General features: G+C 43.1%; 6 protein-coding genes, 1 long non-coding RNA gene and 1 pseudogene across 15 annotated transcripts in view; 5 read left to right on the top strand and 3 right to left on the bottom strand.

Annotated features, from left to right (window-relative positions):
- Positions 1-4,311, top strand: part of LOC113019575 (CST complex subunit CTC1-like) — an 11,235-nt gene extending 6,924 nt beyond the window's left edge. For 3 of the 5 annotated variants that reach the window (XM_026163341.1, XM_026163344.1, XM_026163346.1), the window contains exons 17-26: positions 337-383; positions 524-609; positions 782-917; positions 1,194-1,262; positions 1,336-1,498; positions 1,701-1,756; positions 1,863-2,019; positions 3,440-3,560; positions 3,636-3,910; positions 4,006-4,311. In XM_026163341.1, coding sequence (XP_026019126.1) covers positions 337-383; positions 524-609; positions 782-917; positions 1,194-1,262; positions 1,336-1,498; positions 1,701-1,756; positions 1,863-2,019; positions 3,440-3,560; positions 3,636-3,748 — 948 coding nt within the window. In that variant the 3' untranslated portion in view covers positions 3,749-3,910; positions 4,006-4,311. Of the gene's footprint in view, positions 1-336; positions 384-523; positions 610-781; positions 918-1,193; positions 1,263-1,335; positions 1,499-1,700; positions 1,757-1,862; positions 2,020-2,730; positions 3,561-3,635; positions 3,911-4,005 lie in introns of those variants that run through there. The other 2 variants (XM_026163343.1, XM_026163342.1) reach the window with 2 other exon arrangements.
- Positions 4,312-8,362: 4,051 nt separating this feature from the next.
- On the bottom strand, positions 8,363-12,265 carry LOC113009827 (E3 ubiquitin-protein ligase TRIM21-like). 2 transcript variants are annotated; one of them, XM_026148428.1, is made up of 3 exons: positions 12,150-12,265; positions 11,871-12,065; positions 8,363-10,301 (listed from the first exon to the last, which is right to left on the bottom strand). In XM_026148428.1, the coding sequence occupies exon 3, from the start codon at positions 10,290-10,292 to the stop codon at positions 8,598-8,600; it is 1,695 nt and encodes a 564-aa protein (XP_026004213.1). In that variant the 5' UTR covers positions 10,293-10,301; positions 11,871-12,065; positions 12,150-12,265; the 3' UTR covers positions 8,363-8,597. The 2 variants fall into 2 exon arrangements, with proteins under 2 accessions (XP_026004213.1, XP_026004207.1); XM_026148422.1 differs by having other exon boundaries at positions 11,871-12,265.
- A 20,271-nt stretch (positions 12,266-32,536) lies between these two features.
- Positions 32,537-37,095, top strand: LOC113010184 (uncharacterized). 2 transcript variants are annotated; one of them, XR_003270292.1, is made up of 3 exons: positions 32,537-32,704; positions 36,433-36,486; positions 36,602-37,095. It is a non-coding gene; the product is annotated as an uncharacterized LOC113010184 (long non-coding RNA). The 2 variants fall into 2 exon arrangements; XR_003270293.1 differs by lacking the exon at positions 36,433-36,486 and having other exon boundaries at positions 32,547-32,704.
- Positions 37,096-38,577: 1,482 nt separating this feature from the next.
- On the top strand, positions 38,578-53,839 carry LOC113019576 (CST complex subunit CTC1-like). 3 transcript variants are annotated; one of them, XR_003272053.1, is made up of 25 exons: positions 38,578-39,260; positions 43,688-43,772; positions 44,154-44,253; positions 44,329-44,551; positions 45,597-45,826; positions 45,903-46,032; positions 46,102-46,398; positions 46,479-46,601; positions 46,688-46,917; positions 47,038-47,182; positions 47,256-47,458; positions 47,531-47,700; positions 47,779-47,893; positions 48,039-48,615; positions 48,940-49,077; positions 50,091-50,137; positions 50,282-50,367; positions 50,540-50,675; positions 51,437-51,505; positions 51,579-51,741; positions 51,944-51,999; positions 52,106-52,262; positions 52,970-53,090; positions 53,161-53,438; positions 53,534-53,839. XR_003272053.1 is itself a non-coding variant. In XM_026163347.1 (24 exons), exons 1-24 carry the CDS (start codon positions 39,075-39,077, stop codon positions 53,250-53,252), a joined length of 3,879 nt encoding a protein of 1,292 aa, XP_026019132.1. In that variant the 5' UTR covers positions 38,578-39,074; the 3' UTR covers positions 53,253-53,839. The 3 variants fall into 3 exon arrangements, 2 of the variants coding, with proteins under 2 accessions (XP_026019132.1, XP_026019133.1); XM_026163347.1 differs by having other exon boundaries at positions 53,161-53,839; XM_026163348.1 differs by lacking the exon at positions 38,578-39,260 and adding an exon at positions 43,887-44,043 and having other exon boundaries at positions 43,708-43,772; positions 53,161-53,839.
- Positions 53,840-56,508: 2,669 nt separating this feature from the next.
- LOC113009843 (E3 ubiquitin-protein ligase TRIM21-like) lies at positions 56,509-64,125 on the bottom strand. The gene is made up of 2 exons (XM_026148429.1): positions 63,910-64,125; positions 56,509-58,437 (listed from the first exon to the last, which is right to left on the bottom strand). The coding sequence occupies exon 2, from the start codon at positions 58,426-58,428 to the stop codon at positions 56,758-56,760; it is 1,671 nt and encodes a 556-aa protein (XP_026004214.1). The 5' UTR covers positions 58,429-58,437; positions 63,910-64,125; the 3' UTR covers positions 56,509-56,757.
- Positions 64,126-73,931: 9,806 nt separating this feature from the next.
- Positions 73,932-75,476, top strand: LOC113014916 (ladderlectin-like; annotated as a pseudogene).
- Positions 75,477-78,267: 2,791 nt separating this feature from the next.
- On the bottom strand, positions 78,268-82,366 carry LOC113014921 (uncharacterized). Its single transcript, XM_026156769.1, has 5 exons — positions 82,340-82,366; positions 79,047-79,301; positions 78,723-78,959; positions 78,422-78,634; positions 78,268-78,344 (listed from the first exon to the last, which is right to left on the bottom strand). The coding sequence occupies exons 2-5, from the start codon at positions 79,195-79,197 to the stop codon at positions 78,268-78,270; spliced, it is 678 nt and encodes a 225-aa protein (XP_026012554.1). The 5' UTR covers positions 79,198-79,301; positions 82,340-82,366.
- A 13,236-nt stretch (positions 82,367-95,602) lies between these two features.
- On the top strand, positions 95,603-104,604 carry LOC113019595 (protein NLRC3-like). The gene is made up of 10 exons (XM_026163367.1): positions 95,603-95,655; positions 97,244-97,363; positions 98,083-98,190; positions 99,839-99,899; positions 100,051-100,252; positions 100,500-102,288; positions 102,377-102,550; positions 103,381-103,554; positions 103,697-103,743; positions 104,072-104,604. Exons 1-10 carry the CDS (start codon positions 95,603-95,605, stop codon positions 104,602-104,604), a joined length of 3,261 nt encoding a protein of 1,086 aa, XP_026019152.1.
- The last annotated feature ends 39,575 nt before the right edge of the window (positions 104,605-144,179 follow it).

The raw sequence follows: 144,179 nt of genomic DNA on the forward strand, positions 1-144,179 counted from the left end.
TACAAAACACAACAAACATTAGCCCGCAAAGCCACAGTGAACAAAGCAGCATAGCAACGAATTCAATTCAAATCAATATAAGACTTATTTGTAACCTACATCATCAATCATGTTGTGATAAATTACGTAATAACTCCAACAGAAGACTTAATAATACAACACAGTTAATAATACAGCAGCTTCTTGCCATTTTTGTGTTTCTTTTTATTACTGTGTGACTGTTTTCGTGTGAAAGCCTGCGTGCGCTAGTACCGCTTGCCACTCGTTCCCACAATCCTTTGCGGTTTTACCCCTGAATGACGTCATATTTTTAATGTCTCTTCTCTGTGTTTTCAGGCCGTCCCACCCACAGTCTTGTCCGTCTCAGAGGTCTTAGACTGCAGGTAAACTGCTCGTCCCTCACTGAGTCGCCCCCTGTGGCCATCTGAGGAACTGCAGCTGCACACACACTCTCTTACTGGTGTGTGTGTGTGTGTGTGTGTGTGTGTGTGTGTGTGTGTGTGTGTGTGTGTGTGTGTTTCAGCTCAGAGCTGGTGTGTTTTCAGGGTGTGGTGTCTGAAAGGATCAGTGTGAACAACAGGACCGCCCACTCTGGACACACACACTCAGGTACAAACACACAGGTGGTTTGTGTATCAGGCTTTTTCTGCTGTGAAGTTGTAACATGGGGGTCTATGGGGGCAACTCACTGCTGCCTCTGCTGGACACTAGAGGAACTGCAGGCATCAGTGCTTCAGGTCTGAGTCTCAGGTCTGACTGTTAGCTCAATGTGTGTGTGCAGGTGTGCGTCTCACTCTTTGTGACCAAGCTGGGAGGAGTCTGCAGGTGTACCTGGACTTAAGCCACACCCCCTACCCACCTGGCCTGTTGCCGGGTAACACTCTGCTGTTGTCTGGTTTCCAGAGGAGGCTGTCCAGGTGAGACACACATAGACAGGCTTATAAAAGTTTGGACTCTTTATTTGGACTCATTTCCAACAATGTCAGCCCCAATAAAGTTCTGGATTATCTTGCATCAATAGGCTGCTGGTTTTCTTTACTGGTTTCAGGTGTTACCAGCAAAATAGTTGTTTGATCATCTGGAAATGTACCCAGATTTATTTATTTAGACAGAGATCTTGACCCCCCAATGTTCAATACAAAGTCACGCCCATGGTTACGTACCTGTGCGGTTTACCTGTGTGTGTGTTTCAGGACAGGAAGTGTGTACTGCACGTACTTACCTGTCAGCTCCATAACTGTGGTCTCCCTGGGAGACACCAGGTAAGTTTACAGGTAAAGTCTGGTTCACGTGTTTGTCGTGCTGTTGTTTATTTGTTTGTTTGGTTTCTATCAGCTCGGCCCAGCCTCCTCCTCCTGCTCCCATCATGCACCTGGGTGAGTGGGCTCTGAGCAGCAAGCAGAGGTGCGCTGTGGGACAGGTCAAAGGTCACGTGGTGTGTTTCCTGTTCCTGCAACTGCAGTGGAGCTGCTCGCTGTGTGGCAGCGTGTACACACAGGTACTGCATAAAATACACACAGTGTGTACAGGATGTGTTTAGTGTCAGTTTCTCGGGTGCAGTGAAAGTACTCAGAGTGCTTCATGTGTTGTTAGCGTGTTGGTGGCGTGTTAGTGTTGGTGCAGTAAGTAAAGTGTCGTTTTGGAGGAAACTGCTCACGATTTCAGGTGTGTGTGTTTACCTGTTGCTCTCTCTCTCTCAGGGCTGCAGCAGCTCTCAGTGTCACTCGACCTCGTCAGTGTTTCAGTCCAAAGCAAAGTAAGAGCAGCTTCCTGTTGAGCTCACCTGCTGATACGTGTTAATCACCTGGATGAGTCAGGTGACAGTCACATGATCAAACCATGTGGCTCTGCTCTTCCATCAGGCTGGTGATCGATGACGGGACAGGTGAGGCTCACGTCTGGTTCTCAGCTGCTCTGGTTCCTGCTCTGCTGGGATTGGCTGATGCTCAGTGGGAGGGGCTTCAGAGAGCTCTCAGGGTCAGAGGTCACATCAGAGTCTTCTCTCGTGGGCAGAGCCAGGTCAGTAGCACCTGTCAGGTGTATATGTTTACCTGTCACAGGTGAGTCACGTGCTCATCGTCGTCTTTAGACTTTATTTTGTCTTTAAAAATTTAAGATGAGGCTTTAACTTTGCTCTGATATTATTCTGTTATTATATGTTACCTTATATATGTAATCAAAGTAGTTGAATTAGAATACTGCTGTAGATCATATTATACCCTTTAAAATAGAGTGTGTGATCTGTATGTAGTGTAGTTCTCATTATACTTTTGAGTTAACAGAACATATTCACATATTAGTTCATTAGATAAATGTGCATCACTCTGTATCCTTGATCTGCTGGGAATGTGTTACACTGTTTTCTTGACATGCTTAATTGTTGAATCATGAAGAGAAGGTTGTAAGCAGGAGACTCTGTGTCTAAAGACAGGGGAGATAGATAGACCACATTCCACACCCCCACCTTACAGAAAGCAGAGAAACAACTGCCGAGGTCATAACTTAGGCGCTGTAACAGAGAAAAAATGTGATGTTTTGGCTTTTACGACTAGCTGGGGGCCACTAGAGACTATAAAAAGCTGAGCAACCCGTCACCATTTTGAGACATGTGCCTGACCCTCTGGTAGCATCTCTCCCGTCCGGACGTTGTAATGCTCTTATTGTTGAATTGTATGCAAATAAATGATTGTTGATTGAGCATTTATACACCGAGTATTGTCCCTCCTTCAGCCCAAAGATTCAAAGAACTGCGTGTTTTCAACACCTGTCACAGGTGAGTCACGTGCTCATCGTCGTCTTTAGACTTTATTTTGTCTTTAAAATTTAAGATGAGGCTTTAACTTTGAAAGGGCACATCCTGTTTGTATCCTGGTAACAGCTCCGTCTGCTCACACCTTACTGCTGAACTGGTTTGGGGGCGTGGCCACTTCCACCTTTAAAAGTCTGTAGGTGTGACGGACCCACGCTGCGCTCACGTGAACAGGAGGGAGGGGCCTTACAGCCGTGTGTTTCAGCGAGACTCAGGTCGTGCCCCTGACTCCACCCACTCGACCTGATGAAGCAGCAGGTGGTGTAGTTCTGAGGGTAATCAGGGCTGACTGTGAATGCCACACCTCCCACATGGAGGGTGGAGACCACAGGGGAGGGGCAGGACAGCGAGAGGCATTTAGGACTCGGGTCACACCAGGAGAACCCACAGGGCCCCTCCACCCACAGGTGGAGCTGTGTTAAAAGACCCTGCAGACTGAAACGTCCTGTGGTCAGAGGAGGTGAAACGAGAAGAAGATGCAGCTACAACCCAAAGAACAGCGTCCACACAGTGAAGCACGGTGGGGACGCTGTGGGGGGGCCACCACAGAGAGAAACAGGCGTCCTGCAGGACGTTTCCACAGGGCCGAGCCGTGAGTCTGCAGAGACATAACCTCTGTGTCTGTCTCAGGTGTGTGACGGGGACGCTGACGACTTCCTCCTCCACTTCCTGTTGTGTCTGTGCAGCAGTGATGTCATGATTCGGCCGCTCAGCCTCACCTGCAGGAAACACACCAACCAGAGACCAGAAGGTAACCCCACCCTCACACACCACCCTCACCACCCTCACCACCCTGACTGCAACCTTCAGAGTGTGTGTGTTTCAGAGGTGAGGAGGTTCACTCGAGGAGACAGAGAGTTCCTGACCAGACTGGCTCCTCCCCTTCAGCTCACCTGTCTGCACCTCCACCCTGACGGAGCTCCACCTGCTTCGTTCTGACTTCATCTGTTCTACGTGTTCGTACAAATAAAACTTTATTGTTCCTCCTGTCACACGGTATCTCACCTTCACTGACCCTGACGCTGGTGATCAGGGTCAGAGGTCACACGAAGCTCTCTGGGTTTAACAGGTCATGTGACCCTTCTACAGGAAGTGATCCCTGTGAGTGGCGCCCACATTGGAGACGTTCTCAGATGGTGATTCATGAAACCTAATTGGTAAAACTAAACACTGAACGTGTTTCGGTTTGTTTACAGAGGTCAGACGGTGAAAGCTTCAGCCTGACCAGGAAAGAATCAGTCCTCTTTAAATCACACTTACTTTAAATGAATTCCTCCTCACCTTCATGTGTTTTGTATTATTGCATCTTATACTGAAAGAGTTCATCCATCGACACATTTGAATCCTGCAACATTTCACCGTGTCAGTTTGTCATGAATTGGACTATTTTAGGATTTCAGTTCATCTTTCCAATAAAGCTGGCAGCTCTGAAACAGCTGTTCTCTCTGAGGCTGTTTTGCATGTAAATAAAAGTGAAATAATTAAATGTTCTGTGAACAGACCGTCCAGTGGAGCTCCTCAGGGCTCTGTGCTTTCACCACTTTGTTTTCTATGCTAATGAGTGTCAGAGCACGTCAGCATCAGTCCTTCAACATGGTCACAGCCTCTGATGAAGGTGTTCAAATGTGGCTTTTAATCCAGGTTTACACTTAAACAGTCTCCATGAAACGGGCCTCTGCCCTCATTCATCCTGGAGATCACTCGTCTAAACCAACCAACATAAAGAACGTGATGTTTTCAAAGCGAACACGTACACACAGTTGTTATGGATACTAGAGATGGACCGATCCGATATTACGTATCGGTATCGGTCCGATACTGACCTAAATTACTGGATCGGATATCGGAGAAAAATAAAAAATGTAATCCGATCCATTAAATATCACGAAAGCACCTCACAAAACTTGCAACACGCCGTAACTCGCCTCAGAACGTTAGCACGTCGGAGCAGTATGCATCACGTGATAGAGCGGCTGTGGCATGCGGGACCTGTCGGTGGTCTGGATAGCATTTGGAGCTTCGCTAGCAACCTGGCATTTCATCTCCGACAAAGTTATCCCCGAGAGAAGTAAAGCAAGTGTGTAAGTCCATCTCTGAATGTTTGTAAAGCATTCCTGCGTTAAGCTTAACAAGCGATATATGGAGCGACTGCCTCTCCGGCTGCTACTTCAATCATGAAACTGCTTAATGATCAGCTGATCGGCTTTTCTGTCGCGAGTCCGTCTCTCTTGTTTGTTTTTGGCCCACTTTGCACCAGAAAGAGGAAACCAGCGGCTGAACAACAGCAGCACGTTTAAGCTTGATCAGCTGCTGTTAGAATTTATTTAATATTACTTTCTACTCGAGGATCTTTTTCTACGTAGCTGACGGCTGGTAACTGTGCAGGGGCGGATCTAGCAAAGTTTAGCCAGGGGGGCCGTAGGGCATTAACTGGGAAAAGGGGGCACAAAGACATACTTTTCTTTCTTATTCTCATTTAAAATGTCGAGCTTTTAATAAATAATTATTTGACACCCAAAGTTTTAATTTGATGTAAAATGAATAGAAGTCAATTACTGTATATAGTGACTATTAAGTCTAATATATATACCCTAGTAAGCTATAGTACTTTTTCCTTTGGGAAGGTACCATCTGTGCAGTCTGCAATTTTGTTGAAGAAAGATGTTGAATCTATTTAATATTTCTTGAAAAATAATTGATTTCTGTGCATTTTTTTCACACTGCATCAAATTAAGGTTGATTACGTCGATTAAGCATCATGAGGTGGAGCGTGAGGGGTGGTTCCCTATTTTTTATTTATTTATGTTGTTGCTGGGAGTTGGAACCCTATTAGTTAGGTTGCTTAATATTTACGCTAAGTACTCTTTAAAATACCAGAATAGGGAGGATGGTGTAGGTTTAAGTTTATTAGATTGATCAGTATTGCTGAACTATGAAATATTTTTTTTGTATACAGGTATAACAGAATAGCTTTAGTGTAGTTGTTGTTTTAAACTTGAGTATGAACTTGCAGACTTGCAAAATGCAGCAAGATATTTAAAAAACAGTTTTGTTGATTAAAAAACACTATATCGGATTCATATCGGTATCGGCAGATATCCAAATTTATGATATCGGTATCGGTATCGGACATAAAGTGGTATCGTGCCATCTCTAATGGATACGATTAAATTTAGGAGCGATGATTCGTGAAATCCTACATGTGTGTTCTAACATGCTTTAATGATGGCACGAGCTGACAATGAATAACATAAAGTTAATAGTTAATCTGCAACAAAACTTTTTCACCGCTTCAGTTTTTGGTCTTTTCCACATACGGTTGTTGTTGTCATGGAAACAAAAACCAATCGGGCCTTGGATGGACGTCGGGAGTTCTTAACAGCAGCTCGTTGTTCATTCTGATGTTGTTTTTTAATTATATTTTATATTTAATATCATATATTGGCCGTTTTCAGCTTTATCTGAAGGGCCACAGGTCAGACTCCACCTGGGCCTGCCGCTCTCAGCCTCACTCTGAGGAAGCCCACAGTCTCTCACAGTGGAAACTACACCGGGGGACCCCATCCTTGGGGTGGATCCATTTTTGTTGTAGCGTGTTTTGGGGTTTAAAAGCCACAGAGACGCGGTGCTTAGAAAAAATGCATTTCAGCTGTGCTGATGCTCCTGACACGTTGGAACGTTGGGTTGTGTTGCGTGGTTGAGAGGAGGCGGCAAAACACCTAGCAGGCTAGTCGGAAGAACACACACCCACGCTGGTATCGGTAATCCACGGTGGTTCTTTAATACGCCTTCTTCAACAACCATATAAAAGCCCGGCTGAACGGCTGCGGCTCAACAACATAACGCCCAGCGTTCATACAACCCAAGCGTTGCAAACAAAACAAGAAGAAAACGTAAATCCGTCCCTCGTTAAGCAGAAGCGTGCAGGCACGTGTCCTCATAATCCCAGAGAGAGAGAGCAGCGGCACAAACTGATGACACCATCAACCCTCGACTTGGGTGTCTTAAAGGGACACCACACCATAGTGGCTGTCACAACGTATAAGACTGGGGAAACCTGCATTCAGCTGGACCTGAAAAACACTATGTCCAGATAAACACAATCAACTTTTGGAGAAAAATAAAAGATTCTTCATCAGACTAACAACTAAAAACATGACACTTACCTTAACAGTATGGGCTACATCAAATATATTCAAGACCGACAACAACACTTCTCACTGCTGCTAATTTTAACAAAACTAAACAAAAAGTAGAAAAAGGCAATTCACCAAGTCTTGAAAAGTAAAACTGAAAAATAGAAACACAGAATAAAATATCCATCCAGATCTTTACCACCAACAACATAAAATCTATCTTGATTAAATGGCCTAATTCTCCAATAAATGAGCAATAATAAAGTAAGAAAAAATAAGACATTCAATTTATGGACGCTCAAATTAACAAAGCGACATTAAACGCACCTCATTGCCTGCCGTAGCGTTCTTCGCAGCTGCACTTCACCTCAAAGGTCGGTTAATACATCGGATTGAACTTAACCAAAGTCCAATTAAAGGAAAATAAATGTTTCTAACAAATACAATGAAGAAGATTAAAATAATTCACTGTCAGTTACTGTCGCTGTGAGTTTGACGAGGTCAGCTGCTTCATTTGGTTCTGCCTAAAGTTCTCTCAGTGATCCAGTGTTTATATGATAAGATACGTGTTTAATGCAGAGAGTTGGAATTACAAGTTGGTAAGAAGCTTTTTAACAAAGGTTTGATTTAAGCTTTAAGTTCAAAGGTGAAAGAAATTTCACGTTTGATGAAGGAAGATCAAGGCTAACAAGGACATAGGTCAAAGGTCAAAATAAGGTGAGAAAATATAATAGATATATATAATCAATCAATAAGGTGAAAATATCAGATAAAAGGGTTTTTTGGTTATAAGGAATAAAGAGGTCAAAGGTCAAAACAAGAGACACTGGTAGAGACCTCAAATCATTGTTACTGAAGAAGGAGGAGTTCTTTAACAGTACGACATTGATAGAGTTTGTTTGTGTGTTTGAGAGTTCAGACTGAAAGGGAGCGCACAATCGTGTGTGTGTCTGCAGCTGTTGTGTTGTTGCTGCATCGTTGCCTCAGGGGGAAAGTTGTGTGTGTGTTATGCAGACTAGCAGAGACTGCAGCTGTCAGCAGCCACACACACTTTCTATTCTTCAAATCAAATCACAGTGAAACATGTTCACTGACAGCTCAGCTTCAGCATCGTCTTCATGCTGTGACTGCAGCCGTTCAACTCTGTTTGTCTTTAACCCAAATCATCACAACATGCAAATATAATCATCAAAATGATGTGACTGGAAGGATGCAGCAGTCTGTGCTCCACCTTTCTCCTCCACACCTGCAGGTGGAGAACATGGATGCATGAATCTCTACAGAGTTCTTTGAATATTATCCGTCTCATCAGTTTTCAGTGAACAAAACTCCTCACAGAGCCAAAATAAGCAGTTTGTATCCAACATAACTCAGCTGGACTCTGATGCTCCGTATAACAGCCACACATGAGTCTGGATTCACTCAAAGCATTGAACAAACTTTATTGGAAATGAAGCTTTTGGACATTTGTTCTCTGATATTTGCTCTTCAGCTCGAGTCTCCATCAGTGGGAACATTTCCTGATTCAACTTTTCTTCTGTTCAAATCAAACTCCATGAGAATCAAAGTGTGAATCAGAGTCCTGATGATCAGATTCTATAGAAACATGGAGACTGTAGAGGATTTACACTCAACATGTTCATTTGTTCCCTTCAATCAGAATCAGAATAGAAATCAAGCGATTCTTCCAATGAAAGGGATCGATTAATGTTATTGACAGGACAGATGATCAGAGGTGCAGAGTTTTTACCTCCATAATTCAGACTGGGACTGAAGAATGGGTGGAGTTTGTGAGTGAAGGAGCAGCCAGTAAAGGAGTAGATCAGAGCTGCAGCACCTACATCATAAAAGGAGACCAGACCCTCCTGATAATCCACAAACACCCCCACCTTCTCAGGACCAGGATGGAGACAGAGGGGGACTGAAGGACCAGCAAGAGCTTCGTACTCATTTCCATTTCTCAGCATCACAGTCCAGAAACCATCCTGAGGACTCAGTGTGATGTCTCCCTTCCTGTTGATCGACTCTGTGGCCACTCCTAAAATCCACGCAGTCTTTCCTTTAACCTGAACCTCAAAGTAAAATCTGCCTGAAGAGAAACTCTGCTCTCCTAAAACCATAGCACAGTAAGAAAATCTCTCTGGGTTGTTTGGAAGTTTCTTCTCCACATCACCACAGTACACTTGTTTTCCATCATCAGACAGGATGAGCCAGGGATTTGCTGTATCAGGATCCAGAGTCACATCCACCTCATGCTGCTGCACCCTCTGCAGCTCAGCCTCTAACAGCTTCTTCTTCATGAGTTTCCTGATTGTCTCCTCCAGCTGATCCACAGCTCTCCCCACAGTCCCCTCATATGATGGTGGATGAACTCTGACCTCTGTCCAGTCCTTGCTGGGTGGAGCAGCTTTCAGGGAGGAGAAGCTTTGGAGGAGGTGGAGGTGGTCTTCAGAGCATGAGAGCTGCTCCACCTCAGAGCTTCTCTCCATCAGCTCAGAGATTTCCTGTTCCAGATCTTTGATGAGTCCTTCAGCCTGTTTCTCTGTAGCTTCCTGTTTGTCTTCGATCTCCTTCATGAGCTCCTTCAGGCGTCTCTCAACAGACTCCATCAGAGCCGTGAGGACCTGAACACCTTCTGCTTTCTGTCTGTCTGCAGCATCTTTACTCATCTTCACCGACTCTGTGATCTCCTGAATCTTCAGTCGTCTCTTCTGGATCATCTGCTGAATCTCAGCCTCTGTCTTCTCCAGCTCTGCCTTCTTTCCTTCATATTCTTCTCTCAGAGGAACAAACTCGTGATTCTTGTGGTCTAAAACAGAGCAGAGCACGCAGACACATGTCTGGTCGGTCTTACAGAACAGCTCCAGGAGTTTATCGTGCTTCGTGCACATCCTGCCTTCCAGGTTCTCCACAGCATCAACCAGCTGATGTCTATTCAGACGTTTCACTGTCAGATGAGGCTCCAGGTGAGTCTGGCAGTAGGAGGTCTGACACACCAGGCAGGACTTCAGGGCCTTCAGTCTGGTTCCAGTGCAGACGTCACAGGGAACTTCTCCTGGTTTGGCAGCTTGTTGCTCTGAGCTGCTGCTGCTGGCTTTCTGCTGAGCTTCACGTCTGAACTGAGCAACCATCTCAGAGAACAACGTGTTGATCTTCAGCTGAGGTCGAGTGTAGAAAGTCTCTTTACACATGGGACACTGACAGATGACATTCATGTCCCAGTGCTGACTGATGCAGGTTTTGCAGAAGTTGTGTCCACATGATGTAGAGACTGGATCAGTGAACACATCCAGACAGATGGAGCACAGAAACTGATCTTCAGATCGCAGATTGCTGGCAGCAGACATGTCTGCACTCTGAGGGAGAAAGAAGAGAAACATTTGATTCAAAATTCACTTTAAATTTCATTTTACAAAGAGAGAAACAAGCGTCAGTAGTCTGAGGAGCTTGGAGAGAAAAGCGTCTGGACTTCTTTGAGTTTCTTGAAGACGTTTCATCAGAGAAGCTTCTTCAGTTCTCAGAGTAACTGGTGGAGACCCAGCAACACACTCAGACACAAACTGGTTCATCCAAACACAAACCTAACATCGTAGTGTCTGCTGTACAGTGCAGCGTCCAGATGGACAGGATCAACGTTTGGGGATGAAGATAAATACAGTCGTTACAAAGATGTGAAATTGTTTCTCTGTTTTACAGAAGGTCCAAGATTCATCCAGATCATTTGTATACTTGAATAAATCAGTTTGTTGGATATTTTCCATCAATCACTGTGAAGTAAACTTCGACCTTGTTGGTGACTGAATACTTCTTATTGTACGTCCAGATCAACGAGCCATTAATATTAAACAGTGACTGTTCCAGTAGAGCTGACAGTGAGGAGGACGATGAATCACAAACCTCAGAAATGTGTTATTAACTGTTGATCCAGTATTTTAATGGCATTGATGAGAACATGTTTATTCAGAGGTGTCTGTATATTTGGTCCATTTGTGCGTCAGTAAAAACTGTCCTGTTTTCTCTCACAGATACTGGAACATCCTCACAAACTCAGGATGTGGAAGAAGATGAACTTTTCCAGTCACTCGCTGGGATACATCATTCATGTTATTCTGGATCCTCAGAAAACATTGATTTATTTTTGTGTTTCACATATTTGTTTGTCCAAATCAAAGATTGATGTTAGTAGAGAAGAAGCCACCATGATAAAGCCTGTGTGTGAAAACGAGATCAGTGGATTTGATCAGAATCCCATTTAAGGAGGAATTCTGTCCTCCAGTTTGTTTAAATAAGCTTTGGGATTAAACAGCATCATCTATGTTTGTGTCTGATGACATGTTTGATCCAGGTCAGCTTGAATATCACAGCTGATGTGTGGAACTCTGACATGTTTAAAGCCTGATTATCAGGATGATTCAAACACATCTGTCTAAATAATGAGATTCATGTTTCCACACAAAGTTATAAAGTGCAGCATCGACTGTTTTCTGAATGATTGAGGATCATCTGTGACTCTTACAGGATACACTAAGTCAGATAATCTTTGTAAAATGTGTGAATGACTTTTTGAAGTACTGACCAAAATCTGCTGGTTTACAGTATCAAAGGCTTTATATCAACAAAGAATAAATAGGTGTTTTCACGTCTGTAATCCTTATGATCAATCAGATCCAGAATCAATCTAAGAGGAACAGGAAGTGATGAATAACCAGGAAGTGTGGAGTCAGTCTGAAGTCCAGAGCACAGCCTGAGTCCACAGTCCTGAGCAGAGCCACAGTGAGACTGAAGCAGCAGCTCGATGCTCCTACAGTGGATCTGTGGTTACATGAGCAGATTTCTATGGATCCAGTGTGACTGTGATGAGTCCTGATGAAGTGAACAGAGTGAAGATTTGTGTAGAAGCAGGAAGTGTGATCAGCTGCACTCACCACTGTTGCTGAGAGGAACCTGATGGACTCCAGTGAATCTTCTTTTAGAGACAAACAGGACTCGACTGCAGCTCTGCTGCTGCTCTCTCACACTTTCACTTCTGCAAAATGACGTTGGGCTTCTTGTTTTTCAGGTGTTGCTCCGCCTCTTCCTGCCTCTCCCTTTACAGGAATCAGCCGGTCTGTACTCAGTGACTGTGTGCAGCGGGTGGGAGGAGTGAGGAGTGGTGTGTGGGTTCACACAGTAATGACGGCCTCAGGTGATCAGGAGAAACTCACCTGGATTTCCTTTTTCCACAGCAGACTGAGAGCTTCAGGTGGACCCTGAAGGAGGTCTCAGACACAGGTGGTAAAAGTACACACAGTGTGTACTGAAGTAGAAGTACTACTGTTAAAAATACTCCAATTACTAATTCAACTTCTTTACTGAAGTAAAAGTAAAAAGTACTGGCTGTGAAATGAGAGTAAAAAGAGCTGATTGAAGAACATTTCTAACACGTGTTTATACAAAGCTAACTGAACCATGTGCTGCATCAACGTGATAATAAAATAATATTATTCACTTTGTTTCTAATAAATATTCCCAGCTTGAATCAGACAAGTTGAACATGAGCAGAGAAAAAGAAGCAAATCCAAATATTCCTGTGTTCAGTTTTCTCCATTTACAGGCCGACTGTGCCTCTAAACAGGAACATGAGCAGGAAGAGGCTGAAGTGGATTCAGCAGGTGGAGGATGCCTAACATCAGCTGGAAAGATTTACTGTGACGTTTGTTTGCTGTTTTCGCCTCGTGTACGAGAACATCACCAAATAAACTCCAGACAGTTTTTAATATTTCACTGTTCAAGAGCAAAAAGACTGACGGACTGTGTTTAAGGCCACCTCACAAATGTCACACATGAAATATTCAGTGTTTATTTGCTGGTTTGTTGGCAGCAGCTCCTTAAAGTCTGTCACACATCTGTTTGACCGTCTCCAGTTAATCTGAGACACCAGTTAATCTGCAACAGCAGCATCAGGCGGCTCAGCTGATCTCTGGTGTGTAGCTGCTGTGCTGCGCTCCCATTCCTCAGTGAAAGCAACAGCAGAACAAAAACTCTCTCCATCCACATGTTTGAAAAGAAAGCTTTTAAACAGATGAACACACTCAGTAAAGGACAAAGAAATAAGTAAGAAAAAATTAGAGTAAAGAGTAAAAGCAGGAGCAACTGAAACAGGCTGCATGCTAGCTGCCGCATGCTAGCTGCCGCATGCTAGCTGCCGCATGCTAGCTGACGCATGAGCACTAGAACTGTTCAACTTCATTGTTATGATTTTAGCACCGAGTTACATGAAATCCTGCATCAAAAAGAACAACACAGCGATCACAGACATGTTTCTGCCAACAAACCAACATTAACCCAGAAAAGCCTCTAAAACAACCTGCTGTGGTTTGGAGTAGAGATTCCTGAATTTACCAGGTGCACCTGAAGGCAGCACAATTTAAACCGTAAATAATGATGTAGGTGCGCAAATCCTTTTCAAGCGTCACAGCATCAAATGAGCCGGCTTATGTTTGTTGCACTTCTACACCAAGTTTTACGCCAGCGTTTCTTCATCGCTGATTTTTGTTCCACAAACCAAAAGAACAAAGAATCAACCTTTAATATATTTTCATGTGTGTTTCAAGCACTATGACATATCACACACACACATGCTGAGTGTGTCACTGATAAAGCTGTGACACAGCAGCTCACTCAGTCCAGTCCAGGTAACAGACTCACCTGTTAGCAGCAGCTCTGCCCTCACAGAGCTCAGCTGCTTATTTCAGTCAGCAGGAAACATTAATATTATGGACTACAGCCGTCTGTCAGGGCCGTTCAAGGACACAACGTCACACACAGGTTTAAACTGTTAGACTCATGAATACCCACAACGTTCGATGCACATTTATCTTTAACAGGAGCAAACGGCCTGATCAGATAATATAAGAACTCATAAAAGAAGATCTAGTTCCTGCATTTATTACTTCCAGGCTGGACGACCATAATTCATTATTATCAGGACGTCCTAAAAACTCGCTGAAAAGCCTTCAGCTGATCCAGAGAGAGTTTGTTTCACACTGGTTCCTGTTCTACCCGCTCTACTGTGGCGTCAGCTCCCAGTCTGCAGTCAGGAGACCTTCTAGCTTTGACATCATGCTTTAAACTCTGAAAGATTTCATTCTGTTTCCTCCAGAGAACTCCCCAAACCAGCAGAAGAAGAAGAACCACCGATACCAGACCTGCTACAACCAGCACGAGGGTGGAGGAGGAGGGAGGAGCGGAGGAGTCTGTTACAGGCCAAACAAGAGCAGGAGAGTTCACAGGATTAGAGGAGGTGCAGGTGTGGAGATGAGGAGGAGGATCTGCAGGAGACATGGTGAAGATGGTTCAGTCAGCTTATTTTTACTTCAGGTGAGTTCAGGTCTTTATACAGGATGTGATGTCATTGTCTGACCTCTGACCCTCAGAAAGCCCTGAGGAGATTCTCCAAACACATCAGTAGCACAGGAGTAGAGACCTTCATCAGACTGCTGGACGTTTGTGATGATGAACTCTGATTTATTTCCAACATGACTTCCATTAAAGAAGAAATGAGCTGTGATGATGTCACCATTGCTCTGTCTGCAGCGCAGTGACATCACTTCCTGCTGGCACAGGATCTGGAGGGATCTCCAGGATCAGAGCTTTATTGGATCAGCAGACACAAACAGAGTGATGCATAAATCTGTGACTGGCATCAAATGTGTTTGTGTTCTTGTTGGAGCCTCACTGATGGTTTGACTTCATCAACTCACCTGCAGACAGCAGCAGCACACACACCTGCAACAGGAGGTCAGAGGTCAGTGAGAGTCAGAGGATACTGAGGGTCAGAGGTCAGTGAGAGTCAGAGGACACTGAGGGTCAGAGGACACTGAGGGTCAGAGGTCAGTGAGAGTCAGAGGACACTGAGGGTCAGAGGTCAGTGAGAGTCAGAGGACACTGAGGGTCAGAGGTCAGTGAGAGTCAGAGGACACTGAGGGTCAGAGGACACTGAGGGTCAGAGGTCAGTGAGAGTCAGAGGACACTGAGGGTCAGAGGTCAGTGAGAGTCAGAGGACACTGAGGGTCAGAGGACACTGAGGGTCAGAGGTCAGTGAGAGTCAGAGGACACTGAGGGTCAGAGGTCAGTGAGAGTTAGAGGACACTGAGGGTCAGAGGACACTGAGGGTCAGAGGTCAGTGAAGGTCAGAGGTCACTGAGGGTCAGAGGACACTGAGGGTCAGAGGACACTGAGGGTCAGAGGTCAGTGAAGGTCAGAGGTCACTGAGGGTCAGAGGACACTGAGGGTCAGAGGTCACAGAGTGACACAGCCTGAGTGTATCATCACCATCATAGTTTATTTATATAGCACTTTAAAAACACACAAGGCTGACCAAAGTACTGAACAATAGAAACATAATAGATACAATAAGAATAATAAATAGGATAAAATTACAAACATAGCAAAAACAATAAAATGTAAGTAAATACAAGTCAGTTAACCACTGAGTCAAAAACAAGCAAATAAAAATGTGTTTCTCTGGATTTAAAAGCAGCACTGATGTCGACTGCCTCGTGTGAAGAGGAAGATTATTCCAGAGGAGCCACGATGGAGAACGCTCCGTCTCCTCAGTTTCAGCCCTGATTTGGGGACTGAGAGCAACGGCCGCTCAGCTGACCGGAGCGAACGAAGAACACGGTGAAGAACAGTTCCTGTTCTGTCAGTGACATACAGGAAAGACAGACGATGCCAGAGGAAATATGGACTGGTTTAGGAGGAAGTAGCACCAGTTTAGTGTGATGGTTTAGTCAGAGTGGGAGCTAAAAGTGAACCTATAGACAGAGCTCAGAGGAGTGTGATGGTCCCCAGTTCCAGAAACGGTGGCAGAGCCGAGATTAATAACAACTAAGAGGATATTTGCACAAATGGAAGAAAGCAGTCTTACATATTTGTTTAATATGAGCGTTGAAGGACATGTCCTGGTCAAAAATGACTCCAAGGTTCCTCACAGCGTTACTGGAGGCCAAGGTAATGCCATCCAGAGGAAGAATCTGGTTAGATACCATATTTCTAAGCTTTTCAGGGCCGAGTACAATAACCTCAGTTTGATCTGAGTTAAGAAGCAGAAAGTTAGAGGCCATCCAGGTCCTTATGTCTTTAAGACATTCCTGCAGTTTAACTCATTGATTGTATGAAATCTCCCAGAATAGATGGTTGGAGTGTTTTCTAATCATATTGTGTTGGGGAAACATGAACATGTAAAAAGTTCCAGCACATCGAGCTCTGTGACCAACACTTGTGCGTTAAGAAGAACACTTGTGTAACAATATGGTGTGAAATGAAAACTCTGACGTTCAACACAGCATTGTTTCAGTCATCAACACATTCCTGCACTTTAGCTGATGTGTATCATGTGGCTTGATGGAAACCTTTTGAACACAAGCTCACACACACAGGTGTACACAGACACACACTGTGTCGTCCTGGGCTGCTGACACTAAACACATCGTGCATTATCAGTCCAGTGTGCTGCTCAGTAGGATTCAGTGTTTATTAGTTACTGTTACTGGTGCACATGATGCTGCTGCTGTGGTTTGCTGTGGTTTACCAACAACACGGCACCGAGCTACCTTAAGGAACTGCTTAAATCGTACGTTCCTGCCTGATCATCTACTCAGTTACTCTTGGTGCAGCCTGGATCTCGGCTGAAGTCTAGAGGTGACCGGGCGTTTGCCCTGGCTGCACCAGAGTTGTGGAATAACCTTCTGATCGTGATTCTTTTAAATCACGGTTAAAAACCTGTTTGTTTAATCTCGCCTTTCCTGCTCGTTCATGCTCGCACCTTAGACTTACTCTATTTTCCCTTATACATATTTTTAATGCCTTGTGCTTTCATTATGTTTTATATTACCCCTGTGTATTAGTGCCATTGACCTGTGAGTATATTTGATACTTTGCTGAGGCCTCATAAGACTCGTGTTACTTCTCTGTGTCTTATGTTAAGCACTTTGGTGTACAGCTGGTTTTTAAATGTGCTCTATAAATAAAGTTGTTGTTGTTTCCTTGGTGTGCTGGTTTCTTTTTGCTTCTTTTTGTTTCTTTTTGCTTCTTTTTGTTTCTTTTTGCTTCTTTTTGTTTCTTTTTGCTTCTTTTTGCTTCTTTTTGTTTCTTTTTGCTTCTTTTTGCTTCTTTTTGTTTCTTTTTGCTTCTTTTTGTTTCTTTTTGTTTCTTTTTGCTTCTTTTTGTTTCTTTTTGTTTCTTTTTGTTTCTTTTTGCTTCTTTTTGTTTCTTTTTGCTTCTTTTTGCTTCTTTTTGCTTCTTTTTGCTTCTTTTTGTTTCTTTTTGTTTCTTTTTGCTTCTTTTTGCTTCTTTTTGTTTCTTTTTGCTTCTTTTTGTTTCTTTTTGTTTCTTTTTGCTTGTTTTTCTGCAGGATGGGATCAAACAGATTTTAGTCTTTTCTCTCTGTCCCTCTTCTCCTCTATGTTTCTCTCCTTATCTTTACTTTGTCTTTCTTTTGTCTCGTCCCAGTCCTGTCTGTCCTGAGTGTAATAACTCAAAAGTAAAACAAATCTATTACATTTAGCATAGCAAAGCCATAATGATCCCTTTGGGAAATAACTGTGGGGGCATTTTTCTTGGCTTTCAGATTGTTCTGATTATTCTGATGGTTACAGGTCAGGACAGGCAAAAGAAAAATGGTGTCAGCTGCATGTCAGTGAAACTGTGCACTTACCTCCTACTAATGACATCAATGAGATATGATACCAACCACTGCACCTGCGACACCTACAGCCTGCTCTAATGGCTCTAACAGCACATCATGATCACAGCATTGAACACATCATACATTTTGACAGGTTTGTAGAAATGACAGCTGTTCAGTCCAAACTGGCTGAAAGCCTCCTGTCCTGTTGGAGTCTGTGCTGTGATTGGTTCTCATGTAGTGCTCTTCTACACCACCTGAACTCTCACTTTACTCAATATTTACTGGCTGTATGAAACTCGCCTCACACAAACACTTCTTTCTGTGCTTTTTCTATCAAAGTTCTTTCTGTCTAACGCACACACATCCACAGTCCAATGCATCTAACTTTGTGTTCGCGTCCCGCCCGAGGATGTTTAGCATGCAGCCTGGAGCCGCCAGGAGTCAAACTACCAACCTCCAGGGTCTTAACAGGTGCCCGCTTGACCTCCTGAGCTGTGAGAGTGAAAGGATGAAGGTGGGACTCAGGAGCAGGAGCAGGGAGGCAGCTGCAGCCTTCATGCTGTCTGCACTGACTGAGAGACGCCTCCAGCTTCCCTTTGATCTCATCAGGTGTGTGCTCTCTGTGTGAGTATGCTGCTGTGTTACTCTGATGAGTTGCTGAGGCTGTGATGATTAAACAAGCTGTTATCATCATGAAGAATCCCCTCCACCCTCTGCACCACCTACTGGACAGACTAACAGGTAACTTTGCTGCCTGACACTCTGCACGCATCGCCTGCATCCACCAGTGAGACAAACGTCTAAATCTAAACTCTCGTACAGAACTTAAACCCTTTGCTTTACTATTGAATTGTTCTTGTCAAGTTCAGATTGTGGTGCAGTTTTAAAGTGGCACAAAAATCTGTTGGTGACTTTAAATCTTGTCAAAGCACAGAGACGCTACGAGCCCCTCACTGCTCCTCACAGAGACCAGAGGAGGGTGGATGAACTGTTGGTGTCTTTGCTGATGGGTTAGATGAGACGTCACACAAAGGGTCTGTTACAGGGATGTCAGGGGGTCCTGGTGTCCCACAGCAACCACACATGGCAGCAGGTCATGTTATTGATGGCATCATTGTGTAACTGTGTGTGAATCAGGACGTATTAAAGAGTCTCCTTTACTGTCTGAAACTGTCCAAAGCTTCCTGATCAACACTTCCTGCTGCACTTTCAGATCCTCTCTCTGCTCACAGGAGAATCAAACCACTGACCTTTGACCTCTGACTCCTCAGCGTGTTTGCTCTGCAGCTTGTAAACGATGACATAATGAAACATGTCGTTACAATAATGTCAGATGTTGGTGTCGCTGACGTTAAAGTCACAGTTGTAGATCACGAGAGCAGAAGTGTCGTGTTCAGGTGTGACGCAGCTGCTGTCATTAGATTTAAATAGAAGCGAGCGTCCAGCCAATGAGATCAGTCCTGCTCTGTGTGCTCTCTCCTGGTTGGTCTGTGGATGTTGTCATTACAGGTTATTTCAGTGCGGTTGGGGGTGTGGCGTCCTGATGGTGTTCCTCCTTCAGCTCGGCTCTGTCGGGGTCGTAGGTCCAGTGTTTGAGTTTCTGTAACTTCTTCATGTTTTTGGTGAAATGTTCCTGGTTCCTGTTACCATGACGTCTCAGTGTTGTGTCTCTGGGCTTCTTGTAGGTGACGTCTGGTTCTTTTGTCCTCCTGGTCCTCTGTGAGTTTTGTCCTTTGGTGTCCCTGTTATGAAGTCAGTCAGGTGTCTCTGTTTGGGCACCTGTGTGAGGTTAGTCTCTGTGTTATTGTGAGTCTCTGGTCTCGTGCACTTTGTGTTGTGTTGATTCTCTCCTGCTGTGTGTTTATTGTCTCCTGTTGTTCATTTCATGCTTCACACTCATGCTGTGTGATCTCTCACACAGCATGAGTGTGCTCTGTGTTTCTGTTACACTTCCCTAGTTTCTTCATTTAGTGCATGTTGTTGTATTGAGACTAGTTTGAGTTTATCAGGCAGTCGGATTCATGTTTCCACACTTTCATTCATTCATTCACCTCAAAAATGAATTGGAGATTACTGATGGATGAGTGAACAGATCAGAGACTGTAGAGTTTAACGTTTTTAACCTTTCGAGTCATCGAGAGGCTCCATCAGCTCAGTGGTGAGGTTGTTGTCAAAGCCCTCAAAGCCCTTTTAACCAATAGAGCTCATCCAGGTCTTTAACAGAAGCTGCAGGTTAACTCTACAGATCCAACAGCAGCGTGATAAAGAACGATACATTCGTTCAGACTACAATAAACACATTCAGTTACAGAGTCACAGGTAAGGGTCTCATACTGTGATGTAGTGCAGGAACTTTTATATTTACAGTAAAGTAGAAATGAAGCTGGTTAAAACAAAGTCAGACTGACATTGTGTGAGAGAGGAGTGCAGACTGCATTAATAACTAACATGTACACTATAAACACAACTGCATGAAGGTGAAATACAAACCATGTTTGGGCTCTTGTGGCTCACAGGTGAGTTCAGGCTGAAGACTCATCATCCAGACTGATGGAGAGCAGCAGGAAGCACTTCCTGAAGTAGCACTAAAGCTTGTGAATGAATTGTTTCACAGCACGTGCAGTCCCATTAAGAGATTAAAGACAAATAAAAGACTTTAAACGAGCCTCACATGTACAGGTAGGGAGTGGAGTGAAATTAAAATGGGCTAATGTGCTCAGACTTGTTGCAGTTAAAGACGTGCTGCAGCACAAGCTGCAGACTCATAATGGATGCATCAGTAACCCCACAATAAAGTGCGTTACAACAATCCAGCCTAGATGCAACAAAGGCGGGTTACTGTCTCAAAAAGCTGTTTGGATCAAACAGGAACTTTTCTCTCCATCATGCTTGTAAAATGACGCCTAGACGGCAGAGTGTATCCTGGTTGGAAAGTGGTCAGCATTTCTTTGAATCCCTCACCCTCAACCACAGCAAGTGGTCTCATGTCTTTTAAAATCACAGCTAAGACGCTCTCAGTAAGTACAGCCACCTCCTGGGGGGTGCATGGTGTACTTCTTCTCTGACAGTAGTCCTCCAGACTTTTCTGTTTGTTCCTGAAATCATAAATCACACATAGCACACAGATGAATTCGAATAATTACAAAATAATTATATGGAAAGCATAATATCAAAATAATTTGATAAGGATCTGGTTGATATATATAGATATATATAAACCATGTATGTGCCTTACTGTTATGCCATGTGCTATCATAGCATAACAGTAAGAGATTAATGATAATCACCAATGTTGAACATATGATATGGCTGCAAAAAATAACTGCAAAAAATAGCGTTTAAACAGCCATAGCTGATGGCACCTTTACTGGTGCACTGCTTTCTAGCCATTAGATGGCATAACTTTGACCTATAAGATCAAGCTGGAGAAGCATTATGTATAAAAACAGCGTTCAAATAGGATGAACGACATTAAACATTAAACAAATCAAGAGTTCGTTGTCATTTTGCTTTTGCAAGCACTTTAACAATGTTTTAACAGTGTCCACGACGGCTACGTTTAGCAGGTGGTGCATTATCCTTGTTAACATTTCTCCTGCGGCCAATTCGCTGTCTCACATTTTCGTCTTTCGCCGATTCTGATAATCAGCCTGCGCGCATTCAGACTCATTTTGCCAGCATGGGCCACAAATAAAAAAAACAACAACTAAACAGCAGCTGCTATATGTTACTGCTAAGCAGCTTAAATTAGTTTTGTATTTATGGAGGTTGGGTGTTTATCTCTGTCTATGAGTGAGTGTATGTCTGGGGGGGGGGGGGGTCTGGATGAATTAACGGGTAAAAACTAGCGTTAGTAAAAAAGTTGAAAACTTACGGTGGTTTGTCCTTTGCAGAAGCTGCTCCTGGATGTCGTCGTTTGAGGTGCTGGTGCATAGCCGTCGTGCTTTTATGATAGGCCATTTCCACCTCACAAAGCCGGCAAACGACTGAATCACTTCCTTTTCGGTTAAAATATCCCCATACTGTAGAGCTGCGTGTTCGGGTGCAGTGGTTTAAGTCGACTGCGACTGCCTCACTCATGTTACCGCTACTCGCTGCCGCCATGTCTGTTTTTGAAAGTGACGACGCATCGAGGGAAATTGTTTTACGTCGACGTATTTTACGCGTCGACGTAATCGATTACGTCGACGCGTTGTCCCAGCCCCAATTAGGAGTACTCGATCCCTCCTCTGTGATGTCCATCACAGCGACTAGAATAAAACAAAAATGCTATATTTGTTCCTTTAAAAAAGATGTGTCAGAAAGAACAACAATAAATCACAAATGTGCAGCGTTGAAACTGGCCCCACGTCGCTGAGAGGAGTCGACCGTCCAAACAGATGATTGACGGCTCACGGCACCAATGTAACCCCCCTCAGTCTCCATGTCCGGTGCTGTATGAGTAAAACTCGCTGGACTTCAGATGGGTAGAGCTCAGGCGTGGTTTATTCCCCTTTAGTGGGTCTCTGCAATAACATGGGACATGAATAACCATGGGTTTCCAGCAACAGGACTCCGCCCAAACACAGCAAAAGCTTCATTGCTACTCATGGATAAACAAATGATCGTATAGTGGAACTCTTAGTTTTCTTAAAATAAATAAAAAAAACAAATATTGATTGAAAAATAAAATGGCAACAAAACTTATTGCGGAAAATAAAATAAAAATATTACTTCATTGTGGTTTAGGTAAAAAAAGAGAAATTAATTCTCTTAAATGCACATTCATGTAAATATAAATAAACTTCCAGACCAAATCCAAAATTTCCTTTCATGTACAATAGTAAATGGAACGATGCTGCCATCTACTGGGCAAAACTTAATAAGCAGTATTTCTTAAACAGAATTAGCCTGCAGCTCAACCAAATACATGTTTCAAATACACATACCTGCAATAACATGGGACATGAATAACCATGGGTTTCCAGCAACAGGATCCCGCCCAAACTATCAAGAGAAGTTTCACAGTATTAGACACGACAGCCTCCTCTAGCTGTTAGCCGCTAGCTCAGCGTGTCCATTTTTCCTACCGCCTAACCAATTAATTGCAAAACAAGGTCATAAAACTGAATCTACTCAGATGCTACTGGAGGGGCAGTTCATGCTGTTAATGCACTGTCATGTTAACCTCAATGAGGATCTTCAAATATGTTTTAAACTCATGTTGAGTCAGGGCGGACTGAGGAAGAACTTACCACAGCAAAAGCTTCATTGCTACTAACGGATAAGCTTAGGAAAGACCCGTTTACCAGTAGCAGACTTCCGCTGCGGATTTTCAAAATAAAAGTTTCAAAATAAACCCATGGTTGAGATCCCAAGTTTAACAGGAATTTAACAACAACAAAACCATATCCATTCTTTTACATCGTTACAAAAGCATACAGTACTTAATTGAGATGGAACATTTTAACAACAAAAGTATAGATAACCCCTCCCCCCTCCCAAAATGGTTTGTTCCAGCTGGCCTCTCCCCTGCTCTGGCTCTGGCGCAGAGGCTGAGACCTGAGACGCAGCGGAGCGGAGACATAAGTGTCTGGTTTAAAACAGGACATATTAGCTGCATTTAACCTTCAGTTACTCTTTATATAGTTGGTAGGAGTCAGACCATGTTTCTGTTTACCTGAAAAACATTACACCAGGTAACCTGCTGGTAGTGATGGCCAAATGAAGCTTTCCGAAGCACTGAAGCTTGTATTGAAAAACGGTTCATTACTCGAAGCTTTTCAACACAGTCCTCTCCGGTGACATCTGGTGGTGAAAATTTTGAAGAGCAGCTTGAATCTGCAAAATAAAACGGACTGCTCAATCATCACTGCTCACTCAAGAGTGGAGTTCTCTCTGATATTGGGCCACCGTTCCGTTGCTTTGAACATGTAATTGGTTTTGTTTACTCGATTGGGGGGCTGAAAAAAATGTAATGCGTATTTGCGTAATACATTTTGATCAATAAAGTTTCCCTATTTTAACATGCACTATGGTGTGGCCTTTCTCTGCTCATAACTCCTTGATGTTGGTAAATACAATAAGTGAGCAATATATATAATATACATATGAGAATGCACAGCACATTATGGAGTATGCCCCTGCTGTGAAGTCCTGCCTCCATCTACTTGTCGTTTAATCACTGGACAGCTGGACAGGTTCATACAAAATATTAGATGAGGCCAATTGTCCTATACATATTTTTGACCTAGGGGTGGGATTGATTGTGAACTGGAAAGGGAAAATGCTTAGGGAGCTGAGTACGGCTGCATCGTCACTGATTTGTAGAATCATTTTGATTCGATACAGGATCCGATTCAATTTGATTGGAATCTGGAAAGTTTTGCCTCAGTCAGAAATATTACAATTCTGGTCATTTAACAGTATATATCCATAATTTCGTATCTATTAAAAGAAAGCTGACACATGTGAGACTTAATTAGAGATGTAAACAGAGAGTTATGAAACCTGCAGCTGCAGAAGCCAGCGAAGAAAAAAGAGGCAAACACAGCGCGGACCCGACGACGCACCAAAATCTGACTCTGACGCGTCGGGTCCGCGCTCTGTGTTCACGTTTGTATGCAGAATCCGTAAACCTGCTCCCAGTTACTGTTTTAGCTGCATGGTGTTTGACGACATGTTGTGAGGTTTAACCTGAGATGCTGGCGTTTCAGGCATAATAACGTTAATTCACAAATCGACACAGGATTGTAATGAATCAATATCACTTTATTCAATTTAGCATGGATTGTAATCAGAAAGGCGATAATCAAAACCCACCCCTAATCAAGAACTTGCAAAGTAAAAACATGATCTATGTCAGGTAGCCCTTTTGTTATTTACATTTAAAAAGAGGATTAGTGTTACTGTGCGCTGGCTGAGTCTGTTTCTTTTCTTAGAAATAGTTTCTCCTGCCTTGGAGAAAATCCACTTGCATGGAACAGAAGAGGCTGTGGAGTGCAGGAACTACACTGCAAGCTGGTAGATATGCAGGTATTCCTGGGTCCTGCAGACTATCACCTAAAAACAATAAACAAAATGATTTTCTGAACTGTAGCAATGTAATGTACGTATAGTGTCAAATACATTTTTGTAGTCTTCATCAGCTTTAATTCACATAGAAGTGTTCCTAAAGTCATATGCTGTAATGATATTTCCATTATGAAAACATGATTTTGGACATTTCAGGTTTTTCACTTCGGCAGATAAAATGAATTGAGCAAAATCAACTCAAAATATTCCCACACGCCAGAACGTCCTCTCTTCCTCGCTGGCTCCATATCTGTCAGTGGAATGATCACCTCGTCGCTATCTGTCACCATCAACACACTCCACGAATCCCGTGGATGATTCACTTCCTTATATCCGTTTGAATCAGGTACCGAAGCAGTTACGTGCGTAATGAAGCTTCGGACGTCACTGGTCACGTGACTTTTGCCAAACGAAGCAAGCCTCGACACAGTGCTTCTGAACCAGTGTGTTGTTTTTTTCGACACACGCTCCGGAGCGCCAGCTTCAAGCGGGCCATCACTACCTGCTGGGTTAAAAACGTGTTTCCCGACTATGTTTGCTGCCCTACAATCCGTCCTGCTCTGTAGTAAAATCAGCCATATTTGACCGTCCTGTTGCTCCCATTGAAATTTATACAGCCTATTTAAAATCTAAAACTTAACATGCTGCTGCTGTTACCACTGTCCTGTTTGAAGTGTAATCAGAGAAACTGGTTATTTTGTCATATGTGCATTAACCTTATAACTCCTGTTGTGTGCGTGTGTGTTTGTGTACAGAGAGACAGCCAGGTTCATAATGGATATGAGGAAGTTTTTTCAAAAACAGGAGCCACATTCAGGTAAAAGTGTTGGATCAGTGTTTCAGTATTTATATCCTTTATTAGATGTACATGTGTAGTAGTAGTAGTATTATTTATTGTCATTGTCAAGAACAATGAAATTGCGTTTGGGGCTTCCATACAACCCAAAAAAAAGAAGAAAATAATAAATACCCCTTAAAACCCAAGTGTACATATTTAACCCAGTGTGACTCCAATGCAATAAGACAATCCTTAGCAATAATGTTCGTAGAAATTCAGACAAAGACCTGAGAAACATGACAAAATACAACAATGCAACCCATTCAATATTATTGTACTGTGAGATATGATATCAGATATGATAGTTATCTATTTAAGAAAGAGGGGGGGGGGGGCAGGAGGGGGAAGAGAATAAAGATATGATGCACCAATGCAGACCAGTTCATTGCTATTAAGAAGTTGGATATGGTTATTGTCCGTGAGAGGGGGGCAGAGAGTTCAGGAGCCTCACAGCCTGTGGATACAGGCTGTTGGCCAGTCTGGATGTTCTGGCCTGTATAGACCTGTACCTTCTCCCTGAGGGCAGCAGATGGAAAAGGTGGCGCGCAGGGTGATGTTGGTCCCGCAGGATACTGTGCACCCTCCTCAGACAGCGAGTGGGGAAGATATTACTAATCTCTGGCAGACTTGTTCCAATAATTCTGCCAGCTTCTTTCACCACCCGCTGGAGTGCTTGCTGATCGGCCTTGGTGCAGCTGGGGAACCACACTAGAAATCCATACGTCAGAACGCTGCTGATGGCACAGTTGTAGAAGTTCAACATCAGAGATCTGGGAATGTGTGCGCTCCGCAGTCTCCTCAGGTAGTAGAGGCGCTGTTGGGCCTTCCGTACAACTGAGGTGATATGGTTGCCCCAGGACAGGTCCTCGGTCACAGTTACCCCCAAGAATTTAAAACTGCTCACCCTCTCCACCGCCTCACTGCCAATGAAGAGAGGCAGATGGTTGTTATGACCCTTCTTCCGGAAATCTACAATGATCTCCTTGGTCTTTTTGGTGTTTAAGACCAAGTTATTGTCGTGGCACCATGACTCTAGTTGTTGCACCTCTGTCCTATAGTTTGTCTCATCATTGTTGGATATAAGTCCGAGCACTGTAGTGTCATCTGCAAACTTAACAATGAGATTGGACGCGCAGGAGGAAATACAGTCATGGGTGAAGAGAGTGTATAGCAGAGGGCTCAGAACACACCCCTGAGGGGCACCGGTGTTGACCACAAGGGTGGAAGAGGTGTTCTTACCCACTCTGACACTCTGTCTACGGTTAGTGAGGAAGTCCACAATCCAGTTGCACAGAGAAGAGTTAAGTCCCAGTTGGTGGAGTTTGGGACGGAGTTTGTATGGCCGGATGGTATTAAAAGCCGAGCTGTAGTCTACAAAGAGGAGCCGTGCATAGGTGTTCCTGTGTTCCAAGTGCTTCAGTAATGTGTGCAGCACTGTGGCGATCGCATCCTCGGTTGACCGGTTCTCCTTGTATGCAAACTGGTGCGGGTCCAGGGATGGTGGAAAAGCAGCTCTGATGTGTTTAATGACCAGTCTCTCCAGGCATTTGGCGGGAATGGGGGTGAGTGCCACAGGTCTGAAATCGTTCAGACATGTGACATTTGACTGTTTTGGGATGGGAACGATGGTTTGCTGCTTTGAAACATGATGGTACCAGTGAACAGGACAACGAGGTGTTATATATAGAGGTGAAGACGTCCGCCAGGTCCGCAGCACAGTCTTTTAGCACCCGGCCCAGCACTCCATCTGGCCCGGCCGCCTTCCTGCTTTGGTTATTTGCCTTTTGGTTGAAAGTAAACTGAGAGAGGACTTTTTTTATTAGTGATCTTAATAATACTTTTTTTAATCTAATTGAATACAACCTATTTGTGTTTGATTGTCAGTCCAAAGAGGGAGAGAGGAAAGAGGAGAACATGAGGAGAAAGTACAAGGTCAGGAAGAACCAGGTAAGAAAACAGACAGGAAACAGTGACAGGCACAACAGAAACTGTTAAACTGGCAAAGAAAAAACCCCAACTAAGTTTACTCATACAATCTGGAAGTTGTGTTCTCCCTATATTAAAGCTGCTATACCGAGTCTGCTAAACAAACTGGGCTGTCAGCCCTGGCACTGCATTACCATGTTGAGCTTCAGTCAGAGGAAGTCACGGTTGCCAAAAACGTTTTGAAGCTCAAGAGTGAGGCTGGTGCCATCCCAGATATGTTAACATTGTGCAATCTTCTGGATAATCAGATCTTCCCCACACTGAAAACTGTTATTCAGGTTGCCCTAACAAACCCAGTTAGCAGCTGTAGCTGAGTAGCTGCGTGAGTCAGCTCCATACCTGGCTGAGAAGGACCATGGGTCAAAGCAGACTCCAGCACCTGGCTGTGATGTCAGTTGAGAAAGAGATGCTTGAGAGACTTGACCACCAAAATGTGATAGACAGATTTACCAACCTCAAGCTGAGGCGACATAGGATAAAAGAAAAGAAAAGATCTGCAGGGCCATAGAAGTATCTGCAGTAAATATCTTTTCATACCATAGGCCAAGGTGTCTCAGGTTTTCTAACGTATTAATAATATTTTGCACATTTCAAGGACTCGGAGTCTTTTTTCATATATCTGTATTGTATTATACAAACACATTAAAAGTGAATCTCTGTCCAAAAAATGCCCTCAGTTTACTTTTTACTCACTGTGAGCATCACTCATTATTCTCCCGCAGTAATTAAGGTTAGGATATTTATTTAAATTCCAATCCATTCTTCTTTAGCAGCATTTAAATAACCTTTATCAGATTTGATGGTTTTGTTACAGACTTTAAAATAGTGTTTTGCTTTTCTTTCACAAATGTGGGGATTCAATTGTGTTCAAATGTACAAAGCAGTGATGTCATGTTTTGTGACGAGGACTCAGGCACAGAGAGACTTGGTGCATTTAAGAATCTTACGATTTAATAAAGAAATTTGCAGACTTGCACAGAGATGGTAAAATTATTATGACTGAAAATGGAGATGAAGACAACAGACGACGAGGAACAGAGGGAACTCGGGACAACTGGAGACATTTAAGGATGCAGGGACTGACAGAGACGGGGAGGACGTCTCATCGTGATGAGTAAAGTTTATCTTGCCTGGATGGGCAGCTCTCTGGGTGCTCAGCACCCCCAAAGCTCTGATCCTAGAATCGCCCCTGGTGGGAACTAGTGCGTTAGCGCAGTTAGCTCGTTAACGTGTTGACGCCGTCCAGCCGTATGGAGGACCACAAGAGCCACGCGCACCGAAATAAAGAAATTCTGTACTTAATTAATGAATTGTAGAATAAAATCTGTATTTGTAAATTCATTTTTGAATTCCAATTTAATAAACTGGTTTTTAAAACGCTTTTTAAGTCTTCATTTCAAAAAACATTTTCGAATTGCACTTTAATAAACTGCACACACTCTAACAACATAACAATATAATACTATAACAATATAAAGACAGAAGAAGCAGAAGGATAGAAATAAAGTCAGGAATGGGGCAATGGCAATATTTTCTATATACAAGGGGAAAAACTGTACAGCGTTTGTAGTTCTCTTATAGTATTGCACATTTTTCACGGACCTGTTACAGAAGTCTGTTGTGAGTATGTTGCACATTAGTCAGTGAATCGATCGTACATTCAAAATGAGGTGAAGTAGTGCAGTGTTTATTTTAAGTGTTCTGTGTTTTTGTTTGCCATCAGTCTGACTGTGGCATATTCAGTGTTGTGTTATCAGGGGTTCTTCCAAAAGTGCAGTATTCATTCCTTGGTTCTGTCCGTGTTGAGGATGAGGTGAAGAAGCTTCTGTGATGAGTAGAAAGTTAAAGAAGTCCAGACGCTTTTCTCTCCAAGCTCCTCAGACTACTGACGCTTGTTTCTCTCTTTGTAAAATGAAATTTAAAGTGAATTTTGAATCAAATGTTTCTCTTCTTTCTCCCTCAGAGTGCAGACATGTCTGCTGCCAGCAATCTGCGATCTGAAGATCAGTTTCTGTGCTCCATCTGTCTTGATGTGTTCACTGATCCAGTCTCTACACCATGTGGACACAACTTCTGCAAAACCTGCATCAGTCAGCACTGGGACATGAATCAGAGCTGTCAGTGTCCCATGTGTAAAGAGACTTTCTACACTCGACCTCAGCTGAGGGTCAACACCTTCATCTCTGAGATGGTTGCTCAGTTCAGACGTGAAGCTCAGCAGAAAGCCAGCAGCAGCAGCTCAGAGCAACAAGCTGCCAAACCAGGAGAAGTTCCCTGTGGACTTTTTGGTCGACTCCTTTGCTGTCTTTTACTTACTTACTTAATTAATTAAGAACTAATTTGTGCTGTGTGTGTGTGTGTGTGTGTGTGTGGTGTGTGTGTGTGTGTGTGTGTGTGTGTGTGTGTGTGTGTGTGTGTGTGTGTGTTACTTAGTCCTGGATCATCAGAGGCTTCCTGTCCTCTGTGGTGCTGACAGCGGCGTCTTGTGTAGGACGACAAGATGTCAGGATGACATTTCTATTCTTCTTGGGAACTTATGACACAAGAGTGTGTGTGTCAGTGAAAGCACATTTTGGATGAGAGTCCTTCCTCTGGTTGATACCAGCTGAGGGGGAAGTTCAGGCTTGTTCTTGCCTCACTGTCCCTACCATGGTGAGCTTTCTTTTCAGCAGCTCCTGACCATCCTGTCTCCTGAAGCACCGTGCACTTGTGGATTACCAGCTTCTGCAGTCTTTTCCTCAACACTAACCCTCATATAGTGTGAATGATGTTGTGAAGCTGGTTAGGGTTTAGAATGTACGTGGTTAATGATGTGCTTTTGAACACACCATGTGTGAAATAGTCCCATGTGACCCCGTGGGGAGCTGTTTATCTTGTGCCTTGTTTCTCTCCTGTTCCCACCTGTGTTTTTCCCTCTGAAGAACTGGTAACCAGTGTGAAACGTCAGGGATGCTCGATCAGACCAGTGAGAGCAAACAAACCCAGCCCTCCCAGCTTATGGTTTAATCTTTATTGGGGGAGAAAACTTTTTAAGCCCTAATTTTGACAGGGAGTAGAGTCTTTGAAGGCTTTTCTGGATCCTCAGAGGGGATGAAGGAGGCAGAGGAGGAAGCAGAGATCGGTCTGTGTTTCATTGTAAGATAGAGACCTGGACCATTCTGGGAATGACAGCCGACTTTGGCCCATCGGTGGAGGATCTCATGAAGAGAGACGGCAGGGAGAAGGACAGTGTTTCATCGATAACAGCTCCAACACCTACAGTGTATATAATATATACATCAAAGTATATTTGCTATACTTAATGTATATAACATCATGTTCTTCTGTCCCCTTCACAGTGCAGGAGCGTGTCAGGATAGATTTCACTGCGTGTTGTATTTGTATAACTGTGCATGTGACAAATAAAGAAACTTGACTCTAATCAGCACAAACGAGGCTCTGACACATGGATTGTTTTTATAGTTTATTTAAAAGGATTAACCCCAAAATGTGAAAACAAGACCATCAACAGGCAAGACAGAGCTGACAATGTTACTGATGTCTGTCTGTAAATAAAGGGTGAGTGGAAACTAAAACTGGGGTTGGGAAACTTGCTGTGATCACTAACAGCTGCACGAGTTCTGGAGTCACCAATAAAACAAAAAGTATAAAAAAGGTTTAGCAAGCTCAGCATTACATGGATAAGGGATTAGGTGGGGATACTTTCAATGCAAACCCAGGATGAGAGCACGAGGTGAGGCAGAGGAGGAGCAGGGAAGTGATGAAGGAGGACCAAAAGGATTCTTCTGTATCTTTGGGTTTGCAGCAATAAGCAGGTGGATTTTTAATGTTTCTAACTGTTTGCACAGTTTCCGTGCTGTTATTCTTTAGCTTTGGGGCCGTTTTATAATAGTTTTGTCTGAGGTGTTTAAGCTTCTATTTGTTCATCCACAATATTGTTTAGCTGATTCTATACGAGCTCGTTCCAGTTCTTTCAGTCAGTCTGTTGCTTCTCTCCCGATCATTTTCCCTGTTCCTCATAAATCCCAAGGGTGGGGCCCGTGGGTCCATGTTAGAGTCTGGACACATTTCCACCCTGAAAAGAAGAAATGACATTCAGTTTTGTGTGCAGCAGAAATGCCTCCTGGGTGCACTGGAGATAGAAAAGCACATTCCTCACTAATGCATTCAACAGCATTTCTATAAAATCAGACCTGATTTTTATTCCATCATATTAAGCCCATCTCTCAGCATAAACATTACTGTCATGGGTTACTTTGATAACTCCAAACTACAGGAGGTCAGAGGTCGTTAGAAGCTCCCTGGCTGTGAAGAGGCAGGAGGCGAGCTGTAGGAAACCCTTTGACGGCTGATGAGGAATTGTAAATGCTTTTTGTTGGAAGACGGCAGCTCGTGAAAGGCAGATGTGCAATGCTTTTGTGCTGTGTGAACGACCATCGTTGAACATCTATAATCCAGTTTTAAGATCCCTTTTTGTCAGGTGTGACTGCACTTAAAGAGGCCTGGAGGCCTTTTCAGAGGCGTCTCTCTTCGTGCATGAGAGACAAAGGTGCCACCCTGCCTGCTGGCTTTGTTATCTTCACACCTCGGTTCATATGATTAGGTAGAGGATGATTAGGGGTCCATGACCCTCTTGGGGACTCTCCCATATGGCTAAATGTGGGACTCTCCATCAGCAGCTCCTTACACTATGCTGAGCTGGATGACTGAGAACCGACATACTTCCAGGTGAATGTAACGCTACGGAGAAACTACAGCGAGAGTAAACCTGCTAACTTTGGTGTTTTTTCAAGTATCGGGTAATTTTATATGTGACTTTTTCTATCAGGTGAACAAACTGTGCATGCATATTCACGCTAAAGATAAATGCAGAGAAAGCGCAGAGTCTCTGCTTTCAGAAACAATTGGATTAGTTTCAATTGAGCGAACGGTTCAAACGTTACAGTGATTTAAAAACGTTGCAAAAACCTGTTGGATTGTGAGTTTCAGGCATTAAATGCTATTCTACATCCGGACACTAGAGGGCGCAGAGCGCGATGGTGGTACCGAGCAGTGTTTTGGGGCGCAGAAGAAGAATTTCACAGAAAGAACTTCCTGTTGTGAAGCTAACCCCAGCACAGCATGTGTGTCGTTTGTGTTCACGGTTTACAGAAGATTATTGTGTTTTCGTCTACTTGTTACCCAGGCTGACAGCAGCTTCACTGCCTCAGGTTAGTAAACACGAATTACGATGAATGTGCACGGCGCACCTCACAGTACAGGCTGTTGTTCGGTCATTCGCACATCAGGATGCGGGTCATTGTGTGTACACTGTGGCTTTAGGCTGCAGGTTGATGGATGCTAATGCTAGCTGACTTGGCTAATGCAGAATACAGTGGAGCCCCGACTTACGAAAAGTTCAAGTTACGAAGGCACTGAACGGCAATACTTCTGCCCGTGTTACGGCAAAATGCCCGCGTAACGAAATCCGCTGGCTCTGATTGGCTGAGCCTTCAATGCCCACAGTGCCTTCCAAATCAAATTCAAATTTTATTTGTCACGTACACAGTCATACACAGTACGATATGTAGTGAAATGCTTGGACAACTGCTCGTGACCTAAAGAAAACAAAAAGGAAAAGGCTATGAATAAGATAGGAAATAAATATGAAAAATTAAAAAGGGTAAATTTAACTAGGAAGGAATAAAATATAAATTAAGGTTAAAAATGAAATAACTGTACAACACACTGGGAAAGAATAAGATAAAATATATAAATTAAATTGAAAATAAAATAACTGTACAACAAAATACACAATACACAATATAGAACTATATAAGAATGTATGAACAAAATACACAAGAAGTATAAATAAATACATACACAATAACAGCAGTAGTGATTTAAGTGATGAAGTGAAAACAAAGTCCAGAATGTCCAGTGTGTGTGTAAGAACCATATGTGTGGGTCAGTACTGTGTGGTGGTGTGATTGAGAGACCGTATCGCCTGCGGGAAGAAGCTCCTCCTCAGTCTCTCTGTGTTGGTCTTCAGGGAGCGGAATCGCTTTCCTGACCTCAACAGAGAGAACAGTCTGTTGTTGGGATGGCTGAGGTCCTTCACCATCTTCCTGGCCTTGGTCCAGCACCGCCTGCTGTAGATTGAGTGCAGGTCAGGGAGCTCGGAGCGGATGGTGCGCTCAGCTGACCGCACAACCCTCTGTAGAGCTCGTCTGTCCTGCATGGTGCTGTTCCCGAACCAGGTTAAGATGTTTCGGGAACAGCTCAATGCCCACAATGCCTTCCGAATCATGTGACAACCCCTTGGCTTCCGTACTTGCACTTCGACCATAGGAACAATTATAAAACAAAAATAAGTCATGAAAGCAGGTAAACCTTCAAAGGGCACCACCATCATGTCCAAAAGGAGGACCCCCATACACGACGAGATGGAAAGGCTTCTCCTTGTTTGGATTAAAGACAAGGGAGGGCAATACCCTCACAGAGACTGTCATTTGCGAGAAGGCGTCCTCAATTTATAATGATTTAGTAAGTAAGGCAGCTTCCAATGAGCAGCCAACGGCATCGACGTCCTCGCAGGAGGCACCCCTAACCTCCCCAGAGTTCAGGGCATCGCATGGGTGGTTTTATCGGTTCAAGAAGAGGACTGGCAACCACTCCGTTGTGCGTCACGGCGAGGCAGCAAGTTCTGATCACAAGGCTGCCGAAGAATTTGTTAAAAAATTTGAGGAACTTATAAATCAAGAAGGCTACATCCCCCAGCAGGTATTCAACTGTGACGAGACTGGCCTCTTCTGGAAAAAGATGCCGTGGCGTACGTACATCACTGCGGAGGAAATAAAGATGCCAGGCCACAAGCCCATGAAGGCTCGTCTCACCCTCGCCCTGTGTGCTAATGCCAGTGGGACTGTAAGGTCAAGCCACTCCTAGTGTACCACTCAGAAAATCCGCGTGCCTTCAAGAAACACAAAAATTTTAAAGGAGAGGCTTGAGGTTATGTGGAGGTCCAACCCCAAGGCCTGGGTGACCCGACAGTTCTTTGTCGAATGGGTCAACTTGGTTTTTGGCCCTGCTGTCAAGAAGTTCCTCGAGGAGAACGAGCTCCCCATGAAGTGCCTGCTGATCATCGATAACGCCCCCGCCCACCCCTCTGGCCTCGAGGACGATATCCTGGAGGAGTTCTCGTTCATCAAGGTTCTCCTCCTCCCTCCCAACACGACCCCTCTCCTCCAGCCCATGGACCAGCAAGTGACCTCTAATTTAAAGAGACTGTACACGAAACACATGTTCAAACAGTGTTCGGACATAACAGAGAGTACGCAGCTCAGCCTCAGGGAGTTTTGGAAAAATCTTTTCGACATCGTTGCATGCCTCAAGTTGATTTCTTTGGCATGGCGGGAGGTGAGTCGTCGAACGCTAAATTCTGCTTGGAGGAAGCTGTGGCCTGATGCTGTTGCCCCTCGAGATTTTGAAGGCTTTGAGGGGGAACCTCAACCTGAAGTCAAGGTTGAGGAGATCGTAAATCTCGGCACCGCCCTGGGACTGCAGGTTGACATGAACATCGAGAGGAGCTGTCAACGGCAGAGCTGCAAGAGTTGGAGGCGATGCTGCACTCATCAGTACAGCAACAATTCAGCGAGGAGGAGGCCGTCATACCATCGGCCGATATCAAGGACAATCACCCTGAAAAGAACTTTACCGCTCGTGCTATAGAGCATTTTGGTGACATCTCCCACTTCAGATCCATTTTGAAAAGTAGACAGAGACAGACGTCGTTGGATAGATTTTTCACAAAGAGGCCAGCAACAAGTCAACCTTCAGGTGAAAGTGTGCCTACATGCAGCATATGTATGCATGCATACAGCTGACACATATATACACTTGTTCCTCTAATTTTGAGTTATTGGTAATGTTTTTACCCAAATGCGATACTTCTTAAAATACAAGCAGACATTACAAAGAAAGCTGAAGTGTTACTAATTGTGTAAAAATGTCTGAATTGTTTTTTGTTGCCTTTCTTTTTTACTTGTAGTGTTTTAGATGTCAGGGCTGTTGGTGGATTAAAACTTTTTGTTAATAAAAATAATGTTCTCTCTGGTCTTTAATGTGCACTTCAGTGTCTGTTGCACTACCTCCTGATGTTTAAAGCCTGATTAATCTTTGAATTAAAAAATCAACAACTTTACACCTTAATGTTATGCCAGTTTCCCCCGTGGTGGTGCTGTATGTATGCATGCATACGTATGCTTTCTTCAGCCTCCACCACCTCCGCCACCAAGAACTCCGTCTCCAGCCAGCATCTTCTCACTCAAAAGGCGCGATGGCTGCTTCGATTTACGAAAAACCGTCGGGAACAGATTAATTTCGTAAGTCGGGGTTCCACTGCAGTGTGTTGCTGTGACATTTGTGAGGTTCCCTCAGACACACTCCGCCAGTCTTGTTGCTGTTAACAACAAAATATAAAAAAATCCACCATCTGTTCCACCGTCACCAGTTAATCTGGAACACCGGGTGATTTAACGCTACTCCGTGTTCATACTTGGAAGTATTAGCATGTTATTGACTTGGATACTATATTGTTTTAAGCCTTTGTGAATGTTTGTTCATTTTAAAGTGAAAACGCCATCTGCTTTTGGCACAAAACTATCGAATTTGCAGCTTCGGTTAAGTGGGATGGTTTGTCAGACATCACTGTAACATCATCCTACAGTAGGACCGTTTGTCAAACAGTGGTTACATGATGTCTGGAGACTTTCTGGTTCAGTTTTGTTTGTTTAGCAACTTTTGCTCATTTACGTAACTGCTGTTTTAGTCATGGCTTGTTTTCTTTGCGTTTGCTGGTTGTAGAAATGGTTTCTATGAAGCGTTTCTTTTAGCTGAACGAACTGCTCGTGTGCGTGCATGTTTTATACATGTGCTAAAGTTAAATGTCTTTGTGCAGAACATTGTGTGCTTTGGAGAAACAGCAGAGGATCAACAAAGGTTCAGTTTTAAAGTAGGTACTGCTCTGTGTCCAGTGTAGCGACATAGCTAGCTTTGCATCATACCGAGACACGCTACTGGTGCTATAAAGTGATGTGCAGAGTTTGTCTCTCTCTTTGTATTTGCAGTCCAAACAACATGGAGAAAAACATTGTGTACTGCCTGCTGTGCAACAAGCCCCAGCTGTTCATTTGGAATCACCTGAGCGGAGTGTGCCTGAAACACGGCACAGCACAGGAGAGGGAGCAAGAAGCTTCCAGAGCTAAAGCCTCCCAGAAGCTGTTTTCCAGGGAAGGTCGACTCTGGAGCTTCTCGGAGCTGCAGGAGTTTTGCAAGGACGCAACATCTTGCACCAAACTCTGCAGTCGTCTTCAGAGTCGTGGCTTTATCATCACAGACACTCCCCAAACCTGCCCAACACAGAGGTCTGATGAGCTTGTTGCCACTCTGGCCAGTCCAGCTGTGGCTCCGGTTGACTCGGTCCATCCCTGATGGAGTCTCCCATAAATCCTTTGGCTGGACATTTGACTTGTCTTTATTTTTCCTTTGTTTGATGCTTTGCTTGGCTTTTGTTGTGTCTGACCTTTTCTGATTAAAAGGAAATTGAGCTCACAGGACACCATGTTGCCTCAGCTGATGCAGTCGTCTTTGCAATAATGTTTATTTCCAAAGGAATTTCTAGAAATTCAGAACAGTAAAATTCACAGAATGAATTAGAAGATAACTCTTATGTAGTTAAACTAAAATCCTCTGTGGGGGTTAGTATATAAACTCTTAACACCTAGTTAGCATGAATAAGTGTTGAATGATCAACTCCAGACAGATTTGGTATTCAACACTAAGTCAGAGTTAACGTTCCAACTCTCCAATAAGAGTTAAATTAACTTATAAAGACACTTTAAAAGAGCTGAAATCAAACCTGACAGTCTTCATTTGGACATGTTGGATTTGCTGTGTGGTAAGGCACCTGGGCCAGATGGCTTTCTGACTTTACAAAACCTTCCCAGAAGAAAGAATATTTCCACTTATTAACATGTATGTAGACGCATATCACACGGAGGATCTCCACCCACTGTGAGACAGGCAGTGAGTACTGAGAAACCTGCTAAACCTGCAGAACACTCATCATTTAGAGTCTGACGGGGGTTGACACTAAAATACTTTAAATGTTTAGCATGAAGATCAGAGCCTTGGATCCCACATTTGATTCACTTTGTACCAAAGCATCAAGGGTTTCACAATATAAGAAGGGTTCTCATATAATTCATGAGAGATGTGATGCTAACGATGCAGCTTTATTATCACTGGACACTCGTCAGGCCTCGGACAGAATAGACTGGTCAAATTTATTTAACCTTCTCCCAAGATATGGATTTGGAAATCATTTTCTCAGATGGGTTCAACTTAACCCGTCACATTGGAGCGTTCCACTCATCAGGGGTGCCCGTTATCTCCAATGCTATTCATTCTGACTATGGAACCTCTGGTGATGACACTTAGAATGAGAGCTGTACTATTTGGTTTCCAGTTAGGAGATCGAGAGCAGAGATTGGCCCTAGGCCCTAGACTGGCTGTCTGTTAGCCAAGTTGCAAAATTAATGCTACAAATGGAGCTATTTAGACGATTTTCTGGCTATAAATGATTCAAAATCCTCCTCCGTCCTATTCCTGAACAAGGATGAAAGGTTATGCAAAGTTTTTATATTGAGTCACGTCCTCTGCCTCCTCCAAAAGAATCCTTTCAGAAGTTAAACGATATCTTTAATTGGTTAATTTGGAATAACAAAGGTCCTAGATGAAGACTTGGCTTGTTGTACCTGCCATATGAAAGAGGGGGTTACAATTCTCTGATCTTAAACTGTATCACTGGTCTGCACAGGTGCGCTCAGCCACGCTCTATTTTTCCACTGAGACACCTGCAGCCTGGATAAAAAGTGAACAAAAAACAGCGACAAACCTTCAGTTTGATCTGCATCTATGCTCTGCAAGCTCAAAAAATAAAAAAATAAAATTATATATATATATATATATATATATATATATATATATATATAATTTTATTTTATTTTAAAGTTTCCACTTGACAGAAATGTGTTTTTGTTTGAGATTCCCGAGGTTCGCACGGTGTCATCCTCCTGAAAAGGAAACACCTTGTGGCGTCAGGTGAGCTGCAAAAGGTGCTGTCAGTCACATGACCCTGAGCCTCAGCAGGAAGTCTGACCCCTTCATAATAAAAGCATGTTCTTCACCTGCACTAATCAGGCTGAGAACACGCTGGGCTGGAGTCACGTGATCGACTTGTAGTTCAAACACAGCTGTTTCCTTTCCTGAGTTCTTATCACATCTCCTAAACACATTTCCTCCACCTCACAACGTTTCTATCAAGGAAAAGTGCTTAGGAAAGGAGGTAGGAGACCACTGAGTGTATGTGAACGTGAAGGGCTTTTATTGTGAAATGCAGGGTAGGGAAAAGTTGTTCCGCACATGCGCGGTAGAGATCCTGCGTGAGCAGAGACTAGTCAGTTTAATAAGTTTGATGATTTGTTTAAAATACAGAACAAAAGTAAACAAAGTAGGACGGTAGGGCATCATGGCGGCTTTATGAACGGTAAGAGGCGGGAACACGGGGGCGACGGTCAGAGGGAGGACATCAACAGGAGGAGGACCGGAAGCTGTTTGAAAGCCGTGAGCGGGAGTTTGTCAGCAGGGGGAGAAACCGGCACCCGGAGCGAAGACATGGACCCCCTGCAGGAGCTCCTGGACCGGGTCAAGCCCAGCACCGAGGCGGTGAGTCCCAGTCTGACCCTGTTTGCCCGAACTGAGCGATAAATAACAGTCTACGTACACGCACAGCCCTGCCTACGTAGACTGTCTGCGTCATGACGTAGGCAGAGTTCAGTTCAGTTCATTTTTATTTCAAACATTTCAAACATGTGCCTTCACAATCATTACAAAATATCATTCCAGTATTTGTTTGAAGTATTTACTTATTTGTCCCTACCCCTTCAAGTTTTACCTCTCATTCATTTAATTTTTTTTTGTCTTAAATTAAACAAACAACATATGAAACATATGAAGTAAAACAAAACATAACATACATAAATCAAAAACAAGAAATTAGCAAGCCCCACCACAGTATAGTTTCTTTCATATGAAAAATACAGAATGTGTATATTTGCAGATACACAAGTTATGGAAAAACAACAAACCAAAACAAAACAAAAAAAAAAGAACCACAACACCATTACCAGCTACATTACCGTCCTGGGTTAACCCCGTTTTCTTCATTCTTATACTTATTTAAAATTAGGTTTTTATATTTTACTTTAAACTGTTTTATGTTTTGACTGTCTTTTATTTCTTCTGTTAGACTGTTCCATAATTTAACTCCTGCAATTGACATAGTTCTTAAAGTTGTTCTAGCACTTTGTATTTTTAAATTCCATTTCCCTCTTAAGTTATACCCACCTTCTCTTTCTATGAACAATTTACAGATTTCTTTGGGAAGCAATTTATTTCTGACTTTATACATTATTTGCGCTGTTTTAAGCTTCACCAAGTCTTGGAATTTAATAGCTTGCATTTTGACAAAGAGTGCATTTGTATGGTCCCTGTACCCCACATTATTTATTAATCTAATGGCCCTGTTCTGTATTATAGTTATTGTTTGTGTGTTACTTTTGTATGTGTTTCCCCAGACCTCTACACAGTAGCTCATATATGGCAGTAGTAAAGCACAGTATAAAATGTGCAGTGCTTTCTGATCCAACATATGCTTTGCTTTCCCCAGGACGGCAATGCCCCGTGCCAATTTCCCCCGAACATAAGTAATGTGTGGCTTCCAACAGAGCTCGTGGTCAATGATCACCCCAAGAAATTTTATTTCATTTACTCTTTCTAAATATACATTGTCAACACATATTTCTACTTCGATGTTTTTCTTTTGGTTTCCAAACAACATGAATTTGGTTTTATCTAGATTCAATGATAATTTATTTATATCAAACCACTTCTTTAATATCGTTAATTCCTGTGTGATCATCTCCAAAACCTGTGGCAACTCCTCTCCTGAACACAGTATGTTTGTGTCATCTGCAAATATTACAAACTTTAAAATCTCCGATACTCTGCAGATATCATTTAAGTACATAATAAACATTTTTGGACCCAGTACTGAACCTTGAGGTACTCCACAAGCTATATCCATCAAATTAGATTTATATTCATTTATTTGTACATATTGTTGCCTATTCCCTACATAGCTTTTTAACCATTCCAAAACCACTCCCCTAAACCCGTACTTTTCCAGTTTTTTTAATAGAATTTCATGATTAACAGTATCAAACGCCTTCTTTAGATCTAAGAAAACTCCGAGCGCATACCTCTTATTATCCATACATTCCGTTATCTTTTCCATTAAATCTATCAGTGCCAAAGCTGTTGATCTGTTGTTTCTGAACCCATACTGACTATCTGTCATTAATTCATATTTTTCCACAAAACTGTCAAATCTTTTTATGAAGAGTTTTTCCAGTATCTTAGAGAACTGGGAGAGTATTGACACTGGTCTATAGTTTGTAAAATGATGTCTTTCACCGGTTTTGTAAATGGGAATAACTTTAGCAACTTTCATTTTTTGTGGAAAAACTCCTTTTTGAAACGACAAGTTGAATATATATTTTAATGGTTTTACGATACCATCAATAACTGTCTTTACCGTTACCATATCAATATCATTCCAGTCTGTACTGGTTTTGTTCTTAAGTCCTCTAACTATGTCATAAATCTCTTTCTCTTCCACTGCTCTTAAAAACATTGAGCTACTATTCCTTTCAATATTTTCACCAGTGTCCCTTTCTATTCCATCAACCTTTATTTCTTCTGCCAGTTTTGGCCCTATGTTTACGAAGAATTCATTAAAGCCATTTACTATCTCCTCCATGTTATTAATACTTCTTGTCCCTTCTATAAAGTACCCAGGGTAATCATTATTCCTTGATTCATTTTTGATTATTCTGTTTAATACATTCCATATATCTCTTGTGTTATCTTTATTGTGTTCTAACCTTTTAATGTAATACTCTCTTTTACAGGATCTCATTATATTAGTTAATTTATTTTTGTAAGTTTTATACTTCATTTCAGTTTCTATTGTTCTCTTTTTTATGAATTCTCGATATAGGGTATTCTTTTTTTTTCTGGCATTTTGTAGTCCTTTTGTCATCCATGGTCTTCCTGCATAGTTGTGTTTCCTGTTGATTTCAATTACTGGGCATTTTTATCAAGTAATGTGTTAAATGTTCTTAAAAATCCTTCGTAAGCTTTATTAACTTCTGTTTGTTCATATACAATATTCCAATCTTGCTTTAAAAGTTCATTTCTAAGACAATTTAAGGTCTTCTCTGTTCTTATTCTTTTGTAAATAATCTTATGTCCATCGTTGTTCACTTTATAATGGCATTTATAAGATGCAAAGACTGGTAAATGGTCACTTATATCATTGATTAACAGCCCACTTTTTATCTTTCCTTCTATTATATTTGTAAATATATTATCTAATAGAGTTGCACAATGAGATGTTATTCTGGTCGGTCTTGTTATCAGTGGAAATAAACCGATGCTGTACATGGAATCAATAAATTCTTCTGTACTCTTATTATGATTTGGATTCAATAAGTCAATATTAAAGTCCCCACAAATAAACATTCTTTTCTGATTTATATTTGTAAATAAGTCCTCCATATTATCCTTAAATATCTCAATCTTAGATCCTGGTGTTCTATATATACAACTGACAATTAGGTTTTTCCTTTTTTCTATACTTATTTCCACTGATAAACATTCCATCACTCCATCAATAACAGTTGTCATTCTTCCCATTCTTTTGTACTTTAGGTTTTTATCAATGTAAAGTGCCACCCCACCTCCTTTCTTGTTGATCCTGTCTACATGAAGGAATTCATATCCATTTATTTTAAAGTCTTCTTCTTTTCCAGGAGTTATCCAGGTCTCCGATATGGCTATCACATTGAATGGCTGTTCAAACTGTTATGTAGTCTTTGATGGATTGAAAGTTTGCATATAAGCTTCGACTATTAAAGTGAACCATTGTTATACCCTGTTCTACCTTGAATTCCTTTTTAAGTTGCTCATTTGTATAATAATTGCATTCATTTGTCTTATTTTTAAAGAAATTACAATCAGGATCTATGTTGCTGTCATACATCAATGTCTTATTTTCAATATCTATATGAGTTGTTAGTTGAAAATTGTCAGACATCTGCGTTGGTTGTGCACTTGGACGGTCCCATCATATTTAGCACTGCTTTGCATTTATCAGTTATATTTTTCTAGTTCCGTCATCTCTTTGATGACTAGAACCTTAGCCTGCTCTGGTGTTCCATTTAACTTAATGAATATTTTACAGTCTGACGTCCAAGTTGACTGTATTTTCTTCTGTTTTCTTAATATTCTTGCTTGTCTTGCAATGTCTGCATTTTTCTTGATTAGGTGTTCATTTAAATAAACATTTGTACCTTTTAGCTTTCTTCCTTGCTTGAGCAGTTCTTTTTTCTGTTTTCTATTAACAAAATGAATGATAATGGCAGGAAGAGGATGGCATCCCTCAATATTTTTACTGTCCATTTTGATACCTTTGCTTTTAAAGAAGGCCATTACCTGCTCTTCCAAAGAGCGTAGCTCTTGCTCGGGTGGCTCCCCTCTCTCTGATGCTGCTACCCGTGCGTATGTCTGATGCTTGGTTTCCAGTCCTGTCACTATCACATCATTTACTCTTGAATATTGTTCCAGATCTGACACCCGTCCTTCCAGCATAGCAATCTTCTTGTCCTTTTCCTCGCTCTGCCTTCTTAGTTCTTTAATATCATCCATTAAATTGAGTATCAGATTTTGTTGTTTTGAAATTGTTGTTATTTCTTCAGACATAAAGTTTAGGGATTTCTTTATGTCCTCCAGTTCCTCCTCATTAACGTTGCTCCTCTTAGGCGGCATCTTAACGGCGTTAAGGCCCGCTGGTTGCGAAGCACCCTTGAGGGTTGCCGAAACCCGGCCTGTCCTGGCAATTAAGAGCAGCAGCCGATCGCTGTTTCGAGCTAATTCTATAGCAGAAATCCACACAGAAAAGAGAATATAAGGATGTGAGCCTGTTCTACATTTATTATTGTGACCTCCGACCTGCTGCTTTGTTTCTTTAGGAGTCCCTGTGGTTAAAGAACATCTTCACCTCCATCTCTGAACACCTGAGTCCTGTGGTGTGTAGCTCCGCCCCCTCGCAGACAGGTGAGTTCCTGTTTGTTTGAAACAGCTGGCTGATAAATCAGCTGTACTTTAAATCCTTAATGACGATGTCCATCTTTATGAAACCAAATACTATTTAAACCATTATTTAAACAGTGAAAGCAGGGCTCACCTGCCCTCACAGGTGTCATCAGAGCAGTCCAGTGTGTAGATGTGAGTGTGGTTCAAAGGTCAGAGCCATGAAGGTGACCGACTGTCAGTGAGGAACAGGGAGGACTAAGAGTCTGAGGATGAAGAGCAGCTGCTTCCTCAGGTGGTCCCACCTGTTCACACACCAGCTCTGGTGTCCACTTCAGGTGTTCTCAGTGGGCGGGGCTTCAGTTGTTTATGTTTGTGTTTACCCTTTAAACTTTGTTTTCCCAGGTAACCACGGTGACCTCAGCCTCTTCGATCTGAGCATGTGTGCGGTGCAGGCGATCCAGCAGCAGATGTGTGTGGCCCACAGCTTACCTGTCAGCTACAGGTAACGCCCGCTGACATCATCGCTGTCGCAGGTCACGTGACCTGGCCTTACCGCTGTCCTCCCGTCTGTCCGCAGGCTGCTGTCCGTCTCCCAGCTCGTCTCCCAGCAGCACCTGGCCTGCGTCAGCAACCTGTCCTGGAGCACCAATCAGCAGAGAGCCTGGGCCAGGGAGGCGGAGCTCGCCGTGCCGGGTCAGAGGGCGCTGCCGAGGGTCAACCTGCTGCTGATTGGCTGTCTGAGAGAAGGCCCTGACGGAGAGTACAGGCTGACGGACGCCAGCGGCAGCGTCATGTGTGAGGTGAGTCAGAGGGGGAGGAGCCTAACCTTAACCCATGGTCCATCAGCTGGTTAGTTCTCAGGAGCTTCTTCACAGCAGCGTCACTAAACCGGATCTGGTCAGAACTGATGGTAACGAGGTCACAACAAACTGCAGGTGTTCATGTGCAACGTGAATGAAATCGAATTCCTCTTTAATTCAGCTCATTCTCTGTGCAGGGACACAAGTGCTGATAGAGTCTGGTCATCACACGCTTCTCTGCTGATGTTTACATCAGCATGAAACAAGCAAACAAGCTCAACAGCTGACTTTCATTTCTGTAACTCAGAAACATCAGGACTTGTTAAATGTGAGCTGTGTTTATATGGATTCACTTAGCTGATCGATAAGTAAGGATGTAAAGACAGAGTCTGTCAGCAAGTGAGTAACTGTGCTGGCACAGACGTGATGACAGCAGAGCTTTATAAAGATGTGGAGCCTCCTCCTCACATAAAGTATACAGATAGCATCACCTGCAGTAACCTGACAGATTACAGTCAGACAGCTGCAGCAGGCTCAGTGTGGTCCTAGCATCACCGCACGGATTAATGACTCACAGTACTTGAAATGTGCAATTCCCTTGTGTTCTTATTGCTATTTATTCTATTCTTCCCTTTTCTATACTCTGTATTTGTATATGTGTATATTTCTGCTCACCTTCTGTAACTTCTGTCGGTGCTGGGCTGTTGGAAACCGAATTTCCTGGAGGAACGCAGCCGAGGGATCAATAAAGTTTCATCTAATCAGATCAGATCAGATTAGATTAGATTAGATCAGATCTGATCTAATCTAATCTAATCTAATCTAATCTGATCTGATCTAATCTGATCTAATCTAATCTGATCTGATCTGATCTAATCTAATCTAATCTAATCTGATCTAATCTGATCTCCTGCAGCTATTAAACAAACGGCATCACTGCAGATCAGAGCTGATGAAGCTGTCATCATCAGTACAGGCTTCCAGCATCCACCCAGGACACACTCCGCCACTCTCTCACCCGCGTCTCTCTCTCTCCCTCATCCAGTGCCTGTCTCTCTCGCCCCCGTGGCTCGATCGTCCCGTTTTCCTCCCTCACTGGAACTACATCCCCCACAATGCATCAGGCCAGGAAGAGGCCGCAGGCTTCTTGGAGCTGATTGGCTCCCCTGTCCTGTTGTGTCCTGGTGCTGAGCAAGGATTGGCTGCTGCTCCTGGAAGGGTGGAGCTAAGCGGAGCGGTGGGAGTCGGAGAGGCCGGCAGGCTGCTGAGGCACAGGTGGGTCACATGACCTCTGAACTGCAGCGGAGTTTCTGAGCAGTGTGTGTGACAGATGTGTGTGTGTGTGCTCCAGGGTCAAAGGTCAGCGGCTGAGCGTGTTCGGAGAGGTGGGCTCAGTCTGCCCTCTGCTGGCCGTGGCAGGAACGACCTTCTTTTGCTTCACGCTGACGGATGAGTCGCGCTCGCTGCCCGTGCTCGTACAGGTACCAGCTCTCTGAGGATGATGATGGTGAGGAGGGACGATGAAGCTCAGTGTGTGTGTGTGTGTGCAGGACAGCAGCCGGCTCAGCTGGATCCAGCGTGTGTGTGTCGGGCAGAGCGTGTGTGTGACAGCTCTACGTGTGTGTGCGCTACGAGGCTGGAGAGGAAACAACATCCTGTGTGTGACGAAGCGCTCCGAGCTGCACGCCGACTACACGCACACACAGGAACACACACAGGAACACACACACTCTGAGTCCCTGCTGTCACAGCCTGCTGAGGACGACTGTGAGGAGGCGGAGCATGAGGAGGTGGAGCTGGACCAATCAGCTGTGAGGATAAAGCAATCCAAAGTCATCAGCTACCAGGTGAGAGTGCTGTGAGCTCTGATTGGCTACCACAGGTTTGTACCTGTGTGCTGATTACTAAGCCTCCTCTGCTGTGATAGGGCACGGTGACTGAGGTTGTGAGTGAGGGGGCGGGGCTCTACGTGCTGGATGGGAAGGTGGGTCTGTGCGTGGCCTATCAGCCGGCGGCGAAGAGGAAGCTGAGGGCGGGAGACAGAGTGGAGGTGAGTCACATGATGTGACATCATCATGCCCGTTTGTGTTCGTGGCAGCCACGACTAATAAAGTTTGATGGTTCCTCCTCCTGCAGTTGCATCACGCCCACTTCCTGTACCGGCCCTGCCCGGACTTCCCTCCCAGCATGCTTTGCACCTGCCTGCGCTCCAGCCTGAGGGTGACGGCCTTCAGCAGGGCGGGAGGCTCGCCACCCGACAACCGCTGCCCGGGAGATGGGGCGTTACCACGGTTACTGCTGCAGAGAAACACAGATGTGTCCGATTACCTGTGGACCTGTCACCTAAGCTCGCAGCTGGCACACAGGTGAGGCTCCACCCACCACCACCTGTCCACAGTCAGAGACAGCAGAGCCTAACCTTTGTCCTCCTGTCCTCCGCTGGCTCTGGCTTGTTTCCTGGTCCTGGTTCTGGTCTTGGTCCTCAGTCTGGTCCAAGGTGTGTGGAGGCAGCAGTGTGTGTGCTTGCTGTCCTGGAGGCTGATGGAGACTCTGAGCAGAGCTGGAGGACGAGGACGCAGAGACATCTACGCTGAGATGCTGGACGAGCCTCACACCTGTCCTGTGACGCAGGTAGGTCCCACTCTCACCTGTCTTCCTTACAGGTGAGTGTGGAGCATGCTCAGTGTGCTCTGTGTCCCTGCAGTACAGCGTGTCCTCGGCGGTCCGGCAGTACCTCGGTGTGTCGGAGCTCCTGGAGTCCCTGCAGACTGGCTGCTGGTCTTCGGCCCCTCTGAGCTCTCTGCTGCCCCCTGATGGCTCCAACCTGACCTCCGCCCAGATCAACGGGTTCCTGTCCTGGTCTTGCAGGACTCTGTCCTCCGAGCCTCGGGGTGGAGACGCTGTCAGGTAAGGTGACAGCAGCTCCCACATGAAGTCGTGTGATTACGTACCAATGGTTTTTGCCGGTTTGTGTGTCAGGCAGCGCCCCCTGCTGCTGGTCGGCGTGCTGGAGCTGCCGTCACAGACGTCTGAGTTCAAACACTCGATGCAGCTCAGAGACGCCGCGGGAGCTGCAGCCTGCGTGCTGACGGAGAGCAGCGAGGAGGAGGAGGGAGCGCAGAGGGCGGTCTTTAACAGCGCCTGGATCGGTACAATGCACGCACACAGACACACACACAGGGACACACAGCTTTATTCTTTAATGTGTGTGTGTGTGTGTGCTGCAGGTTGTCTGGTGGGTGTGGTGCAGTTCACCATGGTGACAGAGAGATTCCTCCAATCAGATTTCCCCTCCTACCAACACCTGGACCAGGACAGGTTCATCACACACAAACACTGCAGGTACACACACACACAACCTGCAGCATGCTGACTGCTCATTGGTCCACTCTCTGTGATGTAAGAGGGCGTCTGATTGGTTCAGGGTGTGAGCTTCCTTCCTGGTTGTAAACATTATGAGTTAAATAAAGCTGGGTTCAATTCACAGGGTTTACCTGCAGTTCTCTCTGGACCACCTGCACATCCTGAGTCCATCTGTTGCCATGGAGACACACCTGAGACACAAGGGGGAGGAGCCAGGAGGGGATGTCACTGCCAGGAAGCAGACAGTAGAAGAAGAAGAAGAGACTGCTGGGAGTAAGAGGAGGAGAAGAGAAGAAGAAGAAGCCGACTCCGGCAACCCCTGGCCCTGTGTCTCCATGGTGATCAGGGTGGAGCAGAAGGAGGGTGTGTCCTGGAGGAATACAGGGGCGGAGGCAGAGGATCAGGAGGCAGGGCTGAGACTGTGCTTCTCAGTGAAAGCTGCTGTGATTGGTCCAGTGGTCAGCTGGAGGCGGGACCCAAAGAATGAGCCAATGAAAGAGAAAGAAAGTGAACAAAAGCAGGAGAGACAGGTGAGAGACGCACCTGTGTGTGTTTACCTGAGCTCACCTGGATACACAGTTACGTGTGTGTGTGTGTGTGTGTGTGTGCAGGTGGTGCTGGTGTTCTCAGGTGTGTGTACGCGGTGGTTTCCTGTCCTCCAGCCTGGATGTTTCTACAGACTCATCGCCGCTAACACTCAGGTATCAACCCAGCTTTGATGATGTCACTAAGGGGCGTGGTCAGAGGTTTCCCTCATCGGTCTCTGCTCTCTGATATTAGTACACATGAACACGTTTTTCAGCTTTAACTGTAGTTGTTCACACACTGAGGTTAATTATGGAGTTCCACAGGGTTCAGTGCTTGGACCAGTTCTGTTTACATTATACATGCTTCCCTTAGGCAGCATCATCAAAACACAGCTTACACTTTTACTGCTATGCAGATGACTCCCACCATTCCTGTTTGTGGGGAGTTGATCTGACCTGAATCCTTGCAGCTGATTGGCCCATGTGTCTGTCAATCAGGATCCCAGTGTTCTGATTGGCTGTGGAGTTTCTGAGCGCAGTGGGGTGGATCTCCACGCTGAGTCGACCCTACAAGTCAGACGTGGTTGGAGATTCCACACTCTGACACGCCCACTGCTGCTGCCCACCTGCAAACAGGTAACACTCGGTTTGCTCCCCGTCTTCCTCCAGGACCCTTAAACTTTTTTTTTAGAGATTGACAGACCATGTGACTTTCACGCATTGCATTGTGGGTACAAGTGGCAACAAAATCAAAACACTGCATTAAGCGCTAGCATTTCCAGCACTTTGGGGTCCTTCGGGACTAAGTAAAGAATACAAATACAGGCCATTTACCGTTTATTTAGCTGTTGTTAAATATTTTATCTCCTGTACAGGCCAACACAATCTGTTTGTTGTTTCAGGTTGTAGTGTTACACAACATTTTCAGATCTAATATAAATAAAATGAGTGTTTCGTAATTCATTCAATTTATTGTCTTTATTTATAACTGGCATCATTGTTTCATTCTATTATAGAATCTTACAAGAAAGAGGCAACATTGTAAAAATCCATCATTATTAGCTGCTTCCTGAAAAACAAATCAACAATGCAAAGAAAAAAAACATTGCTAACAACAAACTGGAAAACAGTTATTCATCACTTGCTTGCTTCAGTACAACCCTTGGGCACATATATGCGGACGTTTCGTGGCTGTTTTGATCTCGCTCTCTCTCTTAACCAATCAGATCTGGCTGTGGTAGCAGCTTTAAACTCGGTATGACCCAGGCTGATAGAGGGGCCAGTCTGGATCACATTCCTGCATTTTGTTTCTGGTTTTCCTACAAAACACAACAAACATTAGCCCGCAAAGCCACAGTGAACAAAGCAGCATAGCAACGAATTCAATTCAAATCAATATAAGACTTATTTGTAACCTACATCAACAATCATGTTGTGATAAATTACGTAATAACTCCAACAGAAGACTTAATAATACAACACAGTTAATAATACAGCAGCTTCTTGCCATTTTTGTGTTTCTTTTTATTACTGTGTGACTGTTTACGTGTGAAAGCCTGCGTGCGCTAGTACCGCTTGCCACTCGTTCCCACAATCCTTTGCGGTTTTACCCCTGAATGACGTCATATTTTTAATGTCTGTGTTTTCAGGCCGTCCCACCCACAGTCTTGTCCGTCTCAGAGGTCTTAGATTGCAGGTAAACTGCTCGTCCCTCACTGAGTCGCCCCCTGTGGCCATCTGAGGAACTGCAGCTGCAGCTTGCTTTAAACTCTTACTGGTGTGTGTGTGTGTGTGTGTGTGTGTGTGTGTGTGTGTGTGTGTGTGTGTGTGTGTGTTTCAGCTCAGAGCTGGTGTGTTTTCAGGGTGTGGTGTCTGAAAGGATCAGTGTGAACAACAGGACCGCCCACTCTGGACACACACACTCAGGTACAAACACACAGGTGGTTTGTGTATCAGGCTTTTTCTGCTGTGAAGTTTTAACATGGGGGTCTATGGGGGCGACTCACTGCTGCCTCTGCTGGACACTAGAGGAACTGCAGGCATCAGTGCTTCAGGTATGAGTCTCAGGTCTGACTGTTAGCTGAATGTGTGTGTGCAGGTGTGCGTCTCACTCTTTGTGACCAAGCTGGGAGGAGTCTGCAGGTGTACCTGGACTTAAGCCACACCCCCTACCCACCTGGCCTGTTGCCAGGTAACACTCTGCTGTTGTCTGGTTTCCAGAGGAGGCTGTCCAGGTGAGACACACATAGACAGGCTTATAAAAGTTTGGACTCTTTATTTGGACTCATTTCCAACAATGTCAGCTTATTTCAGATCCTGCACAGCTGCTCCTCGTCAAGGAATGTGGTGGTTGTCTGTCAGGAGAGAAGAATGGTGATTGAGATTGTGATTAAGGCTGACCAGTAAGGAAAACTAATGCAAATGTGTGTGTGTGTGAAATCTAGGGATAAAAGTGTTGCAAATAAGTGTTTGTAAGTTAATGATTACTCACCTTTCTTGCCTGTGTCCTCTTCAAGGTGTTTGGGCAAATGTTTCCCCGGGGGTCCAGACACCATTTAAAGGTTCCGGGAGAGACCATTGGTAAAGAGAGTGTGGTGAATCTTTTTGTGCTTGGGTTTCTGGGTTTTTATAATATTGGGTTTGGTGTAACATTAAAGTGTGAAGTATTTATTAATATGTAAATGTGAAAATGTATTTATGTATTTATTTATTCTTATTGATATATTGTATACTGTGGTGGAAGGTTGGGATTTAAGAATTTACCTGAGAGTGGAATAATGGTTGAGTCTCCCAATAAAGTTCTGGATCATCTTGCATCAATAGGCTGCTGGTTTTCTTTACTGGTTTCAGGTGTTACCAGCAAAATAGTTGTTTGATCATCTGGAAATGTACCCAGATTTATTTATTTAGACAGAGATCTTGACCCCCCAATGTTCAATACAAAGTCACGCCCATGGTTACGTACCTGTGCGGTTTACCTGTGTGTGTGTTTCAGGACAGGAAGTGTGTACTGCATGTACTTACCTGTCAGCTCCATAACTGTGGTCTCCCTGGGAGACACCAGGTAAGTTTACAGGTAAAGTCTGGTTCACGTGTTTGTCGTGCTGTTGTTTACTTGTTTGTTTGGGTTCTATCAGCTCGGCCCAGCCTCCTCCTCCTGCTCCCATCATGCACCTGGGTGAGTGGGCTCTGAGCAGCAAGCAGAGGGGCGCTGTGGGACAGGTCAAAGGTCACGTGGTGTGTTTCCTGTTCCTGCAACTGCAGTGGAGCTGCTCGCTGTGTGGCAGCGTGTACACACAGGTACTGCATAAAATACACACAGTGTGTACAGGATGTGTTTAGTGTCAGTTTCTCGGGTGCAGTGAAAGTACTCAGAGTGCTTCATGTGTTGTTAGCGTGTTGGTGGCGTGTTAGTGTTGGTGCAGTAAGTAAAGTGTCGTTTTGGAGGAAACTGCTCACGATTTCAGGTGTGTGTGTTTACCTGTTGCTCTCTCTCTCTCAGGGCTGCAGCAGCTCTCAGTGTCACTCGACCTCGTCAGTGTTTCAGTCCAAAGCAAAGTAAGAGCAGCTTCCTGTTGAGCTCACCTGCTGATACGTGTTAATCACCTGGATGAGTCAGGTGACAGTCACATGATCAAACCATGTGGCTCTGCTCTTCCATCAGGCTGGTGATCGATGACGGGACAGGTGAGGCTCACGTCTGGTTCTCAGCTGCTCTGGTTCCTGCTCTGCTGGGATTGGCTGATGCTCAGTGGGAGGGGCTTCAGAGAGCTCTCAGGGTCAGAGGTCACATCAGAGTCTTCCCTCGTGGGCAGAGCCAGGTCAGTAGCACCTGTCAGGTGTATATGTTTACCTGTCACAGGTGAGTCACGTGCTCATCGTCGTCTTTAAACTTTATTTTATCTTTAAAATTTAAGATGAGGCTTTAACTTTGAAAGGACACATCCTGTTTGCATCCTGGTAACAGCTCCGTCTGCTCACACCTTACTGCTGAACTGGTTTGGGGGCGTGGCCACTTCCACCTTTAAAAGTCTGTAGGTGTGACGGACCCACGCTGGGCTCACGTGAACAGGAGGGAGGGGCCTTACAGCCGTGTGTTTCAGCGAGACTCAGGTCGTGCCCCTGACTCCACCCACTCGACCTGAAGAAGCAGCAGGTGGTGTAGTTCTGAGGGTAATCAGGGCTGACTGTGAACGCCACACCTCCCACATGGAGGGTGGAGACCACAGGGGAGGGGCAGGACAGCGAGAGGCATTTAGGACTCGGGTCACACCAGGAGAACCCACAGGGCCCCTCCACCCACAGGTGGAGCTGTGTTAAAAGACCCTGCAGACTGAAACGTCCTGTGGTCAGAGGAGGTGAAACGAGAAGAAGATGCAGCTACAACCCAAAGAACAGCGTCCACACGGTGAAGCACGGTGGGGACGCTGTGGGGGGGACACCACAGAGAGAAACAGGCGTCCTGCAGGACGTTTCCACAGGGCCGAGCCGTGAGTCTGCAGAGACATAACCTCTGTGTCTGTCTCAGGTGTGTGACGGGGACGCTGACGACTTCCTCCTCCACTTCCTGTTGTGTCTGTGCAGCAGCGATGTCATGATTCGGCCGCTCAGCCTCACCTGCAGGAAACACACCAACCAGAGACCAGAAGGTAACCCCACCCTCACACATCACCCTCACCACCCTGACTGCAACCTTCAGAGTGTGTGTGTGTGTTTCAGAGGTGAGGAGGTTCACTCGAGGAGACAGAGAGTTCCTGACCAGACTGGCTCCTCCCCTTCAGCTCACCTGTCTGCACCTCCACCCTGACTGAGCTCCACCTGCTTCGTTCTGACTTCATCTGTTCTACGTGTTCGTACAAATAAAACTTTATAGTTCCTCCTCCTGTCACACGGTATCTCACCTTCACTGACCCTGACGCTGGTGATCAGGGTCAGAGGTCACACGAAGCTCTCTGGGTTTAACAGGTCATGTGACCCTTCTACAGGAAGTGATCCCTGTGAGTGGCGCCCACATCGGAGACGTTCTCAGATGGTGATTCATGAAACCTAATTGGTAAAACTAAACACTGAACGTGTTTCGGTTTGTTTACAGAGGTCAGACGGTGAAAGCTTCAGCCTGACCAGGAAAGAATCAGTCCTCTTTAAATCACACTTACTTTAAATGAATTCCTCCTCACCTTCATGTGTTTTGTATTATTGCATCTTATACTGAAAGAGTTCATCCATCGACACATTTGAATCCTGCAACATTTCACCGTGTCAGTTTGTCATGAATTGGACTATTTTAGGATTTCAGTTCATCTTTCCAATAAAGCTGGCAGCTCTGAAACAGCTGTTCTCTCTGAGGCTGTTTTGCATGTAAATAAAAGTGAAATAATTAAATGTTCTGTGAACAGACCGTCCAGTGGAGCTCCTCAGGGCTCTGTGCTTTCACCACTTTGTTTTCTATGCTAATGAGTGTCAGAGCACGTCAGCATCAGTCCTTCAACATGGTCACAGCCTCTGATGAAGGTGTTCAAATGTGGCTTTTAATCCAGGTTTACACTTAAACAGTCTCCATGAAACGGGCCTCTGCCCTCATTCATCCTGGAGATCACTCGTCTAAACCAACCAACATAAAGAATGTGATGTTTTCAAAGCGAACACGTACAAACAGTTGTTATGGAGACGATTAAATTTAGGAGCGATGATTCGTGAAATCCTACATGTGTGTTCTAACATGCTTTAATGATGGCACGAGCTGACAATGAATAACATAAAGTTAATAGTTAATCTGCAACAAAACTTTTTCACCGCTTCAGTTTTTGGTCTTTTCCACATACGGTTGTTGTTGTCATGGAAACAGAAACCAATCGGGCCTTGGATGGACGTCGGGAGTTCTTAACAGCAGCTCGTTGTTCATTCTGATGTTGTTTTTTAATTATATTTTATATTTAATATCATATATTGGCCTTTTTCAGCTTTATCTGAAGGGCCACAGGTCAGACTCCAGCTGGGCCTGCCGCTCTCAGCCTCACTCTGAGGAAGCCCACAGTCTCTCACAGTGGAAACTACACCGGGGGACCCCATCCTTGGGGTGGACCCATTTTTGTTGTAGCGTGTTTTGGGGTTTAAAAGCCACAGAGACGCGGTGCTTAGAAAAAATGCATTTCAGCTGTGCTGATGCTCCTGACACGTTGGAACGTTGGGTTGTGTTGCGTGGTTGAGAGGAGGCGGCAAAACACCTAGCAGGCTAGTCGGAAGAACACACACCCACGCTGGTATCGGTAATCCACGGTGGTTCTTTAATACGCCTTCTTCAACAACCATATAAAAGCCCGGCTGAACGGCTGCGGCTCAACAACATAACGCCCAGCGTTCATACAACCCAAGCGTTGCAAACAAAACAAGAAGAAAACGTAAATCCGTCCCTCGTTAAGCAGAAGCGTGCAGGCACGTGTCCTCATAATCCCAGAGAGAGAGAGCAGCGGCACAAACTGATGACACCATCAACCCTCGACTTGGGTGTTTTAAAGGGACACCGCACCATAGTGGCTGTCACAACGTATAAGACTGGGGAAACCTGCATTCAGCTGGACCTGAAAAACACTATGTCCAGATAAACACAATCAACTTTTGGAGAAAAATAAAAGATTCTTCATCAGACTAACAACTAAAAACATGACACTTACCTTAACAGTATGGGCTACATCAAATATATTCAAGACCGACAACAACACTTCTCACTGCTGCTAATTTTAACAAAACTAAACAAAAAGTAGAAAAAGGCAATTCACCAAGTCTTGAAAAGTTAAACTGAAAATAGAAACACAGAATAAAGTAAAACATCCATCCAGATCTTTACCACCAATAACATAAAATCTATCTTGATTAAATGGCCTAATTCTCCAATAAATGAGCAATAATAAAGTAAGAAAAAATAAGACATTCAATTTATGGACGCTCAAATTAACAGAGCGACATTAAACGCACCTCATTGCCTGCCGTAGCGTTCTTCGCAGCTGCACTTCACCTCAAAGGTCGGTTAATACATCGGATTGAACTTAACCAAAGTCCAATTAAAGGAAAATAAATGTTTCTAACAAATACAATGAAGAAGATTAAAATAATTCACTGTCAGTTACTGTCGCTGTGAGTTTGACGAGGTCAGCTGCTTCATTTGGTTCTGCCTAAAGTTCTCTCAGTGATCCAGTGTTTATATGATAAGATACGTGTTTAATGCAGAGAGTTGGAATTACAAGTTGGTAAGAAGCTTTTTAACAAAGGTTTGATTTAAGCTTTAAGTTCAAAGGTGAAAGAAATTTCACGTTTGATGAAGGAAGATCAAGGCCAACAAGGACATAGGTCAAAGGTCAAAATAAGGTGAGAAAATATAATAGATATATATAATCAATCAATAAGGTGAAAATATCAGATAAAAGGGTTTATTTGGTTATAAGGAATAAAGAGGTCAAAGGTCAAAACAAGAGACACTGGTAGAGACCTCAAATCATTGTTACTGAAGAAGGAGGAGTTCTTTAACAGTACGACATTGATAGAGTTTGTTTGTGTGTTTGAGAGTTCAGACTGAAAGGGAGCGCACAATCGTGTGTGTGTCTGCAGCTGTTCTTTGTGTTGTTGCTGCATCGTTGCCTCAGGGGGAAAGTTGTGTGTGTGTTATGCAGACTAGCAGAGACTGCAGCTGTCAGCAGCCACACACACTTTCTATTCTTCAAATCAAATCACAGTGAAACATGTTCACTGACAGCTCAGCTTCAGCATCGTCTTCATGCTGTGACTGCAGCCGTTCAACTCTGTTTGTCTTTAACCCAAATCATCACAACATGCAAATATAATCATCAAAATGATGTGACTGGAAGGATGCAGCAGTCTGTGCTCCACCTTTCTCCTCCACACCTGCAGGTGGAGAACATGGATGCATGAATCTCTACAGAGTTCTTTGAATATTATCCGTCTCATCAGTTTTCAGTGAACAAAACTCCTCACAGAGCCAAAATAAGCAGTTTGTATCCAACATAACTCAGCTGGACTCTGATGCTCCGTATAACAGCCACACATGAGTCTGGATTCACTCAAAGCATTGAACAAACTTTATTGGAAATGAAGCTTTTGGACATTTGTTCTCTGATATTTGCTCTTCAGCTCGAGTCTCCATCAGTGGGAACATTTCCTGATTCAACTTTTCTTCTGTTCAAATCAAACTCCATGAGAATCAAAGTGTGAATCAGAGTCCTGATGATCAGATTCTATAGAAACATGGAGACTGTAGAGGATTTACACTCAATATGTTCATTTGTTCCCTTCAAGAAAAATCAATCATTCATCCAATAAAATCAGTCGTTGATCAGTTTGATTGACAGGACAGATGATCAGAGGTGCAGAGTTTTTACCTCCATCATTGGTACAGGGACAGAAGTATGGGTGGAGTTTGTGAGTGAAGGAGCAGCCAGTAAAGGAGTAGATCAGAGCTGCAGCACCTACATCATAAAAGGAGACCAGACCCTCCTCATAATCCACAAACACCCCCACCTTCTCAGGACCAGGATGGAGACAGAGGGGGACTGAAGGGTCAGCAGCAGCTTTGTACTCATTTCCATTTCTCAGCATCACAGTCCAGAAACCATCCTGAGGACTCAGTGTGATTCCTCCCTTCCTGTTGATCGACTCTGTGGCCACTCCTAAATCCCATTTAGTCTTTCCTTTAACCTGAACCTCAAAGTAAAATCTGCCTGAAGAGAAACTCTGCTCTCCTAAAACATTAGGACATGGAGAAAATCTCTCTGGGTTGTCTGGAAGTTTCTTCCTCACATCACTATGATAAACTTGTTTTCCATCATCAGACAGGATGAGTTCAGGATTTGCTGTATCAGGATCCAGAGTCACATCCACCTCATGCTGCTGCACCCTCTGCAGCTCAGCCTCAAACAGCTTCTTCTTCATGGGTTTCCAGACTGTCTCCTCCAGCTGAGCCACAGCTCTCCCCACAGTCCCCTCATATGATGGTGGATGAACTCTGACCTCTGTCCAGTCCTTGCTGGGTGGAGCAGCTTTCAGGGAGGAGAAGCTTTGGAGGAGGTGGAGGTGGTCTTCAGAGCGTGAGAGCTGCTCCACCTCAGAGCTTCTCTCCATCAGCTCAGAGATTTCCTGTTCCAGATCTTTGATGAGACCTTCAGCCTGTTTCTCTGTAGCTTCCTGTTTGTCTTCGATCTCCTTCATGAGCTCCTTCAGGCGTCTCTCAACAGACTCCATCAGAGCCGTGAGGACCTGAACACCTTCTGCTTTCTGTCTGTCTGCAGCATCTTTACTCATCTTCACCGACTCTGTGATCTCCTGAATCTTCAGTCGTCTCTTCTGGATCATCTGCTGAATCTCAGCCTCTGTCTTCTCCAGCTCTGCCTTCTTTCCTTCATATTCTTCTCTCAGAGGAACAAACTCGTGGTTCTTGTGGTCTAAAACAGAGCAGAGCATCCAGACACATGTCTGGTCGGTCTTACAGAACAGCTGCAGAAGGTTATCGTGCTTCGTGCACATCCTGCCTTCCAGGTTCTCCACAGCATCAACCAGCTGATGTCTTTTCAGACGTTTCACTGTCAGATGAGGCTCCAGGTGAGTCTGACAGTAGGAGGTCTGACACACCAGGCAGGACTTCAGGGCCTTCAGTCTGGTTCCAGTGCAGACGTCACAGGGAACTTCTCCTGGTTTGGCAGCTTGTTGCTCTGAGCTGCTGCTGCTGGCTTTCTGCTGAGCTTCACGTCTGAACTGAGCAACTATCTCAGAGATGAAGGTGTTGACCCTCAGCTGAGGTCGAGTGTAGAACGTCTCTTTACACATGGGACACTGACAGCTCTGATTCATGTCCCAGTGCTGACTGATGCAGGTTTTGCAGAAGTTGTGTCCACATGGTGTAGAGACTGGATCAGTGAACACATCCAGACAGATGGAGCACAGAAACTGATCTTCAGATCGCAGATTGCTGGCAGCAGACATGTCTGCACTCTGAGGGAGAAAGAAGAGAAACATTTGATTCAAAATTCACTTTAAATTTCATTTTACAAAGAGAGAAACAAGCGTCAGTAGTCTGAGGAGCTTGGAGAGAAAAGCGTCTGGACTTCTTTGAGTTTCTTGAAGACGTTTCATCAGAGAAGCTTCTTCAGTTCTCAGAGTAACTGGTGGAGACCCAGCAACACACTCAGACACAAACTGGTTCATCCAAACACAAACCTAACATCGTAGTGTCTGCTGTACAGTGCAGCGTCCAGATGGACAGGATCAACGTTTGGGGATGAAGATAAATACAGTCGTTACAAAGATGTGAAATTGTTTCTCTGTTTTACAGAAGGTCCAAGATTCATCCAGATCATTTGTATACTTGAATAAATCAGTTTGTTGGATATTTTCCATCAATCACTGTGAAGTAAACTTCGACCTTGTTGGTGACTGAATACTTCTTATTGTACGTCCAGATCAACGAGCCATTAATATTAAACAGTGACTGTTCCAGTAGAGCTGACAGTGAGGAGGACGATGAATCACAAACCTCAGAAATGTGTTATTAACTGTTGATCCAGTATTTTAATGGCATTGATGAGAACATGTTTATTCAGAGGTGTCTGTATATTTGGTCCATTTGTGCGTCAGTAAAAACTGTCCTGTTTTCTCTCACAGATACTGGAACATCCTCACAAACTCAGGATGTGGAAGAAGATGAACTTTTCCAGTCACTCGCTGGGATACATCATTCATGTTATTCTGGATCCTCAGAAAACATTGATTTATTTTTGTGTTTCACATATTTGTTTGTCCAAATCAAAGATTGATGTTAGTAGAGAAGAAGCCACCATGATAAAGCCTGTGTGTGAAAACGAGATCAGTGGATTTGATCAAAATCCCATTTAAGGAGGAATTCTGTCCTCCAGTTTGTTTAAATAAGCTTTGGGATTAAACAGCATCATCTATGTTTGTGTCTGATGACATGTTTGATCCAGGTCAGCTTGAATATCACAGCTGATGTGTGGAACTCTGACATGTTTAAAGCCTGATTATCAGGATGATTCAAACACATCTGTCTAAATAATGAGATTCATGTTTCCACACAAAGTTATAAAGTGCAGCATCGACTGTTTTCTGAATGATTGAGGATCATCTGTGACTCTTACAGGATACACTAAGTCAGATAATCTTTGTAAAATGTGTGAATGACTTTTTGAAGTACTGACCAAAATCTGCTGGTTTACAGTATCAAAGGCTTTATATCAATAAAGAATAAATAGGTGTTTTCACGTCTGTAATCCTTATGATCAATCAGATCCAGAATCAATCTAATAGGAACAGGAAGTGATGAATAAATCACCCCAATAACATCCAAGATGGCGCCACGGTAGGCAGCCTGTTTCCTCAGCTCCCAGCTTTTTCCTTTCCTTTCTGTTTTTTCTTGTGCTTTAAGCTTTTTTTACCCGACACTCTTGGTCGTGTTTTATTTCTTGTGCAACGTGGACCCACAACTTTTCGTGAGAGTAGTAGTATGTTTTTTCTCCATACAGGTGACCCAGGAGTTTTGTTTTTTTTGTTTGTTTGTTTTTTTTTTTTCTCTTCCCCCCCTTCTCACCGTCTCTTCTCCCCTTTGGTTTTCTTTCTCTCCCTCTCTTTCTTTCATTCTTTCCCCCTGTCCTATCCCACAGTCATGTCTGTCCCGTTTGCAACTGAAAATAAAATAAACTCATAATTATAATAAAGGTCAATCAAATGGACCAATATGGCAAGGCCATGATGATCCACTTGGTAAAATAAATCCGCTTGGCATCTTTCTTTGCCTCAAGACAACAATTCTGATGGCTAAAGATCCAAACGGGACAAAAAAAAAAAAAAAAGAGAGTAGTAGTATGTCTTCTACTCTTTTTGGGACTTTTTACCACCACTTCTGGAGAATCTGTAAGCCAAGCCATTGTTTACAATAGGGAGCAGCTGCTAGCACTGAGCAACAGGAAAGTACTCCCGGAGGAGCGACCCAAGATTCCGAAGGAATTACGACGTTGGAGGAGGGGACGCAGGGCTGGAGTGAACTACCAGGAAAGAAGGAGACGGTACAAACCAAGCATTCCATCCATTCTCATGGGTAATGTAAGATCTTTACCCAACAAGATGGAAGAGCTAATTGCGCTAACCAGACTGCAGTGGGAGTACAAGCAGAGCAGCCTCCTCCTGTTCACTGAGACATGGCTCACGGACCACACACCGGACTCTGTCATAACTCTGGATGGCTTTCAACTGGTTAGAGCGGACCGGAATGCAATGGAGAGTGGTAAGAGCAGAGGTGGGGGACTAGCAATGTATGTCAGTGAGAGATGGTGTAACCCGGGACACATCACTGTGAAGGAACAGAGCTGTACCAAAGACATTGAACTGTTGGCAGTTAGCGTCCGGCCATACCACCTGGCCAGGGAATTTTCACACGCTATTGTGCTGACTGTTTACATCCCACCCTCGGCCGACGCTACAGCAGCCTGTGATTACATTCACTCCACTGTCTCTCAGCTACAGATGGCAAATCCGCAGTCCCTCATTATTATTTCTGGGGACTTCAATCATGCCTCACTATCTGTCACTCTCCCAAACTTCTCCCAGTACGTTGACTGCCATACAAGGGACAGCAAAACCCTGGATCTATTGTTTGCCAACACAAAGCAGGCTTACAGTGCATCACCCCTCCCCCCGCTTGGCCACTCAGACCACAACCTGGTCCTTCTCCACCCCACCTACACTCCTATGGTGAAGAGGAACCCCCCCACGAAGAAGGTGATAAGGGTGTGGTCTGAGGAATGCACTGAGGCCTTAAGAGACTGTTTTGAATGCACAGACTGGCAGGAACTCTGCAAGCCTCACGGTGAGGACATCGACGCCCTCACCCACTGCATCACGGACTACATTAATTTCTGTGTTGAGAACACTGTGCCTACCAAGAAGATACAGTGTTTCTCAAACAATAAACCGTGGGTCACCCCAGAACTGAAGGCCCTGCTGAACAAGAAGAAGAGTGCTTTCTGGTCGGGAGACAAGGAGGAACTTAAGAAAGTCCAAAAGGATCTTAAATACAAGATCCGAGAAGGCAAGGAGCACTTCAGTAGGAAGATGGGAAAACCAACTCCAACAGAAAAACGTCAGAGAAGTCTGGAGGAACATGAAACAAATCTCTGGACATTTCCAGGACAATGGAGGAGCCACAGTGTCTGCTGGCCGGGGGTGGGCTAACGACTTGAATCTGTTTTTTAACAGATTTGACAATGGCCCACTGATCACCTCTCCCACCCCCCAGGTTCCATTAACCCCCCTCCAGTTGCCGCCCCCCCCCCTCCGGGTGCAATGCCATTGTCACCTGAGCTCTCCTCTCACCACAACCCTGCTTCACCCCTATCCACACATCTATCCACAACGAAGCGAGCCCCACCCCCCACTCCAGCCCAGCCTCACATCTACTTCACAGCTGATCAGGTGAGAAATCAGCTCAAGAGGACGAAGGCAGCAGGTCCGGATGGAATCTGCTCCAGACTGCTCAGGGACTGTGCAGACCAGCTCTGTCAGGTGGTCCTGTACATCTTCAACCTGAGCCTGAGCCTGGAGAGGGTTCCTGAACTGTGGAAGACTTCCTGTGTGGTTAAGGTGCCAAAAATCGCACACCCCAGGGAGCCCAACCACTTCAGGCCTGTTGCCTTGACTTCTCATCTGATGAAGACCATGGAAAGGCTCATCCTGCACCACCTTCAGCCACTGGTGGGCTCAGTGTTGGACCCCCTGCAGTTTGCCTACCCTTCTGGAATTGGGGTGGATGACGCTGTCATCTACCTGGTACACCGATCCCTCTCTCACTTAGAGCAGACGGGGAGCACTGTGAGGATCATGTTTTTTTGACTTCTCCAGTGCTTTCAACACCATCCAACCCGCACTACTGAGAGGGAAGCTGGAGGGAGCCGGAGTAGGCACACAGCTGACTGCATGGACCATCAACTACCTTACCAACAGACCACAGTATGTGAGGCTCCATGACTGTGTGTCTGAGGTGGTAATCTGCAGCACGGGGGCACCACAGGGCACGGTTCTCTCACCTTTCCTGTTCAGCCTTTACACTTCAGACTTCTGTTATAATTCGGACGATTGCCATCTACAGAAGTTCTCAGATGATACAGCCATCATTGGATGCGTATCAGACGGGAATGATCAGGAATACAGGGGGGTCATCAGTGACTTTGTTGGCTGGTGTGAGACCAACGTACTCCAAATCAACGCCGGCAAGACAAAGAAGATGATCATAGACTTCAGGAGGAAGTCACCCCCTACAACACCGGTGAACATCCAAGGGAAAGACATTGAGATAGTGGACTGTTATAAGTACCTGGGTGTTCACCTCAACAAGAAACTGGACTGGACTACAAATACAGACGTCCTGTATAAGAAGGGCCAGAGTCGACTCCACCTGCTGAGGAGACTGAGGTCCTTCGCAGTCTGCAGCACTCTGTTAAGGACATTCTATGACACTGTGGTAGCATCTGCCCTTTTCTATGCAGTGGCCTGCTGGGGGAGTGGATGCACGGACAGGGACAGAAGCAGGATTGACAAACTGGTGCGGAGGTCTAGCTCCGTGCTGGGATGTCCCCTGGAGTCTGTGGAGGTGGTTGGTGAGGGGAGGATGTTAGTAAAGCTGACATCCATCATGAACAACCCACATCACCCACTGCATGAGTCTGTGAGTAGGCTGAGGAGCTCCTTTAGTCAGAGACTGAAACACCCTCGCTGCAGGAAGGAGCGCTTTGGCAGATCATTCGTCCCAACAGCAGTTAGACTCTATAACTCCTCAATCATGATGTCATAAGTCACTGGACACTGTGAACATCCACAGTCACCACTTCATGCATAATGGACCTTCATGTGTACGGACATGTGCAGGTATATGTCTGTATATGTATACATATGTATATCTAGTGTGTACATGTGTGTGTGTGTGCATGTCTATAAATAGGAATAGTAGTGGTACAATAGCTATATCAAGCTATATAGTTTATGTCTTCCATATTTCCAATTATATCCATAATCACATACTGTGTATGCTACCATTGTATATAGTGTATTATCTTACTTTTTTTCATTGATTGTACTTATTTGTATTTTTGTATTTCCTTCTGATATCTGTACCTGAGCTGAGGTGACGCAAAAATTTACCCGTTGTGGGATCAATAAAGTCTTATCTCATCTTATCTTAAACAAGAAGTGTGGAGTCAGTCTGAAGTCCAGAGCACAGCCCGAGTCCACAGTCCTGAGCAGAGCCACAGTGAGACTGAAGCAGCAGCTCGATGCTCCTACACTGGATCTGTGGTTACATGAGCAGATTTCTATGGATCCAGTGTGACTGTGATGAGTCCTGATGAAGTGAACAGAGTGAAGATTTGTGTAGAAGCAGGAAGTGTGATCAGCTGCACTCACCACTGTTGCTGAGAGGAACCTGATGGACTCCAGTGAATCTTCTTTTAGAGACAAACAGGACTCGACTGCAGCTCTGCTGCTGCTCTCTCACACTTTCACTTCTGCAAAATGACGTTGGGCTTCTTGTTTTTCAGGTGTTGCTCTGTCTCTTCCTGCCTCTCCCTTTACAGGAATCAGCCGGTCTGTACTCAGTGACTGTGTGCAGCGGGTGGGAGGAGTGAGGAGTGGTGTGTGGGTAAAGTTCAAACAGTAATGACAGCCCATTTTAACTTTGGAGAAGCTCACTTGCGATTGTTCAACATGTTGTGTAGCGCTTTCGATTCCGATCTTGCAGCCTGCTTGAAAAAGAGAAAATTGCCAAACAAAAAATCTCAGTGCACTGTTAAAAATCAAAAAATATGAAGGCCTAGTTTTAGGACTTGTCTAAGCATACTCTTAGAATAATTGATCAAAACTGGCAGGTTCAAAGTGGTACCAAAACAAAATGCATCAGTAAATCTCCAAAACTTTCATCCACCAGTCACACCTCACACAACAGCAATATTCTATTACATAATGAGTTTTTGTTTTCCCCCATGTACCCAGATGTGTGTCATGATAAGACCTTCCCCACACATCAGAAACAAGAAACTCAATAATCTATTAGTCTCCACTCATCTGACCCCCCTGCAGCATTCTGTTCACCCCTGCAATGATTCAATCATCCTTCCCCAAAAATAATACTAGTTCACTAGTCTGTGTATCACTTCTCAACCTACTAAGTGAACCGGACAAGATGATGTTAACAGAAATGCTTAAAATACTGTTTGATCTTCATGAGCTTCATTGCATGTGTGTTTGTGTTAGTAGGATTAATGCATTTTTCTGTTTGTGTAATTTTGTGTACCTCTCCTCTTTGCAGTGGTCCAGACACTTTTCAATTCTCCACGCAAGGCAGTCGTTTTTTCTTCCCAGTTTCCTAAACCCAAATTTCATTCCCACACTAAAACAACCTTCCTCCATGTCCTCCCTGCTCCTTCCACTGTGGTCTCATCTCATCTCCCCCCTTGCAGCAGTCCAGTGAGAGTCAGTTGTCTTTCAGCTTTGTCCTGTGTCTTTAACACTCTCATCTTGCCATTTTTGCGCCGAAAGTGGCAAATGTCCAACTCAGGCAGTCTTTTCAAAGTCCATTCACACACAGTGAAGTTGCAGCTCGTTGGAAATGCACATCCATCCATCCAGTCATGATGATGCCATTTTCCTCCTTGCTGCCGCGGTCTTACACAGCTGCTGCTGCTGCTGCTGCTGGACCTTTTCTTCACTGCTCAGGATGCTGCTGTGAGCTCTTGAGATCCATCTCGTTGTTCTGGAACTGCATTTCTTGTCTTCAGGGAGAGATTTTGGAGCTTGTGTTCTCAGGGTGACAAACACATGGAAGTTAAGCTGTAAAACAATTCAGCCAAAACTTGGCTTGAGTGTTTCTAATGATGTTAACCTATAATGGTGTTAACCTATAATTTTCTTCCGTCTGCTGCACGTGGAAAATTGATGCAGGTCTGCTCTTCACCTGCAAGTGACACACTGAGACATTTTGATCATTGTTCTCACTGCTTAAAACAACACATCTCCCCTCTCTGGTTCTGAACGCCCCTTTCTTAAAATCCAGAAAGTGAGACAATGCTGGTGGCCTGCAGTACCACCCTCACCCTCTAGTCGGAAACAACTGTTACACACATTTCTACACTCCTCTCTTTTTTTCTTTTTTTTCTTGTTTTGTTCCCCATTTTCAACATTTTGAACCCCAAAATCCAAAACATCCATTCAAAATCCAGAACATCCAGACTCAACAACTCCTCCTTCCCACTGCTGTCAGACTCTTGGACAGCTGACCTGTTTTAACAGTAATGTTTGCACATCAGGTCATCTTTCATATCAAGCTCATAGATCCTTTGCACATACATCTACCTCACACTTACATTTAGTCTCCACTCATTTATTCATAGTATTTGTATCTTATCTTGTTCTATTTGTATTTATTAGCCTGCATCTGTGTGTGGACAGCACAGAGATCCACATCTGAAACCATCAACAGTCACATGTAGATCTGCTTCATCTTCAGCTCTGTGTTTCGTTTTTGTCTGATCTTCTCTGAAGCTTCCTGACAGTCAGCAGCTTTGACCTTTGACCCACATGAAGCTAACATGTGACACAGAGTCAGGACGCTCCGTGGAGATCCATCAGCACAGCAGAAACACGCTCGGGGTCATCATCTTTAGAAACTTCCTGTGGATCCTACAGTCTAAGATCCAGAGCTGTCACTAGGATGGTTCAGTCATTTCACATCAGCTACAATTAGAACTCAGAGCTGAGCAAATATAATCAATCACATGCTGTAGAAACATAGAAGTTTCTATCCTTCAGAAAACATCTGACAAAAAGATCTAAAACTGTGTGAAAAGCAACACTTGTTGTTCTCTAAATGTTTGGCCACAGCTGTAGAAAACACTGTGAGTGTTGGTCAGTAATGACATTTCATTTAATTTCTCTTTGTGCAGGTGAACACTGTCCAATCTTCTATCTAAATGACTGCTTTGTCTTTAAAAAGGTGAAGAGCCTGAGGCCGGTGACCTTTCCCCGAGTACATCCTCACAGCGGCTCACAGGACCAAGCCTCACTCCTGTCCTGCCAGAGGAGAAGCTTCAGACATCTGATCAGTGGAGTATTAGTAACACAGAAAACTAAAGAGGACACATGTTACTTTTATCTTTATTTATTTTATACATCTGTCATTGTTAGACATGAGGTTCACTGAAATCATTAGTTTTGTCAGATTTCTCTCCCTCTTCCATGTGACTGTGTCAGCTCGTCAGCATCTGTTTGGGACGAGAATGCACCAGGAAGTAATGAAAAGTACCATTAAAAGCAGGAGAGGTTCTTATATTACAGAAGAAGAGATTATTGTTAAAAACTATCTCAATGCCATCAATGATTTAGGAACCTGAGAGAGGACTTGGTAAAATAAGACGTTCTTATAACTTCACCCTGTGACGGGCCAAGCTGCGACTCTCAGGGATGGTGATGTAGGTACAGAGCACGTGAGAGTGCGGTCCAGGAAATGTCTCTTCCAAAACTAGATGAAGGCACAAGGGGATCAATGTCAAGGTGTAGAGATTCGACATCTTCAGCCTTCAGTGGAGACTCCAGAACACCTGGGTGGGTATCATGACAGACAACAGAGAAGAAATCCATGTTGAGACTTGGGAGGAAGGAGTGCTGGGCACAGAAGAGATGAAGAGTATCTGAGATGATGAGAAATCCATCTTCCTCCAAGCTGTGAGTACATCATAGTAAATGTGTCACACCTGTCCAAACCTCCCTCCACAGACGCTCAATTCTACATTTGAAAAATACAGAAACGTTGTCAAAGGTCAGTCGCAGACTGACAAAGAACAGCCAACAGCAATTCAGCTGGAGCCAGTCATGATGAAACAACAATAATGACAGTTTGATCTGAAGAGCTTCAGCACCTCTGGTTGTGCTTTTCCCACTAAGAACGCTTCCACATCCTCTCACAGTGAACATCACCTCAGCAGGCTCTGGACCATATCAGATTTTGAAATAAGTATTCAAACAACAGGACACACAAAAACTATTCAAATACCAGACTGACACACTTACAGCACTGAACAAATCCTGATGAGTCCATGTTTAAAAATCACGAGACTAACTTCAGAATAGATTTAACGGAGCTTTGCTCACATGAAGGCAAAGGGAGCAAATCCAAATCTTCTGATCCATCCAGAAAAAACTCAAGTGCAGTGCTGTTGTTGCATTAATGTTTGGGAAGTAACCATCCTCTCCTCAGACACAAGAGACCCTTTAAGACCAGCCTCGCAAAACCAGTCACACTGAATGAGAAAGGAGTGGACAAGAGCTTTAAAAGGATGGCTGAAGGTCCACAGTGTTGAATTTGGTGGGTGGGTTGCACTTCCACTCCTCTAGTCAGAGCTGTATTTCGAACACACACACACACACGCGCGCGCGCGCACACACGCGCGCACACACGCGCGCGCACGCACACACATGCGCGCACACACACACACTTTGAATATTTGGCCATGTTTAATGTAGCAGATTCCCAGATAATAAATATGACACAACCCCAAAATGAATTATTAATATTTACTTTAGTATATCGACGTACCAACTACAGAAATGAAAAATACTTTATCACCTGGAAGAACTGAGTCACAGCCACAGCTTTACTTCTGTGTGGAGAACAAAGCGTCTTCATCAGAAGGTGGCAGCAGAGATCTCTAATCTGAATCTCCTCTTTTACAGTTTTTTCTGAATGCTTAAACCCAAACTGTGATTCCTGCAGCACAATTTCTAAAACTATTCAGACTTATAGCAAAACCACTCACTGAGTTTGCAAAACTAAAAGCACAAAAACTGCTTTGCACTCAGTTTGCAATTTTGTAACACACACTTTGCAAAACTGTAGGCACAATTCACTGCACAACACTCAATTACCAAATTTCCAACACATGATGGTCTCTCTTTGAAGTCTAAACCTGATGTTGAAAGAACAGTTTACACTGAACTGTCACAGTTAGTCTGAGGAATAAAATCTGCATACCTACTGACTACTTGTGGGATAAAGCAACAGAAATGAAGACTGGAAATAAAACGAGACGTTTCAGTCACACAGCAGAGCACTCAGCTGTTAGTTAATGTGATGACCTTGAGCTGTGTTTGTTTAATAGGAGTTGGTAGCAGATGTAGAGGTGGTTCTTTAACTGATACGGTGGCTTTGAAAACATTCTCATATCCCAGCACACAGAGTAAATCATGTATTATTATGTGAAGTGGCAATAAAACTGAATTAAAAATTGAAAAGAATCATTCTGTGCTGTAGTTGTGTTTAACTCCTGCATCTCGGTCACTTCTAATGACACATAAATCAATGTTCAGAAGTCCTTGCTGTGTGTGAGGAAGTGACAGCAGAGATGAAGCTCTTCTTCTCTTCGTGTCTTTGAGCGGCTGCTTCGATAAACTACTTTTGTTTTGATTGTCATGATCACCGTCGCTCTCACTGTCTGTGTGCGAGGAAATCTGGATCCTGTTCTTATATGAATGATGCTAATCTCCATCTGTCGTTATCATAATCTGTGATCATCCCAGCACTGAAACAAGCTAACAGTTCACCTGTAACTCCGTTTGTAATCCACATGTCTGAACTACAGATGAACGTGATCGGCTCAGATGCTACTTGTCTGCATTTTTATTCTCTCCTTTGTTCTGCAGCTTAAGGACTGAAGCAGTGTGTGCATTACACCAGAGATTTGGATTTTCTTCTGCTTTTAATAAGCCTGAACTAACAGAATGCTTTCTACTCTATTTTGCTTGTAACTGTAGGTTTTTATATGAAATAAAACCATTTAAGCACAAACATCCTAAATGATCTAAACATCAGATATTATCTGAGGAGTACCAGCCAGACAGAGTCAGGCTCACCTTAATACACAACTTGGGAGAGAATTTTAAAACGTTGACACACTGATCATCAGACACCTTCACGAGACAGGGAGTAATATATCAAGCTTGAGTATGAGCACGCAAATATTTGTGGAGATTCTTTTCTGAGGTCGGGTTACACCGAAGGACGGCTTTGTCACTCCCTCCTTGACAAAGCAGTCAGAGATGTGCGTATAGTGCTTATCACTGCTAATCAAGCCAGTAAAGTAAGATGTTCTTGCAGCGTTTAGTCAGTTGAACAAGGTTAATAAGGTCTTTTTCCACATCTGTTCAGCTTTTCTACAGAATATAATCCTGCATCCAAGAGGAAGGATTGACGGTTTGAAATAAGCTGTATTTTAAAGGGGCTACACAATGGAGAGCTAATCGACATGTATTATTAAAACAATTGAGGTTATCACAGATTTTTGAAAACGTGGATGTTTAAATAAGGCAGAGAGATTAGAATATAAGTGCAGAATTCAGATATAGCTTCTGAACTTTAGAATGAATTATGTAGTAGTCATTTTGTGGAGTATGTCTTACTCAGCTTGTTTATACTCTGCCTGAGCACTCACACCACTTTATACAACACGCCTCATTAATGGCAATGCTGGGCATCCTCTGCACACGGCCATTAACAACCAGAAGAGTCTGTTCAGTGACAGGTTGCTTCTCCCCAAGACAAGAACTAACAGACTTAAAAACTCCTTTGTCCCACACGCCATCAGACTGTTTAACTCCTCTCTGGAGGGGAGAGGGAGGGGAAACAGGAGGACAAAGGAGGGGGGAACAACTAAGCTGTAGTGCCTCTTCACCTCACTGTACAATACCTTGTGCAATACTTTTGTAAATAGTCAACGGTGCAATAGACTCAATACTCGAAATGTGCAATTCACTTGTATTTTTATTTTTATTCCTATTTATTCTATTTATCCCCTTTGTATATTTTATTTATATTGTCTCTGTATTTATATATATGTGTGTGTGTGTGTGTGTGTGTGTATATATATATAATATTCTGTAACTCTGTAACTTCTGTCGGTGCTGTGCTTTTTTGGAAACTTAATTTCCCAGAGGAACCCACCCGAGGGATTAATAAAGTTCTATCTTATCTCTTAAGCTTTAAGTGCTTTCTATCCCACACTCACACTGCAGTGGGCTGTGGAGAACAACCTGGGGTCAGCATCGTGCCCGAGGATATTTGGCATGCAGACTGATAGATGTGCTCCCTTCTGAACCACAGCCACACTATGAGATCACATCCTTCTAATTACAAGAATTATGTTTCTTCCCTCAGTAGTTGGGATGATGGGCAGTGAGTACGACTGAACATAGAGATGGGAGGAGCTGAGGAAAGCATGAAAAGCTCTGTTGAGACAGAATAATTGGCTATTTATTATTTCACTCAATGGCACGTAAATCAATTCATAATGACAACAAAGCTGACTTTGACTTGGAACATGTCGTGTCAGCAAAAGCTCTGGATAATGTTTCAGTGAGTCCTGTTCTCCAGACAAGAGATGCTATTTGGCAATAATAACAATAATTTTCCACATGGAAAATCTTTCTATACAACTTTGTTTGCAGTGTGAGCTTCACTTCTATGTGTAGAATAGAAACACTCATGTTCTCTTGTCCTCTTATACTCTGTTCAGGTCTGTTGAAAATAATGTCCCAGTGGAAAAGCTTGTTAGTTTAGGCCTTTATAGATTCTGATGATCTCTGAGCAGCAGCAGAAGGAAATAAACCTCCAACAGAACGAACTCTGGGAAATTCAGTCATCTTTTCACAGGTGGGGATGAGGTGAGAGAAACAAAGAGCTTTTAGAAATAACAGTCAACAAACACATTATTGGGATGAAGTCCTTTCAGCCTCTGTGCGACACACAGACAACCTCCCACAGACACAGACACACACAGACAACCTCCCACAGACAACCTCCCACAGACACACACAGACAACCTCCCACAGACACACACAGACAACCTCCCACAGACACACACAGACAACCTCCCACAGACACACACAGACAACCTCCCACACAGACACACACAGACAACCTCCCACAGACACAGACACACACAGACAACCTCCCACAGACACAGACACACACAGACAACCTCCCACAGACACACACAGACAACCTCCCACAGACACAGACACACACAGACAACCTCCCACAGACACACACAGACAACCTCCCACAGACACAGACACACACAGACAACCTCCCACAGACACACACAGACAGAAACGAACATATATTGATGAACTCAGGATGACCTACTAGCCTTGTGTACATGTGAGAGCTTCAGATATATAGAATTACTGAAGGCTGTTGTTGAGTGTTAGTAAAAGGCGTACATGTGACAGGCGTGTACTCTCTGACGTGAAATGTTTCTGAGGCCAAGGTAAGGCCAAGCTGGGCAGCCAAGACCAAAGAAATGGACCAAACACACCAGAATTGTTATATGTAGCAATGAGCAGCACTTTGCATGTTGAAGGACACGTGTATCAGCAGGGGTGGCTTACCCAAGAACACGAGCCACTCTTCTGTGGTCCTCGTGTGGTTCTGGGGCACACCGCTCCTCCTGGCTGCCTGACCCACGTCTTCTCCTTTCACCCTGAATCATGTTCGCTGAAGCCAGAACTTTTCTATGTCTCACAAAAAAACAAATCATCTGTTCACCAGCCTTTATGTTTATCAGTAGGCTGGCTTTATTGTGCTCATTAATGCTGCAATAAGGACATAGTTAAAGCCTTGTATTCTTACTTGTATTGTTCCAATAGTTGTGCTGGGTCAGGGGTGGCAAACTCAATCGCACAGGGGGCCAAAGGTCAAGGCACACTTTAGGTCTCGGGCCACACAAGATAAACATTTATTGAACACTAAAACAATGTTTTTAAACATATATATGAATTAAAAAAAGACAGGAATATTATTAAATAAACTTCAAAAAATAAACTTTAAATATTTTGCTCTCCATAAAAATATATCCTGTCAAAATTACACAAGTTAGAGATATGAACATGCTGCCAGAAACCCAGAAAAATAAATGAGAGCAAACACAAGGTTGAAGCCGCATGTAGACGAGCTGGGCGCTGCTGCAGGAGTGCAGCTAATAAACTGTGTGGGCCAGTCAGTGTCTCTCCCTGAGTGCATCATTACACTGCAGCTGCAGCTGCATCTGCACAGGTGCAGCTCAGCAAAGTGCACTGATTTGGTTCAACATTACTGCAACAGGGAAAGTGAGGCAGGCTGCACTAGTGCATTAGTGACAGCTTCACTGCGTCACACCATGATGGGATAGATGGGTCGCAGAGGGTCAGAAAAGTTGGATTTGATGGGCTTTCGCCTGCAGTGTGAACGTAGCCTAAGACTACTAAATGAAAACACGTGGCTCAGTAGCACAAAAGACCACTAAAGCTAGGAAACAGTTATTTCAAAAGCATATGCTTTACTAACTATAAGAAGCTAACATTTTTAATAGCTCACCTGAGTGTCTGCATCATGCACAGTGGCTGTGTCTTCAACACTGTAGCCCACACCGTTTACTGCATGTCACTGACTGGTAATCTGAAAGTGTGTGTGTTGTCCAACTGAACCATATCCTTTTGGTTTTTTATTTGGCAATATTGAGTTTGAAAATCATCAAGCTGACATTTGCCATAATCTGGAGGTACTTAATGAACCGCAGACGCACAAAGATGCTTCTGTCGCCGTTTCACAGAGGTTTTTGGTTTCCAAGCAGTTTTCGGCCGAGTCCTCTGGGCTGCTGTTAAAGCTCCATGCTTGAGTTAGGACTTGGGTTTTGTGTTCTTCTACAAAAAGGTTTGAGAGACCATTTTATTTCCTTTTCTTTTCTTTCTTTGCACACTTGAAATGTATATAGTTGGTGTACTAATAGATCATCTAATGACTTTTATTTTACATGGAAGTCATTCTAAACTGTCCTTTTCTGTCTCATTTTCCAATTGGCTGTTCACCAAATCACTGTTCAGGTTGCTCCCCAATTTCAGGGGTGTCCCCAATCATTACTGGGAAGAACAAAGGAACACACTGTTGGCATGTTTTATTTCATCTAGTGTGGATAATGATGAGTAAAAGACAGCTACCTTCACCATGCAAACAACAGTGTGACACAAAGATGAGGTTATGTATCTCTGTGTTGACCATCAGTCAATATGACAAATTAAACAGCAGTGACATTTTATCTGGGTGGAGGTAAAAACATTGTTATAAAGCGAAATGCCAGCAAGCATGGAGCTAAAACAAATAACAGTGTATTTTAGTCTGTTTGTTCTTGGTTTTGAGTGAAGGTACAGAAACAGTATATAAGTGCTGGTGTTAGGTTCAGCACCTGCACACTTGAAGGCTGAAGTTACAAGCTGACACTGATAACAGGGAAGATAAGGTATTATATCAAATGCTTGCTGGAAAGTGTCAGATTATTGTCTATCTTTTCTTTCATAAACGACCTACTTTGAATTTTCTGATTTGTACAGAGATGCTAAACATCACCATGAAGCTGCTGACTGTGGTCTACACTTCTCTGCGCAATGGTGGCTGTGGGCACTGCTGCTGGTGAGTATTCCAGTATACTGAGCATCATCTATACATCTTATGCATGAATATATTAAACTGAAAATTATAATGAAAATCAACATTTGCTGTTGTCTAGCACTTCCAGATGAAGTGGCCAGTAATGGGACAGAGGCATTAATTTCAGCAGGTCAGTGGACTTTTCAGGTTTGAAACCAAAACTAATCACATTTTTATCATCAGTACATCAGCTTTCCTACGTCAGCTTTCATAAATTTGTTTTCATGTGTGATGGACAAGTACATTTATAGCTTAAAAAAGTTCATCTTTAACACTCAGATAAAAACACATTTTTCATGAATTTATATTTTAAAAACTTTTCCGACACAGTAAAGTAGCTCAATATTCTTTGATTGTCTTCAGGAGAACATCATGTTGAGAAGAGAGCAGCATCTTGTCCAAGCGGCTGGACTCAGTATGGGAATCGATGCTTTCTCTACGATAACCGTCAAATGACTTGGGCTCAGGCGCAGGTAAAAGCAGTGATGTGAATTTATCATTTATCCTTTGTGCAATCTTAACTCTTTCTGTTTACGTTGTCATTTCTATAAACTCAGTCTGTTGATTTCCATTGTAGCGAATCTGCCAGTCCTTGAATGCAAACCTGGCATCTGTAAACAGCAACGACGAGTACCAGTTCATTCGAGCCGTCATATCTAGTGCCTCTCGTGAAAGTGGACTAACATGGGTTGGTGGCTCAGATGGTCAACAGGTATATGACTTATCATTATTCAGAGGACCCTCCCCCATTAGCAAGCACGTGGTGACAGTGGGGAAGAAAAACAATTTTTAACAGGAAGAAACCTGAGGCAGAACCAGGCTCAGGGATTAGTTCCCACCTGCAGTAGATATGGAGGTCTTTAAGATGGGATCTGATTATTCAAGACTTTAAAATTCCTTCTTCATATTATTGTATCTACATGCACATTTAGAACTTGGAACTGTAGCTTATTTGTGAACATATTCTTGCCTACGTTTTTCTGTTTTCTAGGAGAATTACTGGTTTTGGATTGATGGAACCTATTTCACATTTACGCAGTGGTGTCACGGAGAACCTAACAACGTTGGGGGAAACGAGCATTGCTTAATGGTGAATTCTTCAGGTAAACCTAAAAGTACAATGTAAGAGCACTATAAATGTTAAAGAAAAAAGGAAACAATACCCAGAATCCCCCAAATAATCTTTATGCGTTTAATGTGACAAACAGTGATGAGTGAAAAAATGTCAGCAGTACATTTTTCCATCATATTAATTATTTACATAGTGTTTTGATGCAATGCTAAACACATGTATGTGTCAGGTGCTGTTGTTATAAAGAACAGCATATTTAGATCAGTGATCATTTCTCCATGTGATTGTGATTTCAGTTCATGCTGATTTTGTGTACTTACAGGAAGCAAGTGTTGGAATGATGGGAGATGTGACAGCCAATACCCATTTATTTGTGTCAGGGCCATCTGCTGATTCCTGGGCTCTCGTGAAGGCGTGGCCTACCTGACGACAGAGCAAATGCTCTAATGTATCACAATAAGAATCTGGTTCTGATTTGATTTACTTCTTTTCTTTTACTGTAGTGCTGCATAAGGAATGAAGCGACAAGTGACATAAACTGGAGCTGCTCTTTTAACAGGAGCAGACTGCATGTGTACTTGAAAGAATGCTTTTAGCAAAACGTTGTTTCCCTGTGTTGTCTTGTTTATTTGCAATTTTTTTGCACATTGCACTTTACGTAGTCGTGTGTTTGTCTGTTATATGTCATGTGTAGCACCAGGGTCTCAGAGGAAAGCTGTCTCATTTTACTCTGTACTGTACCACTGCACATGGTTGAAATCACAATAAAGCCACTTGACTTGTATATCTGTACATTGTCCGTACTACATCTGTATATTTGCTTTTTGTATAGTAATTTAAACATCTGTACACTTAGCTTATTTGTACATACTCTGTTCATAACTGTCCCCACCTTTCACACTATCCTTATCTGCATATAATCTGCTCTTATTGCACTTACTGCTCTTGCACATCTGATTAGATGCAAACAATATTTCAGTCTCTGTTTATACATTTGTAATGACAATAAAGTTGAATCCTAATCCTAAAGTCAACAAATTCATCATTTATTTAATTAAATGCAATGGAATTTAAGGATTTATTAGATGATAATATTAAAAGACACAGAAGACAGTTACCAGGTAACATCCAGAAGCTGTTTGAAACGAGGGATAAAGGAGGGCTCGAGTGACCCGACAGAGATAAGCAGAGGAGAATGGATGGATTTAGTGTTTGAAGCAGAGGTTTTGTTGGTTTGGTCTCTTTCTAACGTGTTTATTGGGAAGACAAACAGATGCCTGACTGACATGTGCACTGTGAGTGTATTAATAAAAACTCACAGAAGGCTGAAGTCACCACACAGAGCAGACTGTGTGAAACAAATCAACAGTGTCCAAATAAAGTGAATGATTAAACTCTGAATGGAACATTTAAATGGAAAAAAAAAACTTTACAAAAGAGGAAGTGATGTCACAGACGTCACAGAGCAGTGTGATGTTGACTCATGTCATTGCATGCTGACCTTTGATGACTTTTGTTTAGCTCCTGTGCCCTTAAAACCATTAACTATGAAATAATCACCAGAAAATAAAAAAAATTATTGAATGTTTATTGAACCTTCTGACGAAACATAAAAAACAGAACTTAAAAAATGTAACATTCATTTGCATATGTGAGTTTTAATTTGTATCACATTTGCTGCATCCAGCAGGTTATTGTGTAAAATGTAAAATGACGATGTAGAAGTGTGAAAAACTCACGCATCAAATATGAGACACTTGGAGTTAAAGTTATTATTTTGCTTTTCTTCAATCTGCTATTTGCTGACATGTTCAAATAATTTGTTGGTTAGTAAAGAAACAAGTTGATAAATAATGAAGTGAGATTAGGACACAGTTTGGTGCTTTCTGTCATCAAACAGGGCTGAGGAGGAAAACCAGCTCAGAGAGTTTGAAGGTTCTTCAATGACACAGTAGAAGAAGAGCTGTGAGGCCACAGTAAAGTTTCAGAACTGAACTAACTCTGTCGGAGCTTCCACAAACACTGATCAACACACTTATTAAACCTCCTGTCATCTAACCCTCGTTTTTGCTGAGTTCTCCCTGTTTTACCTTTTGGAACCTGAATTTGTTTTTTATAAATCCAAATTTGAGCCGACACACTGGACATCTCAACAAAACTCAAAAACACAAAGTTCCTCTTCAGGGATGAAAGTAAAAAACTGTAATTTGGAATCTTAATGGAATACAATCTGGTTTAATTTTATCGTTTTATCCATGGAACTGAAAATTCATGGATCTGAGCATTGAAATATCATTTTTTAAAGAGGTCGTGCACACTGCTGGATTGACTGTATTTAGTCAGCCGTGGCAGAAACCTGGGATTGGTAATAAATATGATAATCTCCTAAAACTACATGGCTTTTTTCTCCTGCTGATTAAAATAAAACCTTAACAAAGCTGAAGAACTCAAAGTGCATCAACCATTTCTTTCACCATCATTCTGTAAAACGCCGGCGAACGCTCCCAGTGTTTGATACCATATATCCCAGTGTTTCCCTACCACTGTGGCGCAGCACATAGGTGTGCCCTGAGAAATGATCAGGTGTGCCGTGGACGATTATCTGGTTCCACCTGATTAGTCCTCGAAGTAATCGAGTAACGGGTGGAACAATTACATTCTCTTCCACTAGAGGGCAGTACAACTACCAGCTCTATTTAAATGAGTTGCCAACTGGCAGTAAAACAATCGGACCTGGTTCTGGAGAAAACTCAAATGCAGATGAAGGTCCTAGCAGGAGTAGTAGTCAGAAGAAAGTACAACAGGTACACTGGGGACAAACCGAGCCGATACCACTGTACCTGGTGTGCAGGGAAAAACTATCAATATACTTTCTGTGATATTTTTGTTTGGTGGTGTGATTTTTCTAATGTGAAATATGTGCCGTGGCTCCCAAAGGTTGGGAATCAATTGTAAATAAATGAAATGCAGTAAATAACTTGAGAGAGGTGCACAGAGATTTCAATGTTTGAAGATGCTAACAATGTCAAACAAAGCTTTCATCCAATAATTCAGTAATTCATCAGTAGTTTGAGGGTTATTGATCGATCAGTGAACAGATCAGGTTCTGATTGAGAAACTCAGAGTGAGGACTTCAGAGTTTTCAGCTTTAGAAACATTTAATTCTATCAGAGGATCCATCCGCTCAAACATAATGCTCAGTGGTGTCATCATGCTCGTCAACATCCAATGGCATCTCCATGGAGACATCATGTTTGTTACCTGTGGACAGAGTGGAGAAATCAGGACAGTGCTGACGTGATCAAAGTGTTTCTGTGAGTATCTGCCTGAGTTTGTACCTGAGCTCCTGCTGCAGCAGATGGACAGGAGCAGGATGGTGCAGATGCAGGACGGGCAGAAGGCCAACAGGTGGCAGATGACTCTGATCCAAGACACAGAGGGCAAAGAAGGGGAGGAAGAGTTGGTGAGAGGAGGAAGAGTGGACAGAGAAGAACTGGCCTCAGAAACTGGAGGTGGAGGGACGGACTTTCTGAGAGTAGTTATAGGAGACCCTGCAGGAGACATGATGAAACAGGTTAATGAGTCAGCTCAGCAGGTCAGGTCAGGTCTTTAAACACAGAGTTATGTCAGTGTTCTGACCTCGGACCCTCAGAAAGCTCTGAGGAGATGATCCAAATGTGCTAGAAGCGCACCAGTAGAGACCTTCATCAGAGTACCTGACATTAGGGATAACGTGTTCTGCTTTAGACCCAAGGAGACGTCCATTCATGAAGAAAAAAGATGGAACTGTTTCACCACTCTTCTTCTTGCATTGCAGAGTAACATCACTTCCTGGTCTCACAGGAAGTGCAGGGATCTCCAGGATCACACCTTTTTCTGAATAGCAGATAAACAGAGACAGACTTCCACCATCAGATTGGAGTCACACAGAGACAGAGACACAGCTGGAACATCTCACTGTACCTGAAACACTGATGGACACTTCATCGCTCTGCTGTCCAGATGAGCTTTCACACCAGAAGGTTCCACCGTAGGACGAGTTACGATCCAAAACGCACAAACTTCCACTCATCTCAGCTGCTCCACAGTCCTCAGTGGGTCCTCCGCTGGTCATCTTCACTGTCCATCCATCAGCTGTCTGTCCATCATCAACACAACTCAGAGACACTGAAGATCCACTGAAGACCTGCTGAAGGTTTGGACTGACAGACAGAGACACTGGAGGACAGACAGACAGATAATCACCACCAAAGAGGAGAGGACCAGCGTCACGATGATCATCAAACTTCACACCGACCTGCATCAAAACCAGAATCCAAATGTGCAGCCAGCTCACATGGGCATGGTTGCCATGGTAATTTGAATTTGACAGGATGCAGACCAATTAACTCTTTACTTGGCATGACTGACTACAACTGATAGGTGGGGGATGGCAACTATGGAGATGCCAGGGGAAAAAGAAGAAACCCAAAGAGTAGGTTCATGGATGTCTTGAAGGAGGACGTGCAGAGGGTTGGTGTGACCGAGGAGGATGTTGTGATAGGATGAGATGGAGGCAGATGACCTCCTGTGGAACCAGCTAAAGCAGCAGCCAATAGAAGACGAAGAGGACGACACATGAAGAAGACTGCCACTTAAGTTCTCATCCAGAAATTTGGCTTGCCCTCTAAGGAACATCCTTGAAACCTGGGAGACCTACAAAACGTTTACCCTGAATTTCAGGGAGAGGTGGACCACCTCTGTCAGTTAATCTAACAAGACTCAAACTCTTGACCTTCGTGGTGTTTGGTGATGATGCCAAACCTCCACGACCATGCCAACTGTCAGAATACCATTCTGCTTAGTGTGTGTATTAGTTAGAGTGTGTATTAGTTAGTGCTGTATAAGGCAGGGTGCTGGAAAGGAGAGTCCGTCCACTAGTCGACCCATTGCTATGGATCATTAGATCCTCATAAAACCGTTACAAGACCTTGGTCCTCATAGCTGGCAATAAGTGGAACTCGTTCCCAGTGGGTGTTGGACTCTGCCAGGGCTGCCCTTTGTCACAGATTGTGTTCATTGGTTTGGGCATCTGACCAGGATGCCTCCAGAGCATCTCCTGGGTGTTCCTGGCATGTCCACATCTCACCCAGGAACACTTTACTACTGTTTCCATTGTTTCTCCTGCCACTTGGTGTGATTTTCTGAAAACATGAAATTTCATTTCATCTATATGCTGATGATTGCCAGCTTGATCTACCTTTCAATCACTCTGATAGCTCATCGATTGGACTCCTGCTTGATTGTCTTAGCAAAGTTAAATCATGGATTTAAATGTTTTACATTTTTATGAACAAACAGTGGAAGCAATTTTATTCAGTCCCAATCGTTCTTCTGGTATCCCAAATGTTCACTTTGCTGCTCTGAGCCCTCGCTTGAAGAGCTCTGTTACTAATCTTGGGGTAAAAATCGACACTGCACTTAGTTTTGATGGCCACATAGATGGGGCGGTGAAATCTTCATTCTATCACGTCAGATCGAAGCTAAAGCCCTTTCTGTCCAGGCATGAACTTGGAAACTGTGATCCATGCTTTGTCACCTCTCGCTTCGAATACTCCAACTCCCTTTTAATGGGGGTTGGCCAAGCCACTCTGTCATGCCTGCAACTGGTGCAGCACGGTTTTTACCTCATTTAGTTCAAAATATATTGAGAAATGTACCAACACACATACAGTATGGCTCAGTTAACCAGAGATGGAACTAAAGTGTGTCAATAAAAATAACCTCTGTGGCCATTAATGTTTCGACAGTTAGTATTAAAGACTATAAATCTGTAAATCATCAATTATAACTGTCAAAAATGTGTATGTGTCATCAGCATAAGAGTGGAAGAGCTTTGTTTAAGAACTTTTAAAGACCATTAAAAATCAGTACAATCAGTACGTAGTTTTGAGGCACAGGCAGATTTTAAAGGACCACACATGCCTCTGACACATCGTCAGATATTCGTATTCTGAGTTTGAGTCAAAGCTAAATGTAAATAAAATAACTTAATTTTTTCTTTGGCTGTCTTTTGCAATTATTGTGCAAATGTATTCTAAATCAGCAAAGAATCAGTCTGCAGGAAATTGTTCTCTGACAGCCACACCTTGGAGAAAACTCATTTCCGTCGTTTGCATCCACAATCTTATTCTTTCGGTCAAAGTCAGAGTTTGTGAGAATGGGTGAGGGTAGGGATGCAGATCGACTGATAAATCAACGGCTCTCTCTTCACCATGACGGACCGGCATCTGTCAGCATCTGCATCACTGCAGTCGCACTAATTCATGCAGGAAAGTTTCTTTATTTTTGTGTCTGAGAATTTTATGTTTAATGTACAGTACGATTCAGTCACTATGTGTCTTTTGCAATGTGATATTTTTATTAAGTATCTTGAAAAGTATTTGATATATGAAGTTAAAAATCCTTATTTAAGGTCCGTGTTATGTGACAGGGAATGACTGACCGTGCCTGCGTAAACTTATTAACAAAATGTTTGCTAATTTTAATCATCTCTGTCTTAACACTGTTGATATTTATAAATATGGACTTTTTCCTACGAACCATTTATTATACGTACGTCATAATACAAAAAGTAAAAGCCAGGATGTTTTATGCTTAACGCTTATTAGCAAAAATATCAGATTATATTGTGAATAAGGCTGGATGTGTTGTTCTTTAATGCATCTGTCAACGATCGTGATACGTGGAAACAAGGGTGATGACAGACGGATATTTACTCTGGTAAATTATCCACAAAATCTACAACTTAGTGTAAGTCTGTGACTACAGGGTCAATGAGGGACCTCTTCAAAGGGCTTTCCTTAAGATTAAGACTGGCGAACAGTTTATTTTAAAGACTTTAAGCAGTAAAAATGTATTAATGGAAAAAGTACAGCTGGTGGAGAACATTGTGCATATTGTGCATTCACAACCAATGAAAAAGGCCATATTTAAAAAGATTTATAACTTATATGAAGAACTAGAATTTTAGGGCACTTCCAAAAGAATGAATAACTCCGTAAAAATGAGTAATGTTGGAAACATGTAACTGCTCTGTATTACATGTAACTGCTCTGTATTACATGTAACTGAGTGGGATTACTGCGGTTAGACAAACATTTAGTATTGGCTCAGTTTATATGAAACGCACTCTGTTCTGTCACAGAGATCTGAATACTGGGAATGACTGCAGACTGTCTCCTGAAATCATAAATATAAACTTAGAAAAGACTCACCTGCAGAAACAGTCGGTGCAGACAGCAGCAGCACACACACACCTGCAACAGGAGGGCAGAGGTCACTGAGGGTCAGAGGTCAATAAAAGCTCAGTTCAGAAATGATGCTGTTTTAGGATTTTTATGTTCCTCGACTGAAGGAAAACCAGAACTCTGAGCAGAACAGGTACTGAGCTCATGTGCCTGCAGATACTCAGGTGATACATCAGTGGAAGCGGCCCTGATGCACTCATGCAGACGTGCTGTCTGAGCGCGTGTTGGATGAAGCTGTAAGGATGTTCACTCACCCTGGAGCAGACAGACGGACGCAGTCTTCATGTCTGAGTGACGACTGAGAGTCTGAAGCCTGAGCAGCAGAGATGCTTTCAGCTTCATCACTTCCCTGTTACACACTCAACACTTCCCTCTGCTCCACGCTTTCACTACTCGTCTGACTGAGCTCAGTCAGAACGCACCTGCACAAAATCAGGCATCAAGTGAAGAATCCCTCTGTTACACCAACATCACAAGTTCATTATTAAATGATCTTTTTTCCATGTAATCCTGCATCTTAATCATAGCAAGTGACCTCCTCCTGGTGTGTGAGTACAGATCCTGTCTGCCAAACAGAGACATTATTCAACTTTATTGACACAGGACCAAATCACAACAACAGTCGCCTCAAGGTGCTTTATATTGTAAGGTAGCTCCTACAGTAATACATACAGAGAAAACCCAACAATCATATGACCCCCTATGAGCAGCACTTTGGTGACAGTGGGAACAAAAAGCTCCATTTTAACAGGAAGAAACCTCCAGCAGAACCAGGCTCGGGGAGGGGCGGCCACGACCGGTTGGGGTGAGATCACACTTTAAAGTGTCACTAGTCCATCATAAATCATGCTGACAGTGTCACAGATCTGAAGAGAAACCTACAAAACAGCAGCATGTGGCCTCACCTGTGCTTCATCATAGTCACAGTCAGAGACAATGACAGGATCACTGAATCAGCAGAAATGTCTGGAAACTCACCTTAATCCTGAACATTTCCACCTTTAACGCCACCATCGCCCTGAACTGGGCTGGAATATTAACGGGGATAAAATAAAAACCTACAATAACCTGGTTGCATTCAGGTGAAGACCCCTAAAGGTGTTTCTCAAACTCTGCAGAAGCACCTTTAGATTTTTGCCCATGTTTGCAGTAACATTGCAGCTCTATGAGCGCCCTCGCCTCTGTCAGTGCGCCCCAGGGCAGCTGTGGCTACAATGTAGCTGCCATCGCCAGTGTGTGAATGTGTGTGTGAATGGGTGGATGACTGAATGTAGTGTGAAGCGCTTCGGGGTCCTATGGACTAGACAAGCGCTATACAAATGCAGGCCATTTACCATTTACCTCATCAGGTCACCCCACAAGTTTCAGATGGATCATCTAAAACTTTCACCTTCTTCTGGTGTTTCCTGCTTTTGTTTATGTGGATGTCTGCTCTGGGTCACTGTTGGACTGACAGGTTAGCTGAAGGTGTTCAGATATTCATTGTGGATTTAAATATATGCCCATTTGCTCTGCAGCGTCAGACTTTGGTCCTGCACAGTGCTGCGACTCTCAGCTTGTATTTTTATCCTGCACGTCTCTACATGATGCTCCTGAAACTGTTTCTGTTTCTTTTCCTGCTTCATCTTTTTCCTTAAAAGGTGTCGGGATGGCGAGCCGTGACTGATGATGGGAAGTGATGAACTTTCAGTCTGTGTTGGTCGGGTCTGATTTAGAGGCACTTGGATTGATCCAGATATGAATTGTAGTCGATCAATGCTTTGTTTCTGTGTTCAATATGTAGCCCACAGAATTGTGTTGCTTTTGTTTGTGATGGGGGGAACATGAAGTATGTAAAATGTGAGTGTTTGTGTGCTGAGTCTCTTTTGTTTACAGCCTGTAACACATTTAGGCAGGAAGCTTACTGGTATGTTTGACTGTGTTACTCATTACTGTGGAAAGTCACAGTCACAGTGGGTTAGTGGTCATTAAATGTTTCACACCGATTTAAACCCAGTGGGGGTATTCCCCCCCCGAAAGAGGGACAAAAGGACCCCCTGATGGTCCTTTTGTCTTAGCTTAATCATCATCTCGGCTCCTCTGACGACCTGTCTGCTGCTGAAAGGCAGTGGGGAGAGGGGACACTTGGGCAGTGCATTTATCGCAGCATATAATGTGTTTCCTGGATACTCTGCTGCTTTTTCAGCATTCAAAGACTGATGGCACCGTGTCAGAGCTGGCTATGAATTTCAGAAGGATCAGGCCTTAACGAAAAAGTTATCAATCCTTCTTTTCATCTTTTCTTATTACCCACAGCTACATCCACTCTCTCAGGCCTAGGCTGCTCACTAGGGCTGGGTATCATCACTGATTTCTATCATCCATTCGATTCCGGTTCTCAAAGTCCTGATTTGATTCAACTTAGCCTCAGACAGTCAGAAATATTATAATTCTGATCATTTATCAGCACTGATACATGTGAGACTTCATCAGCATTGTGAACATCACAGCAGATGCCTTTGTGTGAAAGTAACTGAGAATAAAACAGAAAAACATGAAGGAGATTTTCCTGGTCTGGCTTTTTATAGCAGATAACCTTAAAATATTCTGCAATAATCTGCAATTTTGCATAATTTTAAGAAGTTTAAATTTCTTCAGTATTGAACAGCAGAGATTAGGCTTTCTTGTCCGAGGTCATTTAAGTGAAAAAAGAAAAAGACAGCGCTGTAAACAACGGTAGACTGGTGGGTAATAAGCAGAGATGGGCAGTAACACGTTACTGTAATCTGATTACTTTTTTCAAGTAACGAGTAAAGTAAGGGATTACTATTGCAAAAACAGTAATTAGATTACCGTTACTTTCCCGTAGGAACGCTGCGTTACTGCGTTACTAAAACCGTGGTTTTTTGCGAGAATGTCTCACGACAGTGACGTAAGCGAGTGCGAGGTTGGTGACAACAGCTGTGTGCAGATCAACAATGGATCACATATCGATTGTGGGAGAGAGTATGAGCGTGCAGCGTTTAAAGCGTGGAAGTACTGACCTTACTTTGAGTTTGATTCCATAAAAAGTGACAAAAACATTAGTGTCCGCTGTGCGTGGGAAGAAAACTTCTTTTTACAGCGAAAAAACCCCTAAACTTCCAAACAAGCACCGAGTAGCTACGACGTAATGGGAAACTCACAGAGAAACTCGCGGATTCTTCCACTGACCGCGGCACACCTGCACCAGGGTAAACCTCCGCCTGCCCCACTCCTGCTTTACAGGTGAAAATAGAGCAACAGGACCGCTGAGTCTTTGACTTTATTTATTTTCTGCTGTGTTTTACTTGCATCTATTTGAAAGACTGAGTGTAAACACAAAAAATATTTTATTTTATGTGCTGGAATGTGCAGAAAATAGGTTTCAATGTTAAACTAATTTCTTCCAGTCAGAGAATGTTGCATATAATTAAATGTTTTGCTTGATGCATAAAGTTAAAAGATTAAAACTAATAAAACAAGTTTTAAAAAGAGACTTTTCCATTTGATTACATTTTGTATGATGGATTATGCAGAAAAAGTAGAATTGGGCTGAAAGATCTATCACTTTATCACCTATTCAGGTTGTAAATCGTGCTTTTAAAAAGTAACTAAGTAACTAAGTAATTAATTACTTTTGAAAATAGGTAATCAGTAAAGTAACAGGATTACTTTTTTGGGGAAGTGATCAGTAATTAGTTACTGATTACTTTTTTCAAGTAACTTGACCAACACTGGTAATAAGTGAATGAATAATGCAGAAAACAAAGTTTTGAGACTGGAAACATTTGACCTTAGAACTGAAGAAGCTTCTTGGATGAGAGGTGAAACGTCTTCAAGCGACTTAAAGAAGTCCAGACGCTTTTCTTTCCAAGCTCCTTAGACTACGATGACCTGGATGACTGGGAACCTTCACAGACATATGGTTTGTTTTGGTTCTTAGCGAGTGCTGATCAGGTATTACAGGCGGCAGCATGGTGTAATGGTTTTTTGTTTAACTCCAGCTGAGGGATATAAATTGCTGATCGTTTCACCTGTGCACATTGTTTTAATCAGTTTTAAACTTGTGTTTTTCTCCTTATGGTCACTTCAGGCCTCCACACAGAAATAGATTCTGGTTTCGATGTCAGGACTAATTTAGTGGTGTATCATGACATCTGACCAACAGTTTAAGTCATTTAAGTTTAAATTAGTTTGACCACAGATTGTCATTGATGCTTTTTAGGGCCCAGAACTGTTCTTTGACTTTTTTTCTAAAATTATTTTAGCACAAATTGTGATTAGAAAACGTTTCAGGTTAGTTTGTGTATTCATCCAAAGAACTGCTGTGTGAACTTTAATAGCTGTTTAAAAGTCAAACACAGCAACAGGTGGTGATGACATTACAAGTACAACATAAGTCCAAAGACACAGAAGTTACAAAGCTACACAAACAGAATTAGTGTAACAGTCAGAGAGCCGATGGCTTAATGTGGGCGTTTCATTAAAGACAAAACAGCAGATGATCTGAAGGACAAAGAGTTCCTGAGAAGGACACAAACAGCAGAGCTGAGCTGATCTTATCACGACTCCCACGTACAGCTCAGTCCTACCAAGGTGGAAAATGCTTTCACGTTTTCTGTTTGACTGCACATGAAAAGTTGTTTTTAATCCTGCTTCAGCCTCAGCAGCTCTGAGAGGTGAGCGCAGAGACAAACAGACAGACACTTTGTGTTTGTACGCACAAATATGACCACAGCTGTGAGATCGCCAGACTGTCAACATTTACTGACACAGTGAGATGCTTCAGCTGAGGCTTTGTGGTCTGCTGAAATCGGCTCTCGCGAGGACGTGCATCCAGGCCAGAGGTGCCTCAGCATCCGCCACCTGAAAGAGCCACTTCCGTAAACAAAGCCAAACCTTATAAACAGTACCTTTGCACAAAGACTGAAACTAACACCACTGAAGGAGCAACGGGCTGTGAGGCCAGTTTATGATCATTAATATGCAAACTGTCTCGACCAATGATTAAAGACCAGCTAAGACTGAAGAAGTCACTTGGATGAGTGATGAAACGTTTCTCCCACTGTGTCCACATGAACAGAATCAACCTGTTTGGATACATACAGAAGGCAATTACATCTCCCAAAAACCAAAGTCTGGGTAAAATCTCCTTTTTAATGCTGCTGATATATTTGAGGCTTTGCTGCAGAATGACGTCAGAGTCTGTTTCAGTGAGTCACCATGAACCAGTCAGGCATAAGTTTATGACTACTGACACCTAACACTGATTATCTCTACATCATGGGACCTGTTAGTGTCATGGTTGGACGGCCCCCGCCAGCAGCGTGTCCCCCTGTTACTTCCTGTCCTTCAGCTCCACTGTCTGGGATGATCAACTCACCTGTGGGTAACTGCATGATCAGCTGCTCTCTACTTAAGTTGGAGGAGGACACTAATTGGACGCCTGATTGTAAACAGGAAACAGTTGGTGGAAAAACCTTTTCTCCATCTGTGATTGTGTGGACTCATTATTTTTCCTTTACATTAATAAGATGACTTTAGCTTTAGCTTTGTTCGGTTTAGTCTTGACTTTAGTTCTTTCCAGTGTCTCTTGAGTTTATCTGTGTTTCTAGTACTTGGTGTGTTGTTTGATGTAAGGTCTCTCTCTGTGTCGGTGACACTTTTATTTAACTGTGTTTATCGTAGACTGAACTTTATGCTGCTGTAACACAAACATTTCCCCTGTGTTATCAATAAAGTATCTGTCTCTGATAAGCTTTCAAATTAAGGAGATCAAGTATAAGAATATGACCTACCCACCTGTCAGGTACCTGCCACATGTTAATCAGCCATGATGGTTCTGACTGGGTAACGTGTCACACACTGAGCCAGCACACAGGAACCAAGGAGGCTGTGATGGTGCTTTTCTGATTAAGTTCATCTGTCTCTTTATAATTCTGTGACGCAGACACGATCTCACTCAGGTCCCTGAGATCTGATCATGTGTTCATCACAGCTCCACCTGTCACTGCACAATCACCTCCATCACTGATGTCTGTGCTCACACTCTGCTGCCACCTAGTGTCTGTGTGTGGGTGTTACAGCCGGCTGTCCTCACAGCTGTAACACCCACCTGTTGTAACAACAAACCCAGGGTGGGTGTGTTGGTGGGTGGATGTTATACCTTCAGCCTCATCATGGTGTTATTTCTGTACATCAGCTGATTCTGGTCATTTTTAAAAGAGTTCAACAAACTGTTTCCAGCTTTGCTGCATCTGAAACAGACTGAAGCAGGTCAGCCCTGTCTACTCTGACCTCACTTAGTCAGCTGACGTCTGCAGAATGAAGAAGCTGATGTTTAAATGAGGTTTTCCCTGAATATGTCCTGATAGCATTGATGTGACTCACCTCTCATCACCTCTCTGCTTAAAGCACCTGACCAAGGCCTGAAGTTCAAGCTGTTTTACATTTTTCACATTCATACTGATCATAAACAGGCGTGTTCATCACAGCAGAATAATCTCTGATTCTGGATTAGACATCAGGGATTATTTGTCTTTGGTCACTTTGTTTATCAGGCCTCTCGACATTAATATGGTCATTACTTACACCTTCATTCTTGCTGCACTGGTACCATCCAATGGAGGCTCTGCCCTTTCTTCACCCGTTGCCATGGTGACCCATAGGCAAGTCTCCATGTGTGTCCCAGTATCAGACCCTCACTGTGAAACTCTTTATAATACGCCTCACAGCTGATCCCTTGTAATTAACAGGAGTATGTGCTATTTACCTGCAGACACTCACAGGTAGCACACCTGTAGCACACCTGTAGAGTCAGTCAGGTGTTACAGGTAACACAGAAATACTGATATTGTCAGTAGTGTGTGTTTTTATGGTAACTGTAGAACAAAGTAAACGTCTCCGTGTTACATGTCAGTATGCTTGTCAGGGCTGTGAACAGGGGCTCCTTTCCTGCAACATACTTCCTGTTTGATCAGGAAATATTCAGTATTATTATAATATATTATATATTATTCAATAATCTATAATGTAATATCCAAATTAGAGTGAGTTATGTTTGTCAATATTGTGTTAGTAACATATTAATGTCGGTCCAGCATCAGCACTAATATGATTAACTAAAACTGATTTGGCTGCAGTTTTTAATAAATCTGGTTTTCAGCCCTGAAAAATGATAAAGATGGAAAATCATTTTAGAAAGTGACAATCAGGGCCCACCTCTGTGACCTGAAGCTGTAAGCATTCATGTTGGAGGTCACACTGTTGTTACAGTATTAGTTATTTATGATATTATTGCAGTGTTAGTGATTTAATATCTGAAGTCTCTGTGCTTCAATGATGAGCATCAGCAACAAACATACAGGATCACTGGACTCATTTTTTCTGTTGGCTGTGAAGAATTTTGGAAAAACTTTATTGCTCTGCAAACATCTGACCCTGAAACACCAGCAGTGCACCAGCTGACCTCAGATCAGATCTGTACACAGATTATGTTTGAATTCATTTACTATTTATTACAGCAGCAAGTCTGCAGCCGAGAGAATAAAAGCCTTTAAACATGTAATGAATGATCTAATTATAACCCCTCAAACTATTCTAATCATAGATCGGTCTGTGGCCTCCGTGCTGTCCTTCAAACACATGAAACTTTATTAACACAGCAGCTGTTTCCTCTCGCACTCACTCTGCTGCTTTATCTGCCTCACATTCACTCTGCGCTCTGTAATACTGCTGCTATATGAGTTTAATTATATGCTGTATTGTGTTGATGCTCTCATTTTGTGTTGTAATTTAATTCTGTTCGTTTTATATTTATTTGTATTATTTTATTTACACTTTATTGTGTTGCTATTTCCAGCATATCAGGTTGCAGTTTTTAAATAAAGTTTTATAAATAAGAAAACTTTATAAATAGAGTTTGCTGTGACTTTTGGCTAACAGTACTATATTAGTATTAATGCAGGTGTGATTGGATGATGCTCACCAGCTGTGACGACCAGCCTCCTCTGACACCACACCTAAGCTGCTACTCCACCCCTCCCATTCTGCAGAGCCACAAACCACACCCCACCACGAACAGATGACCATAGAGTGTGACGTTGTTAAGGAGTGTTGCCATGGTCACCAGTGGACTGCTGCCCCCTTTTGGAACTTTGCTTTAAACTCCCCCCGTGTGTCTGATTTAAGGTATCGTCTGTGACACATTTGTACTGCCGGTGTCACAGTAGGGTCTTTCATGCACACTCAGCAGCTATGTTTATGTTTATTAGCACTTGTAGGAGCAGAGCTATAGATGCAGACTTCATGTTGTCCAGAAGATGATTAGACGTCAGTGATCCAGAACTGAATGTGGCAATCCATCCTCCCCTGAATATTCAGAAATTTCTTCTTTCTAGAATGTAAGAATAAAAGTTATTTTAATTGATCAATACTTTATTTCCATTCTCCCCAATTCTTCTTGGTTTGGTTCCATACTCCCTCTGTTCTGTGTCCAGTCAGTGTCTGTGTCTTCCCTGGTACCACATCTGTTCCCTCTGTTGCAGTGCCTACTTGTGAGTCTGTGTCCATGATGCACTGGGTGTTTCTTCTTCAGTCACCTTTCTCACTCACTATGTGTTAACAGACCTCTCTGCATTGAATCATATCTGTTATTAACCTCTGTCTCTCTTCCACAGCATGTCTTTATCCTGTCTTCCTTCTCTCACCCCAACCAATCACAGCAGATGGCCCCGCCCCTCCCTGAGCCTGGTTCTGCTGGAGGTTTCTTCCTGTTAAAAGGGAGTTTTTCCTTCCCACTGTCGCCAAAGTGCTGCTCATAGGGGGTCATATGATTGTTGGGTTTTTCTCTGTATGTATTATTGTAGGGTCGACCGTACAATATGAAGCACCCTGAGGCAAATATTGTTGTGATTTGGAGCTATATAAATAAAATTCAATTGAATTTATTGAATTGTAATATTTATAATATTATTTGTGTGGTTATTATGTTAGAGCTGATGGGGAGTATGAGTTGTTATAAACAGAGCTAAACATTTGCTGCACATTACTAGTGCAAACAAAAGACCACGTAATATTCTTAGTGACTTCCTTCTGTAAATAAAAAAGAGACAAAATATTAAAATACGAATGCTCCAGTGAACACAGTAGGAGTTTAGCTGAGGAAACAGGTTTGATGCATCATTATCATAAACCACCCTGTTGGCAAGTCTGATGGAAATCTTTTTCCCTATAACTTTTTTACAACTTCACTTAAGTTAACCACGTGCCTTCAGCAGGATGACCAGTGGGATAAAGGAGAACAGCTGGTACACTGGAGTGACCCAATGAGCCTGGGTTTGTGTTTCCTCCTAGAATCACACTGAGTCTCTTTTGCTGGAAAGGAAATGTGTGCTGACTCTCAGAGCACAAGCTCTGGTCAGAGTTATAATCTGACACATAAAGACTTTTAGAGTTGATGTTTAATGACTTTAATGAGTTCAAGGGTCATCACGTGACTGTTAGTGCAGCTCAGTTATCACACTTCCTTAAGACGGCGCCTGGAATTGAAGAGTATAAGAGCTAACACACTTAAAAACCTTGAAGTGTGTGAGTTACATGCTTATCCTCTCTGGTCAGTCTCATAGCTGGATGAATAATTTCACTTTCTCTCATTTCCACCATCCAAAGGTAAACCTAATCTCAAGTCATTTTAATGTGAATGGGTGTTGCTATTAAACAGCTCTCATAATAGCTGAGCTAGTAGAAATATGTTGTGTTATTTTGTTGAGTCTTATTGTTATGTTCAGGTGGAATCTCTAAAATAGTTTTTGAACATTACAAAACCAAACGAGGAGTTGTCAAATCATTAAACCATTACAGATTTTCTCTTTTTGATCTCTTTAGTGGTTTAGTTTGTGAATTAATTCTTTTTTGTCTTATTGCTCATCTAATTCTGCAGCACTTCCTCAGATGTTTCTTTGGGGTTCAGATTTCTTGGATTTAAAAATTCTACTTTGCTTCCACTGCAGTTAGACTCCTGTTTATGTCACATTTTAGTAACGTTTTTACAAGATGCAAACCTCTGTAGCTGTGGAGGTACCTGAGACCTTTTATGATCCAGCCTGCTGAGTACTTTGACGTGGAGGTGGTGACCCTACAACTGTTTTACATGTGCGTGAAACTACTTGAGTTTGGGGTGTCAAAATTTTCATCAAAACACAAGTACGGGCTGATACTGGCTTTGTAAAAAGATGACAAATAGCAATACTGGCCTGTGTTTAGCTCGGTTTTGTATCTGTGTGAATTTGCATGGTTGCATTTTTGTTTTCAAGATTTAACTATTTAAAACGCCTCATAAAATGAAAACTAATTTGTTTCCATGAGGATGAATAAATAACAGCAAAAGCTGTTAACTGAAATAGCCCAGGTTTTCAGTCCATCTTCAAAAGGTAAATTCAGTGTGATTTGATCACATGACTCTTGTGACAATGGATTCTTTCTTGTTCCTGCTTTAAGTGGTTGTTTAAAAACAAAAAAAATTCCACCTGATTAAATTTCAACACATCTTCACTGGCAGTGAACTTTTTGTTTTTAGTGAAGCATGTTTTGAATCCGTTTCCTGATCAGCATCCAGGAACAGATTTACAGCTTATAAAAGATCATAAACATGTTACAGTAAGAGGTCTTTGCACAGTCTTTCAGTGTGTTAAACATCATCATTCATGTGATACTGAATAAGGATGTTTGCTGAAGAAAGTCTAATTTTAATTGAAATATTTAAACTGCAAAGAAACTTCAAAATTCTACTTAGAGTCTCCAATCACGTTTCTCATTTTTTCAGTCCTTCAGTCTCAGCGTTCAATGTTCAGAGATCAATAATCTTTTTACTGAACCATAAAATAATTCAACTTTGTGCTAATAACATAATCAAAAAGCACAGAGAGCAATTACATTAAACATAACACAATAAGAGTACCATGATCATGACCTTTGTGCTGCAGGAGGTCAGCTGATTCTCATTATTCGTTACGAGGAGAGAAACAAGCACCATTATGCTGTGTTTTGGTTTAGAGTAATGTCCTGTAGTTTGACCTGCTTGTCTTGTGTTGGTTTAATGTGGTTACATTTTCTATTATTTAGCCATAAAAGAAAATTCATTAATTCATGTATTTATAATCGATTAACTTTACATGACATGATGAAGTCACCTTTGTGTCCAAGGCTGGACTGGGACAAAAAATCAGCCCGGGCATTTTGACTAGAGACCGGCCCACCAGGATAAAGATTGAAAATGTGACGTCATTCAGGGGTAAAACCGCAAAGGATTCTGGGAACTCGTGGCAAGAGGTACTAGCGCACGCAGGCGTTCAATTGAACTCAATTACACAGCGATAAAAAGAAACCCAAAAAATGTCAAGAAGCTGTTGTATTATTAACTGCAATAGCCGGTCGCATGACAGCCACAGGAAGCCGACGGGTAAAGAGATCGTCTTTTTTTTTTTAATCGGATTACGTCGTTGAAGAGAAATTTTTTTAAGCCATGTTTCCGAAGTAAGAGCCGACGGATGGTCTGGATATACCAAATATAACGTCCCAGAACACTCCAGCTCACAGGTTAGTCTGCTCCAAGCATTCCCACAAAGGTCAGAGTTTTGTAGTATTAATACGTCATTTTTCTTAACATAATTGGTGATATAGGTTACAAGCAAGTCTGGCGCTGAACAGAAATTGTCGCGCTATGCTCCTTTATTTATTGTGCATAAATAGTGAATTGTCCTGACACAATATTGCGCTTTGCTTCTGTTATTACCATGGTACACTGACAAAAACATATACTTTTATTCACAGGATAAAACAGTTGTTTTGTATCACTAATTGTCCAGTACGATTACAACATACAATATTATTGTCACTGCTACATTTCTGTGATGCTACCAGAGATTATTTCCACTACTAATTAATTACCGTTGAGCTCAAAGGTCCTATTAATAAACGGTTAACGAATGTGTATTTATGACGACGATTTGTGAGACTGGTAAACTTTGTTCGTACGATGGTCTTTCGTTCTACACGGTGCATTTCAAGGTCCTGCACCCATCCGTCGGTAAACTGTACCTGGGCTTGTTGCAGTGACCTGAAGTTACTAAACTTCATGAGTGTATGCACTCACTCCAAGAACCGTATAATTATAAATCTGAGCGTGGTGAAAGTTGGCAGCACGCTAACGTCTTTTGTCCCTCTGTGTGCTCGTAAGGGTCGGACCCTTTCACTCCTTTGATTTTTTCCTCGTATCTTTTCTTTGTCTTTTCGTCGAGTCTGTCTTTGTACGGACCGGCATTGTTCTCCTTTTGTTTTGTACATTCCTTTTTTGTGAAAAAACAAGAAGGTATTGGAACCGGAGAATGAACGTTTTGCGGTGCTGCAAATGCTTGCATTTGATGCGGTACTTGGATTGTTTTGCCACGAGTTCCCGGCATGCAATGCGCGAAAATCACGTGATTGCTAAACAAGGGGGAGGGTGCATCCGGCCTCCTCGGCTGTAATTGGTCCAGCCCAGAGTCGATCATGACCAATTGGCCAATCCAACACCTTTCATTATTTATACCCTTCCTAAAAAAAAAAAAAATACATCGGCCCATAAAAACAAAAAATCGCCAGCGGCCCACCAGGCAAATGCCCGGTATGCCCGATGGCCAGTCCAGCTATGTTTGTGTCCTGTGGGTGGGGTAGTTCAACTTTGTTTCTCATGTTTCACTGTGAAGATTCCTCAGAAGGGGAATGAGCAGCATATCGTAAAGGTGAAGGTAAAACGACGGTGTGACTGAACGTGGAGCTGAATTCACCTGGTGAGTCATTTCTCTTCATCAGTCTCTAAACTGTTAAAAACATATTTGGTGTTATTTCATTTGATGAGATTCAAGAAAACATTCGTTTATTGAGGGAATTGCAAAAAACCATTCAGGGTGCAATGAGATTAAAATTGTCTTTCAGAATCAGAATCAGAATACTTTATTGATCCCTGGGGGAAATTATTTTTTGTTACAGTGCTCCATTTTAAACCAACATTAAGACAAGACAGACAATACGCTAACTAAGAATGCGCACTATTTTCTCGTACAAAGAGAATTTTCTTTATCTATTCTAATAAAGATGGCATTAGTAACACTCTTGGAGTTTAAAATAACCTGTCCACAAGTGTTGTGCTGACTGAGTGTGTTGCTGTGTCTGTGTGAAGGTGTGGGCTCTGCTATGGATCAGTGTGAGGACAGAGAGGAGGGAGCCCCTCCCTCTAAAAGCACTCTGTGTGGGGAACATGAGAGCCAGACCAAAGCTCAGAGGTGAGATGACCATCTCTAACTGTCCATGACTCTTCTCCATGTCACAGCTCAGCACTCACACTAAGCAGCCAAATTACAGCAGCACCACAGGTGGCCTGTACAGTGGAATGCCATGTTAACTTCAGGCCAGATTAAAAATAAAATGTTGCAGAAATATTTTGCTCGCTTTCCTTCTCTTTTGTGGAGTGTCTTTTGACTGATGTTGTGTTTCTGATAACTTTTATAATCTTAATTCACATTGGCTGCAAAGGTTATGCTTTAGTTCTGTTGTGATTCAGCAGCAATACTACCAAATTATATTTCGTACACAGACTTCCGATCTTTCCATTTTCTATATACGGACACGAATTCTTCAGAAAAGTAACAATCAGCTTCTTATCTGTTCCCAAATGCTGTATGTAAATAACATATAATGAGTCCAACAACAAGCCCCAAATCCTGCAGAGAGCAACTTGAGACTATTAAACACATAGAAAAGAAAGCAGGCTCTGGCTTCTTCCTTCACTATTTAACAGTTCAAGTTGTTGTGGTGACATCTTTGGTAATCTTCATATTAAACACTTCAAAGGCCTATATTTCTTGTTTTGAAGGGGAGAGGGGAATTGCAGGCCAGCTGACAGTTCCATATTAGTAAGCTACTGTGTCACACAAAATAAAAAAAAAAAACAATAATGCAGCATTTCCAAATATAAAAAAAAATGTCTCTTTGAAGGCTTTCAGTCATCCAGGTAATCGTAGGCTAAGTAGCTTGGAAAGAAAAAAGTGTCCGGACTTTTTTAAGGGCTTAAATCTGGGACTCTCCACCATTTGACCTTAGAACTGAAGAAGCTTCTCGGATGAGAGGTGAGACGTCTTCAAGTAACTTAAAGAAGTCCAGACGCTTTTCTTTCCAAGCTTCTTAGACTAAAAGAATGTCTGTTATTTTGATGTTATTTTCTTTATTATTTTAACAGCTCTGTGTCCGTTAAGCAGCTCCTAATGAAGTTTGAACAAAAGTATGCAGAGCAGTCAAAGTCTGTGAAGAGGTAAGGTTTTCAGATAGTTACAGCTTTAGTGTCATTATGACTTTATTTAGTGAACACAACGCTGGGATAAACATTCTTGAGGTTCACTAACCTCAGTGTCAATATAGTAGGTATGTCTGTCGTTTTTATTAACATTAAGAACATTTTAATTATTACATTGAAGTGAATAATTTAATTACCCAACAAAAAGCAAAAATGACGACTAAAAAAATAAACAAGAATTTGAAATTCTAACCAACAGACGGACAGATTCATGACATAAGCAAAATATTTATTTCAATATAAAAGAAAAGATTTTTGATAAAACAAAATAAAGCTCAGAAAGTTATTTTTTGCCTTCCAACATTTATATTAGAAATAGTTTTGACCCAGAACTTTTTATTATGACTCTATTTAGTTTAGTCTTGTAGAGAGTATCCATTGATTATACTAAAATATCCTAAAGAAGTCTCACTATATGGTTTTTGTCCTTTTCATATGTTAAAAACCTTGAATTCAACAGTGTTAATTATTAAATTCTTGGGCAGTTCTATCAGGAATCATCAGAAACCAGGATCGTCTGACACAAACAGTTTTTCCATTAAGAGTGACCGATCCATAAATGAGCCCATTTACTTTAATGTTGAACACTTAAAGGCAGATCAAAGGTAAGATAAAAGTACTCAATGAAATCCATTTCTTAAAAATGGCACTGTTGTGCATATGGATGTTACCCTTACTAAAACCTAATAAAACAAGCAAAGTTGAGTTTAAATGAGGTGAAATGATGCTGTTAGCAATGATCATGTTTCATGCTGTTAGGATCCAGCAGCAGGGACCAGACTCTGCTGAACTGAGCTCTGTTCCCATGGAGAGTTATGAGTCAATGTATGAACCTACTTACGCTGGACACCAATTAAAAGCAGATTGGTAAGATTATAAGACTCAGGCAAATGCATTCATTTACCAAATGAATACACTTACTGTTACTGTACAATTGCATTACAACAGTCTCACTGACAATACACCTCACAACAATCCCTAGGATTACAGCTTCATGTTTTTAATTTAAAGTGTAACTTCAAGAGAATGAATATTGTGAGTCCAATGGTGCTGTTTTCTTCTAGGTCTGCTAATTATTCTCACTTATTTACATCAGACCATTTTGCTAAGGCAGACTGTAGCACCTTTTTTTTTTTGTATCTACTCTTTGGTCTAACATCCTAATATCAAAGTTTGGCTACATCACAAGGAATCATTTTAATACTGGAAAGTAAAATTCTACTAAGATTTTGAGCTTTGTTTAACTCATAATTTTGGTTTTATCTTGTCATAGAAAATGTTAGGGAGATAAGTTTCAAATGAAACACTCTTTTATTTCTACAAGGATTTATCAACAGGCAGAGAACTCTCCCGAAGCCAGCTTTACACCTTTGAAGAGTGACCACTCTGTGCATCAACCCACTTATTGTGGACACGACCCAGCTTATCACAGGTAAACATTTAAAGGGGTTATAATATTGTACTATTGAGAAGTCATATGGCAAGATGCCGGAAATGGCTCTGAACCCTCGTCGATAATATAATGACAATTAAACTTTGAAACAACTCCTACTACTATACCACTCAACCCTGGTGAGGATTCTAACCAAACTGGAAAGATTTAAAATAAATCTGGGAAGAAAAATGGCACCCAGTCAAAAAGAACGAAGTGTGCAGTTGCTCCTGTCAACTGTTGCTATCGGAGAAGCTAAGCCCGCTAGTCTTGATAGCCAAGAAGGTCAGAAAATAGATAAAACAATGGCCTGTTTGCTGAGATTGCGAAGATCAGGGTGACACTGTACGGTGTTGCAGCTGATGTCAAATCCAACACAACAGAACTCCAGAACTCTGAAGCTGCAATACAAACGAGTCTGACAGAGGCTGAAAGTCGTATCTCCGACTTGGCTAACGATAACGGCAAGCTATTTAAAAAAGTAGAGCAACTTTGGACCTGGATTGATAAATTGATTGATCACGTAAACAATATCATGTTGCCAACTAACCCTGGCAGAGGGTTGTTGGCACCATGCCCCTCCCCTGTTTTAAATGCACCTTAAACAGCATGCATCAACACCACATATCAGTGGGTGGAGTAAGGTTTGGGGTCTTCACAACCATGTTCTCTGTTCACCATCTGGGGCGGGGGCTGGGAGGAGGAGGTGGCCATCTGGGACTGTCTGGGGGCAGTCTGCTCATCTCCACCCAAGAGTAAAGTGAACCATCTCCTGGGTCTGGGGGCAGATTGCCCCTTCAAGGGTGCTGGTGCCTGGACCCAGTGTTGTGAGAAACCATCCTACTCTAACAATATTCCTACCCGTATTATAATTTGCCGGTGACTTGTGACTAAACCTAACCCTACCCTCTAACTATAACCCTAACCATAACCATAACTGTAAGAAACATAACCTGGGTGAGAGGAAAAGAAGTTAATTTGGGTTTGGTGTTGTGTGCATGCGCTGCATCTGCGCCGAAACATTGGGTAGGATCTTTTTTGAGGTAGGATGGATTCCCAGAACACCGGGAGTATAGAGTTCATTGGGGAGTGTGAGCATGTGTACTCCCACCCTCATGCACACATATTCGAATAATCATGCATCACCGAACATGGAAACACATAGAAATGTACATGTTTGCGTCTGTGTGTGTGCCTGTTTGTCTATATCTATGTGTCAGCTCTTAAATTCCTCTTCTCTCAAAATTACCATTCAATGCTAAGATTTTAGAAAAGGTTGTGGCTAAGCAGCTTAAGCTGTTCAAGATAAATTCCAATCTGGCTTTCGTAGAGCTCACTATACTGAAACTGCAGCTGAGACTGAAGAAGTCACCTGGATGAGTGACAAAATGTTTCTCCCACTGAAAACGCTACGTCCAGATGAACAGAATCAACCTTTTGGGATTTACTTAACTGGACGATTGATGATTTTTTTTAATGCCTCACTGAGTTTTGTTTTTTGTTGAAATATCTATTTCTTTAAATGTTTAAAAATAGTTTTAAAAAACTAATAAAAAAACTTACTATTGAACTAATGATTTATAAAGAAATGATCTTTACGAGAATTCATGACAACAGAATTACTTCTCTGTACATCTTTCATTTGCAGAATTAACCAGGACACATCAGATCAATCTGAGCACAAAAATCACCTGGACTCCGTGTTTATGGTGTGTAAAAAGAAACACACAACTGCTACACTAAATCAAGAATCATATAGTAAACAGGCATAGCACTAAAAGTGTGGCACAGTGGTAGATTCATAGTTCAGTGGTAGTGGTAGTTCATGTTCAACATAAAGTTTATATCTCTCTATTCCAGCTCCTTGAGAAAAAAATTGTCACATTTATGAAAAATGAGCTAAAGGAGTTCAGGAGATTTCTGAGTCAGAGCCTGGATGATGATGAGACAGTGATGTATGAGGATAAAGAGAAGAGAAGCAGCAGGGAAGCATTTCTGAAGATCACACTTCACTTTCTGGGGAGAATGAATGAGGAGGAGCTGGCTCACCGTCTTCAAAGCAGTAAGACTTTTTGTTTTATTTTGTATCCTTAAAGTCTATATTTACAATAGGATTTTATAAATGAAAGAAAAAAAACCCTCAAATTCTTTCACTCACAAATATTTGGATATCAAGATTGCTATCACGTGGGAATGAAGCAGACAGGTGTATCTCAAACAGCTATGTCTGTTTTGGTTTATTAAATTAAACATTTACATTGTAAATATACACATATAAATATATGCATACATCATTGCTCTTCATGCAGGAACTCATGCTGAAGTTGGCAAACGTAAACTAAAATCCAAGTTGAAAAAGAAGTTCCAGTGTGTGTTTGAGGGGATCGCTAAAGCAGGAAACCCAACCCTTCTGAATCAGATCTACACAGAGGGAGGGACTGCAGAGGTCAATGATGAACATGAGGTCAGACAGATTGAAACAGCAAATAGGAAACCACACAGACCCGAAACAACAATCAGACAAGAAGACATCTTTAAAGCCTCACCTGGAATGGATGAACCAATCAGAACAGTGCTGACAAAGGGAGTGGCTGGCATTGGGAAAACAGTCTTAACACAGAAATACACCCTGGACTGGGCTGAAGACAAAGCCAACCAGGACATCCAGTTCATATTTCCATTCACTTTCAGAGAGCTGAATGTGCTGAAAGAGGAAAAGTTCAGCTTGGTGGGACTTGTTCATCACTTCTTTACTGAAACCAAAGAAGCAGGAATCTGCAGCTTTGAAGACTTCCAGGTTGTGTTCATCTTTGATGGTCTGGATGAGTGTCGACTTCCTCTGGACTTCCACAAAACTACAATCCTGACTGACCCTAGAAAGTCCACCTCAGTGGATGTGCTGCTGATAAACCTCATCAGGGGGAAACTGCTTCCCTCTGCTCGCCTCTGGATAACCACACGACCTGCAGCAGCCAATCAGATCCCTCCTGACTGTGTTGACATGGTGACAGAGGTCAGAGGGTTCACTGACCCACAGAAGGAGGAGTACTTCAGGAAGAGATTCACAGATAAGAAACAGGCCAGCAGGATCATCTCCCACATCAAGACATCACGAAGCCTCCACATCATGTGCCACATCCCAGTCTTCTGCTGGATCACTGCTACAGTTCTGGAGGATGTGCTGGAAACCAGAGAGGGACGACGGATGCCCAAGACCCTGACTGAGATGTACATCCACTTCCTGGTGGTTCAAACAAAAACGGCAATTGTCAAATATGATGGAAAACGTGAAACACATCCAATCTGGATTAAGAAGAGCAGGAAGATGATGGAGTCTCTGGGAAAACTGGCTTTTGATCAGCTGCAGAAAGGAAACCTGATCTTCTATGAATCAGACCTGACAGAGTGTGGCATCGATATCAGAGCAGCCTCAGTGTACTCAGGAGTGTTCACACAGATCTTTAAAGAGGAGAGAGGACTGAACCAGGACAAGGTGTTCTGCTTCATCCATCTGAGTGTTCAGGAGTTTCTGGCTGCTCTTCATGTCCATCTGACCTTCATCAACTCTGGACTCAATCTGCTGGAAGATCAACAAGCAAATTTCAACAATCTCGCTGTATTTAAAGACATACCTAAGCTGAAACATCTTTACCAGAGTGCTGTGGATAAGGCCTTAGAGAGTCCAAATGGACACCTGGACTTGTTTCTCCGCTTCCTCCTGGGTTTTTCAGTGGAGACCAATCAGACTCTCCTACAAGGCCTTCTGACACAGACAGGAAGTAACCCATCAACCAGACATAAAACTGTTGAATTTATCACCAAGAAGATCGGAGGAAATCTGTCTGCAGAGAAAAGCATCAATCTGTTCCACTGTCTGATTGAACTGAATGATCATTCTTTAATGAAGGACATCCAAAACTCTCTGGTTTTAGGACGTCTGTCCACAGATAAACTGTCTCCTGCTCAGTGGTCAGCTCTGGTCTTCATCTTACTGTCATCAGAAAAAGATCTGGATGTGTTTGACCTGAAGAAATACTCTGCATCAGAGGAGGCTCTTCTGAGGCTGCTGCCAGTGGTGAAAGCCACAAACAAAGCTCTGTGAGTCAATTAATAATGTTATTTTTTAGGAAAAAAAATCCTTAATTTACTAGTAAATGGATATTGAAACTAATGGATTGTCTTGCAGGCTGTGTGACTGTAATTTGACAGAGAACAGTTGTGAAGCTCTGTCCTCAGTTCTCAGCTCTCAGTCATCTAGGCTGAGAGAACTGGACCTGAGTAACAACAACCTAAAGGATTCTGGGGTGATGCTGTTGGCTGCTGGAGTAAAGAGTCCACACTGCAGGGTGGAATCTCTCAGGTCAGGGTACAGCTATCGTTTCAACAAAAAAGAAAAGCAACTATTAATTCAGCTTAACTTTGAGTTTTTTTACACCAGAGCCTCTTTTGAGGTCACTAGTGCAAGTTTGACATGACAGTCTTTTCTTCACCAAGATGCTGCATTATGTTTGCTGCATATTTGTAGTTTACATATTAATGCTGTATGAATTTCAAAGGTTTTCTACTCTCGACTGGAGTCTTCTGACTGGAGCCCACTGAAGTCATTTTTCATTGTTATTGCAAAATAAGATTAGATGGTGTGCTTTGTTATTCTACTATACTCGCCTTTGTCAGTGCGCCCCAGGGTGGCTGTGGCTACAATGTAGCTGCCATCACCAGTGTGTGAATGTGTGTGTGAATGGGTGGATGACTGGATGTGTAAAGAGCTTTGGGGTCATTAGGGACTAGAAAAGCGCTATATAAATACAGGCCATTTACCATTTATAAATACCAGTTAGAAGATGGACAGTAGCCATAAATTGCTATAGAAGGCCAATTGCATGCCCGTTGTAGCCTCAGTTTGAAGTCTCTTTTTGCTGATACTTTTTTTTGTATCAGCAAAAGTGGTGGAATAGTTTCTGAAATCATGGCCTATTTAAAGGCCTGTATTAAAAATTTCTGTCTTTTCATGTTGTAATTAATGGTTATTTGAATGTCTGTTGTTGTTACCAGCTTAAATGACTGGTTACTAGCCAGCCTGTTGTGACCTCTCTGTGCTCAGTTGTCTGTTAAACTATGTTTGTCTGAACAACAGCTAAAACCCTTTACTATATCGAACAACTGCGTGTGTGTGTGTGTGTGTGTGCACAGGCTATCAGGTTGTCTAATCACAGAGGAAGGTTGTGCTTCTCTAGCTTCAGCACTGAGCTCAAACCCCTCCTATTTGAGAGAGCTGGATCTGCGTAATAATAGCCTGCAGGACTCAGGAGTGAATTTGCTGCTTGCAGGATTGGAGGATCCATATTGGAGGCTTGATATTCTCAGGTACCCCCTTCTATTTTACCTTTAACCAGAAAATCCCTTCAAATTATAATCATGGACATAAAATTTCAAGTGCATAAAAACAACAAGGCCAGATAAGTCTGTTTCATTCATGATAAATAAACATTTGTGTTTCATACTGTAGAGTGGACAGTGGTGGAGAGTGGAAGGTAACTCTTGGTCTAAGGAAATGTAAGTGGCACATGCTATATCTCCAGTATTTTCTCAAAGTTTTTGGATTAGATCTTCTGGGTGTTCTGGAAAATAAATGGTAGTCAGAATATTTGACTTGTGCAACTGATTTTATTTGCTGTCAAGAAAACAGAAGTTTAATAGATTAAGGTTTAATTAATAGGTTTGACAGTGGATCTGATCTATAACTAAGGTATCAATTAACATCTTCAAATGTTTTCTGTAAACCTTTAATTAGCTACTCTGCTCATAGATCTATGTATGCTAAAGTCATCAGTTACACAAAACAATAAACAGTTTCTTCATTTTCTTCTCTTTCCTCCACCAGTTGCTTGTGAGCTAACATTGGACCTGAACACCACACACAAAAACCTGAAACTGTTTAACAACAACAGGAGGATGGAAGTACTGAAGCAGCAGCAGCCTTATCCTGATCACCCAGAGAGATTTGATATGTTTTGCCAAGTGCTGTGTAAAAATGGCCTGGCTGGTCGTTGTTACTGGGAAGTTGAGTGGGAAGGAAATGTTAACATAGCAGTGACTCACAGAGGGATCCCAAGGAAAGGCAGGGCTTCCAGGTTTGGAGGGAATGATCAGTCCTGGAGTTTGACTTGCTCTGATGACGGTTACTCTGTCTGGCACAATGATAAAGAAACATCCATCTCCTCCTCCTCTATCTCTAACAGAGTAGCAGTGTATGTGGACTGTCCTGCTGGGACTCTGTCCTTCTACAGAGTCTCTTCCGACACTCTGATCCACCTCCACACCTTCTCCATCAAATTTGCCCAACTTCTCTATCCTGGGTTTACAGTCTGGGATGGTTCAGTCACTCTTTGTTCAGTGACAGAATCAGACTGCTGACTGAAAATCAAAGTTTTTAAAATCAGGCACACCAATAAAGGGGTTTCTAGGGGTTCATATGATTAGGTTTGTTCTACACATTGTCAAGGAAAGCTAGAAGCTCATTTACCTCACAGTAGTCAACACAGAACTGTATAGACCCATCTTTCTTCACCACAAGAACTACGGGGCGAGGATTAGGTGTGACTATTCCATCCAAATCCCCTGGGTGAGCAGGGTAATGAGAGCGCAGTGGTTCCTGTAGAAAAACTCAATGATTTCAAACAAACTGTGCTGTTGTATCTGATAAGGATGATTGATTTTGCAGCAAAAGAATAACTCTTCTTTATACTTCTGCAATGCAGTCCTCAGGAGATGGAAGGTTGTAGTTTTAATGTTTGCGGTTTCCTGCGATTCACACAGATGTGGAGATGGAGGAGGGGTCTGTAATAAAAATGCTGGAGGGGGAGAATCAGGGAATCCCACAATGCAATGGGTCGTGTCTGCAAAAAGAAGTCCATACATCCTCATTTTATTTTTTAATTTTTTAAAATGCTTTTATCTCTCTCTGTTATCTAAGTCCAGCTTCCAATCACAACCACATTCAAATCCTCATGCAAAGCTCTTCACAATAAAAACGGATACTTGTAAAAATGATCCATGCAAAATGTAAATGCTGGTTTAAACTTATGAACAATGTTCCCTCTAATTTTTCATGTGTGTGAGCGAACTCACAGACTCCCTGAGCAGACCCTTGGACCACGGTGAGCGACATTAGATGTGTACACTGTGGTGACGACAGCATCGCATCCATCAAAGTTACATGGTTTATAAAAAGAGCCAAATCAAAGCATTTACACTTCTGTTGGAATACCTTCAATTAAGAGCTTTAGCCCACTTACAGTGAAAATTACAAAAATCTTTTTTTAATGACCTGTGCACTATGTCAATGCTATTGGAAATATGAATATGTAACTTTAACTATGGCAAAACATCAACTGCCAACCAAATCAAGCCTATTATAAACTCCAATTTTGAAACTTAATATTGTTATTATAAAGCTCTGACTTTTTTATGATGAATATGAAGCTCCTTGAGGCGACTTTTGTTGTGATTTGGCGCTATATAAATAAAATTGAATTGAATTGAATTGAATTGAATGAGTATGAGCCAGTTTGTGAAGCTCCTGGTCCTCCTGTCCTACTGCGGTCTGGGAGACAGTCCTACTGTCCTGTAACTCTTTGTCTGCAAAATACAGTATATAATGACACAATTATTTGCATTTCTAATACTCATAAACTAGTGACAGTATTTAATGATCAATATCCATAAATGAAAACTCAATAAATGACACTAGATGAGTAGTAAACTTATTCAGAGCTTAAATTTCACCTTATTTTTCCCGTCTGTCCATCTCACGTCTCCAGTGGATTTACACGTCGCCCAGGTTGATGGCCTCATCTGCTTGCAGCTTTGACTTTATGCGCATCAGCTGGTCCAAATGGTCCACCTCAAGACGATTCTGGATGCTGTTTTGATACGATTCATTAAACTAAAGCCTCTTTGGCAATCTGCACTGGATGCTTGAAATGTAGAACAAATATCCACAAGCTGTGAGATGTGTTTTAGCTCTTCACATTTTAGCGTTGCAGCCACCATATCTGAGAATGTGCTGATTGACCCATGTTTAAGTTTGTGCCTCATTATGTACTTGAAATCAGAATTATTCACTGTTTATGACCTCCACTGAATGTGGAGAGTGGAGAATGGCCTCGTACTTCTTTGCCAGCATGGCAATGTCTCCTGCTCCATACTCAAAGCTGATGTCTGAGTTCAATGCCTCAATGTCAAATGCAGACCACTCCTTTAATTCATCCTCTGGAAAACGAGCATCCAAGTGATCACAAAGCTTACGAATAACACGAGTAATCTCATCAGCAGATGAGGCCCTCATCGCCTCTTTGACACGGTCACTCCACTTAACACCCTTTTCTCTGTCAAGTATTGGGAACGCAACTTCTCAATCTTTGCTCTTGCCAAGCAGTGCCCTTCCATCACAGTCAGGTTGCATCTTTGAAAAGAAAGACACAGGTGTGCCAGCTCACCCAAAACATCTCCCAGAGAGGTGAGAGCAACCTTGAAGTTTGAAACGGTTAGCTTTTTGTAATTTGCCACTGGGTCTCTGTTATCACTGGATTCTCTCTTGCAGTATTCTTCCAGCACAGTGTAGTTCCTCAGCATTCACAGCTTGGTGCCGCGACAGCCATCGCACTTCACTCAGAGGCCTGAATGACAGTGCATCCTCATCAAGAACCTTTGCTAGTGTGGGGATGAAGAAAAGTATTTTACCAGCACAATATAATCTGCAGTGTGATCATTGCTTTAACAATGTAACAGATAGCTTTAAGATGGCCTTAAGATGTTTATGCATACTGTTATCATATTAACCTTGTGTTCCAGATGCAGTTATAACTATTTTATACACATTGCATATCTGTGCTTATTTTGAGCTGATGTTCGGTTCATTAAGGGTCTTAAGCTTCACTGGCGTGACTGTCCAGGTGATACATGCTGAGGGAAACTAGAACATGGAAGGAATTGCAATACATGCTTATTTATTTATATACATTTATTCAATTTATATTACATCTATAGTTTTAGTAAATTGTTGACAGTGGCCTCTGTTTGACTGTGAGCGTCAGTAGGTGAGAGGTGACACAGAGGGCCACGTAAGGTCGTGACATATCATGTTTGCTTGTAATTGTGGGCTTGCAGAAGTGCTCGCTCACTGCAAAACATTGTCTGCAGTCTTGAAGAAGCGCTAATCAGAAAGCTTGACAGGAAACATCTGCTATGAAGACGAAGACAATGTTCTTTTCAAACTGTGTTAAAAGTCATTGTGGTTTTGCTCTGACCTATGTATGAAATGGACCTGACGTTTAGGGGGCGTCATTAAATTTAAGCCCTGATGGTATAAAATATCTGTTTATGCTTTGATTAAGTCGGAGATCAGCCCTGTCTGCGAACGGAGCTGGTCTTCCCACGCGTGTATTTCATTAGAATCAATTGTTTGACCAAGCTCTTCTGGACCAGGTTGTTTGTACTCTCCTTCCTCAATGTTTGAACCTTAACACTAGGTCTTCCAATTTTCCCCTCTTTACGGTGGATCTAGAGAAAGTGGAGCAAACTGTTCTAAGAAGAGTTTCCACATCACGCATCAAAGGTACATCTTTCCACGCATCATCAATGCCCAAGTCCTCTCTATGGGCTACACAGTGTTGTTCAGTTAAGTGTGGTATTTTCTAAAGCTGCAACTCTGTTGTGCTTTCCTAGCATTACTGAGGCACCATCGGAGGTCAGCATCACCATTCTCTGCATTTCTAGTTCATGTTTGGTGTAAAACTGAGTTATTGCCTGCACAATAGCCGTGCATGCTGTCAGCTGGATGATGCCACCAAACACAGTTTTATGGTTGGCGTTATTTTCCTCCCTGTATTTAATATACAGGACTAGCATTTTGTGCACTGTTATGTCTGTGCTCTCATCTATGATCAGGGTGTGCCGAGGTGCATTTTTAACTTCACACATTGTCTCATTCTGCACTATTTCATTAATTGAATTCACAAACTCAAAACTCAGCTTTCTGGTATACTCACATACTTTGCCATGTGATCGTGAATTTGTTGAACCGACAGCATAGAAGAATTAATTTTGATGGCTACTAGTATATTGTCGATGAGAACTTTAACTTCTTCGGGGTTAAGTCTGTGAAGGTTCTCAGTCATCCAGGTCATCGTAGTCAAAGGAGCTTGCAAAGAAAAGCGTCTGGACTTCTTTAAGTTACTTGAAGACGTTTCACCTCTCATCAGAGAAGCTTCTTCAGTTCTAAGGTCAAATGGTGGAGAGTCCCAGATATAAACCTAGTGGGAGTTTCCCCCCACAGAGGGACAAAAGGACCCCTGATGATCCTCTAATCGCCTGAGCCAAGGTGTGAAACTGGGTGTGGGTCCCAATCAGCCAGAGTTTCGGGTGAGTTCATTGTGAAACCTGGCCCCACCTTATCATGCGAATTCCTGAGGTCAGATGGCCCAGGATGTGAGTGGGCGTTAAGGCGTCTGGGAAGGATCTCAAAACTGGATTATAGATGGCAGAGAGTTGGTGTCGTAAACCCCGCCTCTGTTCAAAGATGGTCGCTCACAGTGGACATAGATGCTTCTTTCACTCCTCTTTCAAACCATCTGTCCTCTCTGTCCAAAATGTGAACATTGGCATCCTCAAAGAGTGACCTTTGACCTTAAGATGCAGATGGACTGCTGAGTCTTGTCCTGTGGAGGTGGCTCTTCTATGTTGTGCCATGCGCTTGTGAAGTGGCTGTTTGGTCTCTCCAATGTAGAGGTCTGAGCATTCCTCGCTGCACTGTACAGCATACACCACATTGTTAAGTTTGTGTTTTGGCGTTTTGTCTTTCGGGTGAACCAGTTTCTGTCTGAGCGTGTTGCTGGGTCTGAAGTACACTGGGATGTCATGCTTGGAGAAAACTCTCCTGAGTTTCTCTGATACACCGGCTACATAGGGGATGACAATGTTGTTGCGTCTGTCCTTCTTATCCTCCCTCGCTGGTGTCTGATCTTCTTTTCTGTGCCTCTTTGCTGACTTTAAGAACGCCCATTTAGGATACCCGCACGTTTTGAGTGCTTCCTTTACGTGTGTTAGTTGCCGATTTTTTGTCCCAGTCCAGCCCTGCCCGTGACCTTTGACCCTCTGCCTGTGTAAACCGTGTGTTTCTCCAACAAACAGGGAGCTGAGTGCATGCAGGCTAACGTGCTGATCCCAACACACGTTTTTCCATAAATCTGAAGCTTCAAATCAAAGAAAAACAGTGTGTAGTTGGAGCTGGACACACTGATGTGTGAATGTGTTTAGAAGCTTCAGAGCTGTGATGTTCAGTCGTGATGAACTCTGATGGATTTAGATGATCAGTATCTGCAGTTGGTGATTATCTGATATTCATCGTATTTTACAGCCATATCTGTAAATTCAAACAGTCTTTGAATCCACTTCATGAGGAGATGATGGTTCGTTTGTTTTTTTGATGTTGTCAGTGCTGACATCAGCTCAATCATAAAACTGTGGACTCCTTCATGATCATCTGATCGACCCATGATCCTCACGTTCTCCTCCTGCAGGAGTTAACTTGGATTATTAACTCCTCACTGAGGTTGTGTGAGGCAGGAGTCCAACATGCATCAGCACTGCCAAAATGATCATCATAGTGCACAGGTCATTAAAAACAAACAAAGAGTTTTATTCTTTTTATCCAATCAAACATTTAGAAAACATTTTAAAAAAATCATTGAAAAACAAAAGCAAAAAATATTACACACACACACACACACACACAGTTTCTCTTACAGGAAGCAGGTTTGAGTGAAACTCTGAGGTTGTTAATCCTCAGATGAAGGAAACTCAGCTTTTGGTCCCAGTAAGAAGGATAACTTGAACAGGGTCAGTTACCATGGCAACAGATGACACACATCCAGAAAGCCATGACTCCTGATCTTTAGTACAAACATGTAAAGAGTGTGAAGGAGAGCATGTAGGAGGAAAAAGGAATGAACAACGATGGTCTGTGGACGATCAGCAGCAGCTCAAACTGAGACCAGCAGAGGGCGCTGTCGGCTCATCTCAGGCTCAGGGGTGCAGCGGGTCCACACCAATCAGAGACTGTGGATTGGCAGTCAGAGGACCTCTGTGCTAAAGAGCCTGCAGCCTCCATCAGTGTGAGAGTGTGTTAGAGTGCAGCACGGTGCACACAGTGTCTGTGTGCAAGTCTGAAACCTGCACAGGTGACAACAGGAAACTCAGAGTTACTGAACCTGCTTCCTGAGCAGATGTTACTGTGTGCACAGGTGACAGCTAACAGCTGTATTTTAAACAGACTAAAGCACAGGCAGCATGAAGAAGAGGAGCAGAGGAAGGATGAAGGTCCATCAGGCCCAGGGTGTCCTCAGCTTCCTGTTCAGAGACAAACATGATGTCAGCTCCTCACAGCAGCCCGTCTGATCTTAATGACCTTACAGTACCATAAGTAAAATGTGTTCACAGTAGATCACACACTCACAGATAAAAACCACAAACTGCTCCTCAATAAAAGCAGAAGTATCAATAAAATAATAATATGCAACCATGAATTAATAGAAAGCTTGTCTGTACAGAAATGCCTTCAGCTGCTTTTTAAAGACACTCAGTGGATTCAGCGTAAACACAGCGGAGGAGACGACCTTGGTGCCGCTGCCTGAAAAGCACAATCCACTGGTGTTTTGAACCGAGTACGTGGGACCAACAGTGACCTCTGACCTGAAGGCCTAAGTGCTCAGGATGAAGCGTGAGGTTTAAACAGGTCAGAGATGTACTGGGGAGCTTCACCGTGAAGAGCTCTAAAAGTTCTGACTAAAAGTTTAACATTTACTGGCAACCAATGAAGAGAAGCCAAAACTGGAGTAATGTTTGAGCAGCTTTCTGTATAATCTGAAGGCAGTCCAAGGCTGACTCAGGGATCCAGGGCAGAATCAGGGACAGGTCCAAGGAAATCTACATACAAAGAAACAGGCGATTAGGATCAGTAACGAGAAAGGCCAAGAGAATACGAGAGTAGAAAAGAGCCGGGGCAGCTGACGCAAGTAGTACTGATCCAACAAACACAAACACTGAGCCGATGCTCTAAGTAGTGGCTGGAGGAGTCAGGTTAATGAGCAGCAGGCAGGTTATCAAACACAGGTGTGTCAGCGTAGAGAATGGACCTCAATCATGTGTCACGCAAACAAAGAAAAGAAGTCAGTGTTGATCAGTCTGCTCCTGCAGCAGCAGCAAGACCTCTCTGCATCATATCTGTTATTAACCTCTGTCTCTCTTCCACAGCATGTCTTTATCCTGTCTTCCTTCTCTCCCACCAACCAATCACAGCAGATGGCCCCGCCCCTCCCTGAGCCTGGTTCTGCTTTCTTCCTGTTAAAAGGGAGTTTTTCCTTCCCACTGTCGCCAAAGTGCTGCTCATAGGGGGTCATATGATTGTTGGGTTTTTCTCTGTACGTATTATTCTAGGGTCCACATTACAGTATGAAGCACCATGAGCTGATTGTTGTTGTGTTTTATTGTATAAATAAAATTGAATTGAAAACTTTACATTTGTGTGTAAATGTCACCTGCTCTCAGTGATGAATACACAACACCTGGATCAGCTGACTGCTCTGTAACACACACAAAAAGACAACAAAGGAGTAAGAAGCATCATACGTGTCCCGCAGTCATGTGTAGGTTCAAAGTGCCAGAGGCAGCTCACACACATGAAGCTTAACTTCTCACTCACTGCATGTAAATTCAAAGAGGTGAAGTTTCCTGCAGTGAAACAGATCAACCCTCTTTTCTCTTCTTCCACATCAGTTACTAAGGAAGTGATTAACTCAGAGCTCTGTGGTCTTTCCCCACAGCAACCTGACACCAGAGCAGAAATCACCTTCAGCCTCTCAGACTCTTGAACCCCTCCCACCCCAGATGTGAACTGTTTGTGACACCACCCTGACATAAGCTCCATCAGAACAGTTTCTTTCTCCCAGTCGTCGTAACCCTCAAGTCTCTCATCGATCCTCATTCTGTGATATTAAATCTGTTAAACTGTGACTCGCCTCTTGCCAACAGTCCACTTTCTCATACCGACCCCCTTCAGGTCTTGGCTCAGCTGCTGGACTCCCATCCAGATGTTTGTGTTCTATGTACAGTGTCTTGAAAAAGTATTTATACCCCTTCATCCTGTAAAGTGTGGTGTGAATCTGTGTTCAGCCCCATTAATCTGACTACATTTTGTATTTCCTACCTTCTTCCTTAATCTGCTCTGTTTTTCTCTCCGCTGTGCTGCACATTTATTGTTATGAAAAAAAACCTGATCTAACAAAATTAACAAAATTCATTTTCTTCATTGGTACCTGCAGTGAGAATCCTCACGTCAGAGTAGACAACATGTGTATCAGCTTGATGTGTATCTGGAAAATGCAAACACACACACTCAGGTCATGTTACAACTACAAGCAGAGGAAACACAAACAGATGATGTTTCAAATCTGTAATCGGCTGCAGTCTGCACAGAGCCTCAAACATACTGACTCATGCTGAGCCACACTGACTGATTCTGACTGATTCTGATTCACCGGTAATGAAGCAGATGTTCTGGCAGTTTGGTGGTCTGGAGCGTTCAGCTGTGTGTTAACACAATACCAACAATAAAGACAGCAGTGATTTTAGAGACACATTTGTTAACATTGTGGGAAGGTTCTTGAAGCCATTTCCAGACAAAGGTAACTGACCCCGAGGTCAAAGCAGACAGCCTTCAGAGGAAACAACAGAAACCCACAACCTCAAGCCTCTTTCCATCATTTCAGTCAGATGTTTCCAAACCTCAGTGTGATCACACTTCAGAAATATGACTGCATAGGAAATAAGTCTGGTTGCTCAGCTAGCCTGCCTGTAGTCCAGCTGTTTCACTCACTGAAACATCTGAAGCTTTATCAAACCAAAAGTTCTCTTAAAGGAGCAGCTGAGATCAACCAACATAGAAACATCTGGCCTCAGACTGCAGCAGCTGGGCTCCTTGTTGTGATGAAAAATAAAACATATGAAGTCAATGTGACAGAGGTCGTACCATTTGCTTCATTTTTCTTTTTGCAGTAGAAAAGAAGTGGAACTAGAACCAAGAGCAGAACCAGAAGAACCACAGGAACCAGGCCTGCTATGAGTGCAGTGAGAAAGGAGGTGAGACCCTGAGGAGGTGATGAAGCAGTGTCAGCAGAAGAGTTCACAGGAGGAGTGGAGTCTGAGCTCCTGTGCTGAGGAGGATCTGCAGGAGAGATGATGCAGACGGTTCAATCATTTTATCAGGAGATCATGTCTGTAAACAGGAAGTGATGTCACTGTTCTGACCTCTGACCCTCAGAAAGCTCTGAGGAGACGATCCAAATGCTTCAGTAGCACAAGAGTAGAGACCTTCATCAGACTGTTTGACCCTTCTGATGACGAGCTCTGCTGCTGTTCCAGCTCCAACATGACGTCCATTAAAGGAGAAATAAGCAGCAGCTGTGTCACCGCTCCTCTCTCTGCAACGCAGTGTGACATCACTTCCTGTCCACACAGGAAGTGCAGGAATCTCCAGGATCACACCTTTATCTGACAACAGAAACACAAACAGAGCAGAGTCAAGAGCTCCTCTCAGATGAGCTGCTTCCTGTCTGAATGAGCACCTTGCTGACTTCCACAGTGACAGTCTCACACTCTCAGCTCACTGACAGACATGTATCCAACATCTGGAAACATCTGCACAGAGACACAGCTGCAACATCTCCCTGTCTCTACCTGAAACACTGATGGACACTTCATCGCTCTGCTGTCCAGATGAGTTCTCACAGAAGTAACGTCCATCAGAGGAGACGGAGCGATCCAGAACACAGGAGGAACCATGAACCCTCCCAAAGCCTGCAGCTGCTCCACAGTCCTCAGTGAGTCCTCCTCTGGTCCTCTTCACTGTCCATCCATCAGCTGTCTGTCCATCATTAACACAACTCAGAGACACTGAAGAAGATCCTCTGAAGACCTGCTGAAGGTTTGGACTGACAGACAGAGACACTGGAGGACACACACACACACACACACACACACACACACACACACACACACACACACACACAGTAAGTGTATTTGTGTTCTTGTTGGAGTCTCACTGATGGTTTTCACTTCATCTCCTCACCCGCAGAAACAGTCGGTGCAGACAGCAGCAGCACACACACACCTGCAACAGGAGGTCAGAGGTCACTGAGGGTCAGAGGTCACTAAAGGTCAGAGGTCATTGGTTATTAGGGACAAGTTACCCCTGGAAGGGTCTTCCAAGGGAATTTGGTATTTGCATGAGCCGTTCTTCTTTCAGGCTCAGAAATGTTGGATGTGAGCTTTTAGTGCAGTTTCTATTTTTATATCAAGAGAATAATTTAGCTTTCAAACTACAGCAGTTAGTCTTCTCACTTCCCAAAGAAAAAAAAAACTTATTCTGATGACACTTCTGGTGAACAGTGTCTGATGTTAAGAGGATGTTTGGAGCTCCGCCTTTCACCTGACCTTTCACACCATGTGCTTTGGGACTCGATGACTATCTTCTGTAACTGTAGATACCGGTCTGATACTTCCTGGCTGAGCTGCTGTAATTACTAAATGTTTAAACTGTGAAATAATTTCACTTCCCACACAGCACACAGGTCTGGGCCGGATCTAGTGTCAAGCCGGCACTGCTGGCTAACGTCTGGCATGGTAAGTCATCCAGATATGGGCCAGGCCTGACATAGATGGGACTGTTTATGACACTGCCAGAGGCATGCCGCATCTAGCTCGATTATGGTTTGGTTTATGTGACCCAGGCTCATAGATAACAGGTCTGGCCCCGATCCGGCATCAAGCTGGCACTTCTGAATGACTGGTGTCATGGCAGGGTGTATGTCAACCAGATGTGGGCCAGGTCTGACAATGATGGCACTGTTTATGTACCTATTTTCCTATTTTAGTTAGAAGACCCTAGAGTTGGATGTTTCAGACCACTTTTGGTCTCGTCTTGGTCTTGACAGACTTTGGTCTTGGTCTTGCTGTCTCGGTCTTGCTTTCTCAGATCGACATAGTGTTCGGGAAATTTGGAGTCAACCATCGGTGGAGCAGGGGGGTGGCTTACTGGGCAGAAGCCCGGGGTCTTTTGGAGTGTAATTTGTTTCATAGTTAGATGCCTGACTGACAACTGTATAAAACAAAAACTACACACAATATTCGAAGCATATAGTGTACAGTTGTAAATTCCCCCTAATTTTGGTATGATCCGAGCTCAGGCACTAGGCGACTGAGAGCGAGGGGGGAGAAGCTGCTGCCTGCGAGTTTGCTGCAGAGAGAGGAGAGCTTAAGTTTGACCAGGAACCAAAGCAAATCATTCGTACTGTACAAATAATGTAAATATGACGGTGTATCACGAATATTGATATCAAACTGATCACTTGGTTGCGTTACTTGCTCTTCGGGTGAATCAACAAATGAATAAATAAAAAGCCGAACAGCAATGCTGATTTTTTAGAGAGTCTTAGCTTACATTTCATATTTTCAGTTGTTTCCCTCCACGGCTAAACAAACTCTCTAAATCGGTTTCAGTCATGTACTGATGAACACAACAATGGACATAAGGAGCTTCTTTCAAAGAAAAAACTCAGGTAGATGTTATTTTATATATTATGCTTTGGATGTTGTTCAGTATATTTCTATGGAAAACAAGAGGAATTTCAACACACAGCAGTATATTCACAGTTTAAACCAGATGTTTACACTTTATGGAAAAAACATAAAAACTTCTTTTTACTTTTAAACGTCAATTTAGAGTAAACTTGTTTTGTTTTAGATAAATAAATATTGAAATATCTTTCGAATTAGTTAAATGTCAGAATAAAGAGACACAGATGTCTATCACTTTGATCAAATGTAGGAGCACATATACACTAAGTTTGTTAATTAATAAGAAACTCCAGACGATTCCATTCTGAGCTGAAGAAGCTTCTGATAGGTTAGTAGAGTCCATGTGAGTAAACTGGTGGCACAGCTGTGGATGCATATAAGGCAAAACACAGAGCCTGTTTCTGTGACATGGGAACACCAAGAGATGTCAACCAAAACACCAGGAACAGAACTGTGGAGCTCCATAAGTGTGGCTCAGTTTGAATACAATTTGAGTCCATTTGCAATTAAGAAATACAAACAATTTCTCTCTTTACTCTTATATTCAACAAATATGTTTTTTATATTTATCAATCTTTTTCTAAAAAAATCAACATTTAGTCTGATTTGATGTTTGACAATTAAAAAAGTGTTTTTATCTGAAGAGTACATAAATATCTGGTTTCAACTGTATATTTGATGATGTTGGTGTTTGGCTTGATTGTCAGCACACTTGGCCACCAGTGTGTCTGCAACTGGCCTTGTGCTGGCCCATGTGTGGGCCACCTCTGGCAAACCTGATCTGGGCCACCAAATTCGTTGTGGTATGTGGGCCATGTGTTAACTGACCTCAGGAAATCACATGATAGGGTGGGGCTAGGTTTCACAATGAGCTCACCTGAAACCTTGGCTGATTGTGACCTACACCCGTTTTCACACCTTGGCTCATGTGATTAGGATCAATAGGGGGTCCATGTCCCTCTTGGGGATACAGTCCCATAGGGCTTAAATCTGGCACTCTCCACCATTTGACCCAAGAACTGAAGAAGCTGCTTGGATGAAACACCTTAAAGGAACTTAAAGAAGTCCAGACGCTCTTTCCAAGCTCCTTAGACAACATTTAGAATAAAAAAATTCACAAACCAACGTGTTTCAACGGTATGACCCTGTTACAGTACTAGCCTCGTGTTCACTGAGCTCTTTAGAAAGGTCCATTCTTTCATTGATGTTTCTAAAAGCAGTCTGCGGTCATAAGATTAAAAACACCTGATTTCAGTTATTATTAGCTCTGGCCCACAATTTTTGGTATTTTCTAATGAATACCATCTCTAATTGATGCAGTTACGTCTGATGATAGTCTGGTGTCCTCTATTTCTAATGTAAATGTGTTTTTTCCTCTGCGAGTGTGTGTTGAAGCTCAGATCATGAATCAATGAGTAGATAAACATTTGACTCACCAAGGAGCAGAGAGGCAGACGGGGTCTTCATGGTGACTGAATGCTTTAAGTCTGAGCAGCGTAGACGTCTTCGGCTTCACAACTTCCTTGGTGACACTTTCACTGCCTGAGCAAACGCTCCACTGATGAGAAGCACACCCACACAGCGCCTGGTTAAGTTTCGATAACTTTTTGCCTTAATAAATGAAATTCTCATTTTAAAAGTTGCATTGGTTATTTACTCAGGTTGTATTTGTCTAATATGATATTTGTGCCTTGGTTATGAGGGTGCTGATGATAGCAGTTACTCTAATCCTGGAGACGATGCTTCAGAAAGACGTGTCTGATGTGTCTGTGTCTCTGTAGAGCCTGAAACATGCTCATTGCTCAGGTTCATTCCAGCACTTTCAGCAATCTCCCTCCAGGATTCTGCCATCTGTGAGTCTTTATACTGTGATTATTATTCCCCATCCTTGAAGTTATTCTCTCACTCATCCATTAAAACAGAGTCGGCTGTATGGAATAGACCAATCACAAAACTTGAAGATTGTGTCAACACAACGACGTAGGTTTACCTCAAGTTACAGCGCAGAAAACAGGACGTCTCTTAGAGAACTGTGTGGTTAGCATGTAGCTGTGCTATAGAGAAGAAGCAGAGGTAGAACTCCAATGAGTCTTTGCAGATCGAAGGAGAGCCGTTAGTTTTTATTATTTAACTTTTGATGCCACAGGTAGTCCTGCTGAGACTCAGTGTCTCATTTTTAAAACAGACCTGGTTCAGCTGAACGCTGGTGTTGTAGTTTGAGTGCAGCTGTTTAGCATCTCTCATTGACTACAGGGTGAGGTGGAGATACAGACTGACTGGCAGAGTGATAATGTTGCTTTCACTCTGTCATTACTTAAGTTTAATACGACAATTTAAAAAAAAGCTCATTATCTGCTGTTTCCAAACGTTTTCTACATTTTACACCTAAAAACATGGCTTAGAAGATCTTTAATCATAAATTCTAATCTTATGCCTTCTCACCCACCTCTAGTCACTTCATACCCCCAGAGCCCACATTTGACCTTTTATGGGCCCAGAATAATTGTTTGACTTTTATGAAATATTTCTAGTAGGAATTGTGATTAATGGGATTCAGGTTGGTTGATGTGTTCAACCAAAGCACCAGTGTCAGAAGTTTAATAGCTTTTCTTTGAAGGTCATCAGGCCGTGCAACAATGCGTTTGCAGGATGTGATCGATGGTTCAGTTCAGTTTAACGTGGGCGTTTCATTAAAGACAAAAACAACAGAAGATGATTTGAAGGGCAAACAGAGAAGAACAAAGACAGCAGCACAGAGCTGAGCTGATCTTATCAAGACTGTCACGTACTGTGTGACAACAGCTCATCCCACCGAGGCGTGTACCTGCTTTCATAACGTACGCTTAAACATGCATGTTGATGATGCTTTAGCCTCAGCAGAAGTGACCGCAGAGACAGAGACTGAGATCTCTGACTCTGTGTACTGGAAACATGAACCACAGCGAATACTGACAGACTGAAAGATTTAGCTCAGAGCGCTGTGGTCTGCTAACATTATCACAGCACACTGAGATAATTCAACCACTGTTAGCTCTTCTTATTAAAGTCTGTAAAGAAACAAGTTTATCAGGTCTGAACTTCAAACACTTGATTATTCATTATCTTCAACCATGCACATGTCTTTGAGGATGTGCTCCATGAGTCACTGATGAGCTCCTTTATTTTCTTTGCTTTAAAGTCACAGGGCCCCCCCATCTCCCAAAAGGGGGCTAACAGAGCCAGTAGACACCTGAGCACCCAGCCCCAAACACCAAGAACCACCAATCTAAGTTGCCCAATAATCCAACTGAAGGGGGGGCTGGAAGGTTACATTTTAGACACTATGGCTGTACCAGTGTCTTCATCCTTCGCGGTCTACGTGGGCCATGTCCTTGGAAGACCGAGAAGGTCGGAAGCGCAAGGCTTGTGAAAGGGGTGGGTGTGAACATTAAACTTGTTGCTGCCTTTCATAGTGTGTAACTTGAAGGCCCTGAGTACTCTGAGTACTTTCTCCCACACTGGAAACACTGGGATGATCACATTATTTGAACATTACCTAATAAGACTGATTCAGCACAGACAGTTATGTTAAACTTTCCTAGCAGTCCTTCACAAACAGGGAACAGTCTGTCTATTCTCTCCATCTGTCAGCTGCTGCTGGCTCTTCCTCCTCCTCTTCCTCACACACTGCTGAGTTTGTCCTGGTGGATCATCAGGGGTGCAAAGCCTCACAGATGATGTGCAGCAGTGGGTCCCTCAGTCTGTCCTCACTCTGGACACTTGCAGTCGTCACACATGGAAATCAAATGTGTGATAAGCTGCAGGATTCAAACACAAGTGTAACTTATAAACACATGTTCATACTTTTATTCCACAATCAGAGAGAAAGAAACAGAGAGAGAGTGCAGGACAGACAGACAGGTGACAGTCTCAGGTGTACACACTGCTACACAACAGCACAGAGAAGCAGGATTTAGTGTTTGTGTTATTACGAGTGTAAACAAGAAGAGTTCCAGATGGTGCAGTGGACACATGTGTGACTGCTGTGATTAAAGCATCTTTCTTTCAGCTTAAGGAGTGAACCGTCAGCTCGTTCAAACACACGTTAAAGTGCGTTTGGCTCGACACCACCGAACAGAGGCAGCAATATAACACAGCTCACATTAACAGTGCAGTGAATCCTGCTTGTGTCGTGATGTTCAGGACTGCAAACCGAGCAGCATCACTGACTTTCAGCTTGTTGTGTTTGTGGATATATGACTGACTTTAATTATCCACAGAATCATCACATTCTCTGTGAGATTAAGGTCGACTATTATTAAAACAAAGTAACCGCTGAAAGTACAAACATCACTAATGTCACATCACATGTGGCCGACAGTAATGTTTTAATGTTCTTCATTATTAAACATTCGCACATAAATAAGTGACATAATATTCAGTACTTACTTTTCCAAGTTTACTCTTTGGCCGCCCTCATCCGCCGTTTTTTTTTTTTCTTCGACAAAATTATCCACACCCAACGCCGCGCTATGCATTCTGGGATATGTTGGGCCATGAAGTCTACACCGCCACATCCTTAAAATTCAGGGAAATGAAGGACGCATTTGAGGGCCACATTTCGAGCAGCCTTTGAATTGGGACAGCCTTTTTCGCGTTGCGGTGACGTAATCGGCCTTAAAATGCGGCCTTTAAGGCTGCAGACCCTGAATTGGGATACAACCCATGATGCCACTGGGAAAAGTAAAACTCAGCCCACTGAACATGGAAAAACCAGATTCTTCAAAATAAAATAAAACAAAATAAAACAGGAAACATGGAAAGACGTTGACGTAATAACACAAGCTTGACAATAGGATGTGGAACACAGACATGAAGCACATGAGGAGATTAAAGAACGGGCGTAACCAAACAGAGGACAAGACAGACTTACACAGAAGACAGGAAAGACTAATAAACCAGGAGACATAGAAGAAAACAGACTAAAACAACTTTGTCATTGTCTGGGTGAGTCTGGGGTTTTTCCACTCTGCTGGGCTCCACCTTCGGGTGGAGACTCCAATCAGCCTTCACACTTGACTGCAATCAAGTCACCGGCATTTAAGACCAGCACTGACGACAACCGTCTGTCAGACAATCCACACCAGTTGGTGGTGGTAATGCACCATGTTGGTGTTTGCCAATAAAACAATATGAAGAAGAAGAAGCCTTCTGTCAGATCTTCAGCTAACTGTGCCAGGCTGCTGGTTTTCTGCTAGCAGGTTATACTCTCTTCATCGTGGCACGTAGTGATGGGTAGATGAGGCCTCGTGAAGCGTTTCAGCACATTCCCCAAACTGTATCGACACTGTGTCGACACAGTGTTGCTCCATACTGACACCTGCTGGACCTTAAATATCATTGCAGGCAACTTACTTGAGACTCACAACAGACACTGATTCAATGACCTACTCATACTTGTATACACTGTAAGGTATTGTACTTTCTGTGGAATCATTTTATATCTTTTACATTTCAAATATCAGGGATATCTTTAAAATATATTGTGAACGACATTAAGTGAAAATTAAAATGAAAGTATTGTGAATGTAATATCATTAACATGCACGTTATACTTATTTCGTGCCCACGAAGTAGTATTTTGTGGCCACAATTTATTTATGTTTTGGACCATGTCATCAGAGTAGGCTTTCACCTGGTGTCTGTGAATAAACTGTTGACTTTATTCTAACGAGCTGGTCTGTGTTACGTTATTTGAGGTTATGAATGTTATCTGACTGGAGGGATAACTCACAGACTTACACATACTAATGTTACTGGAGAAATGAGAAACACATTATTACATTATGAACACGTGTGAATTCAGTCATCTCCATTTTCTGAACACTTTGTAGAATACATTTAATGAAGCAGTTCATAAACAACCCCTAATTTTTATAAAGTGCCATGTGTTTAAAGAACCAAGATTCATACGAACTTTTATTAGCAACGTTTAAAAAAACGAGCATTACATTCAAACCAGGGCAGATTCAAAAACCAGAAAGCTGGGAAGAGTTGTTATTTCTCCCTCTGTCGTGGTCTCTCATTTGTTAATGTAGACGTATTAATGACGTCATTGTTTATTGTTGGGAAACGCCCCCTGTCAGTGTTTCCTGTCCAACAGGGAGGAGACTGCAGGCGCCTCCTTCAGCAGAGTAACGGAGCTGTGTGGGAGCTGTCGGTGGCAGCAGGTAGCAACTCATACTGTGCATCTGTTTCACTCTCAGCTGTTAATCTCACACAGCGTTTCCATATGAAACACATCTCTTTGTGTTTCATGTACAACTTGTGTGTCTCCCAGGAGCTGCTGTGCATGTTCGTTTATAGTGAACTAAACTGATCACAGTCAGAGTTTAAACACGTGGAGTCACACAGACATGATATAAACTCATATAGTCACATGATCACAGGAACTCACCTGCCCGTGCAGGTATGAATGTATGAACCTGGTTTTATTCTTGGCTCTGATCCTCATCCTAGTTCCAGCTGATCGATCACAGATCAGAGAACCGATCAGTCTGTTTGTAGGATGTTGATCAGCTGGCACAGCTGGGACAGACTCCAGCATCAAACCCACCGACCCATGTGAGTGTCTGACTGTCCTCTGTGTCCTCAGGGGCACAGCAACCTCCGACTGCTGAAGAAACAGTCTGAGGAGGAGGAGCTGGTGATGAAGAGCAGCCTGTGTGTATATACAGTATCTGTTGTTATTCAGCCCTGAGGAAGATGAGGATGCAGCTTTGCTTTGGTCTTCCTCTGCTAACAGCTACCAGCTAACTAACCTCAGCCAGATGTTCTGCAGCTGTTTGTCTAACATTAGAACTTTATAAAGATGATGATCGTGTTTCTGCTGTTTCTGCTGATGGAGTGAAAATGCTTCATTTGAGTTAAAGTTCAAAGCTGCTGACTATCAGGAAGCGTCAGAGAAGATCAGACAAACATCATGAAACACCCCTCTGACCTCAGAGCTCCAATCAGAGCAGGAAGGACCCGTGATGAACTAACTTAGATAAACATGGACTATGAATGCAGAGCTGGTTTGGAGCTGTGGAGACTTACTGAGGAGTAAAGTGGACATGAAGGAGTCACAGAGGGAGGAGGAGGTGAACAGTGATGTTTGTTAGACAGGATCAGACTGAAGAGGGAACATAAGAAGAGTTTCATGCTGGATTTGAACAGGACAGGAAGATAAGCTCCGCCCAGCAGCTGAGTCCTCTCTGCTCACACTGGTGTTGGACTGCAACATCAGGGAGTCTGCTTCCACATCTGGTTTCCACAGCTGGAGGAAGCTGTCCCACGAGCACGCCTACGCCCCTCTGTCATTACTGAAGTAGTGATGGTGTTTAATCAGTGTGAGACTGTTTCACTGGTCCAAGCAGAGATTTACATAAATGAGCTTTTATGAGTTCTTATATTATCTGATCAGGCCGTTTGCTCCTGTTAAAGAGAAATGTGCATCGAACGTTGTGGGTATTCATGAGTCTAACAGTTTAAACCTGTGTGTGACGTTGTGTCCTTGAACGGCCCTGACAGACGGCTGTAGTCCATAATATTAATGTTTCCTGCTGACTGAAATAAGCAGCTGAGCTCTGTGAGGGCAGAGCTGCTGCTAACAGGTGAGTCTGTTACCTGGACTGGACTGAGTGAGCTGCTGTGTCACAGCTTTATCAGTGACACACTCAGCATGTGTGTGTGTGATATGTCATAGTGCTTGAAACACACATGAAAATATATTAAAGGTTGAATCTTTTTTCTGTTGGTTTGTGGAACAAAAATCAGCAACGAAGAAACGTTAGCGTAAAACTTGGTGTAGAAGTGCAACAAACGTAAGCCGGCTCATTTGATGCTGTGATGCTTGAAAAGGATTTGCGCACCTACATCATTATTTACGGTTTAAATTGTGCTGCCTTCAGGTGCACCTGGTAAATTCAGGAATCTCTACTCCAAACCACAGCAGGTTGTTTTAGAGGCTTTTCTGGGTTAATGTTGGTTTGTTGGCAGAAACATGTCTGTGATCGCTGTGTTGTTCTTTTTGATGCAGGATTTCATGTAACTCGGTGCTAAAATCATAACAATGAAGTTGAACAGTTCTAGTGCTCATGCGTCAGCTAGCATGCGTAAGCTAGCATGCAGCCTGTTTCAGTTGCTCCTGCTTTTACTCTTTACTCTAATTTTTTCTTACTTATTTCTTTGTCCTTTACTGAGTGTGTTCATCTGTTTAAAAACTTTCTTTTCAAACATGTGGATGGAGAGAGTTTTTGTTCTGCTGTTGCTTTCACTGAGGAATGGGACCGCAGCACAGCAGCTACACACCAGAGATCAGCTGAGCCGCCTGATGCTGCTGTTGCAGATTAACTGGTGTCTCAGATTAACTGGAGACAGTCAAACAGATGTGTGACAGACTTTAAGGAGCTGCTGCCAACAAACCAGCAAATAAACACTGAATATTTCATGTGTGACATTTGTGAGGTGGCCTTAAACACAGTCCGTCAGTCTTTTTGCTCTTGAACAGTGAAATATTAAAAACTGTCTGGAGTTTATTTGGTGATGTTCTCGTGCACGAGGCGAAAACAGCAAACAAACGTCACAGTAAATCTTTCCAGCTGATGTTAGGCATCCTCCACCTGCTGAATCCACTTCAGCCTCTTCCTGCTCATGTTCCTGTTTAGAGGCACAGTCGGCCTGTAAATGGAGAAAACTGAACACAGGAATATTTGGATTTGCTTCTTTTTCTCTGCTCATGTTCAACTTGTCTGATTCAAGCTGGGAATATTTATTAGAAACAAAGTGAATAATATTATTTTATTATCACGTTGATGCAGCACATGGTTCAGTTAGCTTTGTATAAACACGTGTTAGAAATGTTCTTCAATCAGCTCTTTTTACTCTCATGTCACAGCCACTACTTTTTACTTTTACTTGAGTAAAGAAGTTGAATTAGTACTTGGAGTATTTTTAACAGTAGTACTTCTACTTCAGTACAGAATGAAGTTCTCAGTCTGCTGTGCATCTTTAGTCACTGAGTAAATGGTAAATGGCCTGTATATTCACACACTTCACACTCTCTTAAGTAGAAGAATAAACTATTTAAGTTGGGTTTCGCTTGGCTTTGGAATATAAAACAAAACTGCTTGTACATAGATGTGGTGGATGAAACAGCAAACAAACATCCAGTTGCCCATCAGCACACGTTGATGCTGATAGAACACACCTGAAAGCTATACAGCGGGTTTAGCAAAGGTGGAAGTTGAAGAAAGTGTGACTCCAGTACCTTAGAGTTTTCAGTTTACTACTAAATATTTCTAGGCCAGTGGAACACAGCTCCACTCCTGCAGTTAGATAGAGACTGGTCTCAATCAACACACAGCTTTCAGTCTGCAATTTAAAATGAGGTCATTAAAAAAATACTTTAGTAGATATTGGTTATAATTATCCATCACAACATTTAGAATTTAAATTTTAACCATTTTTAGGGTATAACTGGCTGTTTTTGACTACTTTTGATTTTACCTCCACGTCTCACCTTTAAAAGTGTTTATCTCGCCTTGTTTGGTCTCATTATTCTCAGCACAACCTCACATGTTTGAATTTCCTGTTATTTTTTCCATTTTAACATAGTGATCTAAATTCAGACAAAAACATAAAATCAGAGGAGAGAAAAGTTCTTTCTGTCACTGTAAAAACGAATCAGTTTTATAGCTTGAAATGCAAACGTAGATTGTAAATGAAATTTTAAAACCCTATGCACAAGTTGTGCAAAGAACAACGTTACATGCAGATATTTACCTGAAATTGCAGCAAATGTGTTTTTTTTAATAACCATTTCAAACTATTTACAGAACAATACAGGTGTTCTGCATTAAATAAGAAGGCACACAAATGATTTGTACCATTAAAATTGATTCCTGTCCACTATAAGACAGAGGAGAGCAGGACACCTCCTGCAGGTCTGACAGCAGGAGCTGTATCACTCCTCCCGTTTCCCAGCTGGAGACAGCGTTCACTGTAATCTGCATTTGTGACATTCATTAGTGCCCTCACTGACACACAACATACAACAACGAATACACTACACACTAATTACACAAGACAACACAACACACTAACACTCCACTCCACACTAAACATCACAAATCTCTCTGTCTCTCTCTTGCTCACTCTGTCTCGCTGCCCTCACTCCCGAAACGTTCCCCTCGCCCTACACAAACAAATTGCGTGTGTTGCCATTTTTTAAAAAATTGGTCGAGATGTCTTGATGCATCTCAATCATCCAGGAGAGTAAATCTCCAAAAGTTGATTCTGTTCATCTGGACGTAGCATTTTGTGGGAGAAACGTTTCGTCATCATCCAGGTGACGTCTTCACTCTCAGCTGACTGCAGGTTTCAATCTTATAACCAGTACATTTGCATAAAGACTGAAACCAGCCCACTGAAGGAACAATGGGCTGGGAGGTCAGTTCATCATTAATATGCATTTCTCATGACCACTGACCAAAACCCTCTGATCAAAGCCCACCTGTAGGTGTGAACAGACTGCAGAGTCCTTGCCTGACGAGGTGGCTCTTCTGTGTTGTGCTATCCTCTTAGCCAGAGGTTGGTTGGTTTCCCTGATGTATAGATCCTGGCAATCCTCCTGCACTTAGCAGCGTACACTATGTTACTCTGTTTGTGTCGGGGGACCTGATCCTTGGGGTGGATCAGTTTTTGGTGCAGCGTGTTTTGGGGTGTAAAAGCCACAGAGAGCCGGTGTTTAGAAAAGGTGTGTCTCAACTGCTGCGATACTCCTGACACGTACGGGATCACTCCAGGTTTTTGCTTAGGCAGAGGTTGTCCTTCTCTCCTGGATCTGCTGGAGCTTTCTTTAGGAGCCTTCCCAGCTTTGACATTTGAATCTGATGTGTCGGTCCACCGAGTTAATGTGAAATGTGGAACATCCTGAGATTTGATTTTCACCCAGGTGTCATCCACATACCTGAACCAATGACTTGGTGGTGTTCATGAATGAGCACAATGAACACACATGAACATAACAGCTTGTTTTTAACCAGAGCTGAGCTTATCTTTCCTGAAGACGTTCATTTCCACATAAACCGACGAATTAGAAAGACTCCTCAGTCCCAGCAGTGTCTGATCAAACCGATCCTCTGTTGAGGAGACAACGCTGTTCCTCCATTGTGGTCTCATCTGAAGGTCAAAGGTCAAAGCAGCTCTGCTGAAGGTCAAAGGTTAACTGAACCCTGAGTCTCCTGATGAGATCCTGTTCTGTAGATGATGAGATGTTCACAGTGAGGAACATGTCTGTCTGCCTGCCTCTCTAACATGCTCTTTCTATGTCAGCCAATTAAAAAGGAGCTCATTTTATTAACGTGGTTCATTTTCTCAGTTTTAACAGTCGACGTTTTCTCTCTTCTAGTGTGAGTTAAATATGTTCAGTAGTTATTTACATATTTCAGCGTCCAGCACAGTTGGGTGGAGTCAGTCCTGCTGCTCTCTGGCTCAGGTCCTGCAGCCGTCGTTGTCTCTGGACAAACCTGGATCTGAGTGATGCATCTGACCTGTGAACTCTGACCCTCGTACGAAGAAGCAGCAAGCACAAACGCAGTTAACCTCAATTAAATCTGAAGTTATTGCTCAGGATATTCCACTGAGAGCTCCACAGCAGCTGGATCCACAGCAGCTGGATCCACAGCAGCTGGGTCCACAGGTTTAATCTGGTAGTTTTCCTGGCCCTGCCCACCCAGGAGCTGTGACTCCTCCCAGTCTCAGCGGTCAGGTGGATGCTGTGTAAACAGCACTGCACACTGACATGAACAGAGGAAATGTTTGTGTCTGTATCTGCTGAATACACTCAGTGATGGAGCCTCAGAGGTCACACAGGTCAGATCTATGGTCAGCCTTTAGGGATCTCCTTACCTGGATCACTGAGCGTGCATCAGGACATTTTTCATGTAAACATGTATGATTTTGGTTCAACACACAGTGTGTTTATTTAGCAGTGACCATTTGGGTAAGAGAATATCAGTGTAGTATCAGTGGGAGGGTTTACAGGGCTGTGTTCATCGTCCAGACCTCAGTAACAAATTTAAAGACGATGAAGTTAGTTTTTCACCTTGTATGCTGAGGTAAACTTACTGACTTACACATCAGAGCTCCACGGCGTCACAATCGGCAACAACACATCATGTGGAGAGAAGAGGAGGAGCCAAATGTAGACAACTGAGGCGAGAGTGAGGTTGAACGAAGGAGAGTCATTTATTGAGGCTGGAAATGTTGACATACATAAAATGTGAAACCAGGACTGGACTCACTGACTAAACTGGGGAAAATAAAGCAAAAAACAAGGAAAACTGGAACATGAGACCAGGATGAACTAGACCATGACGTGAGAGACACAGGAAACAGGCAACCTGACAGAGGAAAACAGACACAACATAAGCACACAAGGGTCATTAGGGAGAGTGGACCTGACGACACACAGGAAGCAAAGCTATACACACTGAACACAGGACGTGGCACTGTCAAAGTAAAACAGGAAACACTAATTCACACAATATGACACAGGAGACGGGAGGGAAGAACTAGACGAACTTGGAAGACAACGGGAGGAGACGCACATGATGGACTGGGAGAATGTACAGAGGACACATGACTTAAGAGACATGCACAGAGGACAGACTTACACAGGAAACAGGGATGAAGCGATAAACTCAAACCTAACTAATCCATACTGACAGCAAACACTAGAACTTTACTCCAACACAGCAAAAGAGGAACCAAGATACAGAAATACTGCAGATGCTGTCAGTCTGCAGCTCAGAAGGCATGCTCAGTGGTGACATCAGCAGTGACATCATCACCATCTTCAGCCAGTCCCTGACCTCCTCCATCACGCTGGGTCATCTCCATGGAGACGGCTGGTTTGTTCGGTGTCTTCCTGCTCCAGCAGATGGACAGCAGCAGACCGGTGGAGATGCAGTACGGACAGAAGACCACTAGATGGCAGAAGAGTCTGAGCACAGACTCACAGGGAGGAGGAGCTGAAAGAGGAGGACACAGAGAGGGGAGTCAGGAGGAGGACACAGAGGAGGTCAGGGTAGCCTGTTTTGTCTGATTTTAAGTCGTCTGTGCTCTGAGGATGTTGAGTGATGCTCAGTCATGTTGGAGGATCTGAGCTGAACCGTCTTCACCAAACTTTCAGAAGTCTCCTTTTTTCTTCCACCCTCAGGAGGTGGAAGTGTCCTCCTGCAGACAAGAAGTTTCCTTCCAGCCTCCTTAGACGTGTTAGCTAACCCCGAGTCTGATTTAGTTTTATAACTTCCTGTCGTCTGCAGTCCTCTGTGCTTGTTTCTCATGTTTGTAGCTGGTCTCAGAACCTCATACTGCAGTTTCAGACCCTGCTGCTAGAAACACATGACTCGTCATCATGGACAAATTTGCAGCCTGTGACTCTTGAAGATCCCACAAACTGCTGCAAAAAGTCCAGGCTCAAGAAAAAGAAGAGCGGCTGTGACTCCAGAAGCTGATGGAGCCTTTTAATGTGTTCAGAATCAGAACCAACACCCCAGTCAGACCCTGAACAAAGGAGCAGTCCAGCTTTGTGCCATAACACACATCGTTGTCTCTAAAAAGGTCTCTCAGAAGTTCAGAATGACGTGGTGTCAAAAAGTCACAAAGTTTAAAAGTTGTTCAAACAGCAGTGAAGCATTAAAAACAGCAACTCTTACTGTTAGCATGGAAACCTGAACAGAGGAGCTGAAGCTTTATTTATCAGCTGTCAACATTAAGTCAGATAAAGGAGAGAAGAAGAAGAAGAAGAGGCTGACCGAGGATTGTTAGACATGATGATGGAGCAGCCACCACAGAGCACCTACATCACCTCAGAGTTCCCGTTACCTTCAACTCACCTGCAGAAACTGTCAGAGCAGACAGCAGCAGCACACACACACCTGCAACAGGACAGAGGTCACTAAAGGTCACCAAAGGTCAGAGGTCATGATGAGGACAGACAGGTGTAGGAACATCAGCTCACCTGCAGCAGTCAGCAGAAACAGGCCTGAAACTGAAGAACACACTGATCAGAGATCAAATGGTCACATGACCAAAGAGAAGCATTCAGACTGCAGTGATTGGCTGTTCCCACACATCAATAACCCACAGCGCCCTCCAGTGGTGGAAACACAGATAATACATGTGGAGAAACATGAAGGAGACTCACAGCAGAGGCAGACGCTCCATCTCAGACAGCCGTCACCTCCACAGCTCCACAGCTCTGCTCCCCGACCTCCTGCATCACACAGAGCAACATCAGCACAGGAGGAGTAATGGTGCACATCGAACTCATGTGATGGTTCGTGCTGACAGCGTGATGGTGTTTGTCAGACAGTAGGAAGTGCTGTGAACTTGTTGTTCCTGCAGACACATGAGTGGAAGGAAACCTGGGACCAGCTGAATGTGTGATGTGTAAACACAACTTCTCTGTTTTCAGACGCACAAACATTGTTGTTCCAACTCGTCCTGCAGCAGGTTTTAAAGGAGTTGACGGGAGCGCGGCTGCTCTCGTCAGCTTTAAGCGATAAAGGAACAGGACTTTTACTTCTGTGCAGGTTTATCACCTTTTAGTTTACAGAAGAGGAACAGGACTCCACCCAGAACCAGAACCAGGAGAACCACGGAGACCAGACCTGCTACAACTGGGACCAGGAGAGAGGGAGGAGGAGGAGGAGAAGTACAGGGAGGACAAGTAAGAGGAGTTTTTACAGGAGGAGCAAAGTTTGTGGAGGTGCTTGGAGGAGGAGGACAGTGAGGAGGGGGAGGACAGTGAGGAGGGGGAGGATGGATGATTTTGGGAGGATCTGGAGGAGAGAAGAGTCAGTTTATTATCAGGTCACAATGTTACATCATTTTTTAAACAGGAAGTGATGTCAGTGTTCTGACCTCTGACCCTCAGAGAGCTCTCAGGAGACTTTGCACCATCATCAGTAGAACAGTAGAGACCTTCATCAGCCTGCGTGATCTTAGTGATGTTGTGCTCTGGTTTAGGACCAACAGAACTTCCTTTGATGTAGAAATAAGCTTTGACCGTGTCACCATTCCTCTGTCTGCAGCGCAGAATGACATCACTTCCTGTCCTCACAGGAAGTGCAGGGACCTCCAGGATGACAGCTTTATCTGACCATCAGAGACAAACAGAGTTAATGAGAGCAGAGTCACACAGAGACAGAGACACAGCTGGAACGTCTCACCTTTAGTGTCTGATTGGACACTGAAGGAAATGTTGTCACTCTGCTGTCCAGAGGAGTCCTCACACCAGAAGGTTTCACTGGGAGCAGAAAGATCCACAACACAGTAGGAACCAAACTTAATCCAGAACTCTGACCCAGCTGCTCTACAGTCCTCAGTGGGTCCTCCTCTGGTCCTCTTCACTGTCCATCCATCAGCTGTCTGTCCATCATCCACACAACTCAGATACACTGAAGGAGATCCACTGAAGACCTGCTGAAGGTTTGGACTGACAGACAGAGACACTGGAGGACACACACACACACACGCACGCACACACACACACACACACACAGACACACACACACACACGCACGCACGCACACACACACACACACACACACACACACACACACGCACGCACGCACGCACACACACACACACACACACACACACACACACACACACTAAGTGTATTTGTGTTCTTGTTGGAGTCTCACTGATTGTTTTCACTCCATCTCCTCACCTGCAGAAACAGTCGGTGCAGACAGCAGCAGCACACACACACCTGCAACAGGAGGACAGAGGTCACTAAAGGTCAGAGGTCACAAGCAGGCAGAGTTTCTCAGCTTTGACTCTGAGCATCGTCACCATGTTTGGCTCCACACACTAAAGCACTTTTCTCCACACTCAACATAATCACAGCTAAATGTGGTTCCCAGCTCATCAGTGAGCTCCTCCACATGTGTGTGAGGCTCAGAGTCAGCCAGGGTTAAAATCCTGGCAGCACAAGCTAGAGCTCAGTTTACTCACAGAGCAGAAACATGCAAAAGCACAGGAGAGTGGAAACTGTGGTTGAGATGTGTTACCAGTATAACTGAGACACAGTCAGTGTGTGAAACAGAAAAGGGGAAGTTCAAGTTCTTTCTCTTTTTATTTATCTCCCTTTGAACATGCATCACATTGTGTTATGTTGAAATGTAGCATCATGCATAAGAACAGTCTTACATGTGTGTTTACTGCTATGTTGCATCTACATCTGCATCTGTGTATTTATGTTGATCCTCTGGACTTCAAGACATCGTCTCTGACACGACCTCTTTAAACTATAGTTTAATACACCTGGTTTACATGATCATTACACATACACACACGCACACACACGCACGCACGCACACGCACGCACACACACACACACACACACACATAGGGATGGGTATCGAAAACCGGTTCTTGTTGAGAGCCGGTTCCCACTGTTTCAATTCCTTGGAATCGTTTGCCATTTTTGCAAACGATTCCCTTATCGATTCCAGTCGCCCCGAATGACGTCACCACGTTGCGGAGCGTCATTTACCTGGCAGGAAACACGGCGCGTAAGCGGCTCAAATGCTCAAAAGTTTGGTTATACTTTACAACCTGCCAACACGGACGATGATGCAATTCTACACTGCAATCATCGAGTCCATCCTCACCTCCTCCATCACCGTGTGGTACGCTGGAGCCACTATCAGGGACAAACAGAGACTGCAGCGTGTTGTGCGCTCTGCTGAGAAGGTGATTGGCTGCAGACTCCCATCTCTGCAGGACCTGTACACCTCCAGGACACTGCGGCGTGCAGCTCGGATCTCAGCTGACCCTTCTCACCCTGGACACAGTCTGTTTGACCTGCTCCCCTCAGGCAGGAGGCTCCGGTCCATTCGCACCAGAACCTCTCGCCATAAGAACAGTTTCTTCCCCTCTGCTGTTGGACACATGAACAATAACCATATGACTGTTCCCACCACTAACACATGACCCTACGCTGTGTTCACTGCATCATTCCATGTTTGGCACTGATCACCACCTGCACTCATGTATATATCTTTCTACGTAGCACTCTTAATTCTTATTCTCATGTATATATCTCACGTATATCTCATGCACATATCTTTCTACGCAGCACTTTTAATTCTTATTCTTACTTTTATTTTTTCATGTCTATTTAAGTGCTATTTATGACACTATGTTTGCACTGAAGCACCGCAGCAATTTCCTAATGTTGTAAACCTGCTCAACATTTGGCAATAAACCCCTTTCTGATTCTGATTCTGATTCTGACAAGAACGGATGACAGCAGGGCAACTTGCAGTACTTGCAAAGTAGATATTTCATTTAAGGGAGGAAACACTACGAATATACAAAACCATTTGCTCACAAAACACGCGATGACCTTAAATGAATGTCGTGTTTTTAATTCTGCTCCGGACTCGTGAATCTCAACCCAGCAGCAGCGGTAACGTTTGCACGTCCTCTCCCGTTAATGCAGCAGGTAAATAATCAACTAACAGTGCATATTATGTTAGCGCGATCTGCCTTATTACAAGACCTGCCATCACTGTGCATTTAGTGACCATGATGAGACAGAGTCTGGCTCAGATGCTGGCAGCTCTCGCTGCAGTCTACCGGTAGCGTCTCCTTTCAGGCAGGACAGACGAACGTCACCGAGCAGTGACTCAGTTTGTGGTCAAAGGCTTGCAGCCGTTTGCCACAGCAGATGATTTTCAGTAAGTGAATGTGTTTAATTGTAGGCAGGGACATTACTGGATATTCTTGTGTAATTGCTACTGAATAATTTATGTTATACTTTGTTATTGCTACAGACGAATAACCGCTCATGGTTAGCGCGATGGTTTGGTCTTGGATGTGTCATTTGATCTTGGATGTAGTAAGCGACGTACGAAGAACGGGCCCCTGCTGGTATTGTTTTTGTAAACTGTTATTAAACGATGGTAAACATTAAGTAGACTGAACTCAATTTTCATCAGCTTGTTATTAGATCTCAGGTTACGTAAGTTACCAGTACTTTTTATTCAAAGAGCTGATCAGTTTATTTGAGTTGTCTTAAATTAGAAAAACTCAGTAAGCTGGAAGTTTTGACTATATGGTTTGAAAATGCCACGTCACCACCGTCCTCCTCCTCTCACAGATCAGTCCGCGTAATGGTTCGTTCATGGTGCCGCCATTTTTTTTCTGGAATATGTTGAGCAAAGCTGGAGAAGCTTCAGCTCAAGAGATCATTGTTGGCATTGCTGTGGATCTTTACCTGATACACTGACTCAGTGAGTAAATCTTTACTCTTATTCAAACTGGTTTTGTGCCTTCTCTCAGTTTAGCACCAGGTTTATGAACTTGCTAGCTAGCTAGTGTTAGCCTAGTGTTGCTGCTGCCTCTGGGCTCATGTTACTTAAAAATTAAGCCACAGCTTTAAAAACATTATATAAAATCTCTCAGTGAAGTTTTCTGTTGATTGTTTGAAATAGAAACGTGAGCAGATACCAGATAAGAGCCCAGCTGTTAGGGGCGGAGCTTGTTTTCAACCCACTTTTACAACATATGAACTGCATCTTCTTAACCTCTGTATTTATTTTAATTCTTTGTGGCAGCTTTTCACATCACATCAAACTCTTACAAGTCTAGAAGAGCAGCTGTTGGACAGAAAGACATCAGCTGAGTGGGAAGTATTTTGGTTACAGTTTACTTCCCACAATATATTAGTAGCTGTTACATTTATGTTAATCAGGCTGAACTTTAATCATACTTTACATCAAACTGCTTTACTTGCTGCTTCCTTTATGCTTTAGTTTCCTGTCTTCTGTTATTAGACCTGAGATGTGACTGCTCTGTGCTGTTGCTGATGACTCCAGTTAATCCTACAAGACATGCTGTGTAAGTAAATACAATCAACGACAGTTTGGTCTGCATTCATTCAAAGATCATATCCCACAGACTTAGTTTAGAGGGTCCACACTGTCTGCACTGTATATAGTGAAGTCTGCAACTTTTTGAAGGGTGAAATTTGTTTTGTGCCCAAATTATTCTGCAGATCACCAGAATAAGTTATTGCCCATGTTTGCAGAGCCCTTTTAAAAATGATGCTTTCATGACATTATTGTGTGTCAGCTGGTGGTCAGAGCTATCAGTGAATGTCACCTCTCTGGTGGGGAGGGAGCCTGAGATTGAGTCTAAACCGAGGTCTGTTCCATAGCAAATGCTGGAAAACATGTTTTAAGAAAGCAAATAAGTTGTTGTTCTAAAGAATCTGATTGTTTGCTTGCAGGACACCAGGAGAGATGAGTCCTCCGTCACAGATGGTTGGTCAGTGACCTGCAGGTCGAAGGTCATTGCATCTCCAACCCACATCCACTGCCACTGTACTGAAGGGAAGTTAAGACTTTCTGCTGCACTTACATTTGGATCACCTGGATCCATGACAGTCATTCAGGCAGTAATGCCTGGACTGGAAACAAGCCTCCTTAAAACATTACAACATTCCAGCTCCTGTGTTTGAATGTAAAACAAATGTGATGTTTGATCTACATTTTATTTTGATTATAGAAGTAATGTAACTACAACTAAAGTTGTGGAAAGCCTAAACTAATAATAATAAACTACTAATAAGAATAATTAAATCTGAGACGTTGTTTCATTGTAACATTATAACAGTGATGACAGCATAACTGTTGTTGTTCAGCAGAACAGTGTCCAGGATGTTGGCTGATATATTGTTTTACATTTCAAAATAAAAGTTGGGCTGATTTAAACACCCCTACAAGAAGTGTTGTTAATTATTCTCTTTGGATCACATTTGCATACAGTGTTATGTTAATATAAGTTACTACAAGTTGTTTTTTGATGTAGCAGAACTTCATGTTTGTCAGTGGGTGAACAATCAGTGTTACACAGTCAGAATCATCAAGTTATTCTTAGAACGCTACACTTAATGAATAAGTTGTCCTAATATAGTCGTCTTAAGCTTTACTCAGTTTTTTTGAGGCAACAAGTTTTATTAGTTTTTTTTTAGTTGTGGGAGCTGATGAGATTTCACAGTGTGGATTTAGTGTCTGTGTCTCTGTCCTGCATCACAGTTCCCCACATTCCCAGCTGTGTGTAGCAGAGGTTCCCTTCAGTTTAATGCTGATGAATAAATGAGCAGCAGCTCTGAGTTTGACTCACCGAGGAGCAGAGAGACACACGGAGTCTTCATGGTGTCTGGATGACGACTGAACATCAGTCTGAGCAGAGAGACGCCTTCAGCTTCATCACTTCCCCTTTAACAAGTTTAACACATGAAGTGTTTCACTGGCTGAGCTCCATGTGGCCACACTGTATGGTTGGTGAGGGCGGGGCTTACTTTACTGCGCCGCAGCCTGTAGTTATCATGTACCAAGCTAAAGTTCATCACTGTCCCAGCATACACACCACTCAGGAAAAGGACAAAGCCCACCATCAGAACCATTAACACCTTTTCTGAGGAAGCTCAGCTGCAGGACTGTTTTGCACACAGAGTGTATATGAACAGGATGACCTAGAGACTCACACAACCGCAGTGCTGGGTTACATCAAACACTGCATGGACACTGTCACCACGGAAAAGCGTGTGCGACAAACTGTAAACCCTGGATGACAAGTAAGCTTCAGGCATGTCAAAGGCACACAACTCTACAGGGTGGGCCATTTATATGGATACAGCGTAATAACATGGGAATGGTTGGTGATATTAAAGTCCTGTTTGTGGCACATTAGTATATGTGAGGGGCAAACTCCTCAAGATGGGTGGTGACCATGGTGGCCATTTAGAAGTCGGCCATCTTGGATACAACTTTTGTTTTTTCAATAAGAAGAGGACCATGTGACACATCACCCTTATTGGTAATGTCACAAGAAAAACAATGATGGTATTGGTTTCAACGTAACTTTATTCTTTCATGAGTTATTTACAAGTTTCTCTTTGTTCACAGCCATTGACATGTCGAAGAGGTTAACACGTGAGGAGCAGATCGAAATTGTGTTGATATCTGGTGAACGCAGTAACCGGGTCATTGCAGCAGATTTCAATGCAACACCCTACAAGACCACCCATCTCCCATGCTGCAGTCAGCAAACTGCTTGCTAAGTTTCGTGAAACTGGTTCAGTGTTGGATTTGCCAAAATGTGGACGCAAGAAAACTGTCACCAATGAAGAAACATCAGTGGCTGTCCTAGCTTCATTCAGCAAGAGCCCACAGCGTAGCACTCGCCGCATGTCACTGGAGAGTGGCATTAGTTGAACATCCCTTCGGCGGATATTAGCTACTCACAAATGTCACCCTTACAAACTCCAGCTGCTGCAGCATCTCAGCGAGGATGACCCAGATCGGTGCAGAGTTTGCAGAATGGGCAAAACAAAAACTGGAACAGGACCCTCAGTTCACGCAGAAGATTTTGTTCAGTGGTGAGGCAAACTTTTATGTGAACGGTGAAGTTAACAAACAAAACCACCGCTATTGGTCTGACACTAACCCACACTGGATGGATCCCTCCAAGACTGTTGGACCAACAAAAGTGATGGTTTGGTGTGGTATATGGGGAACAACGATAGTGGGTCCATTCTTCATCAATGGAAACCTCAAGGCCACTGGATATTTGAAATTGCTACATGATGATGTGTTTCCCTCTTTGTGCACTGAAGCTGGCACGTTCCCTGAGTTTTTCCAGCAAGATGGTGCACCACCACATTATGGGTGCCAGGTCCGAGCATTCCTAGATGAACAGTTTCCTGGAAAGTGGATTGATCGTCGTGGGCCAGTTGAATGGCCCCCAAGGTCTCCCGATCTGACCCCCTTAGACTTTTATCTTTGGGGTCATCTGAAGGCAATTGTCTATGATGTGAAGATACGAGATGTGCAGCACCTGAAACTACGGATACTGGATGCCTGTGCTGGCATTTCTCCTGCGGTGTTGCTATCAGTGTGTGAAGAGTGGGAGAAGAGGGTTGCATTGACAGTCCAACACAATGGGCAGCACATTGAACACATTTTATAAGTGGTCAGAAACTTGTAAATAACTCATGAACGAATAAAGTTACGTTGAAACCAAGCACACCATTGTTTTTCTTGTGACATTACCAATAAGTTTGATGTGTCACATGACCCTCTTCTTATTGAAAAAACAAAAGTTGTATCCAAGATGGCCGACTTCTAAATGGCCACCATGGTCACCGCCCATCTTGAGGAGTTTGCCCCCTCACATATACTAATGTGCCACAAACAGGACTTTAATATCACCAACCATTCCCATGTTATTACGGTGTATCCATATAAATGGCCCACCCTGTACATACAAATCTGGGGACCAGGACATGTACAGCAGAGCAAGAGCAGCAAAACTGGACTATTCAAACAAGTTATCAGATCTCCTCTCTGAATACGACTCCAGAAGGGTATGGGAGGGCCTGAAACACATCACCAACTACAAAGGCAATGGGACAAATACAGATAACATGGACATCTCATTAGCAGAGGAACTCCCCGCTTCAAGAGAACTGCAGACATCCCCACCATGCACACTGCCCACAGCCTCCTGTGAGCACAGCCCCACACATTTAGCCTCCAAGAACAGCAGGTTCACTGTGTGTTCAGAGCAGTGGCGTGTCTAGAAATTTTTTGTTGGGGGGGGCAGGTAGGGGCACAGATTTGGAGAAGGGTGGCAGATGTAATTGGCAGATAATGTTAAAAACAATTCTACCAACCGTTCACCATAATTCAATAACCCTGTAAACCTAATAACCAAATGCACTTTTAACTCTTATTAGAATGAGATTTTAACCACTACGGTGAAAAGTTTTTAGATACTGCGTTGATAAAGTACAAGAGATACAATCAGTGCTTTGTCAGTGTTTACTCAGCATTCAAGGACAGCAGTATCTGCATAGTATTTTTACTGACATGTAGTGCACATATGTTTTGGGCAAAAACATTTTTGAATATTAAAATACGAACATTTGTAACAAACAATTGACAAATTAGCCAATGCAAAACTTTATCTGCCTGTTAAAAAAAGCAGATAATCTTCTCACAAACTGGTGTTTGATTTTGAAACAGGAAAAAAGTGGGGAAACAACTGAAAAGACTAACATTTGAATAAAACCTGAAAGCAAGTAAATACTTTCTATGCTGCCTTATGGTAAACTTTGGTAATATTGATAAAGAACAGCACTGGCTGATGATGAAATACAGTCAGCTGGCATGGTGACACTGCCAGTATTAACCTGCAGGGCTGGACTGGGACAGAAAATCGGGCATTTTGACTACAGACCGACCCACCAGGTAGTAAAGCCATAAAGAATGAAAACAAACGCTGTTGTGACAGTGATGTACAGTCTTGTTGGTATATGTATGATTTCTATACATTTTACGTCAGATAAAAACTTTGTTCACAAGATTCAGATAATTATTTAATAAAAGCTAGATATTTTAAATGAGAATAAGAAAGAAAAGTATTTCTTTGTGCCCCCCTCTCCCTGTTAATGCCCTACCTGGCCCCCTGACAACACTTTGCTAGACCCGCCCCTGCACAGTTACCAGCTGTCAGCTGCTTAGAAAAGGATCCTGGTGTTATTTGTCTCTCAGAAACAGTTCATAACTTCCCTTCAACTCATTCATGTCACCTAAAAGGTAAACCTGTTTCTCCATCACCTGTTCAGCTCTGATGGTTCAGTAAGGACATCTCCTGGTTTCATCTTCATGTTTCCCTCTCACCACATATCCAAACCGACATCATGACCAGCAGCTTTACAGCTGTGGCTCCAGCAAACATCAGCTGATACTAGAAATTAATATTAAATAAATTCTAACAACAGCTGATCAAGCTTAAACGTGCTGCTGTTGTTTAGCGCGACATCCGCTGGTTTCCTCTTTCTGGCACAAAGTGGGCGATAAACAAACAAGAGAGCCGATCAGCTGATCATTGATCAGTTTCATGATTGAAGTAGAAACAGGAGAGGGAGGGGAGAGAATGAGAGAAGAAGAGGCAGCTGTGCAGCGTAAAGACAGAATAACTCCAGCTTTGTGTCTTTTTTCCATTCTAGCTAAAGTCCGGGACAAACTGCGTCTCTTCTCAGCTCAATACGAAACGTGTAATATTTTCTCTGAATGAGGGATTCTAATTTTAAGTTTACTAAACTCAACAAACTTAATATTACTTACCGGGACATTTATTCTCTCCTCATATTCTTTCACCGAAGAATTGTTTCCTGCAGTTCTTTCGCGCTTGGCTCTCCTACCTTTGCTAACGTGATGCACATAGCGCAGAAGCCGATGCTGCATTCACTTACACTCGGATATCTGAGCGTCACCGTGAAAACATAATCGGACATTTGATATTTGATTGAATTTTATTGTTTTGCCTTTGGCGTGGCACCTGGGGTGGCCAGTCTGGTTGGGGGGGTGGCCTGTGCCCCCCCAGGCCACCCCGCTGGACACGCCATTGACTAAAGGCAGCTTGGAAAAAGGCCTATAGTTCGCTAAAACTGTGTGATCAAGGCCAGGTTTCTTAAGCAGTGGCTGTACTACTGCATGTTTAAAATTAGCAAGAACCACACCAGAAGACAGACTGCTGTTAATAATGTCAAGGACATACTGTCGTATGCTAGAAAAACATTCTTTAAAGAATTGTGGAGGGACAGGATCCCGAGGGGAGCCTATGGGCTTAATATGGCAAACCACATCCTCTAACGTGGAGAGGGTCACAAGATCAAACTAAGTAAAAACAGCAGTGCAAGGGACAGAGGCAGAGGGGTCAGAGTCAGGAGCTGTGATGAGAGCCCTGGTGGAGACAACCTTTTCAATAAAAAAGTCCAGAAAATCATTGCAAATCTCAGGAGAAACTTCCAAACAGACATTCAAAGGAGTATTAAGAACAGTGTCAATGGTCCTAAATAACACACGTGGGTTATGACCGTTGGAAGAAATAATATTTGCAAAATATTCCCTTTTATCCTCTTTAACGGTGTTCTGGTAGCGATGCCAGCAATCTTTGAGAATTTGACATGCAGTTTATCCTTTTTCCATCTCCGTTCTGCTCGATGACATTCCCTCTTAACAGCACGAGTGCTCTCATTCACACAAGGCTCAGGTTTGGCCTTGGGCTGCCTGGTTTTTAAAGGAGCCACAGAGTCCAAGACGGTTTGACAGCAAGAATAAAACCAGGAATTAAGCTCTTCTGTGTCAGAGGAGACCAAGTCAGAACGGCCACCGAGCTGATTAAAATCAGCAGAAAACTGCACGACAGTGGAGGGGTTAATAACCCGACAGCGCCGAGCAGAAGCGCGAGATTTAACTGCATTATGTTTAAAACCAACGTTGAATAACACAGCCATAGGATCTGAGAGTCCACAGTCACAAATCTCCAAGTTAGTGACAGGCAGACCGTATGACAGAACAAGATCCAGTGTTTGTCTGTGCTCATGTGTAGGCCCAGGCATGGACTGTATGACGGATTGTAAACAGTCGCTGTGCCTCCACCTCTGCCTGACGTCCATGGCGAGTTAAAAGAGCAACAATCCACAGGTAAAAGTTCAGATAGAGCACTGGACTCACCAACACTCAGTCACGTCTCAGTCGCACACAGAAAATCCAGATCACGGGAACTGAAGAAGTCCCAAAGAATAAAAGGTTTGATTAAAAGTGATCTGGCGTTCACCAGGCCAATCCTGGCAGGAGCTGGAGCCGGAGCACCAGTTTCAGCAAGTCGAGAAAACCAACGCAGCGACCTCAGGTTTCGATCATGTTGACGGCGGAGGTTTAGCCTGGGAGGGCATGGGCAGCGAGGCCGAGGAGCATCATCAACGCCGACCACAGGCACCAAGAAGGCATCAATAGGATCCAGGAAACGCCGAGACACAAAAAATCTTGGAAGTAATCCAATTAACACAATTCCTTAGTAATTCCTTAGATAAACCTTTAGCTTCACCAGCCCACCGCTTTGTTTACCCCGGCGACTGTGACGCCTTTGCCGGGAAGGTAGCGTGGAAACCCGGTACAGGTAACCCGAGATACAACTGGGGGCAGGGTTGCTGCCCACCAGCTCCAAAGGACACAATATTTTCAGGTTGGAGGTCCAGTAGTGTCTGGTGATGATGCCCCAGCAGAGACTTTTTTTTGTTGATCACACAAATTAGAAATAATATAAACATGAACAAGCTTGACAACGACAGACGAGCAGCCACACACACCGGCGCCATCTTGTCATCAAGTATAATGCAGATTATACAGATACAGATTTAATCTCTCAGCTGGCCCCGTGACCTGGCCCTGGATAAGTGGAAGAAGACAGATGGATGGAAATCAAAAAAATGATTTTCATGAATTTTTTAAACACAGTTAAGAACAGAGAAATAAATAAAAAATTTAAAAAACCTTTGTGTCTGACATTTAAATTCCTCATTCATTCCTCACTACTTTTGTCTTTCCTGTTTGCTCACTGATTAGCACATACACATTATATTAGCAACGAGATTACCTTTGGGTTAACAATTGGATTAGCTCCTGGATTAGCTATCAGATTAGCTCTGATTATGTAAATAAACCACACTGTGTGATGTAAGGAGCCCTCTGATTAGTTGGACAGACTGGGATTTTTCTACCCTGCTGTTTGTGCTCGTAGCTTTGTCCTCCTGTGTGAAGACCCTCCAGGTGAGTTCCCACTGAAACGCTCCAGAGTAGCAGTAAAACAGCTGTATGAACATCTGCAGAGGGATGGTTTATTAAAGAGTGTCAGTCACATTCAGAGCTCAGCAGCATCGGTGAGCTGAACTTTTAGGCTGCTGTCCCTGTGAGCTGGAAATTTTTACAGATTTAGGACATTCAAGTCTGTGAAGATCTTTTCAACTTTAAAGTCAGGGCTCACAGAAGAGTCAAAGATCCAGGGAGATGGAGTTAAAACACACAGGAAACCTGGGAGTGTGGGCTGTTTATAAGAGAAACATTCACTTTGTACTGACCACAAACTGAAATGATTATGAATATTATAAACAGCTAGATGGAGCCACAGGACTGAGAGACGGGGCCTTTACTCTGACATGTGACTGATGCGACAATCGGGAGCTGGGAGGTCAGTGTGGAGAAACCACAGATATGTTTGTTAGTGACCTCAACAGTGGATCCTGTTGTGGATCCAACAGGAGTGTTTTAAAGACCTATGTAAACATGTGATGAAATCAGCTATGATTCCCTTGATGTTAAATCCATCCATCCATCCATTCGCTTCCACTTCTCCTTTTCAGGGTCATAGGGGGCGCTGGAGCCTATCCCAGCTGTCATAGGGCGAGAGGCGGGGTACACCCTGGACAGGTCACCAGTCTGTCGCAGGGCCAACACACAGGGACAGACAACCATTCGCACTCACATTCAAACCTATGGGCAATTTGGATTAACCAATTAACCTATCCCAACAAGCTGGACGGTGGGAGGAAGCCGGAGTACCCGGAGAGAAAACACGGGGAGAACATGCAAACTCCACACAGAAAGACCCCGGCCTGATGGTGGAACTGAACTAGGGACCTTCTTGCTGTGCGGCAACAGTACTAACCACCGTGCCACTGTGCTGCCCATGTTAAATATAATCGTGTTTAATCCCTGACATCTGTCACAATCTGAAGAGGAACCAGGAGAGCCCACAGAGCCGAAACTCACAGTTAAAATAAGGACAGCTGTCCTCAGATCAGCAGGAAACCACACAAAGAAGAAGTGATGCAGAGGGGAGATGGGAGGCTAAAAATACTGCAGGGCTGATAGAGAGGAAGCTGATGAGGCTGACAAATGTTCTTAAAGACGTTTTCACACTGCAAACATCAGCTTTATGACTCTGTACATAGATCAGTGATCAGGTCCATGGTTGGACACAGTCTGAGTGTTTAAAAGAAGAAACCTAAGATGACGAGTAAACATTTATCCTTCAGACTTTATCACCTTTGAGTCAAAGGCAGAGGCTGAAACCTGAATCTGTAAATATACCTGCTGCCCCATTATGACACACATGTAGTCATTTATACACACTGTTAGCATCCTACAACATAGGAGAATATGACAGGACGCACAAAGATACAAGAGTTAAGAAGTGCACGACCGACCCATGGGCCACCAGCATAAAATCAGCCTCACAGGGGCTCTGAGAGGCAAACAGACTGGAAGAGGAAAAAAGAAAAGGACCAGTCCTCATCAAACCAGACCCCAAGACATTATTTTAATTGCTTCACTCTTGATTAT

Source organism: Astatotilapia calliptera, chromosome 3 (genome assembly GCF_900246225.1).
Source record: "Astatotilapia calliptera chromosome 3, fAstCal1.2, whole genome shotgun sequence".
Lineage (NCBI taxonomy): Eukaryota > Metazoa > Chordata > Actinopteri > Cichliformes > Cichlidae > Astatotilapia > Astatotilapia calliptera.

Coding starts and splice junctions, on each gene's coding strand:
- LOC113019576 (XM_026163347.1), top strand. CDS start 39,075: ATGAACGGTAAGAGGCGGGAACACGGGGGCGACGGTCAGAGGGAGGAC. Junction 46,602..46,687: donor GGGCGGGAGACAGAGTGGAG/GTGAGTCACATG, acceptor CTCCTCCTGCAG/TTGCATCACGCCCACTTCCT. Junction 52,000..52,105: donor GTGTTTCAGTCCAAAGCAAA/GTAAGAGCAGCT, acceptor CTCTTCCATCAG/GCTGGTGATCGATGACGGGA.
- LOC113014921 (XM_026156769.1), bottom strand. CDS start 79,197: ATGACCAGCGGAGGACCCACTGAGGACTGTGGAGCAGCTGAGATGAGT. Junction 78,960..79,046: donor AGTGTCCATCAGTGTTTCAG/GTACAGTGAGAT, acceptor TCTGCTATTCAG/AAAAAGGTGTGATCCTGGAG. Junction 78,635..78,722: donor GAGCTTTCTGAGGGTCCGAG/GTCAGAACACTG, acceptor TGTCTCCTGCAG/GGTCTCCTATAACTACTCTC.
- LOC113009827 (XM_026148428.1), bottom strand. CDS start 10,292: ATGTCTGCTGCCAGCAATCTGCGATCTGAAGATCAGTTTCTGTGCTCC.
- LOC113009843 (XM_026148429.1), bottom strand. CDS start 58,428: ATGTCTGCTGCCAGCAATCTGCGATCTGAAGATCAGTTTCTGTGCTCC.
- LOC113019595 (XM_026163367.1), top strand. CDS start 95,603: ATGGATCAGTGTGAGGACAGAGAGGAGGGAGCCCCTCCCTCTAAAAGC. Junction 100,253..100,499: donor GGCTCACCGTCTTCAAAGCA/GTAAGACTTTTT, acceptor CTCTTCATGCAG/GAACTCATGCTGAAGTTGGC. Junction 103,744..104,071: donor AACTCTTGGTCTAAGGAAAT/GTAAGTGGCACA, acceptor TTCCTCCACCAG/TTGCTTGTGAGCTAACATTG.